The sequence below is a fragment of the Anas acuta genome, chromosome 1, assembly GCF_963932015.1.
Source record: "Anas acuta chromosome 1, bAnaAcu1.1, whole genome shotgun sequence".
Lineage (NCBI taxonomy): Eukaryota > Metazoa > Chordata > Aves > Anseriformes > Anatidae > Anas > Anas acuta.
This window is the reverse complement of record NC_088979.1, coordinates 192190993-192319823: the sequence shown is the minus strand read 5'-3', so window position 1 is coordinate 192319823 and position 128831 is coordinate 192190993. Positions and strand designations below refer to the sequence as shown.

At 39.6% G+C, this 128831-nt stretch overlaps 2 protein-coding genes and 2 long non-coding RNA genes across 8 annotated transcripts; 2 read left to right on the top strand and 2 right to left on the bottom strand.

Annotated features, from left to right (window-relative positions):
* The first annotated feature begins 29454 nt into the window (after positions 1–29454).
* Positions 29455–30511, top strand: LOC137850324 (uncharacterized). Of its 2 annotated transcripts, none has more exons than XR_011092476.1 (2): positions 29455–29725; positions 29828–30511. It is a non-coding gene; the product is annotated as an uncharacterized lncRNA (long non-coding RNA). The 2 variants fall into 2 exon arrangements; XR_011092475.1 differs by having other exon boundaries at positions 29455–29730.
* Positions 30512–33525: 3014 nt separating this feature from the next.
* LOC137849836 (uncharacterized) lies at positions 33526–36551 on the bottom strand. 2 transcript variants are annotated; one of them, XR_011092091.1, is made up of 3 exons: positions 36419–36551; positions 36027–36171; positions 33526–34573 (listed from the first exon to the last, which is right to left on the bottom strand). It is a non-coding gene; the product is annotated as an uncharacterized lncRNA (long non-coding RNA). The 2 variants fall into 2 exon arrangements; XR_011092090.1 differs by lacking the exon at positions 36419–36551 and having other exon boundaries at positions 36027–36412.
* Positions 36519–84259, top strand: GSAP (gamma-secretase activating protein). Of its 3 annotated transcripts, none has more exons than XM_068669866.1 (31): positions 36519–36747; positions 39915–39988; positions 44093–44149; positions 44829–44898; positions 45272–45328; positions 45471–45559; positions 45957–46026; positions 47099–47145; positions 47889–47993; positions 48925–48984; positions 49696–49739; positions 52447–52532; positions 57238–57315; positions 59569–59646; positions 60127–60219; positions 61137–61354; positions 61666–61735; positions 62450–62532; positions 63188–63241; positions 67156–67281; positions 67692–67747; positions 68169–68200; positions 69655–69716; positions 71548–71643; positions 76067–76137; positions 76594–76688; positions 78033–78152; positions 79377–79438; positions 81333–81437; positions 81592–81685; positions 82729–84259. In XM_068669866.1, exons 1-31 carry the CDS (start codon positions 36663–36665, stop codon positions 82827–82829), a joined length of 2538 nt encoding a protein of 845 aa, XP_068525967.1. In that variant the 5' UTR covers positions 36519–36662; the 3' UTR covers positions 82830–84259. The 3 variants fall into 3 exon arrangements, with proteins under 3 accessions (XP_068525967.1, XP_068525966.1, XP_068525968.1); XM_068669865.1 differs by having other exon boundaries at positions 67689–67747; XM_068669867.1 differs by lacking the exon at positions 44093–44149 and having other exon boundaries at positions 67689–67747.
* Positions 84260–84404: 145 nt separating this feature from the next.
* On the bottom strand, positions 84405–123914 carry CCDC146 (coiled-coil domain containing 146). The gene is made up of 18 exons (XM_068670265.1): positions 123861–123914; positions 122272–122354; positions 116600–116809; positions 109663–109720; positions 109011–109187; positions 108351–108424; positions 106606–106833; positions 105462–105648; positions 102243–102338; positions 100594–100764; positions 99154–99242; positions 98873–99037; positions 96750–96974; positions 95927–96155; positions 89547–89675; positions 88508–88645; positions 86869–87117; positions 84405–84716 (listed from the first exon to the last, which is right to left on the bottom strand). The coding sequence occupies exons 1-18, from the start codon at positions 123912–123914 to the stop codon at positions 84513–84515; spliced, it is 2766 nt and encodes a 921-aa protein (XP_068526366.1). The 3' UTR covers positions 84405–84512.
* Positions 123915–128831: the final 4917 nt, after the last annotated feature.

The window sequence follows — 128831 nt, the reverse complement described above, 5'->3', positions numbered from 1 at the left end:
GACGGGACCACTTGGAAGGCGGAGGGGGGGGGGGGGAGGGAGCGAGCCCGAGCGGAGCGCGGCGCCGTTCGCTCCGGCTGGAGCACAATGGGGGCGCCGCTGGGTGCCGGCGGCCCCGGGGCCGACATGCCCGGCACCTGTAGGCGCAGCCGGCTCCTTATCCCCGCTTAAGGGCCGGCTCCCGGCGGTGCCCGCCGTCCCCCTTGTCCCGTAGCGGCCCGCCGGGGAAGGGCCGTGCCGGGTGGGGAGCCCGGAGCCGGGGAGAAGTGACCGAGGCGGGGCGAAGGGCGCCCCGCGGGGCCGGGCAGGGCGGCGGGCGAGCTGTGGGGAGCGGCGGGAAGATGGCGGCCGGGGGCTGAGGGGAGCGCTCCCCGCCGCCGTTTCGGCACGGGTTTTAATAAAAATCGCCTCACGAAACGCCGCCCGGGGGCATGCGGGGTCGTGTGGCAGCGGCTGCTCCAACCGCTGGGCACGCAGCTGAGGGGCACGGGCTGTGCCCCGTGCTGGGGGTGCCCCCCGGGCCGTCAGTCCTTACCAGAAAATTCCTTAAATTTCCTCCTTCCACGTTACGGGATGTTTTGGCAGGGTCGAAGCATTAAGAGCCATGATGAAAGGGTGCTGTTTCTGCCTTTTTCTCCACGTTAAGAAGTGAATTTATTGTCACCTGGTATTAGCGTTAATTATGTTTAAAATGTTCGTTCTGCGTTTGTATTGGGCTTCAATAAAATCAAAAAGGAAAAATTAAACTTCCATGTCTATTTTTTTAAGTGCTTCCCAACAGAGAGATTCTAAAGTTAATTCTGAAATTGTCTTAGCATGTTTTTTTTTTTTTTAAAAAGCCACTCGAAATCTTCAGTACACCTTCTGTGCACAGAAATACATGCCTATTTTTTATAAGGAAAGATTAATTAGCCTCATTAAGCATTGTCTTCGTGTTTGGTGCCTTGATTACATGTATAACTTCTGCTTCATCACAATTTCTGCTTCAGCAAAGCAAAATAATTTGAGGTACATTGTATAAAGCCTCACAGCATGATAAATATACCACATAAAGTCTCTTTAAGTACAGTTTTATCGGTGAAGAGGTGCGTGGCCTTTATGGGCATAGCTGGTCCTATAAAACCTTGTAACAGACTCATGATGAAGTTCCACACAGAGAAGCATTACCTGGTTAAAGCACCCTGCCATATCACCCCTTTCTACCCCCTCAAAGCATCACTCCTACCTGCTGCAGCGCCGTGTCATTGTGGGACCCTGCAGTAAACCAGGCCATGGAACTGAGCTGTGATACAATCCCCCAGGAAAGCTACTTTTTCTTCTTAGGTGATTCAATTAAGCTGGCTTTGCTACAGAAGCAAGCCTACGTATTAGCTTGGTCTTCCTGTGGTGGTTGAAGGTGTTACTGGTTTAGAACGACTGCCAAAGATCACCGCCTTTACAGCAGAATTAGCAAAATGGCATGTTTCGCCCAATTCAGTGCCCGTTAACAACAGCTTCCCTATGAAAGAAGGTTTTGAGATGTCAGATGGTAAGGTAAGATGTCAGACTCTGAACTGCAGCTGTTCGTGCATGGACACATTTCCTTCTGCTGCATCTGCTGCAGAAGCAGTCATCTTTGGCAGAGGGGCAGGCTGGAAAATTCAGAGGGTTAGTGTTCTCGCATGGTTTGCCAGAGACGGCAGCCTCCTGTAAAAGGGTTGGGTTTTAGCAGTTGATGTTCATGGAGGCTAACGTGTGGCAGACTTAAGGACACGTCAAGGAACTGCTGACAGGGAGACAGTTCTGTGCTGAGGCAGTGAGGCTTGAAGAGCTCCCCGCTGCACTGGAACCTTCTTTCCACTTCACGTGGATGTTGAGGTCTGAGCATCCCACGCAAGCACATCAGCAGTCAGTGCCCAGGCTCCTCTTCATGTCCTTCGCACCCTCTCCCTAAGTATCAGCCCCAAAGAGCCCCAAAGATGCCTGCTTTTCTTGCTTTAATCCCTCTCTTCGTTCTCCTTTTCCTCCAAGCCTTCTCCTTCCCCTCCATCAACGAGCAGCGTTAAAGGCACATACAAGAAGAAAAGAAAAGGGCATAGCTGTGACTGGTATCATCAGATAACCTTTTCGTGGCACCTTGCTTGATTTCCTTCTGCTTCAGGGAAGGTCGCTTCATTTGCTCAGCAGTCACCCTGGCAAACCTGATCACAGTGCCAGATGGCATGTAATTTTAGAAAAGTGATAGCTGAGACTAAGCAACCAGTTGAAGAAAAGTCTTGAATGTGGTATGGTCTTCTTTACTCATTTATCCACACAACAGAATTACAGAGGACTTGATAGGAGGGAAGGAAAGGTCACAATTTATTGCGCTTGGATCTCACATCATTATTGCCTTCCATTAAAGGACCCAAGTTTTCAATCTGGCTGGCCTGGTTCATAATCGATCGTCGTGTCGTAATAAACTGTTTTACATTAGCAAGTGTAACAGTGACCTTTCCTCTGGGTTAACTGATAAGAAGAGTATATACAGTCTCAGGGGAAAAAAAATAAAATAAAAAAAAATCCCCCCTATCCAGACCTGTGCTACTAGCCAAAACAGAGGTATATACAAAACACAGCAATTAGAAATACCTGGGTGGAGACCTTTGCTTAGCACTGTTTGCATATGCATGTGTACTTGTTAGGGTTGCCAGATATTCCTGAGCACAAACCCCTTTTTATCACCAGTTTTATCTCCCTCAACCCTGCAAATGTTGCACTTGGCCGTCTCATCTCTTTGCTCTCAACACAGAAACTTGAACTTTCAACAGCAGAAGCAGTGCTTTAACCGAGACTTTTGATCTGAAACTCTTACCGTCTGGGTTAAACCCAGACATCTGACCAATGCAGCATGTGTGCATGAGTGTGTATTTGTGTAACTGTGGGAGAGTGGCGGAAAAAGAGCGTGATGCAGGCCAAATTACTCACACTATAGATAGAACAGGAAGCTGAAATCAAAATCTGTAGAAGTAAATTGTGGTCGTCTTAACAATCTACGTGAGTACGGTCCTTGGAAAAAGTCAAGCAGATCACCTACAGCTTGTCTGCCATCAATCCCATTTTGCTGTGTCATGTACTACATCAGCTGCCACAAGGAAGAAGGAGGTCTAGTTTTTCTGTTCAAAGGTAGCTCCGGTTCCCACGGGGTAAGCATGTGTGGACTGGAAAATGCATTTCCTGGCATGCAGGCTGTGCTTGTGCCCAGGCAATGGATGGGAGCAGCAATCTTCCCAGCTCATCCAGATGTGGAGGTTTCCCAAGGACAGCGGTGGACCACGGGCAATCCTCAAAGCTGTGTCCTCAAGCATGAGCTTGGAGCCATGTGCAAAAACCATTTCTCCCTAAAACTGAGCTCCAGAACAACATCAAAGAACTGCTGGGGAGGGAGCTGAGAGAACCCTACAACTCCAAGCAGCATCATCTCCTATGCTTTTGTTCCTCTGCACAGCAAAACAAGACTTTGTGTTTTCCTTGTAAATTGACATGACTGCATTACAGTCACAGCTGACTTCATCACCATTTTCTCCTCCCCCTTGCAATAATCACTCTCCGATTTGAGCTACCAGCTTGGATTAACATTAGTGATACTGGTGTATAATTATTAATGCATTGCTGTACTTGCAACTAAAGTCTGGTCAATATATCTTGTACATGGAAGTACTTCTGTAGTCAAGATTATTTAGAATAAAAAATAGAGGCTAACAGTCATAAGTGTTAAAAAGACACTCCTGGAATATAAGTACAATTGGTAGGATATTTTCCAAAAAAAAGTGGCGTTTTCAGGGAAAAAAGTCATTTCTATAAAAGTTAAATGCTCAACAGGAAACAATTTGCCAAAGTTTCTCTGCTTTCTGACAAAGACAAAGCATTCTTATATTTACTGATGCAGAAATGTCTTTACCATTGAAGACAGTACAATTTGGGATAGGGACCCAGGACATGAAAGAACTGGAACATAGAATATAAATGCCAGGAAGCTGTTCAACAGCTCAAGGGTACACATAAAATGTTAAACTAAGTCCAAATGAAACATTTGTCTTTGATCTGACAAACAGAAAAGCAATGTGTCTCTCCACAAATGTCCAAATGTTTCATGCTCCTTGAAAATACTTAGCTGAAACATTTGGGAATACCAGCATCAAGTACTTTTTGTATACACTGACCCTCAGAACATTTTTGTGTTTAGTCATTTATGTGTCTGAGGAGGTTAAAAATAATCCTATCGGGTTTCCTTTTGATCGCAAGTTACATTTTGGCCACTTAGATTACAAGCAACAAACTAACCAAGAGGAATCCCTACAGATTCTCAAAACACCCGTTTTGAACACAAAGGACGTTAGGAACATTAAATCTGAGGAAGATGCATTGTAGCCTTTGTCTACAACAAATAAATTGAATTTCAGATTTAAGGCCGAAACTAATCTCATTTTAAATGAGTCATAAAGACCTGATCAGTGTCTTTATAATATGTTCCATTCATACTAATTAAGTGCCATGTGACCCTTGAATTTCTTGACATTTGCCTCTATTACTCTCAGTTAGGCAATGACAGACTCCTCTTCTATAATTACCACTGAAAATATTTCTACTACAGTTGAATGTTATGTGGCTTGCTCAGCTTTTAATTATTTGCTTTCCATCTTTACATTGGGTCTTCTGGGATTCCTTGCACAATGCTACTAAACCACTTGAAATGTGACATTTCTTTTATAGGTGAGAAATACTTTAGATCATAATTACTGACATTCATAATCAGTGCATAAATTGGATTCCCCTCTCACTGTAACATGCCCCTTTTCCCCATTTGCATGCAGTTTGCATAATTTGGATTCCCCTCAAACTGTAATGTACCCCTTGTACCCCTTCCCCCCATGTGCATGCAGTTTCCATACACAGAAGAAACTTTGCTGTTGCGATGGGACTTAATGTAACAGCATTCAGGTCTGAAGTGGTTTTTAACATGCAACTGAAAGTAAAATAAGCATGTGCACTGTGCTCATCAGCCCAGTCCTCTACCAAGACCAGTTATAAAAAGAAAGCAGCTGTGAGATAGTGTCCAGACATATAATTTTTCTGTTTATCATTTAAAAGTTCCCATTTGATTAAAAAAATATAATTGGCCAGCAGAGGTATTTTGTTTGAATCTTGTGATTAATAAACATTTTTTGTGTGTGTGTTGTATTGTTTCATAATGCAATTAATATTTTCTACAAGGTTTTAACTGTATTAAAATAAATAGAACATGGGCCCCGGATCAATTGCTGTGTGCCTTTTTGATGGCTACTTTCTGATGGTTGCATTGTGTATCAGATAGGTGTGATGGTTATTTATATGTTTCACTCTAATGTAGGAACACTAGTATCAGGAGGAGACCTGATTCTCTCTATTGAACGTAAGAGAAGAAAAATCAGGAGCTATTTTCCATCCGTATCTTTTGACCTTATTCAGATTGGACATAACATTTCTAAAAGAGGAATATTGCTGTCTCCTGACGACACTGTACATTTGACGCAGGTCAGTTCTGCTCCAGCAGCCAGCTGTAGCCCTGTTGTGGGCTGCTCTGGGGGAACCTCATTTGCCTGCTTTTGACAAAGCTTTCATAAAGGGTATTCCCCAGGCACAGCAGCAGCAAATCTGAAATGGAAATAACCAGCAGCACAAGGTAAGCCTGTGCACAGGGCGTGTGAGGTGTTTGCGCTCTCAAAGCTTTGCCTGTAAGTACCAGAAAAAAAAAAAAGAAAAGAAAAAAGCATTAAAAAATCGGCATATTTAAAAGACACAAGGAAAGAATCTGGATGTACCAATGGGAGCCACTTATTCAGAAGCTGGTTTTGAAAATAGCTATGTAAACAAAAATTAAGTTGCAAGTGCCTCGTTAAAAATAAGCCCAAAATCTCAGTACTTAAACCTTGCATCAATGAATCTGAAAGATGTATAAAAACTGAATGTGATTTGCATCATGTATTGTGCTTAGTTTTTGTGTACCAGGCTCAGCAACAAAAGAATTAACCAGTTCATTACCAGTTCTACTCAAGGTTCATGTCCATTGGTGTAGCAATATCTGTATTAGCCTTAAATGAAACTCAGGGTAATGCTTGTCTCTATTTTTATATTAATTTATACAAGTTAAAGTATTTCTACTTCTTTAATACTTGACTTTACTAAAAATAAAAGTAAAAATGATTAGACAATATCTGAGCCATAATGAGTAATCACTGTTCTTTTACCTGGCACTGACATTCTCTGGACAGACGTACTGTAACATTTTATTCTGAAAATCCTATCAAAATAATAATAACAAGGACTGAGACTGCTGCTACTAATGCATTAGATATACTGCTGAACTTAAGCTCCATGAGTTCCTTGTGTGAATTGCCTCTTGTTATAACCATTAGCAGTCATGATGGCCAGTTCAGATTCTCAACTATTTTGTAGATTTTTAAAAAATTTGTTATAACAGTCTCTTAAGGGAAACAATGAGCTATATAGTTTGAGAAACAAAACAGAGGGAAGGGAAGGGAAGGGAAGGGAAGGGAAGGGAAGGGAAGGGAAGGGAAGGGAAGGGAAGGGAAGGGAAGGGAAGGGAAGGGAAGGGAAGGGAAGGGAAGGGAAGGGAAGGGAAGGGAAGGGAAGGGAAGGGAAGGGAAGGGAAGGGAAGGGAAGGGAAGGGAAGGGAAGGGAAGGGAAGGGAAGGGAAGGGAAGGGAAGGGAAGGGAAGGGAAGGGAAGGGAAGGGAAGGGAAGGGAAGGGAAGGGAAGGGAAGGGAAAAGAAAAGAAAAGAAAAGAAAAGAAAAGAAAAGAAAAGAAAAGAAAAGAAAAGAAAAGAAAAGAAAAGAAAAGAAAAGAAAAGAAAAGAAAAGAAAAGAAAAGAAAAGAAAAGAAAAGAAAAGAAAAGAAAAGAAAAGAAAAGAAAAGAAAAGAAAAGACACATCCCTCTGCCATTCCCAATAAAAATGCGCTATAGGGAGCCACCCTACATGCAATCAAATCTATTTTTACACCAACTTCAAACAAATATGGGTACAATTCTGTCTTTGTAATGCAAGTTTTCCCATAGATTTCAATGAGAGGTTTATAGCTATATTTTCTAAACCAAAATGACACAAACCCAACTCAGACCATGTTGAATGATATTCATATTTCTTTATCTGAGAGCACAACAATAGCTCTATTGTGTAAGGCAGCACTGCTCAGACATGGAAGGAAGGCTGCACGCAGGCTTCCAGAGTGGTCCAGAAATACGGTGGTGACACCAGGCTGGCTCATGTAAACAGGAAATAGGGCCAGGATGTAAACTGGACTGCTTCCATATTCAGTAATACTTGGCTAAAAATAAACAGGTTGAATAGAGGTAAGGAAGCCAATCCACTCTGTAAACTCATTTTCAAACTTAAGAATTTCAAGACCTGTTAGAAAATTTCAAATAATAATAATAATAAAAAAGAAGTTCTATTGTTGATTTATCAATATTTCTGTAATGAGATTGAATTCACATCCAGAGGGGCTAATAAGATGAAAAGGGGAATGGAAAGTCTTTCGTTTCAGAGAATAATAAGGACATGGAGAAGGTTGAAAAGGGAATTGACTACTCCATAAATATGTTGAGGTTTAAAAATAAATAAATAAAGAAAGAAATAAAGAAGAAAGAGGTTCTACTTAAGATGAAAGATAACATCATCACAAGAATAAATAAATCCATTGATGGTGAAATCTAGAAATGATTGGGCATCTTATTCCGAGAGGGATGAGAAGTTCGAAAGCAGCCTTTGCAGAGTGGCAAGGAGGAGATGTTTCTTCAATACCGTTATGTGGAGTTCAGCTGCAGCATCCCCCAAAGTCCCCAGTTCCTTATGAATGCTCTGATTTCTAACCATGCCTATCTCAGAAGGAAAGGCAGGAAAGGAGTAATTCTGCAGAATGTGTTTGGGTGACAAGAGAAAAACACATTACACACAAGCCATTAATGAAGTTTCCCTTCTGCAGAAATCTATTTGCAGTACTGTTCTAAATATCCTGGTTTGATGCATGTAATGCTGTTAATGAAAACACTGAGAAGACGTGGCAATTCATTTAGCCTTTGTTACTTCCCTGTCTCCATCAGATATGCCAGATGCCATAGTACAGGCTTGGAGCACAGCAAGCTGATAATGACAGAGCAAAAAAAGGCAAAATAGCCTCAAGTATAGCTGTAATCTGTGGGATTTAAATGTTGAGGCACAATTATCCCTCAGATTTAGGAAGAGATGAACATAGGATATGAACTGGAAATGAGTAGGAAAAGTCATCAAGTCCAGACTCCTGCCATTGCATTAAACCTGGACATAATCTGATTAATAACACTGTCAAGTTTCATCTCAAAATAAATCATATTGTTGCCTCTGCTGGCCACACAGGAAGACCGATCCAAAACCTCACTGCCATAATGTCAGCAGGATTTTCTTCCTTCTGACCTCAAGCTTTCAAGCACACTTTTTCCTGTGCCAAATGTCCCTTCATCACAATCATCTTTGTCGTATTATATGGGGAAGCTATACTTGTACTCTCCTCTTATGCCATAAACCTCTAATCACTTCTAAAAGGCCTTCTTGGCCTTCTTGAAGTAATTCTTTAAGTTGAATCATCTTTCTTGAACAAGGGTAATTAAATATGTGCCAAGTTCTAGATTACATTTTATTGAAAAATTTCCCTGACATCTGGGTGTGCTTGCCAGGGATGAAGGTTAAAAGCCACGATGAATAGGTACAATTCTGAGGGAACAGAAGAAAACATGGGGGGAAGGTTAGGGCCTGTCTGCTTAGCAGTAGGATAAGGAGACCAGTGTGGCACCTATTGATGCAGGCATCAATTAACCATACACATTAATGGCTCCTTCCATTAACAGCTAATCAAGGCAGTGGCACTGCACAGTTTTTGTGACATTGTTAAGGACCTACCAGCCAAAAAAGCTGACTGACCCAGCATTCAAGGAACATTCATTTATTTATTCAGAAACCAGTCTGTGTGATTCAGTCCTGGCACCCCAGGCCCACTGGGCTTGCTGGACATGTACATAAAGAAATTGCTCTGTATTTTCTCCCCCCTCCAAGTGCAGGAGAACTTTCTTAGAAAGCCAGAGCCCATGGACTGAGGACCACTAAGACAGATTTGGCCACGAGCTGAAAATCTGGGGCCAGGAGGCACAGGCCTGAAGCTGCCTTAGGGGATCGGCTGCAGGCCTGCCTCACTCAGGAATCACTACCAACATCCTGGATGGCATGGGCATAGCTTAGCTGCCATGAGAAAGAGGAATCACAACCTAATTGACATGGTGCATGTGCTTATTTGTGTGCAGGCATGGAAGAGTAAAGGTTTTTACACCATTCAGATGATGGCAAGATGATTGCAAGATGTAATTGAAGACTATGACCATGGAGTTCAGTTGAACCTCCACCTTGTTCTTATTCCCCATGTCCTCAAGGACGGTTTTTCTTCCTTCTTGATACATCAGCTATTGATCTGAGCATGCCTTTAATTTCTGCCATCAAAAACATCATTAGTGTATTCTTACTTTTGTTCATTAATGAATAGAAATATTGAATGGTGCTGTTCCCGAGACTGAATTTTGAGAAATTCCACTTGTAAGCAGCATCCCTGGAGATCATCTTGTAAGGCCAGCCCACTGTGTTCTTTGCTTTAGACAGTTTCATATTTACCTTACAATCCTTGAAGTAATCTCCTGTTTATTAAGTAAGGTTGTCATTTTTTTTCTTGAAAAAAAAACAACAACACAAACCACCATTGAAGTGTGTAATAACATATGTGTTAAATTAAAAAAATAAACATTAAAAAAATTGACACAAAATTTGGGATTCTCTAATTGAACTATTGTGATGGGAACTTCTTTCAAAAAAAGGATTATTATTTTTTTTCCCCTGCTGGTGTTTATATTGACACTTGAATTAAATTTAATAGAACAAAGGAATTCAGAGGATCAAAAATATTAGCATGACCTACACAATGTTCAGCAGTTAAATATCATTCTGTTTTCTGAATACAGAGACTTTGGGCTTCTTTTTTTCATAGCAAAATAAATGGATGGTAAAATCTATGAATTTAGGAACTAAAGGAGAGAGAGGAAGAAAAATGTTTCAGCTGTGATAAAAGGATATTTGCACAAAGAATGAGGGTAGAATACAATGCAGCTGTTACATTTCAGCATCACTCATTGAGGGAAATTATCATGAGGGTCTTTTAAAATGATCTCCTTTCTTCCTTTTATTTAGCTATTCTGTATGAAAATGCAGTAATTGCTCAAGCAAGTCAGTCACAAAATTGCTTTAGCACATGCATTTTGTTATAATTTTTGAGGATGCATTTTTGAAAGTGTTAAGATTTCAGCATTAACATAACCTGGTGTGGTATTGACTATACTATTGAATATATTATATTTTCTGCTTAAATTATTTAATTTTAAATCAACTCACTGCTTTTTCCTGACTGGTCGTCAGCAATTTCCACAAGTAGGGAACACCTCTATTTCTATTCATCACCAAAGAAAATCTACTTGGTTGGAGTCAGAAACCATTCTACTTGGCTGTTTTCTCAGTGCAACACATTCTCTGTGCCTGTGGAATAAATGACGTACCTGCCACATTGCCAGACGCATAGGCAGTAGTGACTTTCTGCCAACATGTTTTTGGTGGTGGTTGTTGTTTTCACATCAATATTAACTGTCTCAATCGAAATGCAAAATTCATGCTCGTTGCCATCTGGATGGTGATACTGTCCTGGGACTTCGTGTTTACAAATTGAGAATGGCTTCCCTTCCTCTCTCAATATAATTTCACAAACTAAATAAGCAAGATACGAATTGTCATGGAGTGTTACAGCATATACTAAGCTCTTTCAAAGCACTGCTTGCGAAAGAATGTAACTTATGGAAACTATTAGTATCAAGAAAAAGACAGCATACGTATGTGGGCAGAGCAGCAAACATGAAGTTATGCCTTTCATTACAGTCAGCATCTTGTCATATGTCAAAGAAACAACAAAGACAGTTTGAAAGTGTGCATGACGGAGAACACACTTGAGCACTTCTTAATGACAGCAATAGTCACAAGCAACATGCAAAACTAAGAGGCAAATCTGTTTGATTTTTTATTTTATTTTTTTTAAGTTAGAGCACACTGCATGGACTATTGATATTTTTTGCAAACAACCGTGATGTCTGTGTGTTGGAGGGATGTATCTACAGAAGAAGTGGCCAGGAAGTCCCCTGGAATAAGCTATGTAATTGACAAACATTTCACAGACCAGATCAGTTACATATGCATATCGAATGTCCTATTGGAAATACCCGCAGGATCTGTTAGCATCTCTTTGGAGAACGTTATTTTCCTCCCAAACAACTAAGAACCCAAGAGCCCGTAGCATAATAAACCAATTACTTTTTTCCTCTACCTGGCAGAGGCAATGAATAGGTAATATCAAGGCTGAATGTTCTGAATACTAAATACAAAACTGCGTACAACCAAACTACTCTCAGGTCCACAAACAACTTCTAAAACAGAGCGCTAAAGAAGTTACGTCTACTGCCTCATGGCTTAAAGCTGCTTTTAATTGTATCCTTTACTTCTGTTATAGAAACACAGTGAATACAACAGAATCACAGTATTGTAAAACTAGTAGAACCACATATACCATCTCTTAATATACCCTGTGAAATTCACAGATCCTGTAAAGCCTGATCATACCTAGATGGAAGGCAGAGCCTGAACCTTTATTTTATTTTATTTTTATTTTATTTTTATTTTATTTTTATTTATTTATTTTTTATGTTACTTTTACTTTTATTTATTTATTTTTATTTTATTTTTATTTTTTATTCCTTTATTTCATTCTAAACAAAATGTGAATGGTCTTCACCTAGAACACTGACAGCAGTGGATGTCCGCACTGGAGGCTGTGCATGCGGCAGGATTTTGTTGAGATGCTTCTCAGCCACGGTGCTCCGGCAGTGCTGCTCGACCATGCGATGGCATGAGCACGGCACGTTTCCTGCACACGCTGCAACGGGGCAGAGCACCAGCTGCCTGGCCGTGCATCAATTTAATGCAGCTCCCATAAAGGACAGCTGGGAGAAGCTACTGACAAGCTTATTATCCTGAGGCTAGTTTTTAAGGAGGACTCCAGGGCAGATATTCAATACCCCAGAGTAATAACCTGTACTGGCTAAGCCAGAGGAAACCATGATAAAGAATAGCATTAGCAGGCATCAGGATAAGTATGGTACAGCAAAGAAGTCACCACGGTTTTGTGAAGGGAAGTCATGCTTCACAAATCTACCCGAGGCCTCTGACAGAGTCAGTAAAACATGTTGGCAGCAGAGATCTGCTTGATACCATCTGCCTGGATTTTCAGAAGGCATCCAAGCAGTTGCCTTCCTAACGGCTATTGAGGGAGATAATCAGACATGAAGAAATGTTCAGAGGGTAGGGAGAAGGGACAGGAACAAATAATTGCCTTTCACAGCAGAGAGAGGTCACATGTGGTGTCCCACATGGCTCTGTGCTGAAGTCTGCATTGCTCAACACAGGTCACAAGTGATCAGAAAACAGGGTAGAAAAGGGATGAAAATGTTTGCTGATAACACTGAATTAGTCAGGGTGATACAGACTGGAGATGATGGCAGACTTACAGAAGAACTTCTGACCACTTAATGATGAGGCAGCATAAACTCCCAGTCAAGAAACGTAAAGGGAATGCAAACAGAATGCCAGAAATCACTGGAAAAAGAATCAACATAGGAGAAAACGTCAGTTTGCTTTTGTACCAATACATGACACACCCACACCTTCAATAGCATTTGTAGTTATGCTTTCATCTGATGACAGTTACAGTGGAAAGAAGAATTCAATAAAAGAAGGCTTTTGTCGTGAAAAACACTAAAAAGACATATGTTAGAGATTAATAAAATCAGGACTGGCCTGGACAAGGGAAATAGGAAATAACTATTTAATTTTAGTTTTTATTTTTATTTTTATTTTTAAATACAAAATCTGGAAAACACTAAATGAAATAAGATGATGCCAGCCTTTCAGCAAACAAAGGGAGACATGTCTTCATTCATATAATCAGCCTGTAGAACTTGTAACAGAGAATTGTGGATGCTGAAAATATACCTCAATTCAAAAAAATAAATAAAAAATTGATAAGTTTACAGAGGAAACAAACACCAAGTGCTACTTAGTACAAAAACACAAATCTGATTTAGGAAAACCTAGAATGATTGATCACTAGATGCTCAGAAAATATTTTGGGAAGGTTTTGTATATTATCCCTATAACATTTTTGGGACGCTAACTTGATGGTCACTATTGGTAACAAGGTGCAGGACTAGGCAAACCTCTGATCTTGTATATATTGCTATCATTCAGGCTTGAATTAGGATTATAAGGCGTATTGAGCTTCCCTCCTGCCCACTGTTGAAGTGCTTAGTGCTGGACCTGCAGAACGAGCCTGGGATTTCTGGGCAGTGCTATTACTCCTGTACATGTGTGCTGTAACCAAACCGTGCAGGCACAGCCGCACTTTTTGGAGAAACATCAAACCTACTGCTCACACGGGCCCACAATTTCTGACATCCTGTGAATGTCCAGGGTTCAGAAACCACGTAAAGCCTGCAAGCAAAGCTGGGCATGCTCTTCGTCATTGCAAAGCCATCAGATGTACCAGGAAAAAGGCTGCTGTGCTCCCCAAAATCCTAGAGAAACACAGAATTCCTCCATATCTTGCCAGACAAGATTTCTAAGTGAGAAAGAGATGTATTCTTGAGGAAACAGAAGGATGGTAGTTCTGCCTGGAAAATTCTCTTTTATCTGGAGTGAATCTGGCTTCTCTGACTTGAAAGACAGGTTTAATATCGTTTAGTGGTTGCTTCCATTGTCTGCAAATGAGTTGCCTCTTTTCTCTACTTGGTGGTAGGTCCTCAAGGTTTGTTAGACAGCTTCTTTTCTTTTACCTTTGCCATTTTTAAGGTAATCCTGTTCATGAGAACACCCTCAGACAGCTACATTTCTGCCAAACTGATCTTTCTGGTCTGTATTATGCATGTGAACAAGGCTCTTGAAACGTAGAGGCGTGGCTTTCTAGTGAAGTAAACCAAGATAGATAGGGTCTTAATCATCTTCATTTGCCTTAGTTAGTGTTTGCTTTGCTGTTTCAACATAGTTTTCAAAGTCCACTGACCTCTGAATAATACAGACTATGAAACCTCCATACCTTTCAAATATTTGAAATTCCTGAGGTATTTAATGCGTTCTGTTATCTGAAGTAAGTGTATCGTGGATGTCATTCGCTAATGCTGTCCTGTTGTGATTCATTTCCTTACTGACTAACTAATTACTTGGCTGATTTTCTTCAATAAAACTAGTGCAATAGTCCACTGCGAGCAGTTCCTGGTCACATGTGTGTTCAAATAACTCCATTTCCAAACACTCCCAGGCTCTGCCAGCTGCCTCACAAGTCAGCACAGGCTTATCGTAATTTTCTCCTTACTATTGTCTATATAGTGAGGAAATAATTTATTTTTATTTCTGCCCTGTATTGTACATTTTTTAAATTCTTGTAAGTTCTCTGGTCAGCACAATACCAATGTGAGTTCTGTGTTGTTTTTTTTTGTTTGTTTGTTGTTTTGTTTTGTTTTTGTTTTTGTTTTTTCCCAAATCTGTGCAATTTCCTCAGAAATACTTTCTAACCATCCTCCAGACTATCTTGTAGATATTTATTTCACACTTCACCTACTCAGAGCTCGTCCTGACTGTCATCTTTGCTGTCCTTATCACTATGTCTGACTCCAAAGTTCTTGTAGATGCACTATGATTTTCATGCACCTCGCAACAAAACATGGAAACTTTCCTTGCTGTTACTAGTATGACTTCCTACTTTTGTCGGGGGGTTGATGGTTTTGACTGCTGCTGAATGACCACAGATAAACTTTCTGACATCTGGGGACAATGTGAACTAATTCTTTTTGTGCTTGAGAGTAATTCTGCTGCATCAGCACCACTGTTCTCCATTTGCTCCATTCCTGCCACAAGGCTGCTCCAAGTGCTGCTTATGAAGCAGCTTAGAAACCAGTAGCATTTCCCCTTGTTCCACATGTGCTCAGGAATCATCAGGCTTTCCAGCACACCCTCTGCTTTCAGCAGTCAGCTCAGTATAAGCAAACACCAAAAAGCTGGAGCCTGCACTGATTTCAATGGGGTGGCTTCTCTAGAAGGAAGCATTACACCAGGCTATACACTTTTATTAGATTTTTCTCATTGCATTCTTAAAAGTTGAAGCAAATGCAATTCAGCAACAAAGAAGAGCCTAGTTTGTATCTATAAGGAGTCATATTTTAAGCTTACAAATGCCCCAAATGCCACCACTTGTTGATAACAAGCACTCCCAACAGCAACTGCAGCCCAATTCCTGCCAGTGGTCAAAACCAAAAGCCTACCAGGGCAACGTGGGCACAGATGTTGGTGGCCTTTTGTACTTTACAGTAGTTCTGCCAGGGCAGATAAGTCCCCTTTAGAAATCTTGTTCCATACACTCTGCAAAGAGGAAGGTAGGTAACCTGTTTCATGCTCGTTCAGATCAGCCACAGGAAAGGGGGCATGGGGAATCAGTGATAGTGCTGCTGGAGTCCAGGCATCATCAGTGCTGCAGTTGTTTCCTTTGAGTATATCAGTGGCTGCTGAATTCTGCATCTCTTCTATGTGGTGTGGCCACAAGAAAATGAGGACCAAATAGGTTTACGCACATAAACTCTAAGAGAATCTGATGTGCACTCCTAATCCATCATTAGCAATTATTTGCAAAGGCAGAAACAAAATCTCATGAATATCATACTCCCTCTTTGCAAAAAAAAATAAGCACAGAATCTTTAACACCTTAAAATACTCCCTGCTTCTGTGTGAAGAACTGTAAATCATCTGTCTCAAAAACCTGGGGTTTTGAAAATGATTTCTGAAGGAAAGGTAGGGGTTTTTGAATACTGTTATTATGTCCTCTTTTTATTGGGTATAGATTAAGGCCTATGGATGATAAGTATTTCATCCTCCCACTCCTTTTGTTATCGTGTTTGTCCGCATTGCTCACCACATACTTGTCTAATGCACACTTCTTCATTTTGACCTACCAGTGATGTCAGATGTTTTTCCCAGAAAAAACAGCTACCTTTCAGCAATGTTTATGGTAATACACTTTCAGTTATTATCTTCTTGCCACCCTTTGAATTTATCACTTGCAATGCATTGTGGTAGATGGTTACTAAATGTAGACTTCCACTCATTAAGAGATTTCACATCTACAAGTTGAATAGGAAAGATTCATGACCCAAGCTTTAAAAAGCCTGTACATCTTACTTTATACATTTTTAAACAACTGTTTGTGAGACAGGTAGAGAGGATGTCTTCAGGTTATTTTTTGTACCAGGAGAAATAGTTGAACAGAAAAGAAGTTTTTCCAATGATGTCAGTTATAATAGGTTAAAACTCTAAGGATTAGGGATCCAGTTTAAGTGCAGAAAGTGTAGGTCTGCTGAATGCACCTGATATATATGCATGTATGCATGCAACTACTAGCAACTTACACTAAAATCCTTCTCCATTTCCCTCTCCCCTCAAATTCAGCAGGTGGGCACTGCTATAATTAATGGTCTCCCAGCACAAGGATCAGTTAGTGAGACTCACTAAAAGCCCTAACATTAACAATTTGCCTATTTTTATGCCTCTTTATATTTTGTACTGGTATTTTGTGTACAAAGAAATCAAAGACTGAATTTCAGCAAATATACTTAATTTCATTGTGTTTATTCCTAGAATTTCAATTAATAAAATATTACATTTTTTTTGTAGGAACAGCCACAGTTGGTCAGATCACAGTCTATTTGTGTCCATATCCCCTGTAACCTCTCTGTAGAAGTGGCCAAAAGTGGATGCTACAGGAATGAATGCAGGAGGTGACACATCCATTGTGTGGTCCTCCACAGCAGCTGAAGGAGATCCTGCACTAGTCCATATATTAACTCTCCTGTGCTACGGATATGAAACAATACCTGTGAATTTGCCAGCTTCTGTTCTTGACACTATAAATTTTATGTCCAAAACATCCTGTTCTATTGAGTACCACAATGTAATTATGTTATGTGGAAAAGTACATCCTTTTGTTCATTTAAAATCTGTAGCCTGATTGGATTTCATTTGATTTCATTCCCTGTATCACAGAAAATGATGATGAGCCTCCACTGCATTCACAAGCTTAGAGCTCTTTCTTAAACCCCTTAAATTTTCTTTTGTAAGCTGGTGAGTCCAAACCTGTTTTGTCTTTCCTCATATAGATGCTATCCTAGCTGCTCAATATTTCCATTTTCAGCTGTCATGTTTAGATTTGAGTATCTTGAATAATTCTTCACCATTTTCAGTCTTTAGCACCATCATCTCTGTCTATCTCAGAGTGTTGATGACTGGTTTATCAAGCAGTATCCATTTCAGTAGAGATACTTTCAAAGACTGCTCATAACATCCTTCATCAAAAAGTCAAGAACCCCAATGAGAACTTTCTCTCTTAATTTGTGGTACTTCTGTTTCTTTCAAAGGCTTGGTGAGGAGTCTCAGCTTTAAAATCTTGAAAACATAGATATACTATGACAGCACTGGACAACTATTGCTTGTCTGACAAGCAATGTCTCTAATAGCCTTGTGAAACACCCTATCACCTACAGAGCTTTTGTTGATTTTTCTCCAACATATCTTAACTATGTGTTGATTTTTTTTTTTTGTATTATATTTTATAGTTTCTACCAATCTATTCATATGGGCTTTCTACTCAATGGCCTTTCTGTGTTTCCGAACCACACCTGCAAGACTTCATTACTCCATCTCCTATTGATTACAAAAGTAGGCAAGATTATTAATATTTGATTATCATCCAGACATCTGTTTATTAAACATCTTTTCATCTTTTGTATTGTATGCACAATGACTCAAGAGAATTTTAATAAAAAATTAATACAATGCATTTGCAGAGCTCCAAAGAAAAGTTTAACTGTAGAGATAGGCTTGGAGGCTGCTTGGAACTAATTCAAAGCCCACATTTGAGTTTTTTTCCCAACTTCAAAGAGCTCTAATTCATTTAGATTGTTTGGTGACCGTGTGTTTGATGGAAAAAAATATTTACAATCAAGATTGTGCTGCAGAAAATGCTTATTACTGGTTATAACACTCACTACACAGTTGATTCTGGTCTGCTGATGTCAGATTTCCTACTTACTGCAGTAGGCACAGAATAAAGCTATACCATCCCATAGTTTGTTTGTTTTGAGAAGCAAAGCTCATTCCAAGCAGTGAGAATTTTTTCCATGAATCCTATGTCATGTTTTGGGAGGAACTAATCTTGAAGTCTTTACTCTGGAAAGCTTTCATTGAAAGTAACAGTTTAAAGGTAGGACTACAGATGACCCATTTTTTCACTGCATAGTAAATGTCTAAGCTTAACTACTAAAAATGTTGCTTAAGTATTAAAAATGCTGCTTCAGAGTAAGGAAAAGAAAAGCTGACCTGGCATTTTATTGAACTTCATTTCATGTTTGAAAAATGTAAATGAGCAATGACAAAAATGTCAAAGCTGACATTTTATCTACCCTTACATATTTTTTGCCTATTCCACATAACTCCCTATCAGTTCATTCAAAAAATGCATCTTAGGTGTCTATTTTCCCAACGTTTAGACTGTAAACGTTTATGTATGCACTATAATTTGTACATTGAAAGACAATTTACAATACAAAATTTCATTCTAATTTTTGTATGTAATTCAAATTGCAGAAACAATGACACATAAAGCAAAAAAAGAAAGTCTCCATTTTGGAAATGTAATCTTATGTATGGAATAGTTTGCTATTGCACCTACAAAAGAGCATTGTAAAACAGTAGAACATGTCTCACAGGTCATAGCAAAAGACACATTAGTACTTTAAGCAGTAATTTATTTGCAGGAAAATTAGCACTGAGAAATTTTACTGGGAAACAGAGTACCTGGGTTTTCCATTAGAGTACTGACTGCAAGATGTGGAGTTATTTACATTTTTGTTTTGTTTCTGTTCTTCCAACCCACATGGAAATACATGCTTACTTTGAATTTTCTGGAAAAATCCCACTGAATTATAAACAGAATACTTCGATTTGTACGAAACTGTATGAAAGCGATGAATAAGATTGTTTGCCTAGCTGCTTTCAGGGAAGGTACCATCATCAGTTCATGTCCAGGAATACAATGTCACATCTCATCAGGGAGCTCTGGAGCTGCAGAATTTGCAAGTCTGCCCTTTGTGCCTGCTTTAGTCACATCTCAGGTAATACCGGGGAAGGATGTACGTGGTGGTCAAGGCCACTATAAACATGTATACGGTACTGCTGCTGAAGTGGTGTAAAGGTGTTATTGTCAGGCGACAGAAAGGAAGGCAGAAATATACAAACTTTGCTTCTGCTGAGCTGCTCTTAAGCTTTTCCTCTCCCGAACACCTGTACCAGATCCCCATGACAAAGAGCATCATGGCTATGGCCACAGGGCAGAGCCACTGTTTGCAACTTGCGTTGAGACAAGATCTTGGGTGCTGGGGTAGAACTTTTTGCCACTACCAGAAAATATCCACATCACGTAGAGTAATCAATATCCAATTAATAGCTACCATTTAGACAGCATTTCATATTTCTTGTCAAATTCATTTTTGCAGGCAGTGGTGTTCCTTAGGATTAGCTCAGCAGAGCTCAGTTTCTCCAGCTTGACATGATAACACAACACAGCTTTCAGTCCTTACAAATATTTTAAAGAGGTTAAAACCTTGAATCGAATTCTGTCCTGATCTGCAAAGCCATTGCTGTGGTCTTACAGGATCCCATAGTTTCAACCAGTGGCAGGCTCTCATTTCGAGGTTAGTCAAGATGTCAGGCTCTCATTTTGAGGTTAGTCTTGTGTAAGGGGCTACTGTGTGGGATAAAACTGACACATGCAACAAACTCACACATTTTGAGCCTACAGAGTACTAGCTGGGTCCAGTACAGCAGCTCCTCATCCTACCACTATTATTGCATTTTATCATATAAAATATATATTTAAATAACTGCAAATATATGTATATTTTTAATGAAACAACCTCTCCTTAAATGAAAAACAGATGGTTAATTCTTATTCATGGCTACAAAAGGAAAAACAAGAAATAACTGGCTTAATTTATAGGATGGGAGATTTAGTATAGACATTAGCAAAATAATTCTAGCCTAAAGGATTGTTAAGCACCAAAACAGGATAGGTCAGACAGCTATAGATGAGAAAGTTTTTAAGAACCTGCAAATTTTAAGAACAATTGGGCTTACTTTTATTGAAGGTGGTCTAGGACAGCTTAGCATGGGGCGGGGGGAACAGGTTGGGGACCACTGATCCTTGAAGTCCCACCCAGCTTTTCTGTGCTGTGAATCCTCAGGAGCAGGACAGTCTGTAGACTGGTGCAGTGCAAATGATCTTGGAAATAAATGACTAACTTGAAACAATTATACAAGTGAATAAACTTAAGGGAAAGGAAATGCCCTTACAGTTTTCTTGCTAACCTTTATCTCCAAGTTGCATATTATATTGGGTCAGCCAAAAAAACAAATGCCATATTCTGATGCAATCCAGTCCTGTCTGTTTTACCCACATCACTGTTTCTTTTTCCCCTATCTTGATTACAGATCTGAGCAGCAGAGGCTTAAAATTGCAGTTGTCAGAACAAGAGGTCATTTGAGTCATTGCAATTTTCAGAAATGTGGCTTATGCCCTCAGAATTTTCTCTGGGAACATTTTATTGTAAATTCAACATATTTCACACCAGCCTGTCTTTACAGGACTTATGGGCAGTTTTACAAAGTGGGACAGAACAGCTGAAGGGTTTCTGCTTGTTTTGTTTGATTGTATAAACATTTGAACAATACATTCCTGTTTTGTCCACCCTTATGGCTAACTGCCTACAGTTCCGGTAAATAAATGGTCTAAATGAACAAAACCGAAAACAGCTGCCTTTTTGCAGCCATTTTGCCTTATCACCCCCTTAGACAGGTCAAAGCCTTTTGACTAGCCACAGCTCAGCCCCAGTGGTGCTACTCCTTTGATGTGTATAAACCTAACTTCAGCTTTCTTCAGCTTTTGCAAATTTGCAGCTATAGCTTTCATATGTATTTTTCATGGCACAAATTACGACCACCTGTAAAACTCCAGACTCTGGAGTTGAATACAGTATTGACCACTTCATGTTGTAAAATTAGAAACTGAAAGCTGGAATGACACATTTGAAAATACTCAGCTATTCTACTTTAGAGGAAATGACAACAACAAAAAGCAGCAGATAAACTTCACAAAAGTTCCCCTAAAATCCTGATTTTATTCCCACTCGTAAAATTGCCTGTCCAGCTAGACTCTGGAGAGCTAACAGCAGATTTTTAAATGTGCATCCAGACTTTCCACACAAGCATAGTCTGAAAATATGCAAATGGGATGCAAAGAATTACAAACATTACGTAAAATTCTGGTCCACACCAAAACCAAATTACATTCCAGTTTCACACCAGTAGATCCCCAGCACAGGTCAAAGGCGCAAACAGTAGCCAAGAGCATGAAAGACTCTAGCTGAGCTCTCAGCAAAAGTGCTGCACTAACCACACTGAAGCAAGGATAAAAAACACTAGCATAAAAAAAAAAAAAAGCAGAAAGTAAGCTACATTTATTCTCTAAATAGTAGACAAAATAAGTGCACAGTATTTGTGGTTCTCAAATGCTTCAGAGGATTGCAGACTATTTAGTGGAAATCTTTCAAAATTGCCAACTAAATTGATGGACATCTTGTTTATACATGTTACATTACCGAAATTGGACATTACTATATTTAAATGAGGTTTTGTTGAAGTTTTTCACGTCTTACCAGTTTTAGACTAAACCAAACAGTGGTTTATTGAAGTTGAAACATTTTCCAGTCAGCCTGGCCTGAAGACAAGCCTTAAGTGACTTTAATTCTTGCATTGTTTCAATTAAAAAAGTTTAAAGATTCTACACTAATCATGTTAATTTATTTTTGTTGTACATCATCTTTTTTCTCAGCTTTTATATTTATTAGTTTTATTTCACAGAATCACAGGATGGTTGAGGTTGGAAGGGACCTCTGGAGATCATCTAGTCCAACCCCCCTGCCAAGCAGGGTCACCAAGAGCATGCTGCACAGGATGGCAGGATGGCATCCAGGTGGGTCTTGAATATCTCCGGAGAAGGAGACTCCACAACCTCTCTTGGCAGCCTGTGCCAGTGCTCTGTCACCCTCACAATAAAGTTTTTTCTCATACTCAGCTGGAACCTCTTGTGTTTGTGCCCATTGCCTCTTGTCTTGTCACTGGGCACTACTGAAATGAGTCTGGCCCCATCCTCTCAACACCCTCCCTTCAGCTATTTATACACATTAATTAGATCTCCCCTCAGTCTTCTCTGAGTTAAACAGGCCCACCACTCTCAGCCTCTCCTCATCTGCCCTCCTGACTGGTGCTCCAGATCCCGATCATTTCGTAGCCCTCCTCTGGACTCACTCTAACAGCTCCATGTACTTTTTGTCCCTTTTGAGCCCAGAACTGGACACAATACTCCAGGTGTGGCCTCACCAGGGCTGAGCAGAGTGGGAGGATCACCTCCCTTGGCCTTCTGGCAATGCTCTTCCGAACACACCCCAGGACACCGCTGGCCTTCATGGCCACAAGGGCACATTGCTGACTTGTTCATTGACTATTTCCAAATCTTCAACACTTGCCTCTAATTCACTTTGCATTTCTCTTGTATTCTAGATGGGTTGGGAAAGATGAAAATCTACCGAAAGATCTGATTATGGTATTTAAAATGCATGCTGTAAAATGTAACTCCTTGTAGGTTCAACTACATGTATTTGTGGGGTAATAGCATCTGAGACAGCCTGAGCTCAATAAGATAAGTTGCTATCACTTTGTCTACACCGTTAGACAAACAAAAACAGAAGATACTGTGGTATTTGTGGATCCTAATATATCTACCTCTTACTGTTCAAAACCACCCTGTTTTAAGCAAAAATGATACATGCCTTACACATGCATGATGGTGCTAAAATTTGCAGTTATATCTCTCGGGCCCAGTAGTAAAACCACCACACACTGTTCCCCCAGCAGCCTACTGAGCCCAATTTAGTTCAGCAGCAGGCCCCACGTGTGGTTGTAATTGTATTGCTAGTTCATTATTCACTCACATTGCTTGCGTGGCCTTGTGTTACCGGACAAGTGGTTAAAAAAGCCCCTGTGAAAGAACAACTCTTTCCTTTCCCCCTCCATTGACTTAATGGTTTCAGAAGTTTAGTGTCTTAGGTAATTCTCTACTGACTGGATGTTTTCAACCAAGTTGGCTTTGTTTTTAAAATTTCCTTTGTAGTCTCCACTGGAGAAGATAGAGCCTTCCTCCTCACACTCATCCCCTTAAATCTCAGGGATACTTCTGGAGAAGGGCAGGTGTTCCAGACATCCCACCTAGAACAAAGCACTGGAAGGATCTCTGTGGCCTGGGGACTGTAATGCCCTGGGGATCTCTTCTCTAGATATAATGACACAGAATAAAAGGCCAAAATGCAATACCCATGATTATTAGCTTCTTGCTCATTTGAGAGCTACAAACTCTTCTTCTCAGATCACCTCTTGGGTGCATGAGCCCAGCCCGATCTGTGGGCTGTTGGCGTGGCTCTGCAGGATGCTTCCCGCCCTCTGTAGTGGCTTCATCAAGTTGTTCTGTGCAGAAAACAACAAATTTTCTAGCTCCAGCTAGATTTTAAGAAAGGTTACTCCTTTGCAAACTTTCCATTCATCAAACAACTTCAAACCTTTCCAGAAATGACAAAGAGCAGAGCAGCAGCAGGCTGTATTACTTTCCACTGACTTCACTGGTTTTAGTTCAGGCAAACTGAGAGGTACTGATATTTAAAATGACCTATGAAGCCGACCTTAACACTGAGAGCCAAAAATATAAAAGATTTTTAGAAAAGGAGAATAATATTGGTAGGTGGGTTTTGAAAAAATATAATTTTTCTTTTTTAAACTATCATTGCATGATTTTTTTGGAAAAAGGAATGCCAGTGAAGTCACTGATATCTAAACTGAAAACACAGAGTTAATGCTGAAAGCAAGAACCAGTAATTCAAGTATACAATAAATAAAAATATCAGATAATTACAAAAAAACTAGTTTTTTGAAACCCAGAATGTTCAGATTTCAGGTTAGATACAGCAGAAATAATGTTAATAATAATAATAATAAAATTAAGATAGCAATATGTCTTTATGGTACCCTAACGACTGTAATCATACTTCAGAGTGAAGTCACCCAACAATCAGCTAACTAGAATTAAGGCACCCTTTGATGCTTTTAGCTCCTAAATAATTCAAACTGCTTTTTAAAAAGGTGTATTTACTTTTTTTGTTGTAATTTTTTTTCCACCCTGGGAACATCCCTTGAGGCTATTATTCATGGAGTCCTTGAAGTAAAATTGTGCAGAAGCATTTGCTCTGCACAATATGGGAGGCAAAACTCAGCAGCTCATCTCTTTAGGCTCAGTGCAGGAAGCAGACCAGAGCATCTCAGCTGAGGTCCTTGAAGAGTTGAGAGCACAAAAGCTAAGCAAGCTTCTTGCTCCCCACACCAAGATCCTACTTCTTGTGTGCTCAGCACCAGGGATGGCAGGTTTGTGTGGCCACTCATTCTCCTGTGCAACAAACAGGTAGGAAAATGGGCTTGGCAAGTACTGAAGCTATGGACCTACTTATTGGGGCCGAATAAATCAGTTCTCTCAATATTCTAAAGCCTTTAGTGTGGAGGGCACCAAGTGCAGCCTGCTTCTCTAGTGATTTTGCTGTCCCCACCAGTTTGCTGTCCCCACAGCTAGACAAGCGCTACCTTTCAGTTCCTGTCAGTTCCTGACAAACACAGGAACTGCAGCACAAAAGCAACATGTGATCTGCAATTGATAATTAACCTTAGGTGGGTTTTGTGCCTGTGAAAAGCAAGCCGCTCGTTTACATGCCTTCATAAGAGATACTTATGGAAAGTAAAGTAGAAAATGAAAATTAGAAAAGCGAAGAAGGAATTTGACAAGCAAATAAGTAGTGCCATAAGACAAATTACAGGGAATCTTATTAAAATATTAAAGATACAAATTATGGATCCATGACCCTCCCAGCAAAATAAAAAACAATTACAAAGAATAAAGACTCTGTATAATATGCAGTCAGAGAAAAGCGTAGAGAGGCATAATAAGGATGATAAGAGGTAGAGGATAGGTTTTCTATGGAGACATTAAACAGACTCCTTGCTTTAAAAGAAAGATAGTAGGGAAGGTAAACATGATAAATACGTATAAAATCCTGATTAGAGTGTGACTATGCTCTATTTTTCTTAAAGTAAAAACTAGAGTACAGCAAGCAGAATTATGAGGCAGGAGAATTGAAAACACAGACGTACTTTTTCACATTTACCCCACCGTGAAACTAATTGTCACAGGATTTTCTGGGTGCTAAAAGAATTAATAACTTTCAGATTGTTTTGTTCCCCATTTTTTCTAATCTGAAAGAGTTAAAACAGAAGAAAAAAAAAAAACCTTTTATGTTGTTATATATGCTTTCTCTTAGCATCTCAGACTGGCTACTGTCAAGAGGCAAGATGCTGGTTAGATGGACCTTTGATCACACAGTCACAGTTAATCTGAAGTTTCAAATAATCACCCCCATTTAGCCTTTTTTTCCCAGTAGAGAACATTGGATAGAAACACATTTACTTGAAATAAAAATAAGGCAACACCAGGAGGAATACAGAATAAATAACATAGAATCACAGAATCACAGAATCACAGAATTTCTAGGTTGGAAGAGACCTCAAGATCATCGAGTCCAACCTCTAACCTAACACTAACAGTCCCCACTAAACCATATCCCTAAGCTCTACATCTATAAGCTGATAAATTTAAAATCGGAAACCAGCAGGATATATCCAAATGCACTTTAAGAATGAAAAAGTTCACGAGTTAACATACAATCTTTCTCATTTAAATTGTCTAATTATCTAATAGTTCTACCAGCCTGTAGTGCAGCATGTGTATGTATCTACAATATTAACACTAAAAAAGATTTCTAGGATACAATGAGAGTCTATGACAAGGTCAGGTGGTAGACACTGTCTAATGACAGACTTATAAAAGACCTACCTGTGGCATGATAGGACAAACAGCTTTGGCTATCTGAAGGAAAACCATGCTCCTTATCATCTGAGAGTGATGATGAAATGGAAAAACACATGCATATACCTTATTTCTGTTTTTTACAGAAAGTTTTTCGAAATCTTTCTTCAGAAGTTATCCAGGAAAGGCTATAAGAATGATCCAGAGCATGAAAGCATCTTGTCAGAAGACAAATTGAAAAGATTGATTATGTTTAACTTAGAAAAGAACACAGAAGACTAAAAAGTACCATAGGAAAGATAGGGCAGGAGTTTGAATTTAATTCAAAGAAATTAAATGATGGTAGTTTCTTAAATAATTCTCTTTCTTACTTCTCCCTTACTTCACATGTACTCACTAATTAGACTGTGGATAAAAAAGATCACTGAGGCCAAAATTTAAAAAGGAATTAAACATTTTTATGGATTATATGAAGATACTGAGTTCTAATTAATCTGAATACTTTGCAATATTAAATGTTCAACTTTGAGCCATAAATCTGTCTCTGACTATTTTGAGATCAGGATGAAACCGAACTTCTAAAGCAAGTGCAGAATATCTTTAGTTGACAACCGCAGGGCTTCTTGCACCTTTCCCTGACACTGTTGGAACTGACTGCTTCTGAAAGAACAAGGAACGGAGTGCAGGAGAATAGATGAAAGAGGAGGCTGGCCAGTTTGTGCTTGTAGGGAACTTGGCACAGACATCTATGGCAACAGTGTCCTGGAATGAAGGGAGAGAAGCTAAAAAGAGATAAATAAATAAATAAATAAATAAGTAAATAAATAAGTAAGTAAATAAATAAGTAAGTAAATAAAAAAGCAAGGAAATGACTAGGCAAGAAGACTGCTACTTCTAGGATGCCGGATTCAATGGTGTTTGCTATTGTACCTGAGGACTACATAAGGGAGCTGGAATGAGTAGAAGAGCTAATCCAGTTCTAAAATTAGTGTTTATTGACATGGAGCCTTCATACTACTGGTAAGATAGCAAGTCCCTTTGTAGATACTGCTTGGGAGTATAAAACTTGCTAAATATTGGCTGACAAGAACTGTCTTGGGGTACAGTAAGGGAGCCTTCTCCTCTGATCCCAGTAATGGGGGAAGACGTGGGCTGCTTTCCATCATGGCCATGGCCTGCTCTTGGAAGAAAAAAAAGCTGAAGCTCAGCTTCCAAAATATCTGACGTGGTCCTTTCTGACCATGTCCTTACTGTTAGTGGGCCTTCAAAATACAGGAAACATGTATACCCAGAAAAGCAAGCATGTTCTAAATTGGCAACATTTGCAGATGACCAGTGTTTTTCAAAACAGGTTGATTAGAACTATAGAAAAACAGAAAAAGATGGTGAAACTACCACAACAGGCAATATTAACAGGCAAAGTCAAATGCTGATAAATGCATGACTGTGGTGATTGGAAGGAAGTCCTTCCACTCCTCATAAACATAAGGGATTCTACCTTTACCATAACCACTCAAGAAAAAGGTCTTGGCACTATAATAGACAGCTAGCTGAAGACACCCATTTATGGCCCACTCATATTCAAAAGAACAAATACAACACAGGAGCTACAAAAGACCATCATTAATATACTGATGATTCAAGTAGATAATAATTGCACATTTGCCATGAGTATAATAAAATATAGGAAAATAGAAATAAATGTTTCAGATGTGAGTGAAAAAAAAGTACCTTAGACTTACAAAAGCACCTGAAAAGTTGGAGTCTTCTACTTTAAAAGGAGAAAATAAGGAAATGAAAGAGATATGTAACATAATATTAATATATTTTGGAAAGAGTCAACTTTACATCAACAACAACATCAACTTTATCTATTTAGTATCTTTATAAATGGAAGAGTCATTCAAACAAACTGAAAAATAGTAGACTGATGAAAGTATTTTTGATGCAGACCCACCTTGCTACCCAGCTCCACTAATGACAAAAAATTTGCTTCCAAAAAGGTATCGATCTGTATCAGAAAGAAAAAAAAAAATGTTAGGGACAACAATACTAGTTATAGATCAAGAGTTTTTATTTCTGTATTTTAAGGATTTTTTGCATCTTTTCCTTTAACATCTAACAATACCAGGTCTATGATACCAATATAGCTAGATAACTGAGCTAACGCAGTATGACAGGAATGTTCCAACAATGTTGTTTGTGATTGACTGGTTATTTCATGACTGCACAGCACTTTAAAAGAATTATAATTGTATGCTATTATGAACGTTCATAATTTAAATTAATTTTCCAGAAGATTTGGCTCTTCCCAATGGGTAGCAATACTGACATAACTATGACATCAAATAACACAGTTTGCTATTGTCATATTGAGCTAGAGTAGTCACCTAACTGGGCATCAGTATTCAACTTAAAAATGATTATGTCTTGTTGAGAAAAAACAATTACTTTCTTTAGTAATAATTCTTATGATTCAGAAACTTGGTGACAGCTTTCTTCCAAAAACAAACAAACTTTCTCCCAAAATAAGGAGAATTCAGTGGTTGCACTTGTAGATGTAAAAACCTAATATAAGTGCACTCAGTTTGTTGTGGCACTGGAAACAGAACTAAGCTGCATATTTTTTCTCTTGTCTTTGCGTTTATAACATTGTAAAAACAATATATGCATCCTCAGGACTTGATTCTGTGACATTTATACCAAGTCCAACTGAGCTGGCGTAAAGCCTGCACCATCATACTGATGAGAATACACTCCCCAAGTCAGGTCAGTGAATAAAAGCTCCTCACATGAGCAAGGCTATAAGAATAGACTGCGGGAGGTCAAGGTCAGTGGTGAGTTTTGGCTGAGTCAGGGCTGGAGGATAAGGCCCTTATAGATCCTATAAATAGTTCATTGTTGAAAGGAGTCAGATTGAATTCTGAACGTATTTTGGAAAAACAAAACAAAACAAAACTACTGGGTGACTAACGAAGTACACCTCCCTAACTCTCTCTGTTTATTAATGTGACATTTGTTTGGAACTAATGTGTACAATAAATAAAAGATATTTTTAGGACGTACCAGGGAAATGTATTCAGATTTTGAGAGAACAATTTGAATGTATTTAGAGTACTTGTACTTTATCAAAGGAAAGGCTGTTGCAACATACAAATAAGGTATTAAAAACTAGTGGTTTCTGTGGATTCCAGCGGAAACAGGAAATCAGGCAAATGACTCTAAGAATGGGATTTTCACACCTGACTTATATCAGCTCAGAGCTGATATAAGACTCCTCTTACTGTAAGTGAAGAGAAGCAGGTGCCTCTGCAGATAACCCCACAATCAGGCCGGCAGAAGCTGAAGCAGGCCTGACTGTGCCCCAACACTGGGAAGAGCAGGGTCCCCCAGGGCCTTTGCCCACCGTGTGTGGTTTGTTGCCACCTCTGTACGGTATCCTCATTTTTGTGGGTGTAAAGGTTCAGTAAACTTGGTGGGTAGGTGATTTTACTGAAACCAGTCCCTCCTAACACCTGCTTTCTCTCCTCAGGGTTGTTTTTCAGTGGGATCACCTCTCTGGTCTGGAAACTATGCCTGTGGCAGATGGGCAATGGAGAAGAGCAGTGCTGCGGAAAAATGACTGTTTTGTTCAACCGGAGAGCTAGAGGAAAATGTTTGTCAGAATAGAGCAAAGGCTCTGAATGAGCTGTGCAGGTCTAACACCTCACAAGCTGCCAGTACAGGGAAGTCTTCAGTTCTGTTTCCCTTCCTGTTGCCAGCACCACGTTACCGCTACTTCCTTTTGCAATGGCTCTAGCACTTGTAAAAACCTTCTGTGACCTGAGACGTCTTAATCACCTGACAGAAAATAAAAAGTCAATAGATTTTATGTGGGCTCATGAGTAGAGCTGGATCACAGGTGTCAGATGTGCAGCAGAGCTGGCAAACATGGAGATGGGATGACCTGGGGATGAGGAGAGGAGAAAAAAAATCGAACTAGGGAAGGTCTGACATCATCCTCTCAATGGTCAGGAGTTGTTAGATCAGCTGCTCATCAAACCACACCCTCAGGGCCCCTTCTCATAGCATGCTATATGAGATCTAATTGCAGGCAGACACTGGAAGGGACAGTCCCACTTTCCTCCAGGCCTCCAGCTGCACATTGCTGGTAGGCATGACTGCAGATGGGAGGGGAGGCGAGGCCCAGCAACCACAATTGGGTTGGATTTGTAAAACGAGCCTTAAAATAAGTGCCAAACCTAGGCTGTATCATGAAATCATTAAAGTTGGAAAAGACCTCCAAGATCATCTGGTCCAACCATCACCCTACCACCAATGTCACCCAGTAAACTATGTCCCTAAGCACCATGTCCAATCTTTCCATTGCCCTCTGGGGTTCTTATATTTTTTTCATTAACTAGCAGGAGCCTAGACAAAGAAATTATACTAGAACCCTGTTTTTAAGACTGTTGAAGCTCAATAAGATGAAATTCAACTGATGCATTCATCCTGTGTTGTCTCTGGCTGTAGTCTCCACTATACCACGCTGTAGCCTTTCATTTTGAAAGAATGCAATTGTGTTAAATATATCTTTTATTTTTTTAAATAAACACAACACTGAAAATGAAAGCACATCTAAAAATGAATTGGAATTGATCTGCTGATAAACACATTATTATATCTGTTCCTTTTAAACAGTAGTGCATCTGTTGCAGAGTATTGACAGCGTCCATTTACAATGCAAAATGAAGTCAAAACTGAAAGATCATAAAGGAAAAAGGAGCAAGTTTCAAAACACTACTGACTAGTCCTAATGAGGCTGTAGCTGGAAGAATAAACACAGAGCAAAGAGTTCCTTCAACAGCTGTTGAGACCATGTGTGTTCGCAGAGCTTTCATCAGAGCTAGTAGGGGTTATTCTGTGAAAAGAACAAAGGAGCCTTAGAGCCTGGGCCATGAAGACAGAACTGGCGGAAACAAAAAGGCCACTTGGGATACGGCCACAGATTGCGTTTGGCCCTGGTCTGTTTCCCTCCTTCACTTTGAGGAATATCTTAATTGTTTTTGAAGTCTCCTCAACTTGAAAGGTGTTACTGGCTTGAGAGTGTTATTGACTTCAATGAAACTATTTAAAGAATAAGGTACAGTTCAGTATGAGCATGAACAGCAAGACAGATCTTTTTTTCATTAGTAGTTAAAAGACTATATCCTATGATTAATTATTAAACAAAGCATAGAAAAGACATGTCCATGAAGCATTGGGTCTGTACTGGATGCTGATTGACTTCAGAGAAACTACTCCGATTTATGTTGATATTCTTTGATTAAAGATACTGAATAAGATGTGATTCTCACACTGAAATAAAGATATTTTACTATACCACCATTGAATTATGGCCTTTGTTTTTACTGTAAAAGTTCTGATTTCTAATTGCATCTTATTTGTGTTTAATAAACATATTGACCACCTCCATCAGGAAAGCAACTTATTTATATTTTCTGTGTTCAACTGGTTGAAAACATTCTTCAAGGAAACAACTGTCTAGACAAGATCACAATAAATCCTCTGTTGCTAGAGTGGTGGGAAAAGAGGTTGTCCTTGGTAAGCAATGCTTTCAAAAGCAGTTATGAGCTGTTTGCCAGGCTGTCACGAGTTTAAATAATTATTTGATATATACATTCTGGTGGTTCCCACTAAGATAAGAAGTCTTAAGTACAATTTTCTGATGCGGAACACATTGATGATTTATGGCTCTTTATATAGCTTTTTCCTTCTCTTCTCACCATGATAGGCATGAACGAATCTTTATTCTGTCAAGTACCGAAAAGTATGCTGCATGGGTTAATGCCAAGTTGGCAGTCAATGCCACAGTAGCCTCATGCTTGCTTAAAGTTATGATTTTGTAATTCCTGCCACATTAACTTTTTGTAAAATAAAGATAGGTACGTATGCAATTAGCACAACAACTTTTGTCAGTGGCAGAATATCCTGATGTTGGTTTCAATATGATCAGTAGGGCCACTGTCCCTTGCTGGGGGTATGCTTATTAATCCTTACTCTGTTCAAGATCCACTTCAGCTAAAAATTCCATGGAGATCCTCCTGTTAATAAGATAGGAACAGATTCCTAATTTAAAATAAAAAGGTAGAAAAATTTAATGAGTCATTTTTTTTCTAAGAGCTTTATTTTCACATCCCTATACCGCAAGTTGCTGCATCAGGATTGGTTCCTGTGCCTACACACAGCTTTAGTCTCAAACCTAAACTATGATCATCAGAAAGGGAAACAAAATATAAATAGAAAGTGAAATTCATGATTTGCTTTCATGATGTAAGCAAAAAGGAAGCAAAAATCAGAAATGGCTTATAACACTAATTTCACTCGGCACAGGTGAGTATGGTATTTTTTTTTTTTTTACAAACCAAGATCTTTCTCCATCTAGCAAAGCTGACAGATATTATCAAGACTACGTCAGTACCTCTGTCTTAATTCAAAACCTGCTGAAGGTTTTTTTTTGTTTTGTTTTGTTTTGTTTTGTTTTGTTTTGTTTTGTTTTTAAGATGTTTAAGAATTTTCATCAAGCTTTCAATTTTCTGTATGTAGATCGAGGTGGTATTTTAAACTGCACTATTACATGAAGTATGCCGAATGAGTCAGTTTTGTGGTTTCTGAGGAATGTGTTGTGCTTCTAGGAATTCCGCCTGGATATTTGGTTCTGCAGACACGGCCTATAACATGTAGAGCCAGACTGCCAGTTCAGGGAATCATGAGCTTTATAGAATGAGATCTAAATCTGTGAATTATTTTTTTGCAGTCGTGAAGGAAATGGGTATTTGCATTGAACATTAAAGGTGGAAGTGTGAAAATAAAAACAGCAGGTAACAATGGGAACACAGGAAGAGAAAGAAGAAACACCATCCCAGTTAGAAGTATTTGGCACTATTCAGGTGACAGCTGCTGTAGCAAACACTTAGTGAATATCTTGAGGAGAAAGAGCAGGAGCAGATTAAGTTTCCTTTGTGTCATTGCAAATTCTCACGCAGGACAGTTTGTTTGCTCTGCCGCACCTTAAGTGTCAGACTGTGAAACCCCAAATCTGCTATTATCTGTTGTTTTTTGAAAGATGGAGTGACTTGTACATGTCAATAAAATAGCCACTCTGAGTTTCACTTTAAGATTAATGCTGACACTAGTTTTCAACATTTTATAATCTTTCCTATGGTAATTTAAAAAAAACATTACTGTAAAATTAAATTCAGAAATTGCATCACTTTCTGCATTTACTGTAAAGCTCATTTATTTGATTGGAAGTATTTCTGTATTAGACAAACACACAGGCAGGCAAAACATTTGTTATTTATTAAATATATTTTCAGGAGCTGAATGCAGATGTAGGTATTCCTAACGTACATCACGACTGTAAATTATAATGACAAAGTTAAGCTCTCAGAAATTAGAAATTGCCAAATACACTGTTCATCCTAGATAGCTGTCTTTGAAATATCATTCATCTTGTAGTATGCAATTCTTGTTCCTTAATATTTCACTTTTATTTGGTTCATAGGGTGGATCATGTTTTAGAACTGAAAGGAGATATAACAAATGAGACTGTTATCTGAACCAAAAGTGGTTTTATTATCTTTTTCTTTCTTTTTTTTTTTTTTTTTCATATAAGTGTGTGTGTTTTTTTTGAGGAAGAACAAAAAGTGCAGTTAATTACTTAATGGAATCCAAATGAAATTCCCAAGCACTTTCCAAGAGTCATCAGCACTGTTGGGCATTTAAGAGTCACATACCTCTACCACTGGAACCAAAAAAAACGAGCAGAGGTAGTATCTTTTTATAGGGATAAGCCACTGGAGAACAGTAGATTTTAAATAATTTGCTGGACAACAGAGAAGCTCAGGAATCACAGCTTCAGTTCTGGGAAGACTGTCTTCATTTCTACACAGGTTATAAACCTTTGTCTTGTCTTTCCAGATTTCCTGTCCCTTCTGTTCTGGCTCTGTGCTCCTATCAATTCCTTCAGCTCCTGTTGGCAATGTCTCCCTCAGCTCTACTTGGTTGCTTTTCTCATATTTCTGTGTCTCTGAACCCTGACAGTCATGTATCACCTCATCCTTTCCTGTTTCTCAAATCTTTTCATCCGTCAAGCTACCACTTCCTCCATCTTCTCACTGAAAAGACAGGGAAACTTCTCAGAGCTCTTGCCTTGGTTTCAGGGACAAATATCAGAGAATCTTCCAGGTTCTCAAGAGAGCGCAATAGAGGTGAGGTCCCATTCTATCCCAGGAGTCTGAAAAAGAGTATGTATTAACTTTAGGGAGATAAGACAAATATATTGGTCATACAAAAATAATGAACAGCAGGTCCTTTGCAGTGAAAATACAGTCTCAGAGGAAATTTTGTTCTTAAGTATTTTCTCAACAAGAAAGGTCTTTCCTTTCCTTCAGATTTTTACACACCTGACTATGAAGCCTTTACTTGTACAAACTTTTACAGCAATTTTCCTGAGTAAGGACTGTGGAACAAATGCTATGCACAGGCCAAGAGTGAACAGATCTCCTCCGCACCCACTCATCTGTATAGCCGCTCACCAGCTTACATCATATGAGAACATTTTCATTTTCTTTTAATTGCGTTGACCAGCTTAAGTCCCATGGCAGAGCCAGCAGTTACTCTGGTTAACTCCTACTGAAAGGCCTTTCACATATTGCACAAGATATTCTTCTTAGAAGAACAGCATCATCATATGATTCTGTCTGTAAACATTAGAGAATAATTCATCCATCAGCTATGTGGGCTGTCTTTCAAGAACTGTGCTAAGTGACACAGCTGATTTTGAAACAAGAGAACTGTGACAGTTTTTTTTTTTCTTCTTTCAATGAAAGACCATCAGACTGGGCAGCTATATTTTATTTTTTTTTCTTTTTCCTTTGCATTTGGAGAACAAAATTTGTTATAGGTACACACCTCCACATTTTTTGCTTTATGGTAGGCCAATGTAAAATCTGCCAGGTGGCCTCATCCTGGCCTTAACTGAACTCTGTAGCTCTGGGCACAGGAGATTTTCTCCATGTGAAAATTTCCCTTTTTGCACATAGTTAGAGAATCAGTCATTTCTTTGGCTTGGCTTCCCTCCTTTGCTTGCTTCTCTTTTTGAATCAACTCCAAACCTTTTTGAGTCAACTCCAAATACTCATAATCATGAATTATCCCTACCTCATCTCTTACAAAATGCATCCATTTGGGATCTTATCTCTGTTTTCTGTCTCTGAAATAAAAATTCCAGATTCTTGCACAATCACTTGATCCAATGAGCTCTAAGAAAAATGATGATTATGAAAGTTATGATAAACTTGTAAAAGTAGCCAAGGGAATTTGAGAGAAAGCACTTTTGCTTTGCAGCTGATCGTCAACTTGCCTCTCATCTGGATTTTGCAGTTGTACCAGATTCTGATCCGGCCTTTATAAAGCTTAGCAAGGAAGGAAAAAGCTTGGTACTGGATTACCTCTTAGAACTGGTTCAAGCTGTTCTGTACTTGCAGTACGGTAGTTTGGTGTGTGCTATTACAGCCTATCCACTTTTTCTGCCACTTTTAGCCACTGACATCACACAGCACCGGAAGGGAAATGGTAATTACAGGCATGCTATAGATAGCCACGAAGCAGCATCTTATCAGCACTGCGAGTATTTTCAAACGCTTAAAAAAAAAGAATGAAGTCCTGAAGTTCACACTAAGCTTTACCTCCTTTGCTCTTTCACGATTTCAAGGTGGATGAACAGCAGGATCACGCCAGAGAGGCCTGAGAGGACAGCCTGAGGTCCGAGCTGGGCTGCAAATGCTGTTTGTAGAGACTCAGCCTGTCTGACCAACAACTGCAATGTGCAATCTGGGAAAATAGGGACTGTTAATGGGAAACGCCTAACACTTCTGAGCTGAATGTGAGCCTGGTAATGATGACCAGAGCCTTTTACCCAGCGGCCACCAGCTGACTACACTTTGACACTGACTCCACAGGCAATTCCTCACGGCGCTGTGAGTCAGCCGAGCTTATGAACAGCAGAGATACACCACGGAGGAGCACTGCCTCCAGCTCCAACACACAACCCACAGCCCGCGGCTCCCCCTGCACTCACACCCACACGGGCACAAGCTCCACATCCCCGCTCCCCGGCGGGGGCCGGAGCGAGGCGGGCCGGCGGCTGAGCGACACCAGGCGGGCCCAATGCGCTCCGAGCTGCCCCGAGGGGCCGGCCCGTGGCGGCGGCCGCCCCGTCAGGAGCCGGCTGGGGGGAAGCGGGCAGCGGCGAGGCCGGAGCGAGGAAGGGAGGGGGGGGAGAACGGGGCCGCCCGATGGCGGCGTGAGGAGGCGGCGCCGCCATGTTGCTGCACCTGGCGGCCGAGTTCGACCTGCAGAGGGATGTGGGGCCCTGGCTGGCCGAGCGGGGTTGGGCTGCGGCTCTAGGTAACGCCGCGGCGGGGGGCGCCGAGGAAAGCCCCGGCATTTCCCCTTTCCCTCCTTCTTCCCCTCCCCTTCCCCTCAGCGCCGCGGGTAATGGCGGCGGCGTTGGGCTGCCCCCGGCCGGGACAGGGCGAGCCTAACCTCGCTGAGGGGGGCTCCGCCCGCGGGTCCGTGCAGCCGAGGGTGGGGGGGGGGGGGCGACAGTTTTGCGGGCTTCAGGGCGCTTTTTACACCCCCAAAGCTCTTCTGCACCTCACAGCGAGTTTCTTCTTCCTCGACTCTTTTTCGTTTTCTCAAAAAGTATTTTTTTTTTATTATTATGCCCGCTTCTCCCACCCTCCTACCCTTTCTGAGGAGAGAACCCCCCGCCACCTTCCCCCCAGCCAAAAATAAATAATGAAAAACAACACTTTTGTCTGCGCGGTGAAGGAGCGCTAATTAAAATTAGGTAGCGTTGGGTGTCACGCCATAGCGCAGTAGCGAAATTAGTGAGCGCTTGGTGTGGTGGTGGTTGGAAAAAAAAAAAAAAAACAAAAAACAAGAATGACCCCACTGTATTCTGGGCCCTGTGGTTTTTCACTTGTGTTTGTTCTCATTCATCTGTAGGCAAGTGAGTTCAGCGCTGTTTTTTTTTTTTTTTTTTTTTTTTTCTTCTCAAAAACTGATGGAAACTGTAGTCTAAAAGAGAGAGTTGCAACCCCATAACAATTGCTTCAATAGAAATAGATGGTGGTTGATGCACAATGTCGGGAACTCCAAACCTCAAGTCCTTCGGTTGCATTAGCTAACTTGCCTCACGTGTCAGGGGGCTGTTATCAAATACTTCTTCAGAGCTTCTTTGTTGTAAATCAAAAACTATATATTTTTTTTTGGTTTTATAAAAGCAAAGTTAATGGCCAGGCTGTCTCTGATGAAATCCGTTAAAAGTTATTTCACGGATACAAGGCAGTTTACTGACAAACAGTCAGTGCGCTATTCCCTGAAGGGTTTTGAGGTAAAACTCTGAAAATCTTGGAACGTAATCAATTCACCTGTGCATCTGTGTCATAAAGATATCAGAAAGGTGATGAATTGTGTTTGGGGGAGGGACAATGGCTTCAAGCTTTCTAAAATGCAATGCAGACTCATTGGTCAGTAATTGCACCTGATAATACGGAGTATTAGATTGGAAGGCGCATCTGAGCCAGTACTAACTTTTCCGTATTGTGTTTTAGGTTTTCTGTATAAAGACTTTTTCCCTCCCCTAGTGTGATGCTCATTTTTTTAGGAACATGCAGGTGAGAGGTGGGAATTGGTAAAGATTCATTTAACCATCAAAGGAATACCTATTCACAGAAAGCAACTAATTTTAGGAGTCCTGACACTTCTCTGTGAGTAATTTCAGGTGCTATAGTTATTCATATTTATTATTTTTGCTGTGGAATTGAAAACCCCTTGGTGTAGTGTGTGAGAATTTCTAACGGCCTGGGAGCTGGGAGTAGCTGTGATCAAGGGAGGGGAGTAGTAAGTGAAGAGAACCAGCCTTGTTCTCTATTCCATTTATTTTTGTATGAGCTGCGTATAATGGCCTTCAGGAAATCAAACTGCATTCTCCTGAGTATGTTGATAAGAGTTGTTTGCTGGGCAGGCAGGTTGGGTTGGTTTTTCTTTTTCTTTTTTTTTTTTTTTTTCAGCCCTTCATCTGCTATTCTAAGCTGTGGAGATGAGGAAGAAGTGTTAATTCTGCATGCAAAGTTCTACTGCAGGATTTCCCAAGGGCAGGGATGGTTGCCACTTCTTCTTTGGCTGCGTATTCCCACCGACACTGTTCAGTGACATCAAATTTGTTTCCAAAACAGAACTTCTTCAACATCTTTCTTGATTTTCCAACATAGAGATCTTAGATTCGTTGGCACAGAGATTTCTTGTGGACCTTCTTCTCTAGCTAAATTTTATTCTGAGAAAGTATTTTGTGAGAGAGGCGTGATTTGCCTAGAGGATGTTGTAATCTTGAAAAGTTTGTGGTGGTTGCTAAATTCTGGGAAGCTTCTGCTAAAAGAAGAGTGGAATGTATGGTTAGCTGAGACTTTCTCAGTTGTCACTGGCTGACCTTAGCATAGTGGTATTGTGTACTTCCAGTGATCTGAAACCAGGAGAAGGTGATGTGTTTTATGCATGTAAGGATTTTTTTAGCCCTTTCACAACAAAATTATTGGCCTCTGATGATATTTCTAAACACCATCTTTCTTGTCACCACTAATTCGTAGTATCAGGCTCGTGAAACTAACTTTCATGCTGCTTACTCCTGTCAAGGCACAGTGATAACTGAAGTAAGTAGCATTGAACTTGACTAAATGTGTGCCAGGAGTTGTGGAGAGTTCTTGATCATGCTTACCAAAATACAGGGGACCTGTATCTTAAAACTAGAGCCAATTGTACATCTCTCAAGCTTATTAAGAGCAAAATTCCTTCTTCTAATAAAAGTTTCATCTGGGATCAATACATGTGTAGTGCCTGTGGTGATTAGAAAACAGAACGCAGAATCGGGACAAGATGCGTTTCTGGCACATGGAGTATAATATTTTCCTTCCTCCCAACTCCCCAATGTTTTCTTGTCCTACCTGCATTGCTTAATTCCCTTGTAGCTGTAAATATATTGCATATGTGTTTTGTTTGATCTTGTGGGTCTTGTTGCTGTAGAGCTAATCTCTGAAGACATGGTTTATTTCCACGTATTCCTTTGGGGGGCTGAGGGGGCGGCTGGGACAAGTGATGCTTTTTCTCATGCTTAGTTCTATCTCCCTGTACTGCTCTGAGTGCAACTTAACTGTTTGAATCATGTGTATAATGCAATTTTAGTTTTCTGGGAGTGTAAACCACTGAGTAATCACATTCTATTTTCATCAGAAAGGATTGTGGCAATTTCGGATCACAATTGTAATGAGGCGTTAGGAATCTAGAAATGTAATTATTTTCTGTGTGCTTTGAAACCGTACCTATTTTTTGAAGTTTATGAGATTTAAATCACAGTCTAAGAAATATTCTGTCTGTCTTTACAGAAAGTGGTAATTCTGGCATGTACAAATAAGCATTTATATGTAAAAATGTACTTAGCACCTTTGCATAAATTGTGCATATGTATGATATACATGCTCAAGTGAAAATCTTGTGCCTTTTGATACTTATTTCAGATACTTCTGAGAACTCATCAGCACTCCACGTTGTAAATGTTGAAAGAAATGGAAAAATTATTTATACCTGGAAGGTAAATCTCTCTTGGAGCTTAATGAAAATATTCCTGAGAATATCACTGTGTGTGTGCCTACATTTACTTGAGTCTCTGCATCTTAATTTTTTGGGGGGTTGGAGGGGTTAAAACATGAAAACTTGACTGGTTACTTGGAGGTTTGGGCGATGGGAAAATACCCATCTCCACTTCAGACAAAGGTTAAGAGTGATGAAACAGAGAGTAAAGTACTGACTGACGCGATCAGGTCATAGGGTTTTTGCTGTTGATTTTTTTGGGGCCAGAATCTCACCCTGCATGAAAAAAACATTTCTTTAACAGATAAACTCTTCATAAGCAGCATGTTCTTTCTCCCTGAGAGTTTCTTAGGGAGGTCTGACTCTTAAATTCAAGTGCACTGCTTCAGTTAAAGGTTTAATCCTGCCAATAACTATGTTAAGACACCATATATGTAACACTAACTCTGCTTCTGTTTTTCTTCTTTGTTACTTTAAGATACATCTATAGCACTTCATTGCAAGTACTAGGAAGTAATCTTAGTTTATTGGATGTTTTGAAGTATGTAGCACTATCCTTTTTAATATAGGGTTCTGCTCTCATGGCATATATATCACTTTTAGATTGAAATTCATGTAGTACCAAGGCTTTTCTAAATGGTTTGGGAAGGCTTCCCCTTGAGGGGACAAGCTGTGGTTCTTCTCTGTGCAGCTCAGAGAAATCTGGAAACCCAGCTGGATTCTGGAGGGTCTTGGTTCTTGGGAAATATAACTGCAGACAGCAGGCTCCAGTAGGATAGGGCTGTCCTGCATTCCCCTCTGGCTCAATAACACTAAAACTCTCCAGCTTTGCTAGGGTTAAGGGAAGAGGTGAGGCCTTCAGCAAGGTATAGTGCATTTCAGCTGTGGGTGGATGTTTCCTTTGGTACCAGCGAGGGGAGGGGAGACTGTCAGGCAGCAGGAGTCATAAAAACAGTGCTCAACAAAGTGTTATTTCTTTTAATATTACTCAAATCTCTAAAGATTTAATAAAGACAATCTACCTAGCTCCTTAAAGGAGATCTATGTATGGGTGATGTTGCTGCTGTCCAGCACCTGTGGAATATCACACCAAGCTTGGAGTAACTCCTTTCCTTCTTGGACTTTTGACAGCAGAGTCTGGCTGCCTCGTGTGGTGTTCCAGCTCTTGCGGCTGGCAGAAGAGGGTAAGATTTAGCTCAAGGTTGATACATCTAAATGTAGGTGTCTGCTCACATACTAGGTGTCGAAGATGTTGTTACAGTCAGCGCAGATCTGGTCAAACTAGGGGATTTTAGAGAAATGGCTGCTTGTGGCCTCTGCCTTGGGAGGAGGTGTGTGAGGTGAAGAAAGGGGGACAAATATTTGCCAGGCTCTAGTGAATGAATTGGCCAATGACTTGAAGGAGGATTCAAACACCTAACCCTGAATTTGGAGGTAAAGCCAACACCAAAAATGTTGGCTGTTGTTTCTCTTTCCTGATTCAGGGAATGAAGTGACCTCTGCAGCCTTTGTGGCAGGAATGGCTGGGTGACAAAGGCTGGGAACTAGGGGTAGCAAACTGCACAGCTCTGCTGCAATTTTCACCTCTGTTATGCTAGCCTGAAGGAGGTGCTGCTGCCCCTTTATTTTCCTGTTCTCTCAGCATTATAAAGTAGTCTAATCTCTTTCTTCTTGAATGAGTCAGGCTGCAGAAGGAAGAGCCAACATCTGGGTTCTTTCTGTGTTGAGAAGATTGCTGACATAATCAGTTTGCTTTACTGTAAGTGTGGTTCATTCGTTGTTTTTTTCACACTTGCTATGGGCAAACTGGAAGATGCTTCCTGGAGTGTTTTCACAAATAGCAAATGTGTCTTAAGGTGGTGTTGCATTAAATGTGTGATGCTTCTCCCAGTGGAAGTTGTCTGTAGCGTGTGGTATACAATTCTTTCCTGCCCCTTTCTTTTCTGTTCTTGTTGTGGTGACAAGAAGAATGTTGACCTACTAGAGTGAGTCTAGAGGAGGGCCATGAGGATGATCAGAGGGCTGGAGCACCTCTCCTGTTAAAATAGGCTGAGGGAGTTGAGGTTGTTCAGCGTGGACAAGAGAAGGCTCAGGAGAGACCTTACAGTGGCCTGCCAGTGCCTAAAAGGGTCCTGCAGGAAAGCCGGGGAGGGACTCTTTGTCAGAGGGTGTAGCGATAGGACAAGGGGGAATGGCTTTAAACCCAGAAAGGTTATACATGTAGGTAGATTAGATTTAAGGAAGAAATTCTTTAAGGATGGTGACACAGTGGACCAGGCTGCCCAGAGAAGCTGTGGATGCACCAGCCCTGGAGGTGTCCAAGGCCAGGCTGGATGGGGCTTTGGGCAACCTGGGCTGGTGGGAGGTGTCCCTGCCCATGGCAGCGGGGCTGATGCCATGAGATGATCTTTAAGGTCCCTTCCAACTCAAACCATTCTATGATCAATACAAATTCCACTTGTCGGCTGGAACTGTTGGTACCAACTTAGATGTAAATTATTTGTTTCTGCAGCTGATGCAGACATACCTTGGGACAGAGATACCTTAATTCAGGACCGAAATTTTAGGACTGATAATTTTGTTTCAGGAGTGTAATGGTATTTCTAAATGTCTCTTCAGAACTAGAAGACCAAGTGCCTTCCTTCTGAAATCGGGAGGGTGGAGAACGAGCTTTATTTTCAAGTGTGTTTTAGAGTATTGCATAGTACTCTGGGTTTGAAAGCATCTGTCATTCATGATATTGAAAGTTGGCATAAAGGAAGATGTTTGTAACAGAGATAAGTGCTAGTGCCAGGGCTTCTCCTTTGCAAAGCTGGAACAGGAATCTTTGCAGGAAACATGAAAGCAGATGTATTAGCTTCTGCACTGGGCTGGACACTGATGTAGCCCTGCTACCAGTCTTGTAAAATGCATTTTTCAGTAGTAAGTACAGAGGATGTTAGAGTTAGACACATTTGGAAAGAATGGCAATTTGTGAAATCACTTGCTTAGCCTTAAGCTAGCAGGCTTGAAGCCCGTGTCTTAACATAAAGGCATTTTGTTTCCCTTGTTTAAGCTAGAAGTCAAAAGAATTTTGTCACAGCCACAACAGTAATGAAATACTTAGAAATAGACCCTTGAGGAAGAGAATACTCAGGCTTTTGTTTTAATTTCACAAGGCGAGATGCCTTAACTTTGTAAATAACCATAGATTTCTACCCTTTCCCCCCCACCCCTCAAGCTGCAATTAAAAACAATGATGTTCATTGTTTGAGTACAAACGATGTGGCTGGATTTAATTCTGACAGTTTAGCAATTTAGTGCATATACCTAGAGCGTATTGATTAATGGATTTCAGCTTGATTTTCAAAACAAGATATGCTGCAAGGCACAATTAGTTTTTTTTTTTTTTTTAATTAAAACATAGTTTGGAGATATAAGGCATATTAAAGAGTACCAGAAAGTTAAAGTTTTGGTCTGTATAGCCTTAGAGTGTCCCAAACATTGCATGTTGCTATTGATAAGCTACAAAGGGTGTATATTATGCTTCTTTTCAAAGGCAGCAGCCTAATGGTCTCATTTGAGCTGTGAAATACTATTTAAAGGCTGAATATTGTTTCCTAAGGTAGAACTGAAATCCTTTTTCCAGCCTGCAGCCAGATCTCCGGAAGCTGTGTTTGATGATGGTTGATGTTTCTGTGCTCCGTTTTGGCGTGATGACCCAAGTCTGTGAGATTTGGAATAGCAGCCTTAAATCTTCCCAAGGCCAGTGTAGTGTCTCCTCTCATTCCTGCAGAGAGATCTCTTCCTTGCTAACTAAACCAGTTTAGAACCGAAGTAAGAGAGGCAAGTGGCATATGGCACAGCTGGTGGGCAGTGGATTGGCTACATTTCAGCTTTGTCATATGTGTTAGTTCTGAAAGGGGGAAAAAAAAAGCTCACCACATTGTTCTCATTTTTGCCTCTCCTTGGAATTAGATAATTAACTGCCTGTATTACAGGACAGGGAAGCGTATGAGGATGTTTGCCAAGGGAAGGGGGGAAAAGAGGAAAGAAGGGTTGGAGAAAAAGCAACAACTGTTTAAACGTGTGTGCACATTCAGTGTTGATTTGTTTTCATCTGTAGGGAAATCAGAGAGAGACCCATATTGGATTGTACGACCCTCAAACTAAAGAAAATGAGGTGAGAGCAAAACTGTGCTTCTGACTGGTGAGGGCAATGCTATAGGATTTTAGATTTTGATGCCTCGAAACACAATGTGTCAACTCCTTAAGCATTTAAATGTTTTTTTTTGAAATGGAGGAGAGAAATGAAAGGTACTCACATGATGCTCAGCAGTATTAAGATTACAGAACATCTTGGGAGTAGTAGTGTCGTGTTTGGAGTCTTGATTTCTAAACAACCAGTTCAAGGTCCCCTCTTAAACACAGCATGTGCCCTTAAAAGTAAATGATTTTTTTGTATTGTCATGTGTGCCTCCTCGGTCTGTCTGCTGCTACTATTTGTGAGAAAAAAAATTAAAACTGAATAATGCACCACAGTTCAGTGGTTGGAACCGTGATAACGGGTCTTTGCAGGTGTCCCAAAACAGTATGAAATGGGTAAGATTTCATACTTATGTAAAGCTTTGCTGTACGGCTCTAGTGGCAACTAGAGCTCAAAAGAACCATTAAGAAACAAACAAATGAGGAAAAGGAGAAGTGACAGAAGTGAGGCTTGAAGTTCGTCTGATTTAAGAGGGATTTGCTTTAGAAATGAAAAGGTGAACTGCTCAGTGATGTTTTCGTAAGGAGTAGTAATTAAATGGTTATCTTTATGTAGTTAAAAATAATTTATTGTTGCTAATGTATTTCCTTTATAGCACCTCTATATGTTTGAGAGAGATCTGCGCATAATCAGTTGTTCAGTCAACAGTGAAAGGACGTTACTGGGTAAATATGTTTCATTATTCATTTTTTTGTCATCATTAAAGATGATTTAGGTTATTTGTATGATGCATTTGAGTTTATAATTACATACGGGTCTGTTTTGAACCCTGTGTTGCTCGTGTCAATCTATGCATTTGAGTGGATCTATCACCAAAAAATGTAGGTAACAATCCTGTCATTACTGTTACAGTAAAAGAAAAATCTCCAACACCCCTTGCTCACTTCTCTTACCTGCATTTATGTATGTCTCCTACATCTGGGGGAGCTTCTGTTGCTTCTTAAAATGCATATTTTTGTAAAATGTTTGTGATGTTTGCTCTCCAAGAGTATTCAGTAAGATTAATAGCATGCTTGCTGTGTTCTTTTTCTGGATTAGCGGTCAGCTTCCGTCAATACACAGAGGAAGAAAGAGTGAGCCGGCTGTTACAGTCAGGTACTACAAGTGGATTGTTTTAATACTGTTAGAAGTATTTTATTCTTTCTTGTTTCTTTTTTTTTCTCTTAGTGATAAAAGTGTATATATATATATAAAAAAAAAAGAAAAAAGACTTATCTAAAACATGTTCTTTTTGCAGTATCCAAATATTTAACCTTGCTAATTGAAATTCATCCCATTAATAATGTGAGAGTCCTGAAGGCTGTGGATAGCTGCGTTCGAGTACAGGTAAATCATTCAAATAATCTAAATGCAAACCTTCTTAATGCAGTGTGGACAAAGTGATAGAGTCCAGAAAAGTCTCATGTTTCTTGCAAGTGTTGTAAGGGAGATAGAGATAATGTAACAAAAACATTGGTACACTAAAAAGATGAGAAACCTTGTAAAATGTTAGAGGTAGGATTTATCTAAGGTGTAGGCTACTTTTTTCCCCTCTCTTCAGTCTCCCTAAGTTTGCGATAGTGATTGATGACTCAGTCTGTAATAAAAGCTGTTCTTATTAATTGAATGTCATGCATGTGCTTGGCTTTATTTAAATATATGTTAACTATTCAGCTAAATATTTTAAATAAGTGCTGTAAACAACTGTAGTTATTTACTTACTTTTGTGAAACTTTCTGTATAGTTCCTTTATCCAGTTGAAGGCAGAAATACTTCTACAGAAAGTCGCCTCTTGCTAGTTTCAGAAGATAAATGTGAGTTAATATTTTGAAAGTACATTGTCATTCTTCTCCTTTAAGATGCCCATCAGGGATTGTTTTTTATAGTCATTTATTGGGGAAAAACAATGAAAAGAAAGTATGAACTATTCTAGGTATCCTGAATGTCTTTCAAAAGCTATATGCTTTAATGAGTTTTTTTCAGTGTTGGAAGAATGGACAGCTTTGCATTTTTTTTCTTGGTTCATGCATTCATCAGTCATCATAAATTCTAGAAAAGCTACGTTATACTTTTATAATTGCCTGTAGAAATTTAGAATAGCCCCATTGATTATGACAAATGGATTCTGATTTAATAGCATGACAAGGGGATGAGAACAGGACAAAAGTTCCTTGGATTTGGCTTAACATTGCATGTTGAGCCTCATGTAGTGGGAGTTTCAGCCTAGTAAGTGAGAATGGATAGAGGGGGACACTTGCAAAAGGCAGGCTTGCCTTTACTCTTATCAAAGACTGACATGGCTTTTCCCATCTTTTTGTAGAGGCCTGTCTTTTCTGCTAAGCTACATGCCAGTTTTTAGGTAGCTGGAGTTAAGTAGGTAGAGTTAATCTCATAATCTGTTCACTTAGGGCTTTGATCAAAAACAGTCCCATTTATAAAATCTTTCAGATTGATTTTGCACCCCTAACATAGGTAGACTAGCAGTAACTGTTAGCAGCTTTGCATGGGAAGGCTTGCAAGGTGGTTCTCCTGGTAGGAAGTGAAACAGGGCAAGGGCAGCATGCAGCTGTGCATGCTCTTTCTCTGCAAGCATCATCCTTTGCTTGGTTTGGCATGTTTCATGTAGCACTCTTCTGACAGTGCTGCAACGATGTGGGCAGAGGACTTTGCCCTGGGTGGTACTGCTGATGCCACCCTCTCAGGAGAGGAAGAGTCCAGGCCTCTGTGTAGGCACCTCTGTTCATACATCAAATATCTCTTGCACTGAGTTGAGCTTTCTTGGGTCTAATGGGCTCCCATAACATTCTAAGAGGTGAAATTGTTTAACTATATAAAAACACGTAAAAAATGTATGTTTTTACTGAAATGTTTTTTATTGTTTTAAAGATATTGAACAATTTGATATTTGTGTTGCTGTGGAAGAACACAAAGTGGTAAGTCCTGAAAAATCTTGAGTTTTGAGAATGTAAGCATCTATCCTTTAATTTTAGCTAATTGTTTTGTAACTTGGCAATTTATCCTGCTAACCACAAAGCTTGTTTTAAAAAATGTATATCAAGTAATCTATGAGGAAAGTAACTTTGTTTCTGAATTTGTCTGGATGTTAGAAGGAAGAAAACATAGGGTAGGTTTATTTTTAAACCATTCAATGTATTTGTAGAGTCACCTTCCTGACTTTGCCTTCTGGGAGTCCAAGTGTCCCAGGAAAAGATTCATTAAAAAAAAAAAAAAAAAAAGACACAAAACTTAGAGGGGAAAAAAAAAGATTGGACCATTCACAGTACTTAGAGTCTAATATGTTTTTTGCCTTTCAAACATCAATTTATTTTCAGCTAACTGAATGTGCATGTTCTACTTAAAGCACCTATTATTAGTAAGCATACATCTAATATACTAACAAATTGTGTTGCAGACCCCAATGTTTCATTTTATGGAGAAAATACAGACTCTGGAAATACTTGGTAGTTGGAGTACCCTAGAAACTTTCTGATCTTGAACCTGAGCATCTTGCACACAGCAGAGGTGGCCCTTGTGCTGCTGACACGTAGCATATTCCCTTCAAGCACCAAAGTATTTGAGCCTCTTCTGTCATTGCTCTTCTCTTTAAAGCACAGTCTGTGTGTAATCATTACAAAACCTAACTTGATGACCTCTAATGTTCTTTCTTTCCCTTTAGGTGATTCAAAACTCAGGTCAGCTTCCAAGAGCCAGAGTTGCAGATGATCTCATTTGGGCACAATGGGATATGACGGAACAGAGACTCTTCTACATTGTTCCAAAGGTGAAATCAGTGTTATTCTAGTGTTTTTGTTCCTGTCTGTCTCATAACAGAGAAGCTTTCTGAGAGTGTGGTGTAATAATAGTGTGAGTTTGGTTTCCATTATAGGCTGTCTTGTTATTGTCTCAAATAACCCAAATCAAAAGCCAGGCTTGCTTGAACAGCCATTTGTGCATAGTAATTGCAGGAAGACTGATAGTCTCAGTGCTTCCTCTAAAAATGGATGGGTTTGTTAGTTTTCTTGGCTTTAAAAAGGTCTTTTGTTCAAAAGGATCTAAATCTACTAAAAGTTGTGGGAGTGTATTGCCTCTTTTACAGAATTCACATCTGAAAAGTATGCTGTACACAGGCTTACTGAATGTACCAAATGAGTTCAGTCTTGGCTAGAAATGCTCAAACTCCTCACTTTTTTTTTTTGTTTGCTTGTTTGTTTTGACTGAAGGACTACTTGCATTTGATGTATTCTGCATAAATGAAAGTCTACTTTTCTCAGCTTTTCTTAGCTGCCAAAGAAGTGTTAGGAAATAACAGGAAGTGAACCGTGATGGAGAAACACATTCCTGTTTTTGTTTGAGAGATCCTTTTTGAATTGACCAAAATAAGATATGGTTCCTTTTGCCACACAGGTAGCTGTGAAGAAGTTTTTGTTTAACATTCTAGAATGTGTGTGTGTGAGACACATAATGCTGTGTTGAAGTGAGGGCCCACGCAATTTTATATGATTGGTAGATAATGATCTGAGACAGGAAGGAAGTATGTCAGAGTGCTATTGTGGGGGGTTATATGTGGTTTTTAATGTCTTCTTTTGTCCCCTAACTTCTGCATATTTGTTAGCAAAGCGTGTTAAGTGTGTAGAACGCTGGGGAATCCACTTTCCAGTCTATATGATGTGCATATTTTTAATTAGTTAAAGAACATATCCTCTTCATTCTAGGAATCAAGGTGTACTTTAAAATGTGTCCAGTTTTACCCTGATGAAAATTTTAACTCAATAGTAAGTAATTAGAATTTTATTATATGCTAGTTTTGAGTTGGATGTAATTTTATCTTCCAGGCACTGATAATGAGATCAGTTTCAGTATCTGTTTAATCTTCAAAAACAGACGTTTTGCAGAGGGAAACTGGTTTTGTTTTTTCCTTTTTTGTGTGTTTTGTTTTTTTGTTCTTGTTTTGTATTCTTTTCAAGAATTTATGCATGCATATTCAGATTGCACCATGGTAAGGTAATTTCAGAGGAATTGCACAGATACTGACCTAGAAGTATGTGATACTCATGGTAGTACACTGATTCTATACTTGGGTATTGAAAATCAGGATTATCAAACACTAGATAAAAACTGTGGATTGCTGAGGCAGTTTTCAGTGAGACAGAAAAATCTGTTGCTGTCAAAAGACAGAGAACATAAAAACTAGAGATACTGAGCATACAAGTACCACTAAACTTTTATCCCAGGAGTTAAAATTTGCTCTAACAGAAGAGGTTAACTGTCTCACAATTGACACGCGTATCTTCTAAGAGTCTTTTGTGACTTGTCTGAGACAGTAAGGATTATAAAGGATATAAACTTTTTTTTGGTCTTTGTTAAAATGTTGAATCTGTTGAAATGTGTGTGACACATTTTACTGGGCCGAAATGTTAAACATAGTTCAGTAATCATCCTGATCTCACTAAATAACAGGTTTGGTTTTGGTTTTTGGTTAACAGTTGGAATCACACCTGGATATTTCTGTGACTGACACACGAGTAAAGTAAGGATCTGTTTGTTTTCCTTTTAATATATAGAGTAATATTTTATAAAGTGAAGTAAAATGTGGTTTAGAACCATAGTATCTTTGCTTGGAGTTACCTATTTGGGACTGGAACATAAGAATAATTTGATTGACACTTTTTTTTTGTCCAAACCTCCAGCTCTTCTCATTTTCATCAATGGTAAAATGTAATTTAATCCTTGAATGCTTTTTTGGTGCTGTTTTCAAAAATGATTTGTCTAAAGAGCTAGCCATATGTTAAAACATCATTTCTCCGAGTATTTGGTACCTAGTTAAAGAGAGTTGTTTCAGTCTTGGGCATGCTGTAGTAGTGATGTGGAAATTCCTGTCAAGGGAAGCTCTCCATTTTTAATTGCTGTTACATGTTTTACTGGGCAGTTAACCAGACCAGTAGCAGCTTTTTATTGTCCATGAGGCACTGCCTGTGCTGTTCTTGTTCTCCAGCATGCTATTTCCAGGCAGCCTGCAGTTTCAAAGGCTAAGACTCATAGATTCTGACTACAGTGACTGCATCTGAGCTTGTCTCCTTAAGGCTCTATTAGGTTCCCTCTTAACTGAGGAAGAGCAGGATAGTTTGTCGTAATTCATCCCATCCTCATCTATCTACAGTTAGTTGAATTTATGTTCCAAAAAGGCCTGTTCAGATATCTGAACGGTTAGTGATATCAAAAACTGAAGGTAGCTGAGTAGCATCCTACCCAGAATGGGGTGCTCAGGATGTCTCAGCACTATGCAGAACGCTCAGCATAGTGCTCCTGCACATGCAGGTTGCCCAAAATGGGCAATATATACTGTTATTGTTAGTACTGAAAAAAAAAAATCCAACTCTAAGAGCTTCGGTACTTTTTTTTTTTTTTTTTTCCAAAATTCTTGCAGAAAACCTCAGGTGAATCTCACTACGGGAGCCAAATTCTTTTGGTAAGGGCAGAGGGTAACCAAACCAACAATCCAAAAACCCCCAGCCCCAAAAAACTAACAAACCCATCCAGACTGACTAGAACTATCTGTTGTACGTTCTGCATGGGAAAACTAGGACTTCTAGATCTTAAAGATATGAAAATATAACTGTAATGAAGCTGTGCCACAGGTGGTTCAGGTTGAATTTTAGGAAAAGGTGCTTCAGTGAGAGGGTGCTCAGGCACTGTGACGGGCTGCCCAGGGAAGTGCTCACGGCACAGAACCTGATGGAGTTCAAGAAGCATTTGGATAATGCTCTCAGACACCTGGTTTTTGAGCAGGTCTGTGTAGAGCCATGAGTTCATAGAATACCCGAATGGTTTGGGTTGGAAGGGACCTTAATGACTGTCCTGTTCCAACCTCTGCCAGGGACACCTCCCACCAGACCAGGTTGCCCAAAGCCCCATCCAGCCTGGCCTTGAACACCTCCAGGGATGGGGCATCCACAGCTTCTCTGGGCAGCCTGTGCCAGGGCCTCATCACCCTCAGAGTAAACTTCTTCTGAGTATCTAATCTAATTAATCTCCCCTCTTTTAGTTTAAAGTCATTCCCCCTTGTCCTATCGCTGCACCCCTGACAAAGAGTTCCTTCCCAGCTTTCCTGTAGGGCCCCCTTTAGGCACTGGAAGGCCGCTGTAAGGTCTCTCCCAAGCCTTCTCTTCTCCAGGCTGAACAACCCCAACTCCCTCAACCTGTCTTTGTAGGAGAGGTGCTCCAGCCCTCTGATCATCCTTGTGGTCCTCCTCTGGGCTCATTCTAATACGTCCATGTCCTTCATGTGCTGGGGACCCCAGAGCTGAGCACAGGGCTCCATGTGTGGTCTCACGAGAGCAGAGCAGAGGGGCACAATCACCTCTCTTGCCCCACTGGCCACGCTTCCGTTGATGCAGCCAGGACATGGCTGGTTTTCTGGGCTGCAAGCACACATTGCCAGCTCATGTTGAGCTTCTCATCCACCAACACCCCCAGGGCCTTTTCCTCAGAGCTGCTCTCAATCCATTCTCCACCCAGCCTGTGTTTGTGCTTGGGATTGCCCCGGCCCAGCTGCAGGACCTTGTACTTGGCCTTGTTGGACCTCATGAGGTAGCACAGGCCCACCTCTCAGGCCTGCCCAGGTCCCTCTGGATGGCATCCTTTCCCTCCTTTATATTGAGTTGGATTTGATGATCCTTGTGGGTCTTTTCCAACTTGGGGTGTTCTGTTATTCTTCCAAAAAACATTAAAGCACAACCAACATGAGACAGAAAGAATATCATGGCATCACACGTTCCATGTGAGCATGATTTTTTTTTTCTTTCCTTTTCAAGTACTTCCACTGGAATTGGTGTGCCTGCTTGCAGATTTAGGTGTAGCTTTACAGATACAAGAATGGTTCAGCTGGACTGCAAAGCCATAGAATTCACAGGCATAACAAGTGACAGGATTTCTGATACTTCTTCAAAACTCAATTGCACATCAAAGTTGGAATGGTTGGGTTATGCTGCAAGAAGTGCATATGAAATCATGCAGTTGTAATAAGAATTGTTGGTTTCTGGTAACTTCACAGTCTTGTGATTCTTATAGCTAACAGCAACAAGCTGATCGCTTAAAGCCCGATTTAACTTGCATTAGAGAATGTTTGATTATAGTTCAATTAGTATATTTTTATTATATTGCAACTGTTATGGTCTTTGTGATGAGTCATTGTGGATGAAGAACTGATTTATTTAATGGTCTTTATTTGCTCATAGACTAGTGAATTTTGGATATGATAACTGCCAAGACCAAGATGTTACATCCAAATCTTTGAATCTTCGGGTTTTTACAAGTAAAGCAGGTAACGAATAAATACAAATGTCATATTGTAATGTTCTCCACATGTCATTATCATATAGTGTAATCATAATTGATTACAATTTCTTTGTAATACATTATATACATGTATAGTTGTTACTCTTTGCATGTGTGAGACTTCTTTATTCCTTTAGAGTATACGTGACAGATAAGAGGGAGAAGGCAAGTAGTTTTGTGTCCCAGGAGGAATCAATAGCTCTTTACAGATTGGAAAGTTTTCTAGCAATACCCCTAGGGGAAAAAAAAAAAAAGACAAACATTAGCTTCTGGTAAGTATACAGTTTAGTCTTTCACATTTTTGGTCTTTCTAAATATTTCATAGAGGTTAACCACGTTAACTTTTAAAACTACTCAGTGTATTAATCTCTAACCTCATTAATAAATGCTTAATTTTAAGTACACAGCTTTTTTATTGTTTAGTTTGGTTACCCTCTGAAAGCTGTATAACAAGTTAAGCTGAAGATTACTTGGAGTTTTACATATTAACACAGAGACAGTGACTTAGAAATTTTCTGGTAGTTCAGCTCCAAAGAACTGATATAGTGCACCCGTACAGCAAAATGTTTCTGATTAAGCATTTTCTTGTAGTTTCAGAGCAGGGGCAGTCCTGAAGCTTGGTCATGTGTTATAGAGCTGTTTAATGTTAAAGCTGACCAAATATGTGTTTGAAAGTAAATGCAGGGAAGGTGTTGGTGAGGTCTGTTGTCTGGGTATCTGGCATTGCATGTAACCGTGTTACAGAGTGCATGTGCATAAATGGAGCATCTACATTACAGATTGCAAGAGTTTGACATAAATGACAGTATGTGATAGTGGGTCCAAGTATGTGATACTTGGTATGTACTGAGCATGTGATACTTAGTGGTTTAATACATATTTGTTAGTATGTTCCTTAAACCTTTAGGATATAGGTTTTAACCTGCATCCTAATGCATCTTAGAGCTTTTTTTTTTGGTTAAAAACCAGTCTCAAGAGACATCTGTTCATCACAGACACCTACAATTTCAACTTCTAAATTAGACCATACAGCCAAGCAGAGTATCAGCCAAGCAGATGGTATCTGGTTTACCTTTGATTAGTCCAGAGTTGTGTAGAGGTGTGATGTGTCGCGATAGTAGCTTTGTATCTCACTTTCTAAGGATGCTTTTGTGCACATGGGTAAGTTGCTGAGGTATTTGCCAGTTGCCTTGAAGTGACCATGAAGGCAAGTCAAGTGAAATACAGTTTCCTTATATGTTTTTTTTTTCTTACCAAGGCAGACGGTACACTTAAAGATTACAGGGAAGGAATTAGAAGCAGAAGAAAGCCAAATTTCCATCTAGCAAATGTAGATTAGGTTAGTTTTTCTCCGTTAGCAAGACTGAGTATTTTTATGTGCATTTCATACACAAACTGCCTGTCTAAGAATGGAAGAGGTTATTGATTCATATACATGTTTCCTTTTAAAGCTATGCTTTGCTAGGGTTTGCTTAGAGTCAGTCACTTCCTTTTAGGCCAGGATGAAATTGTCTTCCATCAAATCTATTGTTTGATTACCCTGAAATAAAATGCTATTTTCCATCTGGCAATGCAGTATTTAAATTGTGTGGAACCTTTCTCATGCTGAACATTGTGCTTAATGTAAAACACATAATTTGACATTTACTAAGTTTATTGTATGTGGCTCTTCACTAGTTGTTTTTTGAAACTGAGGATGACATTGCACGGTTTATTTGGAGTAATTGCAGTTCAGAACAAATGGTTTTGGCAGTGACACCATATGTAGTTGTTCAAGGATGGTGTGGGTATGTGAACTGAAATTCCCTCTTGTCTTTCTTGCTTATGGTGATTTACAAGACAAGACTGCATTCTCCTTGGGGCACAGACTATGACTTCTGTGGAACTGCTAGCATGAACTGCTAGCATGCTTCAACTATCAGTGCTGATATCCTATTTGTATCGTTTAGCTATCACTGGCAAAGAATGATTGGCATAACTTCTAAATGGAATGTTCCATGCAGCTTCCCATTTAATGAACTATTTTTGGCTACTGCCAATCTGATCTCTGAATGAAATCACTCTTTATTTCTCAAACTGCTGCAGTAGAAGAAAAGTAGCCCTGTTCCTTACACTTGGCAAAACAAGACAAAAAGTCTCCAGATAAAAACTGCTGTGTACTTCTAGATTAGCTTACATCAAGTAGTTCTAGTCTCAGAATTAACTTTATATGCTCAGAATTCAGTAATTCTTCAAACAATACTTGGCTGTTACATTTTCTAATGCTTTAGAAGTTAAATTTACTTGGTATTCCAAAAAAATGCAGGTAGTAAGATGAAATAAACACTGAGTTACTCTCACCTAACTTTAGCTGCCTAAAACCTAAGCATTTGGACTCTAACTATGTTGAGAAATAGGCATCTACAGGGGATGGTTGCTGCTATCTGTATTTTATCATTTGCTTTGTAGAAGGAATCTAAAGGAGAGATGTTTGCATGGCTGAAGTTAGCTGCAGCCAGTCATTCTTAAGCCAACATAACTAAACAAAATGAGCTAATCCAATGTCATTTTTGAACTGCGGTGCTCAGATGCCATGTTGAAAAACTCCTACAGCCTTGCATCCTAAGGTTCTGGACAGAAAACAGGAATTTGAAGTTAGGAAAACTTCCTGTGTCCATATGTATTTCATATGAAACTCTTTGGTTTTGGTGGTATGATGTTTATAAATGAAGCAGCAGAACTGCAGTTGTTTTCGTAATGTTGCTGAATGTAGTAACTGCTACCCTATATGAGCAGAACTTTACTTTTAGATGCTGTTTTTTCTTTGTTGTGGTTGAGATCTTTTTTTTTTTTCCTGTTATATTTGGACAGACTTATCTTTTCAGAAATATCTTCATCTGAGTTATCTCACATTATGGCATTTAGCTCCAGCTCGTCCTGTTTGCAAAGGCTTTTGAAATGGACAGATTTGGTCATGCAAAGGCAGAAAGCTTTTACCATATAGGTGCAATAGAAAGATAAGCTTTCCCTGAATCAACACAACCCAGCTCTAATTTGCAGAGAGCACTGGTGAGGAGAAGGGAGTTTGTCTTGCATTGCCAGTCTCTGGCTGCATTAATGGGACTGCCAAGGCAGTCTCAGATATAACCTTGCTTGGACAGATGAAAACATATGTGTCTCAGATCAGCAACTGTGTTAACAAAGCACCATTTGATATTTTCTATTGCTTGTAGTTCAGTTTATTAATGTTTGGACCAGGATCCTGGTGTTGAATGTGTACGTCCCAGTAATAGCTCCCCATAGCCACTGTTGTTGTGATCAGCTTGCATATACGCCCACCAACACTTCAGCCTGAACAAATTGACTTGCATTCACTTGCATGCTGCACAATTTACAGAACAGTGTATACAGTAGCCTCCTGCATTCAAGAAATACATTTGTAGTGTTGGAAGGGAGCTTTTGGGAATAAAACAGCATTGTGGGTTGCTGGAGCTTCTCCAATCTTCCTCACGAGTCCTGATGCTGCTACTTTAAAAATTATGCATGCTCTGACAGATGCCAAGTGCTCTGGCAGCGTGCCCTGTCTGTTGTCTAAATGACTTAAATATCCAAGCAAAACTGTTTCGAGCTTCCCAACGAGATTCAGGCAGCTAAGAATAAGCTGGAGAAAGTATTTACCTTCCCTAGAAGCGTGGAGTGCCTCAGCCAGATCTGTATCACAGTCGTGGTACAGCTCCGTGCGCTAGGCATGTAACCAAATATAAAATACCTTGGTAACAGTGCTTTGGGGACTTGTGCTCTTTCTTTTTGGTGCCTTTTTATTTTAATCCCTCATATATATAAACTTTTTTTTTTTTTTTTGAAGAAGAAGAATATTTGCTTTACTTTTTTTCCTTGAGTGATAAACTTTCAGCAAAGGCAAAAGGTGAACGATTATAGCTGTGGCCTGTCTTTCCCAGCTGTATTGGGACAGTATGGTTTGGAAGCTGTTTCTAGCATGCCAAAGCAGCTTGCCCCAGAGCCTTGGAGGTAGGGGACTGAAGTTTTTGTTAAGAGATGGAGGGAGGACTACCCCCCAACAGGGTCAAAGTGGTCTGTCAGTCTGATAGGGAGTTCATGTGGATGGGGCAAGGGGAACCATTCCTACACAGAGCATCTTGGCTGAAATAAACTTGTGACAAGGACTGATTTTTGTCCTTAAAAAGGAATCACAGCTCTTTGGGCTGGAAAAAGGGAGAAGTGACTGTGATGTCTAGCTCTGGTAGCATACCGTGCTGCTGCCAATATGAAATTATTATTTAGAAAGCAGACAGACCATGTTTGTTATTCCATGAGTATTTGGTAGTCCCGTAACAGAAAATATCTAGAGATTGAAACAGACTGAAGAGAGAGAGGCTTGATCAGTTTTCTGGCTGCAAGAATAGCTTCTTCTGGGAAAAGCTAAAAATGTGCTTCTTTAAAGAACAACAACTGGTCATGTCAGAACTCAGGGCTCCATTGTGCCACATTGTCTCCTCTGGTCTTCCTTACTCTGTGTTTCCCTAGGTAAATGATGGTTGGAGATGCATAGTCTGTATTTCCGTAACCTTTACCTTTTTTGAGAGGTTGTTATTGTTAGTTTCTAATTTAAAACAGCCTTGCTTTGGTTTTGTGCATTGTAAAGGTGTTGTAAGTATTCAGGTGGACTAATCAATTTTCTTTTGTCTTTCTAGGAGGCTTGTGTGTGTGTTGCAGTCTAGCCTCTGATATTCCTGATGTAATAACATACTCCATATATTTTTTACATAAAGGTAAGATTGACCTGTTGTGCTGACTTCATTATATCTGTATGGAGAATGTCACTTTGCTGAAAGAGTTGCAGAATGCCTTGCAAAACAAATAGCTACCGAAGCCTGCAGACAATAAACTACTGTTGCTGGTGTTCTAAAGACAGCAGCTGCATTTGTCTGCAGACTCATCTTTCCTGCTGTAGACTTCCTGCCTGATGCTGAATTAATAGCTTCAAACCAGTGACTTCACGAGTGGCTATTAGTTGGGTCTCTTATTTCTAGCCAGACTTTCTGACATGCTGAGCGCAAACAACATCAATGAAATCTGTGGGAGCTGCAGGTGTGTTGTACTTATGCCATAAGGCATTTGTATGGGAAATAGAGCCAACAGCTCTTAGCTTGAATGTCTTTTCAGAGTCCCAGTTCAGTGTGTCATTTTTCACAGCAAGAGGTGCAACACCCACAGGCTTAAGAATGGTAGCTACGTAAGTGGTGCTCTAGCTCTGAATTTTAAGTTAGATTTTTTTTCTTGTTAAATAATGTTCTTTGTTAGTTTAATTATTTTATTCTGATCAGAGGAAAACATTAGCAAGATCTTTCCTTGTTTGATACATGGAAGAAAGGTGAATTAGTTCTGAAGTGAGAAGCTGCACAGTGTGGAGCACCTGTGTTGAAGTGGACAGCAAGCTTCTGTTTTACTTGAAGTCCTTGTTTTCTTGTGTCAGGAAAATCTTCATGTGTCAGTTGCACTAATGGTACTTTGCTGGAACATTGTGGGGTTGGGCTATCTGCATTTTTGGCTTAAAGGCATTAACAATCTGGAAAAGTCAATTTTGTTTTGTGGCAGCACTCTGCAATGTGCTGATCTGCAGGGAAGGGTTGGCTTCCCCAGATGTTCTTGATGTGTAGCTGAAGGGGGGGGTTGCATGGCTTGGAGCCAACCACGCCTTTGTACATTTGTTTCTGTACCAAGAAAAGAGTGAGGATAAATATGGTGACACCAACCAGCTGCATCTGAAGTGACCTTTAAGGAATGGAGTTGCTTGGGGCAGAGATGTTTGTGGATTCACTTAAGATTCACCGGTTGTGAGAGAGAATTATAAGACTGGTCCTGAGGTATTCCATAGAAGCAGCAGGGTATTGGGAGTGTAAGCTGCATTTTAGAGACATAAGGACTCTGCTGCAGTGTCTTTACACTCAAAAGGAATCTACCCCTCAAAGGAGGTCCTAACAGTTTCTTGCTGTGACATAAACACCAACATGGTGATGCTGCAGGTGTGGTCTGTAGTGCTGGTAGTAGCTTGCATGAGCATTCAGGTTGGCAAGTAACAGAACAGGGTGGTGAATGCTGATTCATTCCAAGGAAACTTCAGTCAGTATTTGGTGTGGAAAAACTATTTTTTTTAGGTATCCCTTCATGTGTTGTGTTGCTATTGGTCTTAGAGGTCTCACTTTTTTTTTTTTTTTTTTTTCCAGCAGAGAGAAAACATGTCTCTCTGCTAGTGTCAAGAGTCCCTCTGGATGAGTGGCATGGCTCATGATCTACGTTTTTCCTTGGTGGTTCTGCAAACTGGGGACCTATTTTAACTTGAATTTTCATGCAGTATTAAGTAGCATCCTGATTGTGACACTGTTCAGCCTTTAGGATGTGGCAGCATGGAGAATCAGTCATTTTCTCCCTAGCTATTTTCACCTCAAGCTTTTCTGAGAGATTAAGGAGATTGAAGGGATCTGTGTCATTCTTAGTGGGTGCCAGAGGAGGTTTGGTGCAAGCCTAGAATAAAACAACAGTTGTGCTGGTGCAAAGCCCATGCAAGCACAGTGAGTCTGAAATTAGCATAGTTTAAACAAATTTGAAATAAACCATAGCAATAGGGCGTACAGATGAACAAACTGGAAATTTTAGAAATCATTTGAAGGACCACCAAAATGTGAGGTACAGGTATGTAAAGGATTTGTTTATTTTTTGGGCATTGATGTTTTTGTACATGTTTGCTCTGAGTTGGAATGCTTCTTTAAACATGAACACAGACTGCGTAGTGCATGGCCAATTTCCTCACCCTAAAGAACTGCGTTGTGTGGGTGCAGGTCTACTAAGTACACAGCAACTCTGTGCAGTATGAAGTAAATCCATCTGTGCAGACAAGCCCGTAAAGCAGTCTTAAAATATCACTGTTTGGGTATATTGGCACTGCTGAATTTTCTAACTATAAAGTTATACTTGGCTTATAACAGATGGATATATGTATTTTTAAATATATTATGTTTCCCTAGGTTATAGCAAAACTTTTACAGTTTCTCTAGAAAGAACAGCATCTCATCAATTGAAGGAAGTGGCCTTTTTGAATCTGGGTAAGTTACTCATGTTATTTCCCTGTGTGCCTGCCATTCTCTGTCCCCAGCAGGGAGACAAAGGTCTAACCCTTTTCTAGAAGGAAAGGATTTTTCTCTTGGCTTTAAGTAGTTAAGCTATTTTGCCACACCTTTTTTTTTTTTTTTCTTGCTTAATTTTTGTATTTGGCGTTTGATATTGCAATACCTCACTGTTAGTAAGCAACTTCCTCTGAAATTGACTCAGCTTCTGCTCTGGAGATAAGCTGCTGAGTTCTTGAGTGTCTCAAGCCTCTTGAAACCTCCCCTGGAAGCCCAAATGTGTTGCTAGTATTTCCTGTGTTAATACAACAGCAGCTTTTAATTAACTCCTTTTATATTTCCTAGATATAATCAATTCCATCAAAGAGAAGTGGGTTAAGATGGGACTCATGTGAAACAGCCTCTTAAAGCAAATAAATGAGCAAGTGCTAAATTGACCACTGTTATTTCTTTAAATAGACTACTATGTGGCTGCTTATTTGCCTGGCCAGTTCCTGCACCTCCTGAATATTCAGCATCCTGACCTACTGTGCTATAGTTTATTTCTGACAGGTATAGTAAGACTGCTACATGAAATGATTTTATTGATATAGTGGAAAATTGTTTAAATCTCGTAACAGGGAAGTTGTGTTTGGTCAACATTTTCAGAGCACTATGCAATAAAGGAAAAGAGGGACTGAAAAATAAAAGCAACATTTTTTCTATTTTCCATTTTAAAAAGTTTCTGAAATGACACTTCTGACTTGATCTGTTATATATTTCTTGCTTCTTATGAAGTGGACCTTTTGCTGAATTTGAAATTCTTTGCTTTAGTTTCATAGTTCCCCTTCACCCATCTTTGCACACGCTTCTCAGTCCTCTGCTGTTCTTGAATTTCACATGGAGATGTAAATTTGATTTTACATTTCCTTCCTCCAATTGAGTTGCTCTAAATGTGTGTGTTTGGAGGGTGTGGGGAAAGGAAATCTGTATTTCCTTCACCTGATCAGGCTGATGCAATTTGATTTAGTCTCATCTGAGAGGCACGTTATTTCATTTCCAATAAACACCTCTTTATGGGAAGTGGCTTATTTTTGGAAATGAAGGGCCTTTGTTTGAAAACAGAAATCCATTCTTCTAATTGGGTGAAGGAAAGGTAAATAATGGGGACTGGTGCAGGGGCATCACATGAGGCTAATACCTGTTTTAAATACCAAATTAAAAGCTCTTCTGCTAGAGAGGAGTGAAAAACATTGCTGTTACATGGTGGGCCTGATTCCTCTTATTCAAAGGATCTGTAATCCTGCTGTAATAGCGATGTGGTGGTGAACCTTAGTGCTAGCATAAATAAAGGGGTTTTGACCTGCTGGTTCAATCAGTAATCATAGAGCAGAACCTTTCTCTTCCGGCCACTGGGAGAGATGGTAAGTGGGCTGCCAGTACAAGGTTATATTTTTATTCCTTTTTCTTCTCAATCCTGTGTTCTTCAGGTGAGGATGCAAGAATTGACACGCTGCAAAATGGCTCCATCCAGTCCCCGCTCATGTCAACTATCTTGGATGGCTGCATAGGGAGAATATATGCAGTGAGCATCAGTGACAGTGCCTTATTAGAGTTCCTACAGAAAAGCAAACGAGACAGCGAGAGGTTGGCAGCTCTACATTGTGCTCTTCTGTGTGTCAGAAGTACAGCTGACTTGGAAATGAAGGTGAGAAAAAGAACCTTCTCAGAGTTCTTCCCGTGAGTGATGCCTCATACAGAAGGGAGTGAGGGCATGATATAAGTCAAAGAAAAAAAAAATCTGATCCACATGTACTATTGGTAGTGCCAAGAGGCTCATCAGCAGGGGTGTCCCAGGTCCTTTATCGGTGAAAGCTGTCCTGAAAACATTTATTTCTGCATCACTATTTCATGCAAAGAGTTTTTCTGAAATAAAGGTTTCTACAGTCCATTTCAAGTCCGTTACAACATAAGCTTAAACAGAGATATGTGACAAATGCCTCTGTTTTCATCTGACAGATTATTTGGTGGATTTCTGAGAACCTGTCAACGTGTCATTCTTTTGATCCCATTCAGGAATTTATCGTTGGTAAGTATTTCTTTTCCTGCATACTGAATTTTTTGACATAACCTAATTATGACTTAAGGAAAAGCCACAATGTCACAAACTGATTGTCATCTTCTCCAGTTTTTTAGCTATGAGCTGTGTTCACTGACCTGCATATTGTGGTATTAGAGACAATTTTAGTAGTTTTGAAGGTGTATAGATCCTCTCAAAATCAGAACGGTAGCAGAATTTTCAAATGCATTTTTCTGTCTGGTGGGACAAATAGATTTATCATTATTTTAGGTCACTGGAGAGCAGATCCTCCATCTGCCTCCTGTCTTTGATAGCTGGGATGTAAATAACTGGGATTGGAGAGGAGGAACAAATCTCTTCCAGCCCAGCCTGAGCCATTTTTTCAGAAGGATTTGGCATATCAGGACATTCTCCTGTAATAGCTGATGTCTCGGCATAGTCAGGGTGTGCACTGTGTGCATAGAGCCTCCATACAAAGGACCCCTGCAGTGCTGAGCTGTAGCCAAGCAGCTGACCCAGCCCTGCAGCCATCTGGACTTCCCTTCCTCCTTTTGTGCAGAAAATGGGACCAGTTCCACCATGGAGGAAGCTGTTTCAGAGACAGCAGCAGGATTTGTCCCTAAACAAGTGTTACACAGATAAGGAACTGACTGTGAAGCCTGTTCTTGATAACTGATGGTTTATACAGTCACATCTTTCTGAATCTTTTCATGTTGCATTCAGCCTCCCTGTATTCCAGAATGTGTTCAGAAACTCACAACCTGGATAAGCTTTTGCCCTACACATCGCTGCTTGACTGGATTGGGGTAAGATAACAGCTGGTGCTTTAATAGCTAGAGGAAGTTTTTTTCTGCTTTAATAAAACCTTTAATTATGTACATCCTTAGACGAGGTCTAAATCCACATCTGTGCTTTATGCACATTCTATACTGTTAAGTCTTAACCCACATAGTGTTTTCCATGAATGCTATATTTTATAAATAGATAACAGCATTTATAAAATGAGAAGAGCTACTTAAAATGGAATGGATGATTAGATTTCCCAATTTTCTGATCCAGGTACTAACTTATTGATGATTTATACGTTTATAATGAATACTAAACATACTTAACAAGCATAATGCTGAAGTTACTTCCAAGACAACCAGCACCAGTAGAGTTAAGATTTATGAGTAAGCTTGCAGAAATAAAATAACTTCAGGCAAGATCCCACAGTTAGAGCGAACAGCTAATTTGAATTTTTTTTATGTGTAACTGTTCCAGCGTTGCCTGTTGCCTTTTTCTGAATGGGATGAATGAGGGAAATGTATTCCATTTTTCTTCTTGGCAAAACTGAACGTGTATTTTTGGCTAACTAGATTATTTTGCAAAGGAGACAGGTAATGGATGCTCACTTAGATACATAAACAAGTTCATGTTTATGTGGACTGATTTATGTTTTTATCATTTGTGTATTTCTAGGTTATCCCTGGAGCAGTATGTACAACAGACATTATCTCTCTACCTGTGTTAGAGGTAAATTCTAGTATAAAAACACATTTATATTTGCAGGTTAGGAGCTGCTTTTCAGGGAGGTGGGAGCGGGGGAAATGGTGGTTCTGTGGAGAAGCTCAGCACTGACAAAGTGGTGACCCCACAGGCTTGTCTAAAAGAGGGGTGAACGGAAAATGTGCTGTTTGAGATGGCATTTACATTTACTAAAATACCAGTTATCCAGATGGATGTTTGCTAGCTCAAAAGTGTATTTTTGTTTTCCTTTTCTGAACAGACTTCTCCCATTCAACAGGGAAGGTCCTCCAAGAATTAATTGCTAGTTTGCATTGATAACCTCTTCATTTGTGACTTCATCAGATGGAGGCAAAATTAACACAATGGTTGCACAGGATTTCTCACTACATATCTGCACTTCGGTGTGCTTGAGGGATATTTCATGGTGCTGTCATTGGTACCAGTGGTTCATGACCTTCTCGCTGTGTTTTGTCCAGAGCATCCTGTGATTGCACTGATGTCAGGGCTTTGGCTGGCTAAATCTAGGCAAATTCCTGTACAGCGTGGAAAAGGTGGTGAGCTGGATGGGGAGAGCACATGCTGTTTAGGGAGGAAGCTGTACTTTCCACTGAAAACAAGGCGAATGATTCTTCCCATCTTCCATTCCACTCCCTCAGAGAACTCCAGTTCAGAGAAACACTTGAATTTTTCCTAAGCACTCCCCACAAAACCTGAAAGAGGCTTTTAATAAGCCGCACGTTGTGGAGGGCTAATGTGAAGAGTCAGAGCTGAACCCAACAGTACTGGCAACATACAGAAGACTCTGGATACATGAGAATATTGTTTGTAGTGTTTTAAAGAGGTGAGAGTCTCCTGATGCTTACAATTAGCTTATGAAGTTTCACTTTTCATAAAATCTTCTTAAATTGGTGAAATTACCCTGCTAATCATTCACTCTTCAACAGTGCATCACAGCTGTGCTGCTACAGATTCACATGGCTGCTGTCAGGGAATTGGGCTTTGTGTGCTTTGCTTGGGAAGGCTGTCCTGAGAGATGGGACACCTGGGAAAATCAGATCTTGGGAAATTTTGTTGCTAGATAATCCCTGTAATTCGCAGAGGTCAAAGTTAGCAGGCATTTAATTTGTCTGAGATTGAACCTCAAGCCCCTGGGGGCAAATGCCTTTAGCAGCTATACTTCCTGATTGTGGAACTCATTTCCTATTTCTGTCTGAAACCTAAACAGATTGAAAAGGTCAGAGTTGAACTAAAGACAAATATTTCCTGCTACTTTTGACTGCAACTCTCTCTGACTCCCGAGTGAGGACAATGATGATGGTACACAAGGTAAGGCTTAATGCTTTGCCAGCTTTGTACTCCAGTGATGCAGAGCCACCAGAGCTCAAGTTCAGCTGCTCAGCTGGTGGAATTTCATTCCGTGCATGTTGTTGACATCATGAATTCAGACCTAGGTGATGAATCTAGGTCTTTAATGTTATTTCTGCAATAGATCTGACGGCATTTCATAGAAACAATGACAAATTGTTGACTTGAGAAGCTTTTTGGTCTACTCAAGGCAATGAACTGTTGAGAGCCTTTGGGAGGACTATATCCGTATTCACCAGAAAAAAATTGGGCTATTTGGGTAAAGGTATATTTTATCACTAAATTCCTGTTCAGCAAGAGATATGGAGAGAATAGGTGAGAAAAGGGCAATGGTCAGAGTCAGATTGATGAAAAACTTTACATGAAGATTGAAATTAATACAGGTCTGTTTCTTCTTTTTAAACACAGAAACCAAATTTGAAGGGGGGCAGTTGGTTTGATCAGAAGGGGAGAAGAAAAGGGCAGGAGGAAGAAGGGAAGAAAATGGGAGGAAATCCAGAAGAGTGAAGATGTGTAGTGCAAGCTATTGCCAGGGAGCTCAGCACAGGAAAAGGCAGCCTATCCATCTTGTGCTGAGTCACTGAGGCAAACAGTGAAGTTTTATGGTGTGTGCAGCTGCATGGTTAGTGATGTGGTGCTTTCCACACCTTCACTGCTGGGTGACCATGTCACTAGGGTTCCCCAGGTGAGCACAGGTGCCTCTTAAAGGTTATCGGCATCTTTCAGCCCTTCACACAGGTATAGCAGAGAGCTGTCTTCATCTTCATTTAAAGCAAAGCTTTTTATGAAAGGCTTTATGGCACTTGCTTACGGATTGCAAACTGTAAGCCCTGACTTTGACTTCTGGTAGCACAGTGTCTTTTAGGTGTCCATATTTAGATATGAATTTGACTCTCCAAAAATGTCAGCAAAATAACCACCTAAGACAAAGGGGTCTCTTCTTTCCTGTCATTGGCCTGATGATCGTCAGGAAATAACAGATTCAAGTGATCTTTTTGACTTCTTAATGAGATGTAATACAGTGCAGGTTTTCAGTGGTGTCTGCTTTTAATTCTGAAGTCTACCGCTTCCTGTTACAGACTCAATATATTAAAGAAACTTGCTGTCTTGCTTCCCCTCCTACCACACATCAAACAACATTCACCATGGCCTGAATGCAATTTTGCTGTGGTGTTGCTGTCGCAATTGCATGAAGTGGTCACTAGATGATACCCTTACACTATATTCCTGGTATTTCTCTGATTTCCCGTTGGTAGCATTCAGGCAACGTACTGCAGTGCTAGCTTGTAGATCTTGGTGGTTGGCTCCAGCAGGGTGAACATATGGTGCCATATGCACTCCTACTTTCCAGCTGCTTATGTAACACGAAGCAAAAAGTACATTTTCTGCTGCATCTACAACAATAAAACACTAATCAGCACTGGTGGCAAGAGGGAAGTGGCTAGCAGAATTGAGTCTCTGCGTTTTATTTTCCTTGGCAAATTGTAGTTTATAGTAGGAAGTGGTTTTTAAGGGCTTCTGAGGTTTTCTTGTTATTGTCATGGTAGAAAAGTGGAGAAGAGGGCAAAATCCAGCACAGTATAGCAAGCCAGAGGAACATTGTGAACTGTGCAATTCCGAAAACTTTCTGCCTTCAAATGTCACTGCTGTGATGTCTGTATTAGGAAGGTAGATGTATATACCAGGGGCAAGAACTGTTAGTGCCATCACTTGTTTTTCAAAATCTGCCAAAAAGAAGTGCCTTCGTCTCACCTCTTCCTCAGCAAAGATCACATTGCTCTCACTTTATAAACAGAGGCCTCAAATCTTTATACCCTGTCCAAGAGCTAGCTCAGGAAACCAGTGTGTTTGAGTTGTTTTTTTTTTTTCTTTCCTCCTGCCTGTTCACAGTTGAGTTTAAATTAATTTCAGCATTAGAGTCAAAGGCTTTGGAATTGCTATGGAGACGTATGGATCTTGTTTCTTTTCTGGGGATGAGGTGCTGTTACTTGAGGCTGGCAAACGAGTGTTTGCAATGGAAGTATTTAAGCAGATTGAAAGTAGTGGAAGCCTCCAGATGCCAGGGTCGTGGTGTTGTTTCTCTGTTTGGAACTAACAGAAACCCAGGGTGGGATTTATTTGGCCAAAGGTGAGCTCTCACATCTGAATTAGCTGCCTAAGGCTCCTCTTAAAGGATCCTCGTACAGTCAAGTGGAACTCTAGATAGTATAGCCAGTGTAGTTTGAGGTGTAGTTCTTCCCAGCAGAAGCAGTTCAGGTTATGACCTGGAAGTCCCTGTGTCTTTGCAGTGACTTCGTGGGATTCTAAGGTGGCTAAGTATCTGCATTACAGGCACCAAATCTTGAGTTCAAGTTTAGGTAAGTGCTACCCCTGCCATCAAATTAAGGAAATAAAATTATTGGAAAAAAATAGTGGAGCTGATTTTTTTTTTTAACCTTTTTCACTTTGTTTACTATGAAGCTACATTTGTCACAGTTCTCTCAAATTCTTTAATGAGATAGATATTTCTATAATGATGCAGCCTGTTTTCATGTTTTCCCTGCAATGCTTTGCAGTTCCAGAACTCTAAAGGCTTCTGGGAGAAACTCAACTCAAACTTGGAGAGTGTGAAGTATGCAGAGCCACACTTGCACTACCACAGTAATGTGCTCAGGAGGGAATGGCAAAACCTTTCAGAAGAGGTAAATGCATGTGCCCTGAAAGAGTCTCCAGAGCTGCCACTGAAGTGGATGTTTTAAAGCCAAACGTGGAAGGGTTAGGTTTTTTGTTACTGGGAAAAGAAGTGGGAATCAGATTATGAGAAGGGCAAAGATTTGCAATTATTTATTTATGAGGTGATTGCCTGTAAGTCTTATTCTTGACAAATAATGCTAGAAACTAAATAAAAACAGAGTTTGCATGTACCTGTATTGTCACATAGGATAGATGTTTGTGTCTGCAGGCGTGGGGAGTTGGGAGGTGGTTTGAAGCCTCACTGAGCATTATTTCAATCCAAAGTGAAAGCCAATTTCATTTCTCATATGTTTTATCTGGAAACATTATTGGCATTCTGCTTTATTCATTTTGGGATTTTTATTTCTTTATAAAGCAGAAAGAAGAGAGAAGAACCACAACATATTTGAGAAATATTTTTGAAAATGCCAAAAAGTAGGTACCATTTTCTATTACATTTACCCTTTGTTACTTTGTTCAAGTATGTTGAAGGATTTAAATGATTTAAAGGATTGTTTAAATAACCAATCAGGTAAATAATTGGATATTTTGCTCTAAAGAAGAGTATCTGTCTGAAAATCAATTATGGCAATCCTTGTAATCACTACAGCATGATATGAAATATCCAGGCCTGTAGAGCCAGGTAATTTATGGTAAACAGAAGTTTTTCTTGTGCAAACCAGATGTACAGTTCTCTTTATGCTAATACCTTTACTAAATATAGTCACACGTACACTTTTTGGATTTCTTTAGCTGCCTTTGAAAGAGCAAAGGGTTGTTTCATCTTTTTAATATCCTTACGAAACCCTTTAGAGTAATGGTTGCAAAACCAGTTGATTTTTGTTTCAAACCACAGGGTGCTTTCTCATCTGGACACTTGGGACTCTGGTAAGTGAAACTTTTGTTGATGTAGGCCTCAGCTGTACGGTTAGTTAGAACATTTCAATCTGGCTGTCGATGGCTTAAAAATAAATTGCTCTGTGTGTTTCCAGCATTGAAGAGCTTGAGACATTAAGATGAGTTGTTAAACTAGAGGAAACCTTGGTAGTAGTAATTATGATTGGTGAAAATCAGTGTGGAGAATGCAGACGTAATTAATTTCCCTATGTCAGGAACACTTGAGATTTTAAGTGATGTTTAGTTCCTCAAACAAATAAGTAAAACTGAATGTTTATTTAAGCAAATTATGTACTTGTTCTCACATCAGTGCCTGCTGTGTACCCTGCCACCATGTGCTATGAAATAATGTTGATCTGAGTATTGATCACAATTTTTGGGGTGCAAATTACTGCAAAGAACTTTCAGTGTATTCATTTCCAGCCCCTAACACAGGTCATTCATACAACTGCTAGTTTTTGCAGTGAGCTCTGATTTTTAGGACCTTCTATCAACTGTGGTAGCCTCAAGTTCAAACTACTGCCACATTTTCCAAAGATCCTTATTGACAAAGATGCAACTGTTCTTAAAGAATTTATAGGTAGCTGCTGGCAAGTAGCAAGCATCAACATAGTGTGTCTATCCCGTAGATCTTCCTTCACATTCTTTAATAATGAAGCAACAAAAGTTTTTTGTGCTGCTAAATGGTGAAGTAAATATGTTTCCAGGTGAGCATAGATGGTTGGAAAGTAACCTGTAAAAATGTCGCTGCTTTGTACAATACTGTCTTGATTTTGTGGTATGTGATGAAATAAGTTTTTCTTCCTTTGCTCTTAGTAGACAAAAGGCACTGATGGGAAATAGAGGGTATTAAATTTCAGTAGATACTATAGCCTCCTTTCATGTAGGCAGAGAATTGTGTTCCTTTACTCTCAGTGGTCTGCAAGTCTTGGAACACAAGCAGCCAGACCATGGGAGAAAACCAGGGAATTGCAAGGTGACTGTGGTGTATCTACTTTGTATCTGTCCATCTCCTTTAGAAAAACTATGCAGCTGTTTTGGCTTTTGTTTGTGAATTACAGGATCTAAACAGTGTATGCATTTGCACTTGTGTTACCAGGAGGTTTTCTGAGCTTTTTTCCTTACCAAATCACTACAATGTGATACCTCTCCCTTAGGCAACAAAGAAAAGAGTAATGCAAATGAAGTGTAAAACTGTGACAGGCTTGCGTTCCTCTGTGCTAAATGTTGAGTGCTTAGGGCAAGGATGGCAGGAAAAGAGTTATTTTCCATTCCTCAGTTCTCTTGTACACAGTCCTTGATTCTGTCACTCAGTTCTGTAGGCAAGTAGATAGAACCACAGCCTCTGTTCATGTTTGTTTCTCAGTGCTTTTGAAGTTGGTTGAAGTTTTGTGATGTTTTTATAGTTTCACATCCCTGAATGACTCTTGTTCTGTTCTTTCCAGAGGAAAGGCTAGTACCTCTCTTTCAAGAAGAAGATTACCAGCAGCAGTTACTAATGGGACTGGTACGTGCTTTTGTTACAGTGTGCACTAGAGGACGCCCAACCTCAACAAATGTAAAGAGTAAAATCCTCAGGCTGAGGGGAAACTCATTCAGAGTAGCTGTGGGACACATTTAGTATTTCCTAAGTTCTGGAATTCATGGTCATGATGTCACGATATCATCTTAATAGGTCATGATATCATAAAGCTTAGGGGAAAAACAGCAATGGAAAGTTGATTTGTCAAAGAGATTTTCCCCAGTACAAATTTTCTTTAGCTAGAAGTTTATTCAGTCCTCCTTGAACTTCATCTTAATCTGTCAGCTATTTTGGGGCTACTTTACATCCTTAAAATACATTTGAGTGAATTTCCCACCTGCACTTTCCCTCAAAAGAATGACAGATTTTCTTGCTTCTCAATTTAACATTTTTTTTACTGTCTCCTTTTCCTTCTACCTGTCGTGATTTAACGAAGTAGGCAGCTAAGCACAACACAGCCACTTGCTCATTTTCTCCTTTATCAATTTCTGCAACTTGTCCTACAGGACTATGTGCAGCAGCCTGGAGTATCGTTTTGGCCAAGAGGCTTTAACTGTGCTTGGCTTGATTGCAGTGCATGTTTTGCATCGATGGATAACCTGTGCAGTAGTGTCCATGGTCAAGTCCACCCCAATCAGAGCTCATCTTTCTATATAAAAGTTAACCCTCTCCCAGCCAAAGCTGTGACACTGCCTTCCTGCTAGGACAGCTGTGGCCATTCTGAGGCCTCTTCTTCTTTTGCTTTTTTCTCCCCTGAGGATCTCTCCTAAGAATCTACCATTCTTATGCTTCTGGATAGTAAGTCCTGTCTTAATTCCCTACCTGTTCTTCATCTAACTAAATCCATATCTTCTCTTATCTCTCATTCTCTTGCTGTTAGATCCAAATAATACTCTTCAGCTTGCATTGGAAGGTCTCAGCACTGCATCTGTGAGGAGTGTATCAACACTTCCTGTCTGTTCAAATCTAAGGCAAGTTCTCACTCTTTGCAGTTGTGCTGTCTCGTTTCTAAGTGCTGCATGTCCTCTGAAATTTCTCTACACTTTTTTCCCTGAGATTCTTCAGACAGATCCAGAAAATTAGATCACCATTGTCTTTTGTCTGTGCTTTCCTACCACTGTATTTCTGCCATGTCTTTTAAGTGGAAATTAATCAATTTATAAACTACTAAAACCAGAGATTTTGTTTGCTTTGCCTTTTCTGTGAGCTTTGCCTCTTCTTGGCAAAGGTACCAGGATGGGCCAAGTAACAAACAAGCTACAAGAGGTCAAAGAATATTTCAGAAAGGAGAGAGTGTAGGTAGTGGTATGGCCTGTATGATAACAAGCACCTGATTTTAAAAACATCACAACAAATATTTACCTGAAATTGCCATTACTCAGATTCTCAGGTTCTTGGCTACTAGCACAAATTGGACTTGTGCTAACTTTCTGTATTATAAAATCCTTTGGGTTTATTTGATGTAATAACTACTTGTATTCTCAAAAATCAGCATTAAAATCCTTCCTTCACCTGCATTCTCACTTGGTTTGACCCAGAGAGATTTAAGACCTGTAAGATTTTTCTATTCAACGTTGTTGACAGTATAACGTAGCACTCATTTGGCTGAATTTATGCCAAGTAACTATTTTGAATATTCAGATCTGCTGTTGACTTCGGCAAGATTGTGTGGTAGTTTGGGGTCTCAATCTGAACCGAAATTTTGTAGTGGGGAGAAAGTTGTACTAAAGCCTGTTGATCAGGCCTGCATCTTGTGGGGCTTTTGCCTCCTTTTCAGAGACCACAAGCACACTGAACTGTTGGCTTCATTTTCTAGATGGTTGCTCAGCTAAAGGATCACCTCATGAGACATCTACAGTATGTAGGAAAAAAGAAGATTGACCAAATAGTTCTGGATTATGTTGCAAACCTGGTTAGTTCCATTTCATAGTCACTGTTGTGAGCAAGCGTGTATTACTGGGGATGAAGGGAGGGCTGGGTATGTGCTGCATGTACCTTGTGTATTTTTGGTGGGAGGAAGTTCTTGTTTAAGCTGTTGAATCATATTTTTCTGCTTAATGTCCATATTGATAAAGTGAATAATACTTATATAATATTAAAGAGAGTTGTACTGGGCACTCAGAATAGTGAAGAAACAGTTTCGTTTACAGCTTGTAGAAATAGATTTAAAATCTGGACTCATCCTGAAAGTTGAAAGAACAGCCTTTGGTTCCTGTGGAATACGTTGCTGCGTGCTTTGAATAATGCAAGTGCCATCAGGGGCATAGGAACAAAGGAAAACAATTTAAGTCCAATATGACATTAGAGTAAATCACCACTCCTACACATTGACTCTAGGCTTTTTGTGAGTGTAACAGAAGATAGATTTCTGCCTGAATCCTTATGACGTACAGTGAATTCTTTCAATTTCTTATTTTTCTGTCTTTGATCTTAAACATAAAAAAGACCGTTGACAAAAACAGGTGTAATAATTTCTATCAGTCTCGACATCAAGTCCTTTAAATGCAGAATCCATAAGAGCTCACATAGCAGCTAGTAAGTCATGTTCTTTATCTTGTCACCAGATTCAGTAGAACTTGATCCATGCAGCTCTTGGGTTCCAGAAACTCCCCGCAGTGCTATTTCCTAGGTACAGAAATCTCAGGAAGCTTTCCTGAGGCTACCAGTGCCTGCATCTTTTCTCAAGTCTCTTTTTGCAAGTCTCTTGCAAATCAGTTGTGCTGTTGATGTTAAAGTGTTCTGTCAGCCACTGCAACTTCTGCTGGGCTTCCTGACTTTATATTCAGGCCTCCTTCTATAGCTTGACAGCTTGTTTCACTGTTAATCACCAGACTGTTTCTGTATCTGTATAGGAAGAGAAGAAAAACTAGCGGCTGACTTAAGTAGAAACAGCACAGAGTGAACCAAAGCTTCATAGCTGCTAACAGTACTGATAGAAGCAGAACTGGAGTGTTTGTTTTGCTTTCATATGTTTCCTAGTTATCATTTGTTCGTTCCTAATGTAAACTAAGATTAAAAAAAAAAACTACTAGGACACCTCCGCAGCCTTGATCTGCAAGACAAAATTATTGTAGACTGAATCTTGCAGTCAAAACAAATCTCAGCCCTTCCCACCCCACCATGAGTAAAACTTCAGGATTAATACAGTTTTTTCTTTTAAACTTCACTAAAAGCAAGAATTCTCTCAACTCCATTTACAGATTTATTCTTGGAAAAGCTGCTATAAACAAAGATCGTATGTCTCTAAAAATTACTTCAGCTCTTTGGCTGGCACATGTTGCTAGGTGCTGTTTGGAAGTCTTTAGAAACCAGTTTATTGTTAGACTTGGGTTTCCCCTCATCACAGTTAGAAACTCTCACATCCTAAACTGTTCTGTATCCCAAATGTTTGGAAGTTCTTCAGAGAAATTGTTTAGATTCTTCCAACAATTTTCTGTAGCATCAGCAATGTGTGGCTGAGCTAAAGAAACTAATGAAACAGGAAGAGGCTTGAAAAATATTTTGCTTGTCTATTTGTTTTCCCAAAACATTCTGATGTTTTATTACATTCAGGAGCAATGGAGTAACAGAGAATAGGGTGTTGTGGGATGTAGTCATTGTACAAATCACTTGAGGTTTTACATTAGAGCAGCCAAGCCATGGGAGCAGTAACAGTTTATCTGAAGACAGCATGGTTGGCTGCTATCAGAGAGCTGTGCATGGCAGTATGCAGAGAAGTACTGAGAGGTAGTGTTAATGAACTAGTAAATCTGGGAGGTAGTGTTAATCTCAGTGCTAATTCCCTTCCTACAGAGTCTGAAAGTACCTGGTTACCTTTTCACATGCCACCTGGCCTCTAGTATGTATACGTCCATATTCTGTCCTACTTCCCACTCCCCTACGGGCTCTTTGTCTTAGAAATTCCGCATCTGTTTTTCTTTTACTCTTCTCATTTCAATAGTAAGGGAAAGGGAGAAATAGCAGCAGCAGCTTGCCGTTTGCTGCCCCAGCAGCAAGTGGAAGAGGAGGCAGAGTGAAAGGGCAGCCTGTTGGCACAGGGAGAAGACAGATCAGAGTAAACTGTTGAAATTTCTCTGAAAGTCACTGCTGTGGCTGCACCTTTTTGGTAGATAACTAGCCACAGACATCAGGTGTGCTCTCAACTGCAGAGGAATAGAAGAAAGACACCACTTGGATTTGAGTTTTCTCTGAAGAAGGGTGACTGAAAACTGCAGAACTTACTCTGTTTTCTCCTTTGCTCCTGATGCTTTTCTTTGGTTGCTTCCATGTCTCTTCTTCAGAACCAGCCATAGGAGTTGAGGTCTTCTGGTTCCAAATGACGTCGGTGAAACTTCAGTTTACTCAGCAACTTTACCTGAAAATGTACGTTTCGAGGCAGCAAGGTCCTTTATAAATGGCAGCTTAGGCCCGTGTTTTTTCTTGCTAGTTCCTCACTAAATCTCTTAGTTCTTTAGGATCCTTAAGCATGTAAGCCTCAAAGAGAAAGGCCCAACAAGGGCAAGGTTGGCTTATGACATCCAATTTAGGACAGAGCTGGGAAAGCCTCTTGAGTCCTCTACATCAGGAGCAGAAGCACTCAAACAGTTGAGGTTGGATGCTGAAAGCTGTTTGGGAGATTAAACACATCCCTGTGTTTTCTGTGATGTCCGTTGTGGCTGATCCAAGTGAGTTGTGCTGTTGCTGTCATGTCACAAGCATGCTGGTATGTAAGTACGCTGTGATAGCTAAACTGATGATGACTTAAGAAGTTGCTTTCTTAGATACTCTGCAAGAGACACGTGGTTGACTGTATTCTTAAGCAAAGAACACTGATTCTGGAGTATCATCCCTGTTAATACAGTTTTGTTACATGAATAATAAGAGGTGATTATGGGGTTTAAGAAGCTTCCTCTCACCTTGACACTGATCTTCAGCTCCGGCTGTAACTCCCCATCCAGAGGCCGTAAAATGCACTCTGCTGGCCGGAGATGAAAGTCATTTGGCAGCAGGTGTGGTTCTTGTGACCCTTCTCTGAAAACTGGAAATCACTCGTTTCCTGCAAAATGAGCGGAGAAAAACTGCCCTTCTGCAGGGACACTGAATGGGGGCTTTCCGGGGCATCCACAAGTAAGAGCATGGGAGTTTTTAGGTGGTTATTCTGAGTCAAGCAGCTGCCTCAGCATCTTCTCTGCAAGGCTGGATGAAGTTGTGAAGGGTGGAAGGAAAAGGTGCAGAGAGTTTTCTGGCCAGCCCTGCGGGGGAGAGCGCTCAGCAGTGTTAGTGGCTGGTATTCCAGGTCTGAGCCTTCCATAGGAACTTGTCTTGTGTGTCTGCTTTATCCTCTTGTTCAGAGCTGGGACAAGTTAGAGGTTAGGGAGGGTGGGGTCTGTGGGGATTAAAAAGAGTGGGAGAAAGGATTCCTGGACTCTGGCCACCCTGGGGAGAGAGGGCTTATTTCTTCTTGTGACACCTGTCTTGCAAAGCAGGGATCAGGCTTGCTTCCTGAGAGTTTCCTGGGATTGATTAGTTAGGACACTTTGAGGCCCAGAGATAAAAGGCAGAGAGGAAGTGTCTCAGTTCTGTAGCTGAGATATGGAAGTGGTTGCACATGACAGCAGTAAGGCGCTGGCTAGAGGAAGTTATTTCAACCTTTTCATGCATGGTTTCTCTCTTTCAGCTGCAAAAGCTTTGAAAGCCCAAGTGAGAACAGGGTTTGTGGCTTTTGTATGCTGATGGTGTTTTGGAGGACAGCCTGGGAGCAAAAGGAAGCAGCAACGTGGGCCAAGAGATTATTTTAATTCACTGTAGACAAGAAGAAAACTCAGTAGAGACAGGGAGGCATTTGCTTGTCTCATCTTTCCTCCTTGTCAGGGCTAGATTTATGATTCCTCCTGTAGACTTTTCTTTTTGGCAAACCAAATATTGCACTGTTTTCAGTGTGATCCAATTTTGTCTGGGCCCTGGGGACCTTTCCTTGCCAAATGCTCAGTCACTTGGACACGCAGTTTTGCTTTCAGGGCAAACAGATTTTTGAGAAATTTATGCAGGAGTGTGAGATCAGTTATCACAGAGAAGCACGATGTGTCGGGGTGCTGTGTGTCTTGCATAATGCTTGGATGAGCTGGGAGCACTTTAAACTTCTGGAATATGGCGATCCAGTTACTGTTCAATTTTTAATCAATTAACCATTTTAAGCTCCCAGGAACAACAACAACAAAAAAGGTAAATGCTGAAATTATCATGGCACTCCTCCCACTAAAATCTTATGATCTCAAGTGGTGTGTGTAATAAATAAAGGCTAAGGATCTCCTCCTCTTTACTTCTAGAAATGTTCAACCTTTTTTTTTTTTTTTTAGCTGAATCTGGTGCATCGAATAATGAAAGAAGTTTGGAAGAAATACCAGCTTCATTCCTGCATCTTCTGCTTGTGAGCAAGTCATTTCTTAAAAGTTTTCAGCCTGCCTTTTAAAATAAGGGCATAATAATTTTGGTCTTCAGCAGTACTTGCCTGAGCAGTCAGTCATACTGACATTCACAGTAAGCACTCTCACTGATTCTTTTAATGATCCTCTTGGTCTTATCAAAGTCAACATGAATATGAATCGTACAGGCAGTTTTATGGCTGGAGCTCAAAGCTGCTGAATTCACAGAGCTCTCCTGCTGGGGAGTGGGCGTTTAGAACGTATGAAAGCCAGGTCACTTACACCAGCATTCAAAATATTTCACCTGCTGCTGTTGATACCAGGTGCTGCTGAGAGACCTGCAAATATTCAGTAACTGGAGAAGGAGAAAGGGGGCATCACAGGGACTTTGTGATTGACCATATTACTAGGAGAGTGGGGGGATTTCAGGTTCCTAACGCGTTGCTATTTTTATTAAATAGCGATGAGAGAGGAAGTGCAGCAGAGTTTGCCGTGTTCCACATCATGAGTCGAATTCTAGAAGCCACAAATGGCATGTGCATGCCTTTACCTCCTGGTGAGTCCTGTGTTTTACTGTTTTAATCCCTGTGTGAAGCAAGCCGTGCTATGAATTCCTCCCAGGAGAGCTCTAGCTGCCTGTGTGCCAGCTTTGCTTTGACAGTATTTAAATCTATTCAAGACAGTTACATATTGCTTGGTCCAAGTGAAACGAAAAAAAACTGGTTAGTTACTACAAACAGAGACAAAACATCAGAGGTTTACTTCTCCATTTTCAGCTTCCAGTGGAGCGCTTGGGCACAGCCCTACCTCAGAACTGAGATTTAGACTTTTTTCACGATTATTTTTTTTTTTAGGTGAACTGGACTTAAGTGTCAAGAGCTACAAGGGAAAATCCTATCTGGGAGCAAAACCTGGGTGTTTTTTCTTATGTTGCTCTGTTATTTTTCAATTTTTATCCTGAAAGGCTTGTCCCCAGCCTTGCTGGAGGAGTTGATCTTGACAGTAGACATCAGTTTCCTAGAGCTCCTCCCGATCACTTTGTCTTTTCAAAGCACTGGTTTATTTTTTTAGGGAAAGGCTTGTTAACACTGAATGTTTAGATTTTCTGTGGCTGAATTTGCCAAGGCAGACAGGGAATTTACAGCCACACTCTAGATTTAGACTGGATTTTAATCCTTTTAAGGATTAAAAGGATTAATCCTTCTAATGGCTCTTACAGAACGATTGAGCTTGCCGTCATGTTGTTAGCTGTAAGACCAAGGCCTAGCTGTAACTGCAGAATGGCAGAAGCTGATGGGAGGGTGTTCTGAATGTGATCAGAAAAAAACACCCTCCCGTCTGTTTCTGCTTTGTGCTTCTGTTTGAACCTTCTAGTTTGCATCTTCTGATCTGTCTTCAATCTGTGAAGCTGGTTTTTGGTGTGGTTTTGGTGTACCTCAAACTTCAACTGTGTAGGGGCAAATGCTGCCATGTGATGGTGTCCTGCGGTGCAAGACCATCAGCTGGCTGATGCTCAGTGGGGAACTTGAGTCTTAATGCAGCCTGTGGGAATGTGTGGGTGGCAGCCACATACAGAGCGTGGTGAGGCCTCAGATTTTGATTAACCGGGAGGAAAGGAGATAAAAGACAAATTAGTGGCATGATTTGGATATAAGCCAACAGCTTGGAGATATTTAATGCATGAAATGGCTGTTGTCAGGCCCCTCAGCTTTCTTCTTCCTGGCAGGGTTGTTGTCGAGAGGGCTTAGAGGATGCCTACGTGACTTTTGATAAACTGATTTCCTCACTAGCTCAAAGTGGTTAGAAGTTAGGGGAGTGTTGGCTTTAGCTAGAGTAACGCTAGTCACTAATACAAAGTTTTGGAAAAGAAAAGTTCCCAACGAGCTTACCTCTCTCATAGGTTTTCACACTCTGCACTTGGGGCTTGGCGTTCGATGTCTCCCTCTTCACACTCTCTTACACTATATCGACAACGGAGTTCTGCATTTGACAGAAACGTGTGTCAGGAAACTGCTGAAAGGTACGGTGAGTTTCTCATGGGGAGCGATGTCCTGGCAGGCTTTCAGACTCAGACACGGGACGTGCTGCCCAGGGCACTCGGCTCTTCTGCCAGCGTGCTGTTACAGTTAGGGTATAGCTGAGGATGTTGCTCAGCTGAGAGGAGAAAATTTGGACTCATACTATATCATACTATGTGACTGAGCATTATTGAAGCAGACAGAATATCTTCGGGGAGAATTTGAGCTTGCCACTTTTTAGAAAAGTGAATGCTAATGGTCACACTGGAATTGGGGGCAGGGGGGAAGTTCTGTGATTATCCTTGGAAGTGTACACTTGCATGTAAGGATGTTAGTTTGCTCACTGGTGTCGCCTTTTGTTTTAAGTTTGGGACAAGGCAGTCTTGGTACTGGGATTAACAAATAGGTAGAAACTCTGTGCTGGGAAGGAAAAATTCAAAATAAGCAAACAAAAACCTACCTGACCCAGCATCCCAGTATTTTTAGTAGATCATGAGTTTGTGTATTTTGAATGTGATGTATTCTAATTATCGTTATGGTACCTAAAGACAGGAATTAAAACCAGTCTGTCTGAACCTGTGTAGTCGTGAGGAATAGATCCTGTGCTGTTTGTGCCTTTTGCTCTCAGCAGGAACTGAGCAGCTTGTTTCCACAGAGGGGGCACTGGGAATCATTGAGGTCTGAGGCTTAGGAATGAAATGAGGAGTGGGACAAATTAGCAGTTGTAGGCACAGTTAATATTACACACGCATTAATCAACTTGTCTAGGTAAGAAGGAAGGAAGAGAGAACTGTAGCGTGTTTCCTGAGCTGCAGGAGCACTGCGATATGAGTCTCCATGCATTTCATCACAGCTGCAGCCATGTTCTCTTGTAATGTACTGCTTGCTTCTCCTGTGTTAAGAGAAAGGACACAGTGTTTGTATTAGTCTGTGCCTGGTTTTGATAAGTTAATATTAAAAATGTGGGCAGATCTACTTAGTCAAAATGTGTTTGAATTACTGTACAAATTATTACCAAAAATGGTGAAATTATATACAAATATACAGGAAAAACATTTCTATAATCTGTATAAATGTAAATAACTCTCCTACGAACCCTTGGGTAAAACTAAAATTTTCATTTTGTTATGGAGATACTTCTTGAGAATGTCTTCAGTGGAAATCAGAAGTTTTAGTTGTGTGTTTACCACCAAAGGGATTGGCTTTCTTTTTCCTTTTGCTTGTAGATCTGGATGACACGGAGAAGAATGAAAAGCTGAAGTTCAGTATTGTGACGAGACTTCCTGAGGTACCTTTGGACATTATTTCTTGGAATTTGGGAGTGCTACAAAATTCCTCCCTGTGCATAGGATCAAGCCAACAGAAGACTTAGCTGCCATTCAAGCAGGGCATAGAAATAACCCAAACCTCCAAAGTTTCTCCATCTGCTGCTCGTAACCTGTAGGGTACCCTGATAACTTAAATCAGAAATCTGTCTGTACTGTTTTGCAGTGACCCTGCAAGAATCAAATTGACAAGATGGGTGCTGTTCTGCTGAGTACTCATCTGCATAAAGCAATAAGAGTTTTGAGGGGTTTAGAGGATTTCTGGGTTATTTATTTATTTTTTAGTATCCACAAACATTTTCTCACTTGTGACCTCTTCGTCTGTATTTGGTTTATTCATTTTATCAAATATGTTTAAAAGCTGGTACAGTAAAAGCTGTAAAATCTGATCCCACCACAACCCTGCGGTGATGTAACTACAAGATTTCCCCCTCAGTGAAATCCCTCAGCTCGCTCATGCAGCACGTGACTTGCTAGGCACATGCTGGAACTTGCTGTCGGTGCTTCTTTGAAGGTTACAGCAGAAGAGGAGATTGCCTCTCTCCTTTCCCTTTTTGCTGTTAGCGCACAGCACTGCAGAGGAAGTGCAACATCTGTGAGCAGAGAAAAACCAGGGATCCCCCTCTGGGAGTGCCTTTCCGTAGAACAGGCTTTTCTCAACATAAACTGCTCATTGTTTGTTCATTATGGACTCGTACGTACGGTCCAAATGGCCAGAAGTGCTGCTGCAGTTTTCCCCTAACAAGGGCTTCTTTATTTGGCAGCAGTTTTGAGAAGGGGTAGGGAAGGAGGACTCCACAACATGTGCTTTGTCCTCTCTCTTGTTTTGGGCCTGGGTTAGCGAGTTGAGGTCATGTGGGGCCTCTGAGCTGTCAGCCCCAGGCCTGGTGGGTGGGGAACACCATTGAACCGAGCTGAGTGCTGTAGGGAACATGTACTGCCAGCTACACACAGTAGGCTCAGTGCCTTATTGTGTCTATTTAGAGCTTTGGGAAAAAATGCAGAGAATAGTTTGTTTGCCCAAAAGGACACTTTGGGGTGATTCGGACTATTTTGAGTTCAGGTTACGTTCACTAGATGACTTCAGAAGCAAGTATTTAAGCAACATTGAAACCCTTCAGAATTTCCTAAATGAACTCTTTCAGTGGTCTGTGTTTCATTACATTGAAAGTGAGAGAGAAATGGATCTAGACTGGGAGAACAGCGGGCGGAGCCAATCTCACAGCGTTCCTATTTGCTTGCTTTTTGCTTAGGATTGGAAACTTTGGGACACTTTGAACACCTTTTGCCTTTGGGAATGTGAATCAATTCTGCCGTTTCCCAGGACAGTGTCCTAAATAACAGGATGTAAAATCTGTTCCTAGTGTCTCCTTGTTGGCATTCTGCTTTTGTAGGCTTCCTTCCACTGAGCCTGAGAGAAGCCCTGTTCTGACCAGAGCATTAATAAACGGGGTGGCTTTGCTATTCTTTGGGAGAAGAATGAATCTAAACCAGAGTCTGTGTAAGGCATAAATGGTCATTTTAAGCCTCAGTTGATGTTTAAGTACACGTGCAAAGTTGGGCAGAGTTGATGGGGCAGAATGGTTGACTGAAACTTGCTGAGTAGCTGGGATTTGATTTTTATTTTTATTTTTTTTCCCCATGTTCTGGGAGCACGTTGTAAGCTCTTAGCTACTGGCTCTGAAATGGTGGCTCTGTGGGTAAACACAACGACATCTTACCTTCTGTCATCAGTGTGTAAAAGCAAATTTGTCTATATTAAAGCCTGGATTTTTTGATTTTTTTTTTCTCCTTTTTTCCCTCTTAAGTTTCCACAGTAATGTTTTATGTTCTCAATTTTTGGTTTTTGCTTACTAGGCTCTTGGTCAAAAGGTCCGTCAGTTCTGGAATCATCCAATAAATGCGAATTTAATTGCACGGAAATACGTGAAACTTCTGCTTGAGAAGCTAGGGAGTAGGCAGGTAAGAGCATAAGCCCCGTTTTCTTTTCTTTATCTTTTTGCTCTGACAGCGTTGAGATTCCTGACCTTGCTGCCAACCATACCACACTGAAGGTAATGCTGAAACTTGGTACTGTGCAACTGTGTGAACTAATCTGAAATGTTCTCCCTCACAGTGTAGCAGGCCTATCTCCGAGAGACGCCCGGTGCCTGTAGAGTTTTTGCCACTTAACTACCTGACTAACATGCTGGCAGAGATAGAGAATCAAGGTAACTTGAATTCTGTACTTTGGAAGACCAGTAAGTGTTACTCTTTGCTCACACTCAGCTATATCTTGACAATACAGATATAGCTGAGTTGTAAAGCTCCAGTGCAGTCTGGACATGCAGTTTGGGTTTCTTTCTGCTGATGGGAATTGTCAGAGCACTTGATCACTGTGCATCTTCTCATCCAAATCCTCTACGTGTTGAATCCAGTTGGCAAACTGGCGCAAAGAGTGATAGGAGGTGTTACTCTGGGCCCGAATGGGGAAAAGGGCTTGTGCGTTATGTATGCAGTGTGGTGGCTAAAGCACTGCTGCTCAACCAGTAAGCAGGGGCAGCCGCAGTCAGATCTTCCACCTCAGGGGAGAGTACTCAGATCACTCAGGTGGGCGGTGCTCTGAAGGAACAGGCATCTCAGAGCAGTACCTTTTGGTGACATAAGATTCAGATTGGTTAGGGCACTTGCTTCACACAAGGAAACCTAAGTATCCAGAGACTTTGAATTCCACTGAAAAAGCAAGTTGCAGAAAGGAAGCATTATGCTGTGTAGTGTGATTGGCCGTGCCTTTACCAGTAAACAAATTAAAGTCATGATAAGGACCCAAGTGCTAAAATAGAATTGCCTGTGTATGGATGTCATCCCAGTTAGGAAGGAAAAAGGAGCTAAACCATGTAGATGCATATGAGAATGTGCCCTGATCTATTTTATGTACTACATTGGACTACAAACATTGCCAGTGTGCCTAAATCTTGTTTTGGATCTTCAATGTAGAATTTGTATGGAAATCCCTAGCAGCCTCCAGTGAAGGTCCAGCTTTCCTCCATATGGGGTATTGTGTACTTGTATCCCACTAACAGGAAAGTTTCTGCCATGGGTGAGCATCCAGGCAACTGCACTGAAAACTGCTGGTGTTTTGTGTAAACAAAACCACAGTTCCACCTAACCCTTGCATTTGGTTATTGTAGGCCAAGATGTTTAATAGACCGTGGGACTTAGTGTACAGGAACACAGTTCTACAAATGCTAACTTGCTTATTGTGTTCTCCTAGGTGTGCATCCATATGAAAAACAAGATCACGTTAATGTAAGGTTTGTGGAGGAAGCAGCACTGAAACACACTATGATGCTTTTGGGCCTCAAATATTCTTGAAGTAGCTTTCAACTGCACGTTAACTGTGGGACTCATAGAAGTTTTTCACACGGAAGTGTGCAACCCGTTGTTTGTTCTTTTTTCTTTTTTTTTTAATTTAAATGTCATGTTTGCCAAATAATCTGCAGGTTTGGGTAGCCAGCATTACTGACAGAACCTACTCAAAGTAGCATTTGGTCCAATGTATTAAGGCTGAAATTACTGACTTCTAGAGAAATCCTAGAGAAATGCACCTGACACAAACCCAGGTTTCCAGTACGTCTGTGGTTTTCGGTCTGAAGCCCTAAAGTAAGGGGACCTAGTGGGTATCAGAACATGCTGTGGAAATAGGTGTTAAAATAGTTGACAGTAATAAGAAAGACAATGCTGAAAAAGGTAATCCAGTTGTATAGTAAGAAGTTGACCGCTCTTTCTCATTCAGATTAATAAGAGCATTTCCTGGTGCGGTTTTGTAAAATACATAAGGATAACAAATGAGAAATGAGTCTTTGTATATAAGGCATCCATAATGGTGTATTTGTTCCTTGGGGTGGTGAGGTTGGGCTTCTGCCTCTGGAATTGGATTCTAAAATACTTGTTTTTTATAATTAGGACAAAACGTAATCTCCTTAAAATGTGTGTGATGGGGTTTGTTGTTGTTTTTTTTAAGATATATATAATATATTGAATGTAATATAGGGCAAGAAAAAAACTCGTCGGAAACTTTCCTTCACAGCAGCTTGGACAGAGTTCTATGTGATTCTTTCCTTCTAACTTTTGGTGTTACAGTTCAAACCTCAGCTTCAAAAAGAACTGATGGAGGTTTTCTCCTCTTCTTCAAATTTTTTTATACATAACTGACCCAGGTTTGGGTTGTCTTTTTTTGTTGTTTTGTTTTAGTTTTGAACTGTGACATTAATTTCAAGGAGTAATAGTGGTTTGGTATGCAGGGAAAATCTTCAATTCCCACATGTGGGATTTCTGCAGTCTGCATTGGATTGAAAAACAATTGGATCACAGTTTCAGACTGTTGAACTAGTGAAATGCATTGACAATTCAATAGATTTTGGAGGTTTTCACTACATCCTCTGATACACACTGGGCAGTTTCCACTTCACTATTCCTTACCAGTTGAATGAAAAGATCCAGTTCTCAGAAGGGTTCAGTACACACTTGTGTCTCAGCAAGTTTATGGTCATTCCCTTGTTGCCATTACTGGAGAAATGTTACAGCTTTCTCAGTAACTGCATGGAGGGAAGGAATACTTTTATCAAAACAATTATTTTTTTCTGTCAATCCCAGACTGCAGAAAGCTCTGATAGTGTGTTTGTATAAGATGTGGGGGCTTTGTTCATGTGATATTAATAACCAGGGAAGACTTTCTAGGCTTTTTTAATGAAATGTACTATAAGAAATAGTCAGATGCAATAAAATTTCACCTGGAAACTAAAGTATTGTGATAATTGGTTATTTTTCTTAACATTTTAAAATACTGCACTACATTTGGCATACCAGGCTCCTCCTAGCCATAAGGAAGGAACTTGTATCCCTGACTGTCTAGCCATGCTTCTGGCACTAAGTACTACTTTGTAGTATGGAATTTGGCTAAACACTAAGGGACATTCCTTCAATGTAGTGTAAATGCTGTTGATTTGTGAGATTCAACCATTGGTAATGGCCTCTCCTGCTCCAGATGCTGTCTTTTCAGATTTCAATTGGCTTTACAATTGGTTTTCTGAAGTGTCTCATGTTTGAACCAGGTTCGCTTGGCTTGAAAGGAGCCAGGGCACCGTAGGGCCGTGGCAATGGGAGGCTGTATTCATCGTTTGGGATGTAGGCAGTTGGGCGCTGTTCTGCTGTTGTGTGGACACAGCCAGGCACTGCAGCTTGTTCCTCTTCTGCAGCCTGCTGGGAAAAAAAACAAAACACATCTTGTTCACATGGTGCTTACGTGCTTTAAAAATGCCATCAGTACTCTTCTGAGCTCAAATACAGAATGCCCAACAGGGAAATACTGTTAGTCTAATCCTTAGGAAACAGGTGAGTATTAGTTGTTTGTTGAAAAGAAGCATGATTTATTGACCGTGTAGATGGGAGCTTGTCCTTTTAATAAATATTGTATAGTCTGAACATGTTGTGTCTTTAGTATTGAGAAGATGAGTTAAATGAACATATAAAAAATGTAGAAAGATGCAGAAATTGCAAATATGCAAAATATGCAAAAATGCAGGTGTCGAAATATGTAGAATATGTAGAAGTATCTCAGGAACAAGATAGTAGTTCTGATGCTTCAAAACCTAGGCTGTATTTATGCTGACAGCAGCTGTTCCTGTAACTGTTACTGCAACAAGCTCTGGTCCACAGTACCGAAAGGAAACTGAGTCATAGCAGGAGGAGAAGTTAATGACAAAGGGTTCTTATTCTAAACCAGTTTTACCGCAGCAATTCTGTGTGACTTTGGGTTCTTTAAATGTATGCACTGTGTGTTCCTCCCCCAGCTATGCGCTCCTGTCAGATTTCCTTGGAGTGATCGAATGAAGGATCCATACAGCAGAGCTCACTTCCTACCTGCAGGAGTTCCCTCAGTTATAGACATCTCAGTTGTCTGTGACTTTTTCTTCTCTGGGAGCTTTCTGCTCAGGGCTTGGTGGCAGTCTCAACTAAAGAGGTCCCAGCTGCAGCCAGCAGGGTAGAACTGGAAGCACTATTTGATCTGCTGCCCAATCTGATTCCTTGCTACTTCTGCTGTTCACTGCATCTTGATATGTGGAGGATGCCAAACTTAGTTCTGAACCTCAAGCCCTACCTTTTGTGGCTTTACATCAAACTGAAAGCAGTACTTCACTGATGTCCCAAAACATTGTCACATAAATCACTTCAATGATTGAAAATAGATCTTCCTTTGAGTGTAATGTATTCTCTCATTAAAGTTTGATGACTGTTTCTAAGTGGTGTGCCAGGCTGTAGGCATAGTTGCACAGATCCACAGGGTGGAGTGCACCCTCAGTAAGTTTGCAGATGACACCAAGCTAGGTGCGTGTGTCGATCTGCTCGAGGGTAGGAAGGCTCTGCAGGAGGATCTGGATAGGCTGCACCGATGGGCTGAGGTCAACTGTATGAAGTTCAACAAGGCCAAGTGCTGGGTCCTGCACCTGGGGCGCAATAACCACAAGCAGAGCTACAGGCTGGGAGAGGAATGGTTGGAGAGCTGCCAGGCAGAGAAGGACCTGGGAGTGATGGTGGACAGTCGGCTGAGTATGAGCCAGCAGTGTGCTCAGGGGGCCAAGAAGGCCAACGGCATCCTGGCTTGTATCAGAAACAGCGTGACCAGCAGGGCTAGGGTGGTGATCGTCCCCCTGTACTTGGCTCTGGTGAGGCCGCACCTCGAGTACTGTGTTCAGTTCTGGGCCCCTCGCTACAAGAAGGACATCGAGGTGCTTGAGCGGGTCCAAAGAAGGGCGACGAAGCTGGTGAGGGGCCTGGAGAGCAAGTCCTATGAGGAGCAGCTGAGGGAGCTGGGCTTGTTCAGCCTGGAGAAGAGGAGGCTCAGGGGTGACCTTATCGCTCTCTACAGATACCTTAAAGGAGGCTGTAGCGAGGTGGGGGTTGGCCTGTTCTCCCATGTGCCTGGTGACAGGACGAGGGGGAATGGGCTAAAGTTACGCCAGGGGAGTTTTAGGTTAGATGTTAGGAAGAATTTCTTTACTGAAAGGGTTGTGAGGCATTGGAACGGGCTGCCCAGGGAGGTGGTGGAGTCACCATCCCTGGAAGTCTTCAAAAGACGTTTAGATGTAGAACTTAGGGATATGGTTTAGTGGGTACTGTTAGTGTTAGGTTAGAGGTTGGACTCGATGATCTTGAGGTCTCTTCCAACCTAGAGATTCTGTGTGATTCTGTGTGCTGCTTCTGTAGTTGCCTGTCTGTGCCATCATCCCCACCAGCCCCTGGAGCTCTGTGGCTGTCAGCACACAGCTATGTAGGGAGCTAACAGCTCTGCCAGAAAGATGAGCAGTGAAAGAGGAGAAACTGAAGACCCGACTGTGACAGAGCAAAAACTTACTCTAGCTCTGGCTTCAGCTGCTTCTTTATACACCTTCTCATTGCGTAAAATCTTCAACCATTCAATTTCTGTCTCCTTGGGCGGAGGAAGGCCTTGGTCTATCCTTGCTGAAACAGTCATCAAAAATTGTTCTTTGTCTCTCATTTCCTGCTGGAGTTTAATGGCAAGGGCTTGCTTCATGGATAACTCTGCAACAAGAGCCATCATCTTCTGGGTTCTGTCTTTAATCTTCTTCTGTAATTCACTTATCTGGAATAAGTGACAATTTTATTTTAGGTCTTCCCTTTAGATGCTGGATATGACACTTCAGTAAGTACAAGGTACACGAAAACAAGTCCAACTTGACTCTGTTTCCAAAAAACCCCAGTTCTATACTTAAAAATAACTTTGAAACTGTGTGTGTGTGTTTCCTGTGTACACTCTGAACCATAGAAACCTGCAGCATAAAAAGTCCCATTTACTCCAGTACAAGTTACGAGAAAATGTGTGTGTAATTATAATCTGCCCTTTTCAGCTGAATGCCAAAACTTCCATTTATCTCAAAGGCAGAGAGAAAAACCTAGATTCTGATTGAGCTTGTGCACAATTAACTTTTTATTGAGAGGTGTAAGAAATCTGATCCCTACAAGATAATTCAGTGACAATGTGGGCACAGCTGTGCTGTGGGGTAAGTTATCCTTAAGCAGGGTGACAGAAAAGGAACAAGATGGGAATCCTTGATTTGGATTGGAGGTGAGTTTAAATTAAAAAACAAACAAAACAAACAAAAACTCAGAATATTCTTAAATCTTTTTAAGATTTAAAACTGAATTTAAGATTAAAACTGAACTTTTGTCACACTGCCATTTTTACAGTAACTTATTAGCCAGTGGCCATAATTTCCCAAAGACAAACATCAGCCATGTTATTTCCCTTTCTGTAGAAAATGAAAGATTTGCTCTAAAGATGTTTTGATTTAAGCATATCCCAGTGCCAAACCTACCAACTAAGAAAAAAGTCAACCCTGGCCTTGTGTTACATCAGTTATGTCACTTTTTCATTGAGCTCTGCTCTATTTTTCGTTAAGGAGGTGGGGGTGAGATGATTTTGCTCCTTCCCAAATAATGCTACTGGCAGCTAAAAGGCAATATCTATAATTATATAAAAGTAACTGCACTGAAAATTATATTTCTTTCGTATGTGGTTCTCCTTATTTAAATAACAAAAACTGTGAGCCACATGTCACATTTATCTTTTTTGCATTGGAGGCAATATGGGACTTATCTGGCTTTTCCTTTTTTTTTTTTTTGTTTTGTTTTTGTTCACTGTTTGTGTTTGTTATGGAAAGACAGTTCAGTAAACATTCAAGAGGAGGATTCTTCCAAGTTTGCAAGCGTTCAACCTGAGAAATAACTAACATGTTTTGGTGCAACATCTATTTATGATGCAACTTTCTTTCTAAAAGAAACATTCCCAGTGCTGTTGCTAGGCCCACGTTACTGTTATTACCAAATGTCTAATTTTTTATGGCTAACGTATGATTTGCCTATCAATAATCCCAGCCGCTAGTTTTGTAATTTGCAAGCGAGTCATCTGCCCTCTTGCCCAGCTATTTTGTTTCACGTAGGCCAGCAAGCAGAGCGTGCAATCCCCTTCTTACCCTTGTGGCTAAGAGCAGCGTGTCCTGCTGCCCGTTCCCTGCTGTGGTGCGGATCCTGGCTGTTAGCCGGGAAACGTGGTCGTAGAGGAAATCCATCTCCAGCAGCCTCTCCTCTTTCTGCACCAGCTCTACCTCTATCTGCAGCGAGAAGGAGTACACACAACACGGGTAAATGGCAGGGGAAGGTGCAGCAGGAGCTGTTCTTGGGGTTGGCTGGAGAGAGTTGACAGCTCCTGAACTAATACCGGCAAACAGCTGTGTTCTTCACCAGCACTTTTCCCCAAATTTTCACCCTTTCTACCCCCTACCAGGCAAAAACTTAAGGTTGTTCTCAGTCTTCCAGATTTTCCATGTCTGCCTGGGCCCTTTAGGTGGACTGGGGATTACACTGACAATATTACTGCCTTGCCATGATTTTCCCAAGAGCAAGTAATTTTTTTTCAAAGATTTTTTGAAGTATCAAAACCAGGTGTGTGGCCCTTTGCCTGGCCTGGGTACCGTTTAGGGAACGGGCTATTTTGTGTCTCCTTGTTGTAGTGGAACCAAAGCAGTAAAGCCAACCCCTGATAAGGGTGTTGTGTTTTATCCTAATTTGTGTGGATTGTAAGAGGACAGCGGGACTGCCTCCGTGTCACAGTGTGGAGGCTGTGGTGGGGCAGCTCAGCGCCACTTGCAGAGGTTGGACAGCTTCACTCATCAGTTCGTTATTTTGCATTTACTGTCCTCTGCCCCCTTTTCCATGTTAACCCTTGAGTGCATTTGGAGGGGCTGTGAAGTGCTGATGATGTGAATTAACCAGCTGAGGGAGGGTGATGCTAAGCCAGGTGCTCTGCACAGAGCCTCCTGGCCTCTGCTGGGAGAAGTCAAAATCCCCCACAGCCATTTTTCTTGGGAAGCAGGCATGGGGCTGCAGTTCCTGCTAACCAGTCATAAATATATTAATTCCTCTTACAGAATGCTTATTTTAGAAATGAAAAAGATTTGCTTTTTCTAAGTAAGGTCAAAGTGTGAGCAATTGGGCAGTAAGAAGAGGTGCTACCTGTTCGATCTTCTTTCGCAGTTCGGGTGGCGATGGGTCCGTCCCTCCCAAGTCTCGCTTTCTGCTCTCATTCATAGGGTCAGCAAAGATTGCCTCCATCTGTTTAATCCTGTCCTTGCACTGGGAATACTAGCAAACAAAAACCCACAGCGGTTATTGGTGCAGACTGGAGGCAAAAAGCCCCGTTATTACTCTGTGAGGAGAGGTGGCAGCTCCTGGTGTGTCTGATTTCCTGCAGTTTGCTGTGTGGTTTGCAAACGAAGCAGATGAGGCACACGGCTCTCAGCCATGCTCGCTGGCTGTGCCCGGTCTTGGAAGCAAGGCTCTGGCCTTGGGGCAGCATTTGGGATGCAGAATGATGCTGCTCAGACACTGAAAACGTCTCCCTATGAAACCAGAGGTGGATGGTGGAGATACAGCGTTCTTACCTGTTGCTAATGAACAGGAATTTACCTTCCGAACATCTTGGAAAGTTAGGAAAGGGCAGCCCTGGGGGGAGCTGATACCTTCTTCAGTTTCTGCTGGGTGGCCTGGATGAAAGCTGCAGCTGGTTTGTCCCAAACTACGTCCTTTGGGCTGTGCCAGGGCTGTGCTGAGAGCTGCCCTCTGTGGCTGCTGCCTGCGGGTGGGAGGGCAGCCTGGTGGCTGGGTGGGGCACAGGCAGCTTATGCTCTGCCCAGAGGAGGGAGGGAAGCCCCAGGGAAGGTTGTGGGCCCTCAAGGCCAGGCTGGATGGGGCTTTGGGCAACCTGGGCTGGTGGGAGTTGTCCCTGCCCATGGCAGGGGGTGGGACTGGGTGGTTTTTAAGGTCCCTTCCAACCCAAACCATTCTGGGATTCTGACTCTCACTGGTGCCTGCTTCCTTCTCCCACCCCAGTCCCTGCCACCTGCTGCCCTGCACTCAGCCCAGCCCCACGGGTGCCACCAGGACACGTGGCAGCATCTGCTGGGCTGGCAGCCTGGGCATCCTGAAGGTCTCATGCCTGGAGGCTTCCAGGTTTTCTCTGCTCGAGTGCCTGGATGCATATCCTGTCGTGACTCGGCGGTGACACCGAGTGCTGGGAGCTGTGACCCGAAGCACAGGTGTTCCCTGACCCTTCTGACGTGAGAAGCTCCCAGGGAAAGCCACTTCCCAGAATACACAGATGGAAATCCACATTCTTCCCTGAACGTGTCCGGACTTTCAGGACTGACGATGGTTTTTGTGCGTGTTGATGCACACCTGGCCGTCTGTCAGCACCTTGTCACACCACCGGGACACGAGCCCTGCGACTTGCTATAAATGCTATCCTCCAGCTACAGGGGATGACACAGAAATAGTGGTCACTGGCTCTGAAATCTATGAAGGGTCACCAGGAATACGGAGTAAATGTTTAGCTGTTGCTACAGGGAAAAAATCGTGTTTAACAGCCAAAGGAAAGCTGACGGGTAGCCGCGTGTGGTGAGGGAGCAGCAGCAAGGTGCTTGCTCTAAACACTGCTGGCAAAGTGGCATCGTGCAGATCCTTCTTTTTGTCTAAAAGCCAACAGTAAAAACCTTAAATAACTACAGTTTCCTCATCAAATCGTGATTTGGCTTAAAATGTATGCCAGTCAGTATGCAACTGGTTTCAGGGTACTGCAAGATTTATTCTTGCTTATGCTTTAATAAGAAACTAAAACCCAAGCCCAACAGCACACAGAGAATTACAAGCGGAAGAATGGGAGAACAGGATGAGCACAAACAACAGGATGCAGTGATGCTGCCAGGTATTTTGTATCTAGGGACAAATTGCTCAAACACAAATTCAGCTGCAAACACCTTGTCGGAGGCAGTGTACCCATAATGAGAGCAGGGACAGCTCAGCGGGTCACATTTTCCAGGACTGAAAGGTTACTCTAGGGAAGAGGGACTAGTGCAGAACAAACACTGTCCAGGAAACCAGGAAAACAAAAATCTGTGAGGGGTTTCCTGTTAAATACTGGACTTACTTTCAAATGCAGAAGGAATTGGGGTTGATTAAATGAAGACTAACCCAAACACAAGCAAAGCACATTTGGTGTGAACCATGATATTACGTGTCTGCTTAAGTAATGTGACAGGAGGTACCTTTATTTTCTCCTAAGCTGTGTCATTTTCCTTGGACAGTATTTCAGCTAAGCTTTAAGAGATTCTGAGTCTTAAACCCCCCCCAAAAGGCCACCCTTCTTTCCTGGAGAGCATTTGACACAGGGCATAGGAAAAGGCTGTACAAGAGAGGCTTGCTGTGCTTGATTGGAAACAGTCAAAACAGGAGGAATTGCTGAAGAATAAAGAGGCAAGAGGAAGCACGTACCAGATAAAGGGCTGCTCTGAGAAAGTGGAGGGGTTGGTGCTTCTTCTGGAAAGCTCAGGGAAGGCAGGCAAGGTGCCCAGAGCACTAGAATAGGACAAATGTCACCTGTTTTTAAAAATGGGGGGAAATGGAGGTACAGAATTATAGATAACATTGATAACTTCACTTTCTGATGAATACATTTGGAACAAGTCATTCAGCTTCCTTTGTAAATAGCTAAAAAATAAAAAGTGTGTGGACATTGGCCAGCCCAGTCATGCTAAACCAGTCCAATTACCTACTGTGAAAATGTAATGGGTATGTGGATGAGAAATGGTAGGTATCATGCAGCTTGTTTTTTACAGAGCTTCAATACTGTTTTATATGATATTCTCATAAACAAGCTGTGGAAATGGTCTTGATGAAGACATAAGGTAAGTGCTACATCAGTAGTAGAAGGTAAACTGAGAGAGACTGCAAATATTTTGGAGGAGATGATTCAAACCCCAAATGATCTGAAAAAAGGTTTGAATAAATGAAGTTATATCAAATGACACATGCAAGGTGCTGCATGTAAGTGGGAAAAATTATCTGTATGAATACAGAATCCAGGCCAACTAATTAGACACCTTAAAACAGTGGCCTGGTAGTTAGGTACTCTTGCAGGGTGAACTTGAATCAAGATGTGCTGCTACAAGAAAAGCTACTGCCATACCTGGATACATAAGCAGAATTACAACCAGCCAGATGCCTGAATGAATCCTTCCACTCTCAGCCACTGCTATTAGACACTGTGTGTCAAGGAAAAAAATAATAAAATAGAAAAAGAAGACAGAAAAGAAGAACCTAAACCACATTAGCTGTAAGGGCTGATGGAAAGGAGTAGAGTTGTGTAACCTAACAAAAGGATGGGAGAGGAGCATGATTAACTTTATTCCATAAACATGAAATGCTGCTGCAGGGAGGAAAAGAACGATCCATTTGTCATGCCCCTGGTGGATGGAAGAAAAAAAATCAATAGGCTTACATTGCAGCAAGAAACCATCAGGCTAAAGGTTAAGAAAATCTTTCCTCTGTTAAGGATGTCCTGGGACAGCTTGCCCGGGGAACTGCAGTTTCCATCAGCAGGGGTTTGAAAGACCAACTCAGCTCTCTCAGGAAGAGCAGAAAACCCCACGCAGGAGCAGCAGCAGAAGCAGGATTGCCTCAATAAACCTCTCACCTCTCCACGAGCCCTGGTTTCCTGTGACTGATAATGTGGTCTGTAGATTTTCATGGGGCAGTATTAAAGCCTGGATAAATTTTTATGCCAAATGCCTCTCTGAGATTGTCAGCACATTAGCTCAGCTCTGAGGCATGAAGGTGCCACCTAGAGCACCCTGCCAGCTCAGTGGCTCTGCTTGTTGGACTAATTAATGATTGGTGCCAAGTATTTCTCGCTGATGCGTGAAGGCAGGCTGGTTTTCATGGGTCATTTCAGCCAGCAGGAACAGTCCCTTCATGTGCAGTCAAAATTAAAGGGTAACACAGTTTTAAGCCCAGGGAAAACCACCTCGGAATCTCACCAGGTACTCTTTGTGTCAGATGAAGTACTTTGAAATATTTCTAATGCTTTACATTGATGTTAACAAAAATAGCTGCTCACATTATTAGCACTGGCTGAGAACAGCTCTGATATTTTATTAGATACAATCTATTCACCAGCATCACATTCCTTTGTGGAAATGAGCAGCCTTTGGTGGAAAGTGTAAGAGTGGAACATCCATGAGCTTGATGATTAAGCAGCTCATGTGGATATAGGTGACCCAGATGAAATTTTTGTTCTAGACTCACACAGCCCCCATCTGTGCTTTTCCACTCTCCATTTCTATCAGATGCAAACAAACAGCAAATATTGAAATATTTTCTAATTTGTGATGCTGAAGCTGGTTTTCATTTCAGGTGCCTTTATATTTGAAGTATTACCATATATGAAATTATATCTGTTGTTGGAAGATCATTCAGCAAGCAACACCAGAAAGCTTAATTTCCCACTGGACTGAGTTAAAAGAAAGAAGTTCTGGGGAAATGTGAAGATTGGGAAATGCAGGAAAGGAGAAAAACAATACAGAAAAGATGAAAAAGCTTAGAAAGTACTCAAGATTTAAGAAGACAGGAAGGGTCGGAAAGGGGGAAAAGAAAATTTAAGAAGAGCAGGTACAGAATTTGTCCTGCTTAATTCAGATAGTCTGAACTGTACACGTACATGTATTTCAAATGTCGATGCCTTCTGAAGTACCCTTCCTACATCATTCAAAGTTTCCTATGCAATCAAAGGGGAGAGGTAGGTGTCTCCAGGATAAAGACCTCCCAAGAGGAATGTTTTGCTTGACACATAAGGTTATCGGCATCTCCTCTGTAGGCAAGGACACCTAACTCTTTCCATTAATAACCAGACCGTATCCATTTATTTGGATAATTTGTCCTGTGGGCTCCTACCATGAGATTAAAGTTGGAGCAGCTGGTGACAACTCTTCAGGTTTCAGCTTGGCATCAGAGGTTGGATTCACAGACAAGACAAGTGATTTAGGTCTGTATTGAGCACACCAAGTCAGAGTTTTGTGCAAATGAGCATGATAGTAAAATGCTTGGCACATTGTAACAGAACTGAGTTGGATTTCAACGTGGGGCCAAAGCTGTAATCTGGACAGAAATTAGTGAGCTGAATTTTGCAGCCAACACCAGAATTCAGCTTTGGGCTTATGGCTTTTATTTGAATCATGGAGATAAAGCCAAATGGATTGAAACTGTTTCTCACTAGACATAATGGCTACTGCCAGCAGGAGGAACAGCACTAACGCTAGAATGGCTGAGTACAAGGAGATGGCTGTGTTCATGGCCACTTTGAACCATGTAACACGGCTTCATTAACCACAGTAAAAAGCTGAGACCCAATAGTTTGATTAATCACGGTTGTGATTATTGTTCAGTGACAAATCTTTGACTTGGGAACATTTACTGAGACTACTCTGTGCCTCCCAACACTATTTTCCTACTTTTTAATTTTATGCTGTTATTGCAAAAAGATGTAAAGAGTCTGTATCAGCAGCTTCTCTTTAACTGTGACTTCACACAAACAATCATCATAAAGGAGAAAGTTTCAGGAATTCAGAACACAAAAATCAAAGTTTCACTGCTGACTCTCAGTTCACAGAAACTATCTGCCTGTTGTTGCTGCATTTGACTCTGTGACTCTCAGCCTCATTCTAAGTCCTACCTTTAAACATCTCATATTTTCTTCAGTCTATCACATGATTTTCATATCTTCTCTATTCATCATTGAAATCTGTAATTGCACTGTACAGTTTGGGGAATGATTTGTGTAAGGTATTATAGAAAATTTTATTATTTTAGCAGAGCATATAATTTCTTTAAAAGACCAAACGTAACAGAATAGTGCAAGCACTATTTAGTGAGTCACAGCTCCCATCAAGCAATTACGGATGGCAATGGTACACCATACTTTATTATTTTGTGCAGGCACTAGCTGAGTATATATGGAAAAAATTACCATCTGGAGATAAGGTCAAAAGTAAATGAGCCATTTCAGAAAGCAAGGAAAGAATGTCCAGAACAATGACGAACACTGCAGTTTGTTAATTGTTTAATGTCATGTTGTAACTAGAACTAAAACTTACACTGTTTTTGTGTAGAAGAAAATGTACGTGGCATCATTGTGGGCAGCAGAGTTTCCAGAGTAGGCTCACAGTCAAGTGTGAATTGAGTTATTATTTCAGGAATTTGAAGACCTAAGTATATCCCCATCCTTCCATCTACCCCCATCAATACAGTTTTAACAAATTTTATCTCCATTCCCATTTTTTCCCCATGACTACTCTTCTCCAGTTTAGTCATGCTGACATTTACAGCTATGGGGAGGACCAGCTGAGATTCCACAGCCAGGCAGTGTTTGGTATGTGCAAGGCAAAGTGTCAGAGTCATAAGCTAGAAATTCACAAATTTGATGTTAAAAGCATGCAGCAGTGCTTTGTTTTAAAATACAGAATAATTCAAACAAACAGAAAGGTAAACGTTTCTTTCCCACCAACCTGTATCTGAAGTACCACCAAATCTGCATCCAGGGCTTTCTTCGTTGGTAGTGTTTTAAACAAAAATTCAATCTGTCTCTTCTTCTCAGCTACCTTCATCTTCAGAAAACCGATCTTTTCATCCATAGCTTGCACCTCAATATCTCCATTTCTACACAACATCTCCTGCATGTTTATTTTTTCATATAAAATGCATACCTCTTCTTCTCGACTTTTGAGCAGAAGACCACTGCAATAAGCCCAAAATGAAAAGGTAAGACTTAAAAATTTTTGACTCATATTCAATGTATTCCATTTGAGAACATAACTGGCAAGCTTGGAAGATGATAGTAATAATCTAGGAAAATATACCAAATGTACTATAAATAGAGAACAAAATTTCAATGTGAAAACTAGAGAACACACAATTGCAAAGGTTACCCTGGTGTTTCATATGATTTTTAAAGCTCTTCTGGCTTCCCTCAGCATTCCTTTTAAAGTGGATTAACAGGATCAGAGTTCTACAACTGTATTTTTATACAAGAGACGTACACGAAGATCAAACAGAGTAGAAGGCTACAAGCTCTCCAGGCATTCGGTAGATTAGCCATGGCATTGTTCTGTAACAGTTCTGAAGAACAATTGTCTTCATCCATGGAGGAACAACAAACACCTGGATAATGCACAGTAGCACTGGCACTGCAGTGAGGTGGGCTGTTTATGAAGCACTGGAGTAAGGCAGCCCTGTAGTATTCCTAATTAGACTTGCTCATAAGTTGAAAAATATTGTTGACTGATGAATTTCAAAATTACACATTTTATTACATCAAATTTACACGTATACCTCTCATTTTTTTGCTGAATAGCCCTTTCGTATTTTTTGCGTAGCTGCACAATTTCCTCTTCAATGCGGGAGATAATATTGGTAAGTCTGTCAAGATCCAGAAGCTGTTGCTTTTTCTTTTCTTTCATCTCATCCATGACTTGTTCAAGTTTGGAATAATCAGTTTTGAGACTGTCTTTAATTGCTACATTACTTGTATTCTTCAGATATTGTCTCTGCAGTATTCTTTAACATAACAGAAAAGCAGGAAAGTTTTTAGTCCTTTTAAATTGAAAGTAATTTCAGCTATTAAAAGCAGAGCTTAAACTAAATCCTAAAATACACAAAGGGTCTTCTATGTCACTCTGCTTGGCAGACACACTACAAGAGGTAGAAAGTCCCTCTGAGAACAGCTTCTCTGTACGAGTTCTTTCCAGCTTGAACAGATCTGGATTACAACCCAGCTAAGTGCTTGAAATGGAGCCCTGCACCACAGCTCTGTCCTTTACTGGGTAGCCCAAGGGGCCACAAGGAATAAAGTTCAAGAGTAGAAGTATAAACTATGATGCAAATTCTCCGTGTGTAGAAAACCTGTCCTTCTCTCCATTTTAGGAGCAATATTTAAATAAGGTCTCTGAGTTTATAGCACACTGCAACACAAGAACAAACATTATCAATCAATGAGAAACAAAACAATCACAACATCAGATCAGTGACAAGCTCCTATTACAGATCCCTAAAAATGAAGAAAGGAACACATTATTTCAAGAGACCCTGCTAGCCTTTGGATGATGGTCCCTTGCTCTAAAGACAGCTTCTTGTTGCCACATGGGTCATTTATTTGCTAACAAGGAACTTAGACTTTCTGCATTTAATCTGTGGTAAGCATCATTTCTTGAGCAAGACACTACTTTAGCTACACGGGGAAGATATTAATGTCAAAGTATGAAAGAGGTAGTGAAAGAAGAAGCATTGTCCCCTGATAAAATACAGAACTGCAAATGAAATGTCCCGCTTCCCACCCTTGGTTCCAGCATTAAGCTGCTGAATTACTCCATGCAAAGTTGTGAGCTTCTTTCTGGTTCATTTTGCCTGTATGCATAACACTTTCCAGGTCCAGAGGGTATTACTGTATTGAATTAAACCTTTGTAAAGCAAGTTTGAGAGTGAAAGAATGGCAGTATTGCAGAAATGCAATGTATTATTAAATAGTTTATGAAGAGTCTTTATCTTTTTGGACTGATGGTCTGTCCTCCAAATTGTGTAGCTTGCAGTTAAGTCAGGGATACCATGATACTAAAGTATATTACTGGGATTAGAAATATTTCCCATAGGGTACAAAATTAGTGATAATTCATTACCTTTAGCTACTTTTAAATCCAGGTTTGCAGAAATCAAAATGTCTGTTGGGTGTCTACTGGAGTATGGTCCAGTGCACAACAATGAGTTATTTTGGATGTCTAGACAATATATATACCCGTCTTTTTAGCATTTCTTCTCCTTTCAGCAGGAATTTATTGGGAAGACCTCAACAATCTTAGCACAAAATGTCAGCTTGTGCATTTCAACAAAATGACTTAAATCAGTGAAGTGCCACTTCTTCTCTCTCTTCCTCCAGCATGACTTTGAAATAAAGCTACATGCAGATTCAAAATATATTTTGGGTGAGTGTACCCTGAACACATTCTTAGGTCTGGTTGTGCAATTTTTTGTTGGCACCAGAAAACAAAGTTTGGGGCAAAACAAATTTTTGTGCTGCTCTGCATACACAATTAACTCTTTGCTAGCTTCCTGCTTTCCCAGCTTCCAGTTTCAGAGACATTGTCATTCCGTCTGTATAGCACCAAGCAGAGTATCATCACTAGGATGACAAAAAGACTGCAAAAGGGCATCTCCACTAAACAGTGATCCAGGAAAAAAATAAAATAGAATCACACCCCAACTGTGAATTGTTAAGGTGATAAGAAATTGGAGAGAATTATGTAAGGGTGTCGCAACATTTCTAAGTTTGGATCAGGTTTTAAAAATCAGGATAATGGCTTTCAAGGAAGAAATAGGTGTAGTGGAACTGGATTATCTCTTAAGGTTTTCTGTAATTCTTTCCTATTTTTATAATTGTGAGCTATAGCTTAGTTAAAACTCACCTTTCTTTGGTTATCACAGTATTCCTTAAAGTTTCTATTTTATTTTCTATCAATTTCACCTGGTTTCTAAGTTCAGTTACTTTCTGCTGGGCAATATGTGCCAAATTTATACATTTATTCCTTTCATTTTGGATTACATCACATATTTTAGTAAATCCTTTGAGTCTGAAGAAAAGACAAGTGTATAAGAATTAATTATTGTAAGTTAATGCACACATTATCTCAATAAAAATGCTTTAAAAGGCATTATTTTATTAAATGTATCATTATTATTTTCTTACTGTTTTTGGATTTTTCTTTTTGTCTTTTTATACACTTCTATTTCAAGATCCTTTCTTTTTATTTCTTTAAGACTATTTTGGAGTTGTATCTGAAATGTAAAATAGAATTCAGTAAGCACTTCAGAATTTTCTAATCTAAAAATCTAAAGTTTTTAGATTTTTCAAAGAAATATCTTCAAAGAAGTGACTGAAACAGCTACTCCTATTAGATGAGGAAAAGACAGTGAGGCAGAATTGTTCCAAGAACTTGTTCTAATTATAATGAAATACTTTTACTGTAACATTAAAGAGCAAAGTCTATGTATACTAATCTTACAATGACTGTTGTTAATGTAGATAACGGATTTGATGCTGCATCTTAAAATGATTTCTGGAGTTCTATTGTATCTGTTAATTAGCCACTCCATCACAATATAATTGTCTGGCATATGCACCACTGAAATTGTACCTTGAATTTCTGGTGCACTTCCTTTTTCACTTTATTTATTTATTATTTTTTTTCCTGCCTTTTAAACAATTACAGATTCAAGTAGAATGACACACATTTTGTTAGGGCTCTTACCTTTTGATTTCAGTTCTGTTTGGTCCTTAATAGTCTGGGTCATTACCCTTTAGTGGACAGGCCTTCTCTCACCTCCCACTGATACGAGGAGGTTGTACTGGCATTAGGAAAAGCTGGTGGATATTGGGTTGCTATCCCGGGCAACCTGTGTTAATTTATTTTCTTTATGATTTAGCCTGTTTGTGGACTTATTTTTAACAAATGTGTAAAGCCTGACATGCTCCTTTGACTTTATTTCTGTAGACAGTCAAATATTCCCAAAGTGCTATAGGGGCAGCTTATCTGATTTATTTTAATACAGACATACATTGTGAAAGTGTAACCAGTTTGTTCCTGGTATTTAGTGCAGACTGTGCAAAATCATAGACCATGCATAATACTATAATGCCAGCAAACCCAGTGACTATTCAGAAAAAAAAAGTTTTCTTTCCCTCTTCCTTCAAATTGATAGAATGACTTAAACCTTGAAGCGTATCAGGAAAATAAAAATTGGCACCTGGCCTTGGAATAAGTAGCAGGTCTATTATCTTCTAATGTCCACATATTTGCACAATAAAACACACGGTTGTTGTACTTCTGAGAATCTCAGCTATCTGCTTTTCTGCCTCTTTATTTCAGAATTATTTATTTTATTCTTTAGAAAGAAAACCTCCTTTCAAACACCTTGTTTCAATTGTGTTGTGATATTGCAGCACACTGCTGCACTGCACCATGAATTGCCACTAAAACAAGAGAACTGAGAGCTTCCTGCCTGGTGGTGGAACTTTGAAGAGGGAAATGAGAGTCTGTAATGTTCCCCTCACCAGTAATTTAATTTCTCCTTATACCAGCTTTTACTTTAGAATATTCTTCTAATTATATGAGATACAATTTTTTACCTGGGCTTTCTGAACTTCCCTACATTTTTGCTCCTTCTCTTCAACTTTGAGCAATGTCAGATGTGCAAGTCTGGATAACTCATTCCTGTATTTTTCCTGCTCTTTGAAAAGCCGTCTCTCTTCAGTGATACATTCGTCTAATGTGCGGGCATCCGTATCTGATATCATTTCCTGAAGAAAAGCAAATTCAGTTCCTTATGGATTTATGCGATAGTGTTGACAAAACTGAAGTTTGAAACACTTTGGGTTTACCTGCAAAGTGCACATATATATGGACTACATGGATTTAAATATGAATATGTAATAAAACTTCCTTAAAGATACCAGCTGAAATGTTACGCATAATCCCTTAGCAACAAGTTAAAATATTTTATCACCTAGGAAGTTTCTCTTCCTCAATCTAGCAGGTCTTTCAGCTATTAAATAGAAAAGTAACAAAACTAGACTATGCAGCGATCTTCACTACAACAGGTTTGGAAAACAAGTTTTACATGAAGAATCTCAAAGAGATCTCCTTAAATCAAGATGGGAGGATAAGTGGATCAGAGTCTGTTGTAGCCATAAAGTGAATAGAAGTCTGATAACAGACTTCCCAAATTAGAAGTCAAACATAACAAAATCCAGTGACTGAAAGCTAAAGCTAGACAAACTCAGATGATAAAAAGCACACATTTTTAACACAGATTAACCACCAAAACAATTTAGCAGGAACTGTGGTTGTCTCTCCCACACTGGCAATTTTAAAATCAAGACTTGGACTTTTTCTAAGGTTAAATGATCAGAACAGTTATTTGTGTAATCTTTGAATCCACTTACATCTCTCTATAATCTTTAAATAAGCCTATTTCCAGGCTTCACCAAGTATATATAGAGCATTACTGACTACTGTGGTCCATTAAAAACATATCCCATATACAAATAGTGATATAGAAATGCCTATGTATTCAAAACCAAGCTGAATTCCACCTGAAAAACCTAATTAAGAGGGCACAAAATAAAAATGTATATGAGGGTAAGAAGATAAGAGAATATGATCTTAAGAAAAAAATGTCTGAAATATATTGTTTGTTATAAAGTCATCTGTATAGTAGCAAGTACTAATACTCTTACAGTTGAAGAATCTGCATTTCCACAGTGTATTTGACCATGGTCAGTATTGACAGGCATCTACAAATGTATTAGAAGTTGTCACTTCCCATGTCAAGGGATTTGGAACTAGATGGTCCTTAAGGTCCCTTCCAACACAAACCATGATTCTATGAAATGATAAAACTATGAAAATGAAAAATTTATTTTAAATTTAATTTAGCAATTCTGAGTTGTCCTTGTTTTAACAATATACTGTGCCATACCCAAAGAAAATTTACATGCATCATATTTCTAGCTGCAGTATAGTTAATGATAGTCAGAAGGACTTAAACTAGAAAAAAAATGTGTTTTCTACCTTCCAATATGTGACCAGTAACACTGAAAAATGTTTTCTAAATATGACAAGCAACCAGTCTTTAAAACTGAAGAAAATACTCTTTTCTTTTCTCACCAGAAAGACGCAGCTAGAAATGCTCATTATTTTTTCTTTATTCCCTTTATTCTCATAGCTGTAAAGCAACTGTTACAGTGAGTAAGTATGAGAAAGCAGAACACATCACCTGTTCAGCTAAACTTCTCTTGTTCGTTTCAATCTCCTTCTGCAGTTCTCGTCTTCTTTCTAATAGTACTTCATTACTTTTAGGGATAGCTTCTGCCTACAAAAATAAATCACACATTCTGTATGATGCCAACAAAAGGTGTGAAAAATGTAAAATGCAGAAAATCTGTTTCAATTACTTACATATATTATGAAATTTTTTTTTTTTCTTTTTCTGGTTTGTGATAGTACCTAATCCAAGAGTTATCGGTTGTTGAGTAGAGCTCCTCAGCAATACTTGCAAGTTGTTCAAGCTTTTCTATTCAGAATTTAACTGTAAGGATTGAACCTCACAAAGCCCAATTTAAGTAACTGAATGTACACTTGTTATTCTTTTCAGCAACTAAGCCACAAATAAAAAAAATATATATCAGAAAAACCAATTACATAAATATGTTAACTCTGATCTTGCTAAAGGAAGAAAATACCAATAATTTTAATGAGGTTGTTATTTCATGCCTGTGTCATTTTTAATATGTGTATATTTTTCCTCCTTAGCCTTTAGAAAGTCCAAACAAGTAACATGGTTATGTGCTACATATTTTTTTTGTACAATATGGGAGAATCTGTTTATTATAAAATTGAAATGAAATGTGTAAGGGAAGAAATTATTTTCTGATTAAAATACATCTCAACAATCCCACTACAACTGTTTGCATTCGTTACCACTTCTGCTGCGAGAAAGGCTGGGGTGGCTGTAAACAGACATTTCCACATTTCCATGATTGGATTCAAGAGATGCCATCGGGTTCGAGTCTAAATGTAGAAAGCTCATACAAACATCTTTAATCCATTAAGGACTCTCGTCCTTAGACATCAGACAGGACTAAACTTAGGCAATTTTGGCTGTCCTTGCATTGTGTTGCCAGATGAAAGCACGTCCATGGAGGGAGAGGAACAGCAGCCCTGCTCTGGGGCTGGTGGCAGCCAGGGCCGCCAGTTCTCTTTCACACAGAATGTCGACGTTTAGCAATAGCTGACCTTTCACAACTTAACAAGAAGAAAAACACATTTGAAGGAAGTGTTCGTGTAATTTCCTTATTCTACACAAAGTCATTCTGCACTTGTGCAGACAATTGAAGAGAAATTGGGGGCAACACACTGATGTACTGCTGTTTCTGCAGCATTTATATTAGCAATTAATTCCAGTGAAAATTTCACTTGGAATCACACTGAATAAATGCAATTTATGCAATCTGGCTTATATCAGTCAAACAGGCACTTGAACCACTTGAATAATAAAATATTTTAAATTCTGTGCTCCCAAGTCTTCTAAATGAAAATTATCTCAAGATAGCAGATGCAAAGTAGAATTAAGCTGGCTGCTCCAGACTTTCTTACTCCAATATTGCATTTGAACTACCATGCTGCAGGGCAGAGATGTTTTCACATTTGCTCTTCTAAAAGAGCAAAGAGAATTAGAGAACAGGGTTGGTGGGCTAAAAAGACTATATTTTCCTGGCCTGGTCATGCTCTGGTACTATCCTGTAACTTCTGGAGTAAGACATTGCTTGTAACTACACTTTTATCTCTTAGCAGCATTCCCTTTCCCTCACTCCTCCTAATGCTGCAACTGGCAAGACCCATACAAGCCTGCAGAATAACCTGGCGTAGCTCTGAGGGAATCCTTTCAATGCAACTTAAAATTTATGGTCCCATTACAGGTCTCCAGCCCTTTCACACAGTGTAAAGCGGTTGGGTTGGGATCTCGCCCAAGACAGTGAACTTTAACCACAGCTGTCAGTGAGTTATGGCATTTGGTTTTAACATTACATGTCTCTAAACAATTGTGATTCTTCCTCCAGGAATATTTCTTCAATAGGAACACAGGGAAAAAAAAAAAAAAAATTCTCAGATTCTCTAAGCTGATACTGAACAAAATCTCCATACGAGTTTTAATATCAAAGTCTGGAATATAGGCATGCCAAGCATGCCCTTTAATCAACAGCTCAGGAAACTCAGTTTAAAAATTTTTTGTCTGATTATATAGAGCTTCTCCCCTCCCCAGGTAGGCTGGGATTACCAGGTGATTAATACATATGTGAATTCAGGAGGAAATTTCATCTTCATCTGTGAATATCCCCTATTCAGACAGTAAAAACAACTTTACAGTGTTGTAAATAAGACTTTTTTTTTTTTTTTTCCTGCCAGAATTGCTTAGAATGGTAAAAAAATTGCAGTGACACAATATCAAATTAGGAAACATTAACCCCTTATGCTTCTAAATCAGATAATTGATAAATAATTCTCCTGGGGAAAAAATATATTTACTTGACTATGTAAGATGAGTTTTATAAGATTGACTTTCAATATAGGAAGGGATATAGAAAAAAAAAAAAAAGCTTAAGAAAGAAGGACTAGAAGAATCAGTGATGAGAGAAAAAGAATATGAAAAAGTTGTAAACAAATTTTCTTTTTTTTTTTTTTAAGAAAGAAAGGGAAGGACAGAAGGAAGGAATTGTTTCAAATGGATAAACAGAATGAATCTGCTCTTTAAAAGCAGAATAAATAAAACAGGAAAGAGTAAATCGATATGAAAAGAGTAATGTGTGAATTAGTAATGTAGGGAGAGAACTGAGAAAAGTGAAATTTGAGTGGAAATGAGATAGGGAATTATATCATTCAATACCAAATTTACATAGGGCTTGTTTCCTGCCCCCAAGAGTAATGTTAAATGCATTATAAATTATTTAGAACATTGTGCAAGCAATCTTCAAATTTGAAAAAGATGAATCTTTTTGTCACCTGATGTAAGACCCGGGATTCATGCAATACTTAGCTTTATTTGCCAGATACGAAATTCTCTGATGCCAATAGGCAAGCTACTGTACTATGTCACGTATAAAATGACCATAATCACTCAGTATTTTAAAGGAAGACATGGTGCCACAGTGCCAATAATCTCCCAGGTCTCTTTGATTAGAATGCTCCCAGCCTAAATTCCACTCTTCACGAATAGCTCAATATAGCTTGATGCAGTAGTTTTGTTACAGCTGTAAAACCTTGAGCCTCCTTAGTCGTAGCAACTCTTGTGGTACATTTCTGTGCATAGAACACAGAAAAGACACACACCTAGAACAATTTTCTCTCCTTCTGTCTGTTAGGACCAGTCAAAACATTTCATAGATGGATTTGCTGTAAGAAAATTTGGAATTCTTATGATAAATATGTTCATACAGACCTCTGTTTTGAGTCTCTTGTGCTGTGATTTATCTTGTTCCAAAGACTCATTAATCACATTCAGCTGTAACTCCATCTTCTTTAATTTTCTCAGTTCTCTATCTTTCAGTGTTTGCTTGTGAATGAGAGTATCATGTTTTTGTTTTTTCTCCAAAATACATTTTTTTAAATTATATTCCAGAAGTTCTCTATATTGGATACACAGAGAATTTTAGAAACAGGTAACTTGAGCAAGACATATGAATCAGGCATGATCATTTTAATGGGGTTTGAGTACTGCATTAATTATCTATGAGTAGCAAGATCAAGTTATAAACTACCGTCACTGGTTGCTTTAAAATAAGCAGGTAACTTTTTGATAGCTTTAATCAGTGATAACATTCTTAATTACATCAATGAGGTTTCACAGCCTGTTCAATCTAAATCTGCTAAAAAAATCTATAGAAAATAAATTATAACTGGAAGAAAACACTTTTTTTTTTTTTTTTTTTTAGTATGAGGCCATTAGTATGGCTTCACTTGGACATTTCAACTTACTGTGCCACTATCAAACACAAGATTTCAAAGGCAAAAGCATTGCTGTTGAGGGTATGTCATCTTCCTTTGCAAAGAAGGAATAATGTGAAGCTTGAAATCAATCTAAGAGTTTATTTTACTGTACTAAGTATATCTAAGCTCATAATTTCAAGAAAATATGAAAGATACGTAGCCAGTTCCCACTGAAATTCAGGCGTGTGGGGGTCATAAATTTGCAATGCTCATCTGAAAATGAGAATACTGATTATTTCTTTAATTAATTTGCTTAGTTTACTTTCTGTGGGCTACACAGAAAAAAAAAAGAAAAAAAGAAAAAAAAAAGCATCTTCACTGGAGAGAGAAACATTTTCCCTTTCAGAGCAAAACCTAGAGTCTCACTCTCCCAGGATTTTATCAAATAATTATGCCTTTTAACTTTTTCTTCAAGCCATATCCTAGACTCCAGCAGTTTATATAAACATTTCTGAAGTGAAAACCAAGCCTGATAATTTCTAGTCTGCGCTGATTGCAACATAAAACTTGAAAGCATAGCAATGCAACAGAGAAAAGATCTTTCAGAACAGAGAAGTGCTCACTCACACTCCACAGCTTAGGTCTACTGCTCTAACCTGTCTGCTAGGATTGCTGATTCCTTCTCTCTGCCAATTTCTAACAATCTTGTCAGAGCAACACATTCTTGTTTTTTGCTTTCTAGCAAAGCTTGTTTTCCGTCCAATTCCTTCATTACATCTTCTCTTTCTTGCAAAATCTCTTCCATCCTTTTTTCAGTGGCTTTTAGAGTATTGTTTAACTCCTGTATTTGGTTTTTAAGGGTTTCTTTCTTCTTCTCTGCATCACTGTGGATATATTTTAACAAAACAGTAGAAGTTCACATTTCTACATGTGTAGTTAAATGTGAAAATGAAAGTTGTAAGTTTTCATGAACACACAAAAGTGTTTCAGTGCCACAGCTATCTACTTGATATGTTCAAAACCAGATTACATACACTGAAAATTGGCATTGAAAGTGCCAATACAGTTCAACAATAAAAGTGCCATGAGACTAACAGGTGGCTTAGCACATTGACAGTATTATAAAGAGTTAACAGACTTCTGTCAGCATGACTAGGTGCAGGGTTGTGACACTCCTACACACGATTCCCAAGGCTGGAAGCTCTGGCGAGTTCATTCTGTGATATCACTTAAGGAGAAAGACTCATTTAAATATCTCATTAATAATCTACACGATGCACCCACTCTTCAAAACTGTTTTCCTCTAGCTCTGTAGGGAAAACTTCTAAGATTTATTACAGCACAGTTACATTAAGCAGAGTACTGAGGAGAAAGTTAAAGAAAACCATTACATAAATTTGAGAACTGAGAAACTTAACATTGTCAAGTAATTACTGTATTACAAACTGGGACTGCAAGCAGGAGACACAAAACCTTCTGTGTAACTAAAAGGGCACAAAAAGCACTGTTCAGCTGGATGGCAATTTGACTGCCAACATCTGGGAGTGACCTGGCTGACATTGCACAGCAACAATTAGATTTTACAGATGCAGAAAGCAGCACGTCATGCTCCGATGGAGGACAAAACAGCAACATGAAAATAGAGAAATGAAAGGCTAGAGACTGGCTTATATTTCTGAGCTGAAATATTTGACACCAAAATTCATGATGGGAGCTCACAGTAAAACACACCTGAAAAAAAAACTGCTGCATAAGCACTGAGGGAAAAGGATTATTTTGCTCAGACCAGGCTGTCAGCTGTGAAAACTGCTGCAGTTTCACTGATGCCAACAGAGATAAATTAACATGCTGTCACTGAGGCCTAGAATATCTAAAAAAGGTTAATTGCTAGATTACACAGTATACATAGTATAGCATTATTATCTGTTAAAACCTAGTAAGTAGATCTGATACATATTATTGCAGTGCAGTAGAGTGGGTAAGCGATTTTCAACTAAGCTTTGTTCTAAATTGTTCCTCATTGTACTTAAATTCTGTAGAACCACAGAACGCTTGGGTTAGAAGGGACCTTAAAGGTCTTCTAGCCCAAACCCACCAACCCACCACCATGGGCCTGGACACCTTCCACTAGAAGAAGGTATTTAATCATAAATTGCTTCACTGCATCACTGCATATGCTATATATATATGTATATAGTAGATATATATATATAGTGTATATATATATATGTATATATATATATATTTTTTTTTTTTTTGTACAGTGCATGGATTTTAACTGGATTATAAATGATTCTGAAAATGTTGATCTTAATTTTAACCAACTGTATGCTAAAGTCTCAATAACAAATGGATGAAAATAAGTAATGCATATATATATAATTTTTTATGGAAAACATACATTTTTTTCCATTTTATCTTCTCAGTTTCTTTTCCAAGTTGTGCTGGAACACCAAGGATCTTAACTAGCTCATCCTGGCAACAAAACAGAAAGGTTAGGTTAATAGTCTCAAAATCTGGTGTGATTTCACAGAACTAATATTCCCATTGAACTGCTGTGAAACTAGGCAAGAAATGTATTTACAAATTACTTGAGCTTGACCCAGGGAATAGTAGCTGCTACTGTGGAAATTAAACATTATGGTATTTACCATGTCATTATGTGTGCAAAACAAAAAATACATTTGAATATTCTTAATATGCTGGCAACTGTTATTAATACCATGGAAAGGAAAGTTGCAAAGACCTGGGTGCATATTTTTAAGTCTCTTGGATCTGAGCATGTATTAGAGCAGCGTTCAATAACACAGCATAGCAAATATGGCATTCTGAAAACAATTTGTTATTATCAAAACCAGGATTTTCATTATTTCCTGAAGGAATAATAGTGAAAATAGCACAGCAGCATGTTTCATGATTATTGAAAAATGATGAAATAAGTACATTTAGTGATTTGCAATGACAACATCCAGGAGATTTACTACTCCCTTGCACAAATGCATGTACCTGTATACACATATGCACACACACACACACGCAGATATAATTAATTTTGTGTTACTTTTAAATTATCCTGGTTCTCTAGAAGCTTTTCCACTTCTTTCTTGTCTATTAACATCAGGTTTTGCTTGGATAAAATGTCTTCCTTCATTGCATTAACTTCTGCTTTTCTTTGAATTACTTCTTTGCTGAGCTCGTCACAATTTTCTTTCAACTTTTTAATTCTCTTATCTGCTTCCTTTAAAAATTAAGTAGAAGATCAGGTTATTATTTTCCCTTTTACAGTTGCAGGTTTGTGCTATTAGAAAATTCATTGGCATTGAATTATGATAACTTTTTTTTACAACAAGGTATGAAATATGATTAATAATGAGCAGAATTTTATTTCCAGCAAACACAAATGTATTTATCAGGATTTCTGTCTGCAAATGAATTTTCCATACTCACCTCCTAGAACCTGCAGCTATGTTTACGTTATCCATTTACTGAATACAGTAGAAAATATTGTTGAGTAAACTTAAGAATATCAAGATCTTTTATGAATCAGGTATGCACTGCTTGCCCTAGAGTTACCAAACCGGAATGATATACTGTTAATTTTTCTATGTAATTGAAAGAACTCTAGAGCTACACACTGTAAAAATATTTTCATTGATGTTTTAATACACTAGTTGACAACACAAAACATGTCTTTTCCCATGTTTCATACTTACACTTTGTTTTGGAATTCTTTCATATTCTTTTTCCAGAAGTGTTTTTTCTTCTTGCAAACTACAAGAAAATCAAAGCAGAGCTAAATATATTAGTAATATATCAAACAATAGAAAAAGTATTGAAGCCAATCTTGCGTTAGATTAAAATATATGGTGATCACCCTCAGGAACAATTTAAAGGTGTCCAATCTTAGAGAAAGATTGCTGAACAGTAGCTGGAACTATGAAAGATAGACCACACATGCTTTTTTTTTTTTTTTTTTTTTTTTTTTTCTTTTTCTTTTTTTCTTTTTCTACATTTTTGAACCTGATTTTTCTTAGTTTTACCACCTTCTACAGGTGTTCCTCCTTCACCCTTGTGCTTATGCTAACAAAATATAAGGGGTCAGAAGGCCCACTACGCCCACAGGTCCTCCCAGCCGCAGAACACAGCATTTTAATTTGGAGCTGAGGCAAAAGGAAAGAGTAGGTGGGTTACAAATATCCACAGAGACATCACACATCAAAGGAAGTGCAGTTGCTGGTAAGAAACTTTCTTTCTTTGACTGTTCACATACACTTTCATGCTGTAAACAACTGTAAGTAAAAATCATTGAATCTAAATGGGCTCTCGTGACAAAAAACAATGTCCTGAAAATTGACAGGGGTTGTAGACTAAGGCAACTGGGTGTAATGCTAAATAGAATAGCCAAGGTGATCTTAACCTATGTAGTCAATGCTACAGTCCAAAAACTCACAAAGAGCAAGCACAGAATCAGATGGACAACACAGAGGAAATAAAGGCACAGAGTAGATTTTTTTAGTTTGTTTTACAGCATGTATGTATATGCGTTTGGTCAGACTGCAGGCATGCCTCTATCAAGACTGCTAAGCCTAAAAACAATTTTGAATGCCAGTGTTTGAACACGCACAGAGTGAATGAGTGTAAAAAAAGACTTTCAAAGAAAAAAAAATTGATTTAGATCAGTCTTCTTCCCCCCTACCCCAAATATTATTAAAAGAATTGTAAAACAAAGTTTTATTGCAAAGACTACTGTAACTTCAGAAATTGCACAGAAGAGTGCAGACAGACACAGGATTGTTTTGCAGGTATACAGTGCAAGTCCAAGTGAGTAGAAGGAAACATCAGGTGGTTTCTTTGCTGCAGTGGGGCTCAGGAGCTACTCCTTTAGTGTAGCTTTGTTTATAGACAACATTGGATCAAACTGAGCTGAAGTTGAGCCACTTTGAATCAGTGATAGCAGCTTTGGTTCTGTGCAGTATACAGCTGAGTCCTGTGTTGGAATGCTATGCTGGTCAAACACAATATTTTCACTTACCAACAGGTTGTCTAAGCATATTAATAAGTTAATAAGGACAATTTGTATCCAAAACACATTTCAGCAGGATTCCTAGCAGGACTCCTTGGGACTGGCATAATCACATTAATGAATGTCCACTCTGCACAAACACCCATAGCTTTCTGACTGCCACGAAAACTGATTAAATAAGTCATGCTCAAACTGATTAAAGAGCTCATCATCGGCCTGTGTTGTGCCCTCTTTAGTATCACGCCAGATGATCAAAAGAGCAATCCTAAAAATTAGGAGGAGAACATAGCTGACACTGTTTTTCTTCTGTACATTCCTCACTCATGAGGACAGATTCCTGTGGAGCCATTCCAACTTCACCACAAAGACTCTGCCATCCATCAAAAGTAAAATGATTTGAACACCTCGTTTTCTGTGACGTGAACAAAGGCAACAGGGAACTGTAAGCACCAAGCGAAGTTGCCTTAAGAGTGAGCAGACCAACAGAAAACAGTGATAAACAGGGATAAAAAGAAAATGGAGCCAAAAGAAAGGGTAAAGAGGAGAGGAGAGGAGAGGAGAGGAGAGGAGAGGAGAGGAGAGGAGAGGAGAGGAGAGGAGAGGAGAGGAGAGGAGAGGAGAGGAGAGGAGAGGAGAGGAGAGGAGAGGAGAGGAGAGGAGAGGAGAGGAGAGGAGAGGAGAGGAGAGGAGAGGAGAGGAGAGGAGAGGAGAGGAGAGGAGAGGAGAGGAGAGGAGAGGAGAGGAGAGGAGAGGAGAGGAGAGGAGAGGAGAGGAGAGGAGAGGAGAGGAGAGGAGAGGAGAGATCTTTTTAGGTAATAATTTTAAAAATGTGAACATTTAAATAATTTACTACATTAATTTTTCATACTTAGCATTCACTTTCATGGATTGCTTTTTACATTTTATTTTGTTTAAACTCGTGGTTTCTCCCTGACAATTTTTTTTCCTGTTTTGTGAAATAGTTTAGTTTCAAAAAATTGCTTTCATTAGATGCCATTTACCTTTTTACCTTTTAAAAGATGCAATTAAGGCAAAAAATGAATGTTTCAAAATGTTACTAATCTTACTTTCAAAATGTTACTAATCATCTTACCCTACTTAGGGCATGGTCTCATGAAGTGTTATGAATCAGTTTAATATGTTACCACTAATAAATATTGAGCATCTCAACTCCCACTCCCTGGTTCTCTTCTCAGCTTTTGGCCACAGAACCCTCATGCCAGCTCCAGAGTTCCTAGGGGACTACTCTGTGAGCCAAAGTAACTCATCAGAACAGCAGAGAAATCAACAAATAAACTTTTTTTTTTTCCTACTTTCAGGGAGTATAAAAGTCTCTCAGAGTTCAAGTAGCTTACTGGCGAGTACCAGACAGGGCAGTGGAGCAGGAGAGGAGCATACACCTGGGGGCAGAAGAGGAGTATTTGCTAATGTTTTTCACTTTACTTATTTTCATGAAGTTTAATAGCAGTACTGTACATGAAAAGCTATCATGGATTCAGATGTAATGAGCTAAGAAAAAAGCATGAGGCATATTGGGCCATTAATGAAAATACATTCCAGACGTCTCTCTGACAGATGTTTGCTCACAGATGCAAACTGCCACAGAAATAAAGTTGTCACAGAAATTAAGAAATATGGTGGTAGTTGTCAACAGAAGTCCATTTCAGTTCCTCAGCTAGCAAAGAACCAAAACCTTCCTACCATTATGGATCCCATCACACAGGAAAATGAACTCCCTCAGCTACCCTTCCACAGGTGGGAGTGCTGAGGAACCCACAGAAGTTGCTCAGCACCTCGCAGCTAAAATCTAGTGACCACAAGGACAAGATATCAGAGCTGACAAGCTGCCAGCATGGCATTCCTGTAAGGCTCTTAACTCTGCTTAGTTTGTATGTGCTGGGAATGCAGACATAAGAATAGTTGATAGCAAGTTCAATTGTAACCTGATTTACTTATTACTTCTAGTTCTTTACTAAATAAACTATGGATACAAATTTAGCTTTTCATTTTGTAATTATTGAATGACTAATCCAGAAATAATTGCAAGCATTGAAACAATTTTCCATATTTGTAATGCTTGTACAAGGACTAAGTCAGTTTTGCAATGTTGACTTGCCTGCAATAGCACACAGGACTTCATGAACAGCTATTTTGCTACCTGGATAAATGACTGTGAGGGCTGTAGGTTAGACTGGGGGGTTGAAAGAAAATTGTTCTCAAGAATGAGGCACCCTTAGCCTCATCTATAATCCCATTACAGATAATTTTATTTCAAGTTAATAGCTTACTTTTTAAAATATACTTTATTTGTTTACTTTAACTCCCACAGGCACTACAATGAAAAATTTAGTGAAATTAAAAATTTCCTCAAACTAGAACACATCCTTGCTGACCACATTGATCCTTTTTTTGTTCTCTTGCTGATCTGATTTTTCAGAGTATATTTATACTGAGTGAGGTACCTCAGTCCCAGTTATATGAAGAAGCTTCAAGGGTTTGAATGCAATTGAACCAGAACTGAATTGGAATTGTTATTTTTTCTCTTTGCTACATTTGCTCAATATTATTTGAGAGGAAGAGTAATTCTGGAGTCAGCTCTGGGTCTGGGGTAGTGGTCCAAACTTTATAATGTCAGCAAAATCTTTTCCAGCTGTTATTTGCTTCCTGTGCTTGGCGCATAAGCCCCATACAACGGTAGAACAGAGCAGGAGTATAAGCTGGAAGAAGAGCCACATGTCTTTGTTGGAAGGATGTTGCACCCCTGCAGGCACCTTCAGAAAGGATCCCCAACAGCTAAAGCACTTCAGAGCTGCTTCTGAATAGCTCATGCACTTATTTTTATGCTATGAAATGTCACAATATTTCTGAAAATGTGCTGATGTGACAGTGCTGCAAACAATTTAAATAATTTTATTAAACGATAAAGAATTAGAACAAAAAAATAGCACCTTCAGCTGTTGAAAAGTGTACCTGATCTGGAAAAAAATGTTTACAGAGGAAAGCGAATAAGAAATGCAACATGGAAGAAAGAACATAGAAAAGTAAGGGGCAAACAAAATCACTTTGCCTATGTTATGGTATATCTTCATGATTCTTGAAGAGAAAAAGCCAAGTTTACTGTTGTCAGTTTTGAATCTGAATGGACAAAGGTTACTGAATGACATTAGCTATCAGAGAAAGTAAAGGGAGGCGGGACATAAAGACAGCAGGGAATAGAGAAATGCTTCCAAGAAAGAAGGGATTAGAGAAACAGGGAAATGGAAGGTCTGCAGAGGCTCTCTCTCAGCCGTATTTCTGAGCAGACAAGATCTTAGCCAAGACTAAAAAAAAGATAAAGGAATAGATAAGAGATGTGGATATTCCCTTCAAAAACTTTTCCCCTTCAAGTTTCCTGCCTGGTATACAGCAGAAGGTAAATAAGCAGTATGTTTGTTTTTGGGCTAAACAGCCATTAGTCATAATTCCCAAAGAGAAGTTTTCTTGCAAGTGCCAAGCACATCTGGGACTGTTGTCCAACACAGTTGGACAACGAGGGAAACTGTGCTCCAGAGAGATCAAGGGTCAAGATCATGGGATTCCATCCTTCCCAGAAATGAAGGGAACCTAGCAGCTAACTTACAGTATCTTTGATGAGGTTTGCCCTCAGTCTGTGACACTGCCCATGCACATATATATCTCAAGACGTAATTTTACTATGTGGACAACCAGACGTATAGCTCTTCATTTCACATTGATGTAACTCTTAGATCACCTGCTATGGTGAACTCTAAAAAAAAAAATCAGGGTCCAGAACTCTATTCTGGACCCTGATTTTCACTATATTTTACAGGCACCAACCCATCGTTTCTTTACAAACATGTGTTAACATCCATTTTCTGTTTTTCTTCATAGCTTGTTTCTCATTTCCACACTTACATTCTTGTTACTTGCCAGAGCTTAGAGGGATGTTAGTGTTGGAGTAGGGTAGAATGAATAGGATTGGCAGCATACATATCTATGTGGCTCAGCGGGAGAAAGGAGACGCTCAAGGAAGAAGGATCAGCTGAGGATTCCTAAATACAGAGGAATGCATTTGGCTGATGAAGTCCTTGCCTCACAAACGGCCAGGGGCTGTGATTTTGGTTGCTCTTAGATACTACGCCATATGGACTTCTGGTCAGACTGTACAGATGGTTTTGATCTCATGCAATACATAAAACCAAACAGAGGAAGTTTCTTATTAAAGTGAAACCTTCTTTTTTTTTTTTTTTTTTTTTTTTTTTTTTTTTTTTCCACACTATTGCTGACCCTAAATAGTATATTTTTAATCCACACTTTTAATCCACTATTTTAAATTCAGATATATGAATCAATGCAATAAATGTTCAAGGGTAATAGAAGCAATACCTAACCTGTGTTTCTGTAGAAATCTCCCTTTCACTAGAGGTAGAAAATAGAGTATGAGTAAATATCCCCTAAACATACAAAACCCCATAATTGTTTGGAAAAGTAATGCAAAATTATTGAAAAATATTTGTAATGTAAAAAAGGAAATGGGTAAAAAGCATGGTATTTTGAAAAAAATGTTTTTGGACTGCTTGTAAATTTCAATAAATTCTGTATTTAGTAATTATTTCAGGAAATCTCATGATGTTTAGCTATCTCATAAAAAACTGTAATTTTTTCCAGATGATTCCTCTATTGCTCCCAGTCCCAATTTGCTTCCTTCTCAAGTTTCTTTCTCTCTTAGAGCAAACATTTGGCTCTAACAAAAAAAAAAAAAATCAAGAAAGAACTGCCAGAAAAATTTGCTCTATGCAGTTTGTACAGTGCCCTTCCTCTCCTTGAAGAAAAATAATTTTAACTGCTGAGTTGCTGAGATTATTTATTTGTGTTTAGCTACCAACTAAACTGTTTTGAAGATGGCCAAAAATATAAGAACCCCACAAAATGAAAATATGAGTTCATCTCTGTAGGTACATATTTTTAAAATAGCACTGTCTACCATTTTACCATAGAAGCTTCAAGCACAATACACTCATATACACAGATTATTAAAATGTAAATAATATCAAGCTTATTCTGGACTTTTGCCTATTTATAGAAATGTCAAGTATTCATACCTTTCAAAGAAAATTTCTCATTTTTCAGATATGAAATTATACAAATATTTCTCCTCCTGTAAATAATTGAATAGAAAAACCTGAATAAAGTGTGCTTCTGATGTTTAAAATAGTGTTGGGCCCATTTATGACATTGTTTCCATTAAATGCCAGTTGCCAGGTCTCTGAGTCTCTGAGACACTTCATATTGAAGGTGTCCTAGACTAGAATTGTTGCCGTAATTTTTGCCTACCTAAATTTTAATCATACAATGCAATAAATCTTAAACAGTATTTCAAAGGACACCAAGACACCTTCTAAAATTAAAATTATCTACAAACCACACTATAAATCGCACTTCAGAGTAATTTTATTTATCACTAAAATGTTGTGGTTACTACAGCAAACTCATGGCAATTTGCTTTATAATAACTGTCAAGAAATGTATCCATGTAAGATGGCGAGGAGACTGAATAAGAGGTTATGTTATTATCTTTCTACATAACCTATACTTAAAATAAGTGGAGATTGACCATTATCACCTACCATTTCACTCTGAACTGAATTTCATACTCTCTTTCTTTAATAGCATTGTATTCATTTTGGCAACTAAGAAGTTGTTGTCTTATTCGGCAAACTTCACTGGAAGATTCTTCAGGGAACTGTTCTGCTTTTTCCAGTTCATGTTGCTGTTGTTCCAGGTTTTCACTAAGACGTTTGGCTTCCTGCAATAGCTGGATCTCAGATTTCTGTAAGCTACATTAAATAGAAAAATTTAGAACTGGTCAATAAGAAGCACAAGCTTAGTATTTGTATTTCCTTACCTATCTATAATGTTTAAATAAAGGTTTTGAAGATGAGACTGGATTGAGCCTTGAGTAATCTGGTTTGATCTCATAGTTGTCCCTCTCTTGAAGAGGAGGTTGGACTAGAGACCTCCTGAAGTCTGTTCAAACCTGAATTATTCTATGAACCCATGAGAACAGTGGAATATTATGTGATTTTTTTTTTTCCTGCATATGTAGTGTTGGTGTGGGATTAATCTCATCTAATTTTAACCAGATGCAAGGTTAGTTAGTCTATGTTACTTGTCTAGCACACCCTAGTATCAGTGAAGAGACAGCATTTCAGGTAAATACACCCAAGTCAGATCTGAATCAGTGTGGTGGCCAAAAAAAGTGAGGTATTCACCAGAACAGGGCCCATGTGGGCTATACAACACCTCTGGGCTATACAACATCTCCAAGCTCTAAGCAAACACCTGGACACTGACTCAGTGCTGAACTGCACCTTGCTATCACTGGAGTGTCACTGGTAGCTGAAGTAGCTCTTAAGGATACCCAAGCTGCAGTTACATTTGTGGTCTCTGTGGAAATGTATGATAAGACTTGTAGAATTGATCAATTATCTCATCTCACTTGCTTCTCCAAAGTCTGGATTAATAGAAACAAATTGTAATAGCCTTTCAATGCTAAAAGACTGGTATTGATAATATGTTTAGGAGCCTTTGTGGTGACAGCTGAGTAATTGATCTTAAAGACTGTTATTAAAATACATTGGTAATTATGGAAGAGTTTTAAGGGGAACTGCAACATGAAAATTCTTATACAATGCAAAACATATAAACCTAGTCTTCATGCTACAAAAATCATTGTATATAACTTCTCAATATTGTCACAATATAAGTTTTATATAATGGCTTATTACAAATGATGTGGAAGAATAAAGAACTCTATCACTTACCCTTTATTGATTAAAAATATAAATAATTTATTATTTTTTTAAAATTTTTAGCATATTTTTTAAATCAAAGGAATTTATAATCTCCAATATTGAGAATCTCTAGCAATTTCTAACTCAAAGATGACATTTCACAGAATGAAAATCACAGAATTATCTAGGTTGGAAGAGACCTTAAAATCATCGAGTCCAACCTCTGACCTAACACTAACAAGTCCTCCACTAAACCTAATCGTTAAGTTCAACATTTAAACGTCTTTTAAAGACCTCCAGGGATAGTGACTCCACCACTTCCCTGGGCAGCCCATTCCAATGCCTAACAACCCTTTCTGTAAAGAAGTTCTTCTTAATATCCAACCTAAAACTCCCCTGGCACAACTTTAGCCCTTTCTCCCTCGTCCTGTCACCAGGCACGTGAGAGAATAGACCAACCCCCACCTCTCCACAGCCTTTTTTAATGTACTTATAAAGAGTGATAAGGTTGCCCCTGAGCCTCCTCTTCTCCAGGCTGAACAAGCCCAGCTCCCTCAGACGCTCCTTGTAGGACTTGTTCTCCAGGCCCCTCACCAGCTTTGTCGCCCTTCTCTGGACTCGCTCAAGCACCTCCATGTCCTTCATGTAGTGAGGGGCCCAAAACTGAACACAGTACTCAAGGTGCGGCCTCACCAGAGCTGAATACAGGGGGACAATCACTTCCCTAGACCTGCTGGCCACACTGGCACACACATTTGTGAGCATATTACAAGCTAAGCAAGAACAAATTACATATCACAACAAAGAACAGGGCTAACATGGTAAATAAAAAAAAAATAATACAAAACTAACTGTACTGCACAAACATAGCTGAAATAACATAGGAGGAAAAAAAATTGCTCTGTGTAACATTTCTACTTAGATAGCCACTTCCTTTTTTAAAACAGAGAATAAGAAAACCACAGACTTGAACAGGATACAAGAGCGTGTCTTTATCACGAACAAAGAACTTCATGTGCTGATGTATTTACATAAATTTTAAATAGAAAAATAAATTGAGATATATAATAGTTTGATCTTACTTACATAAGTCCAAAATAATGAATCTGAACTGGGGAGAAAATATAATTGGACACAATAATACACACTCATTTAAAATGTATTCTTAAATAAAACTAAAATTTTACATAAAATTTCATAAAGGTAAGTTCAATAAAAACAAAATACTTATGATTTACTTTTTTCAAGGTAATAAAAAGTTAAAAAAAAAAAAAAAAGTGCTGAATTTGGACCAGACCTTGTTCACTGTAGTTGCCAACAGCATTTTTTCATGTGAAGATTTAAATTCCGATGAAGAAATAACTGGAAATATACACAATGTGCACAAATAGAATCCCATGAGTGCAGAAATATGCTTGCTGAGTCTGATGTGGCAGCTTTGGGATTTATGAAGTGATTAAAAATTTCACTGAAGATAAGGCTTAAAAAGGCTTAAAAATATAAGACTCCCAAACTGTCAATGAACTATCATTACCTGACTTTCTTAAAGCTTGGCGCATGAGAACATTCATATTAGGTTCCTGAACCCAGATGATAAACATGAAATTCATAATTGGGCCACATGACTGTATATGACTAAACGAGTTTTCAGGGATGAAATATGAGCTCAGGTACTTAAGCTTCAGGTGCAGCCCCACTTCAAAGAGGATGGGTGAGACAGCACCAGAAAGGGAGGACAGCCTGTTCCCAGAACTTCAGTAGTGCAGCAAACACAAGTTCAGAAACATATAACAGCTTGAAGCCAAGTGTCAAAGATGTTATCTGCCAGGTGACATCTCTAAGCTTTCCAGAATGCTGAACTAAGCAAATCTGAAAGGACTATTTATCACTATAGGTAAAGGACCACACTATAACTGTGCACTCTAGCAACAGCCTTAAAAGTGATCTGCACACATACTAATTTCATTCATCATATTAGACAAATCCATACCAGAGAGATCAGTTACAATAGTCTGGTGGAACTGTCACGAGGATCTACACTTTTTAGCAAAAGGTCCTTCACTGAGAGGGTGGTTGGGTTCCAGGAGAGGTGGTTTGTGACCCATGCCTGTTACTGTTTAAGAAGCATTTGAACAATGTCCTCAATAATATGCTTTATTGTTTGGTTAGCTCTGAAACAGTCAAGCAGATGATCTTTGAAAGTCCCTTCCAGTTGAACTACTCTACTCTACTCTACTCTACTCTACTCTACTCTACTCTACTCTACTCTACTCTACTCTACTCTAATTTCCAGTCTGAACTTCCCCTGACACAGCTTCATGCTATTCCCTTGGGTTCTATGACTAAAAGAAAAAACACACATGACTTGAAGACCTGCTCATCCAGCATAATTTCTTTCCACATGTCATTGTAACAACACTGGTACACAGAAGACATTCTGCATCGCAGACTAAATAGGGAAGAAACAAAATTTAACTGTAATAGGTGGGGAAAAAAAAAAGTTATTGCTCCACAGAATTGTACTGCATATTTAAAGGTGAAGAAATAAAAATTTAAAAATTGTATTGACTCTTTTGAGTGTTTGATTATAGGAAAAGAACAAATGCTTTATAAATTATCACAAAGGGTCATGCTCAGTACAGGCTGAAAAGAACATAATGTGAGTTATGAGTGCACTAGGATCTTTTAATATTTTTCCTGCTCTTCATAACTGTGACTTTTTCCAAGGTTGGGCAGGGCTTCAGCTGACTGAGACCAACAGCATAAACATATACTGAATCCATCATCAGAACTTTGTTTTAGGCAATGGAAAACAACAATAATAAAAAACAGATGCTTACAGATGTCTGTTTAAGGAGGCAGTGTATGGACCCTTTCTCTTTCTATTGAGTGTTAATGGACTTTAGATACTGAGTTAGATGTGCATGTCTACAGATATCAACATGTTGAGAAATGAATCCCATCTTTAATGTCTGAAAAGTCCTCAAAATATGCATCTGTGGGAATTATCATTCATGCTGATTCATGTGTGTTTTTTTTCACTTTAACATATGGCTACATCAACGTTAAAGAGTGCTACACAATGCTCTCTGACTTTTGTGTAGAAGTATGGCAGTTATGTACTACTGTGAGAACCACAGAAAGAATGAGATATGTAATCTGTCATCTAATATTTTCATGCTTTTTGTGAATAGTGTTTACAGCAGTTATATGTATGAGAGAAAAGATGGTAAAGTCTTGTTTTCTCTCGGGCCCTATTTCAGTTATAATACACACAAAGAAACTATTTATATAGAATAATGTTCTATATAAAGGAATTCTATGCAAATACACAAAATAAAATAAGTAGCAACATGATTGTATTTTTTCCAGCCAAAGACTGAAAAATTACACTGGCTAAAAGTAAATCGAGATCAGCAGCTACTGGAGTCCTCCTTCAACTCCATGAATACTGGTGTAGTAGAAAACTTCTCAATCAACTAGTCCCAAATCCACATAATGTTTTTAGCTCTGAGCTAAATTTACATTTTCTAAGGAGTTGAACTGGTTTAGAGTGCTGGATTAATTTTCACTTCTCCAAAACATTTGCCATGCACTAATCTGAACAAAGTCAGATGACTTTTTGCACAGCCAGGGCCATATTCTAGATCCCCATTTTATGGGGATGAAACTAGAAGAGTTGGTCAACCTTAAGGAAAACTGGGTTTTCAGGATCAAACTTCACAGTCGCAAATATGAATTACAAATATTGCAATACTGCTGCTCTGTCTGTGAGATGCCATTCAGTACAGTGCAACTGTACCATCTTGTCCCTCTTTTCCTTCCACTCCCACAAGACCTGCTCAAGCCTGGCACAGAGCATGATCCCTTCTCTTGTCTCCTCTCTAGCAAGCACCAGAGCAGGGCAGACTCACAACTACCACACTGAATTTCAGAGTTTGAATCATATTTTGAAGCTTCAGGTTATAACCTTTAAAATTTCTTACCAAACCTGTCTGATGTGACTGTGAATATCCTCACATCTATTTAGCTGTCAAAATAGTCTTATTTTCCTTCTTAAAAATAGGCCTTTATCTTCTTCAAAACTCTCTAATATGTTGGCTCAGCAGGTTCAAGTCTTGTCATGTTACAATTCTGGCCACATAATCTTCAAATGTATCTTTATTTTAAACTTATGTATTATTTACTTCAGTTTGTACTTCCTTCCATTGCCATTATTCTTACGTTTATATTAAAAACAAAGATATTATATATGAGCATTTATAAACCCCAGATTATCTTGAATCTTTGTGTTGAACAATATTGTATTTCTCCTCTTTCACACTGTAAGAAATCACTGTAAGAAAATCTTAAGTAAGAATTAGGCCTCAACATTATCAGAAAATTACTTAAAAAATTTAATGTTTTGGCTATGCAAAGTCTAAACAAAGGCAGAGTGTAAGTTGTAAAATCAAAAATTTACAAAGAAGCAGGAGAAGATCTTTAGAAATCTGTAAATATTGTACCTTATCACAGTCTCATGCAGCAGGGTGTACTTTGCCTTCAGCTCAGCTACTTTGGAGCCTGAGAGTTTTCCAGCAGAAAATAGCTATGGAAGGGAAACAGACAGTTATGAAATCTTCTAAGCACTAATGTTTTCATTATGCTGCAACTTTTTATAACTATAGCTGGCTGTCTTTTTGTTTATTGAGTCTTTGGTAACATACCAAATTGAACACACAGATGAAAAGAATTTTATTTCTGTAATAATTCAAAGCATAAATAAAATAATATAAAGAAAGTGACTGTCATAACTAAAGTGCTACCTGCACCAAATTTTCTTCTCTGAGTTTCTGTCTATATTAATATTTCACGATAATTCTGTCTTGACTTTGAACTCAAGCTCTAAAGTCACCTATTGCCCACATTGCTTTCCTGGGCTTGGTAGATACCAGCTGGCTTGTATAGGTGAAACTGAGGCTCAAAGCCTGGTTTGTGCTCAACCATCATCTCCATCAACAACATGGTTGTGAGAAGGAGGAGCTTGGCTCAAGGTAGATCACCCCCAAGCCCCAGAAGCCACTGCCATACAGAATGCACTGCCTTACATACCCATGCAGGTCTTCAGCAAACACCGGGAGCAAACTGCTCCACCTACTTAGTTCTACAAAAAACCTGTGTGAGCAGCAGTTTATCCACCTCTTGGGTGATTCCTCAGATGCCTTCAGGGCAGCAGTTTGGCCCAGTGAGACAGTCCTTCTGGTACAAGGAAGGAAATAAGGGATAAATAGGAAATAGAACAAGAGCCCAATTTTGCCATGGGGAGAAACCACAGCAGGAATGCAATACAATTTCCTGGGATATTTCTTTAGATTTTTTTTTTTTTCCCATCTTTTGGTTACAAGTAAGGAGAATTAGGTACATTCAGTGAAAACACTTATGGTGACCTGGCTCTATCAAAGTTGAATTGTTTTTACTGCCTTTTGGGGCAGTAAGTCAAATCTGCAACTTGTATGGGAAACTGCCAAAAAATGTGGTTGAGCAGATCTCCTGAAATAAGAAACAGCAGAAAAGCTACTGCACCACCAGGAAAAACCTGACAGTCTTACTTCAATCCATTTGACAAAGCTGCCAGGTAAACTCCTTTTCCTAAACTGAACTAAGGGCCATTTAAGAGACTCATATGTGGTCTATTCTGTAGATGCTGTTTCCTGAATACCTAGGAGAAACTGTCCATAACCAGTTCTACAGTCAGGAAGCAGAACTCAAGTGAATATGCCACAGGAAGTATATATTTTGTTTATTGCTGTTTGATTTATTTATTCTAAGATTCCCTGCAAATTATTTCAGGATAGCAAGGACGATCCTTATTTTCTGCAGGCCTGAGAAAAGAAAAGCAGAGCTGGTTTTCATTTGTTTGAATGAGATTAAAGATAAGCAACTCTCAGATATTTATTTTGGCATCGTTTATGAGTTAAAGATCCTGTTCACTTAAGTTCATATTACTAACTAGCTCTGCTGTGAGAAAGAAAATATTACCCCGTCTCGACCCAGTTATTTCTTAGCCTCATGTGGAAGTGCCATTTTCCTTTTCCCATGCTCACCTTATTTATACCTCTGACTTCCAGTTCTTCTTACTGCTTAGCGTCTCACTGCAGACATAGGCCATGCTTGACAATGTTTCCATAGAAATAAACTTACTTGTCCTTGAATGTGTGTCTTTTCCTTTATATAAGTTTTCTGCACGTCATAACACTTAATGTCATGGTTCTGTTCAAAGCTAAAAACTCCAAACTACTAGGGCTGGTCCTACATAGTCTTGAAAACCACGTAAAAGAGGCTGTATGAACTGCATAATCAGCATGTCAAAATGGGGCAATGTTTGTGAAAAGTATCACCATACAGTTCCCATTACTGTAACTTTATCTAGAGAACCATTAGAAAACCAGCAGTGGTCTATTCTGATCCAACGATTTGTTACTGAAGCCCAGCACAGTGTTTTGTCCAAGATTATTGGGAAGGCAGAAGAGAAAGAACAGAGAAGAGGCAAAGGCTCGAGGAGAATTAATCAGTTGTGGAAGAAGGGAGGAAAAGTGTGAGCCAACTGCAGAAAAATTTTATTTGTGGTCATAAAACAGGATGAGGTATGATGTCCCTGATTTATGGATATGCACTTCCTTCAAGCCTACTTTTCCCACTTATGCAATAGTAGGAATCTGTAAATTAAGTGAAACTCAGAAGCTATGTTAGCTGAAACAATTCACTGAGTGCCTAGAAAGGTGATAGCAGTTGTGAATACTTCCTTTACACATTTCTATCATGCTGATGAACAGTAGATTTCCAGTCCCTGAATGACAACAGGTACCCAATTGGACCTGAAATTAAGGTTGTGCACAGTAAGTGGAGAATGAACAACAGTTGTTTTGCAAACTATACTGAAGACAAACTTCTTTTAGATCCATTACTCAATGGACAATATAAAGGACAGAGTCCATGTTGCTTGCCATCAGGAGGTAATGAAACATCCCATTTCCAGCTGTGATGACTTTGGTTCCTACTATCTAGAATGGAAATAGGGCCAAGAAATTGCCTGTCCCTCTATCTGCTGAAAAGGATACCTGCAACCCTGAAATAAAGCTCCTTTCATGGCCATGAATGTCCTCCAGCCCAATGGCAACGGCAGGAGCAGGCAATAAGGAGGATGAAAGGCTCAGGCAGAAAGATTTTATTTTTGGTATATAGTGCATGATCATGCAGGGTGTACACACTGTACTAACCTGTTGTTAGTACAAGATTTTATAGAAAAATATATAATAGCTGGGAAACAGCAAAGTAGTTCTGCCAGCTGTAGGTGGATGCCACTGGCATAAACAAGGATGAATTAAGTTCTAATATAGAATCACAGAATTTCTAGGTTGGAAGAGACCTCAAGATCATCGAGTCCAACCTCTAACCTAACACTAACAATCCCCTCTAAACCATATCCCTAAGCTCTACATCTAAACGTCTTTTGAAGACTTCCAGGGATGGTGACTCCACCACCTCCCTGGGCAGCCTGTTCCAATGTCTAATAACCCTTTCGGTAAAGAAGTTCTTCCTGACATCCAACCTAAAACTCCCCTGGCACAACTTAAGCCCATTCCCCCTCGTCCTGTCACCAGGCACGTGGGAGAACAGGCCAACCCCCACCTCTCTACAGCCTCCTTTAAGGTATCTGTAGAGAGCGATAAGGTCGCCCCTGAGCCTCCTTTTCTCCAGGCTGAACAAGCCCAGCTCCTTCAGCCGCTCCTCGTAGGACTTGTTCTCCAGGCCCCTCACCAGCTTCGTCGCCCTTCTCTGGACCCGCTCAAGCACCTCGATGTCCTTCTTGTAGCGAGGGGCCCAAAACTGAACACAGTACTCGAGGTGCGGCCTCACCAGAGCTGAGTACAGGGGGACAATCACTTCCCTAGCCCTGCTGGCCACACTGTTTCTTATGCAAGCCAGGATGCTGTTGGCTTTCTTGGCCCCCTGAGCACACTGCTGGCTCATATTCAGCCGACTGTCCACCATCACTCCCAGGTCCTTCTCTGCCTGGCAGCTCTCCAACCACTCATCTCCCAGCCTGTAGTTCTGCTTGGGGTTATTGCGCCCCAGGTGCAGGACCCGGCACTTGGCCTTGTTAAACTTCATGCAGTTGACCTCAGCCCATCGGTGCAGCCTATCCAGATCCTCCTGCAGAACCTTCCTACCCTCGAGCAGATCGACACACGCACCTAACTTGGTGTCATCTGCAAACTTACTGAGGGTGCACTCAATGCCCTCGTCCAGATCATCAATGAAGATATTAAATGTGAAGATACCTGAATGCAAATGCTGAAACCCAAACATAAGTATGGATAGAGTCCCAAAAAGACAGTACAGCCCCTTTGTACCTAAATGCACCTCTTCTTGGACCAGCTTTTATGCTCTTACCTGCTTTAGGATCAGATTTTCACTGTGTTTCCAGCAATTAAAGTGAGACACCTAAGTTATACATCCATTACTTTGCTAGTCTGACTAAACACCTGTAATTCTTTCTTTAGAAACTTGTGACAAATGCCATCAAATGACAGACAGCCTACTTAAAACAAGGAGTTTCACTTAAAAGACAGAAAAAAAATAAGCAAAAAAGATACCATTTAAATATACAAAACACTCACCTAAATCTATCCTTCATTACAGACCTTTATTCCTGTGCTCAGGAATAGCACAAAGCCAGGTTGCCTTCATTTAGCCAGCAGAATTTTAGGAAGTCAACTAACTTTTTACTGAGTCTTTCTACCAAACTTCCTCTTTCTCAGGAAATATATTATCCCTGTTAAATCTCCTCATTTGAGCACAAATACAAATGACTGTGCATTTCCGTGCTTTTTCATCACATGCATTGCTAAATTGGGGGTTTACCCAATGACAAGACATTTCATGGGTTTAACTTCACTTGAAAATGATCTTGCATTCAGGCAAAGTTCAAGTTAAAAGTAACTGTTCAGATACTATTCTAGCATTTTTTTTTTCCATATAGCTTATTCTCAAGAATATTTTACTTTTTATTACATAGTATGGAAACAAACACATTTGGCCTTCTTGGCTTGTAATCATAGACCTTGCATATCATCTGTCTGTGGGGACACACTTCTACCCCTGACATTCCATTCCAGGTCATCTCCTCACATATCTTTTCTATATTTTTTTTTACAAGGACAAACATCTTATGATGGAGAACAATATAATCCACTAACTATCTCTTTAGTCATCAGAATAGCATGTGAAAAACTATAATCTAAGGGCAAAGATCCATAACAAATGTTTGCTCAGGAGGATAATTTTTTTACTTATATAAACTGACTTAAATAGGGATACTTGCAAGAGTGAGAGTTATTTCCTTAGCTAAAGGCTGAAACATTGAATCTCACCATATAACCTTTAAATCAAAATATATATAGATTTGTCTTTTGTTTTTGTTTATGTTAATTTGGCTTTAGAAGAAGCTGTTGAAATCAGAAATGAAATCATGTCATTAACTTCATGTGTCTGTGCTTACAATGGATTTTGTCCTGAACAGTTGATAGGATATAATAAGTATTCTATTTCTACTCTTTAAAAAAAATATCTGGTAAGGCTAATACAATTAACAACAACAACAACAATTAGACTAATTTAGCTGAAACTTAAGGCTCTGAACTGATTAGTCAGTGCACAGCTGTAAGAACTATATTGTAAACAAATCCAGAACAATTTTAACAAAACTGAAAGATTCCTTTGCTTCTCATACTCCATTGATTTGTACTAGGAATGGTTACTTATCTCTACATAAAACTGAAGAAGAAAAATCTACTATTTTTAACTTTACAGATTGCACAGATAACACAACTGTGGAAGGAAAGAAGCCAATATTAATATACATACATCAATATGAAAGAACTTTGTGTAGTATCTTGCAAGAAAGAAGTTTGCAACAGGCTCTGTAATTCCTAGCTGAATGACATTTGTGTGTTTGTGTGTGAGGGAAAAACATGTATCCCTGTATCCATACTTTCTAGACTTTACCTGAAAATACCACCATGAATCCCGATGGGCTTTTATCTGCCTGTTAATTTTGTGCAAGTAGTCCTCCTTTTGTTGGCTCACAGATCTACTCTATTCTGAAATCAGGGACATAGGTAACATCTCTGATAGGACCTGTAAAGCACTATAGTGTATGGTAGTAGTTATACCTAAGTCAAGACTTACGCTGGTGTAAACACTAAAAAATCAAGTGGGAATATAAAACCCACATATTGAATTTATGGATGTCAGTTGCTTCTCTAAACTGCAGGTTTTGCACTTGGATCTCAGAGAAGTATATAAAAATTCTTGTAACCAGATGCCATAATATAAAACATTTGTACAGCTTTATTACTCAGGTTCAGCAGTAGATTTATTTAAGTATCACAAGCTAAATTGGAACTGGAATTCATAAATATTTCTTTTTACCTCTATTTCTGAATGTTCATGATAGATGAGTCATACTTTCCTTTGAGAGTCTGTCTAATGTGAATTAGGCTTACCTTTGCCTTTATGGTCATAAAAGGCATGCTTTTATGCTTGATAAGTAACACATTAATTCTTAAAAGGCACTAGAGACAAAGCACAAAGTTTTATTTCTCTATAGCCAACTGATGTTGGCTATGGACACAGATATAGATATTTCTCTTTACTAGCCATGTCATGGTAAAAAACAACAACAAAACAGAATACTAACATAAGTTAAATAGACAAGTACATACAAATCCTGAGTATACACACACTTTATTCCATTGATCTGCATCTACACTCAGATTCAAGAGAACCTAATACATTTATTTTGATCAGTAAGAACTGAGATAGGTGATCTGACATATTGCCATAGCAGTGTAAATGAAGAATAGCTCAGCTATGTAATTAAAATCTGGATCTGACATTGATTTGATGATTGTAATTTTTTAAAAATGGTTGTGCCTACTATATCTATCAGTGGTTAAAGAAAATCTATATTATTTCCATGATATCCATTAAAAAAGCACGTACAGTCATTAACACAACCATG

What these genes read in the sequence shown, in the direction of transcription:
- GSAP (XM_068669865.1), top strand. Translation starts at nt 36,663, where the DNA reads ATGTTGCTGCACCTGGCGGCCGAGTTCGACCTGCAGAGGGATGTGGGG. An exon ending in GGTTTTTACAAGTAAAGCAG is followed by an intron (nt 52,533 to 57,237) that starts GTAACGAATAAA and finishes TTGTCTTTCTAG; the next exon opens with GAGGCTTGTGTGTGTGTTGC. An exon ending in TGGATTATGTTGCAAACCTG is followed by an intron (nt 71,644 to 76,066) that starts GTTAGTTCCATT and finishes TTTTTTTTTTAG; the next exon opens with CTGAATCTGGTGCATCGAAT.
- CCDC146 (XM_068670265.1), bottom strand. Translation starts at nt 123,914, where the DNA reads ATGGCCTATGTCTGCAGTGAGACGCTAAGCAGTAAGAAGAACTGGAAG. An exon ending in AGAAGAACTGGAAGTCAGAG is followed by an intron (nt 122,355 to 123,860) that starts GTATAAATAAGG and finishes TCCCTTCCATAG; the next exon opens with CTATTTTCTGCTGGAAAACT. An exon ending in ATTCAGTTCAGAGTGAAATG is followed by an intron (nt 109,721 to 116,599) that starts GTAGGTGATAAT and finishes ATTTTCTTGTAG; the next exon opens with TTTGCAAGAAGAAAAAACAC.